At 42.1% G+C, this 144,179-nt stretch overlaps 4 protein-coding genes and 5 pseudogenes across 13 annotated transcripts; 7 read left to right on the top strand and 2 right to left on the bottom strand.

Annotated features, from left to right (window-relative positions):
* The first annotated feature begins 15,868 nt into the window (after positions 1–15,868).
* LOC119544529 lies at positions 15,869–16,919 on the top strand (annotated as a pseudogene).
* Positions 16,920–28,602: 11,683 nt separating this feature from the next.
* Positions 28,603–30,437, top strand: LOC119526774 (annotated as a pseudogene).
* Positions 30,438–33,616: 3,179 nt separating this feature from the next.
* Positions 33,617–39,943, top strand: LOC119544605 (nucleoside diphosphate kinase 6). 8 transcript variants are annotated; one of them, XM_037850095.1, is made up of 6 exons: positions 33,668–33,673; positions 36,043–36,135; positions 37,735–37,837; positions 38,386–38,425; positions 38,815–38,975; positions 39,245–39,411. In XM_037850095.1, the coding sequence occupies exons 2-6, from the start codon at positions 36,046–36,048 to the stop codon at positions 39,409–39,411; spliced, it is 561 nt and encodes a 186-aa protein (XP_037706023.1). In that variant the 5' UTR covers positions 33,668–33,673; positions 36,043–36,045. The 8 variants fall into 8 exon arrangements, with proteins under 8 accessions (XP_037706042.1, XP_037706023.1, XP_037706011.1 ...); XM_037850083.1 differs by lacking the exon at positions 33,668–33,673 and adding an exon at positions 33,693–33,719; XM_037850076.1 differs by lacking the exon at positions 33,668–33,673 and adding an exon at positions 33,966–34,215 and having other exon boundaries at positions 35,468–36,135.
* Positions 36,373–102,846, bottom strand: LOC119526761 (annotated as a pseudogene).
* LOC119510183 (alkylated DNA repair protein alkB homolog 8-like) lies at positions 59,913–64,626 on the top strand. The gene is given in 2 exon segments (XM_037804366.1): positions 59,913–59,918; positions 63,562–64,626. Coding segments are annotated over 2 exon segments (1,071 nt in total).
* Positions 102,847–116,814: 13,968 nt separating the features above from the next.
* LOC119526743 lies at positions 116,815–117,906 on the top strand (annotated as a pseudogene).
* Positions 117,907–122,992: 5,086 nt separating this feature from the next.
* LOC119528733 (protegrin-5-like) lies at positions 122,993–125,180 on the bottom strand. 3 transcript variants are annotated; one of them, XM_037829021.1, is made up of 4 exons: positions 124,794–125,148; positions 124,018–124,125; positions 123,803–123,874; positions 122,993–123,193 (listed from the first exon to the last, which is right to left on the bottom strand). In XM_037829021.1, the coding sequence occupies exons 1-4, from the start codon at positions 124,986–124,988 to the stop codon at positions 123,086–123,088; spliced, it is 483 nt and encodes a 160-aa protein (XP_037684949.1). In that variant the 5' UTR covers positions 124,989–125,148; the 3' UTR covers positions 122,993–123,085. The 3 variants fall into 3 exon arrangements, with proteins under 3 accessions (XP_037684949.1, XP_037684944.1, XP_037684952.1); XM_037829016.1 differs by having other exon boundaries at positions 124,791–125,142; XM_037829024.1 differs by lacking the exon at positions 122,993–123,193 and adding an exon at positions 123,200–123,358 and having other exon boundaries at positions 124,791–125,180.
* An 8,009-nt stretch (positions 125,181–133,189) lies between these two features.
* Positions 133,190–135,820, top strand: LOC119528723 (cathelicidin-related peptide Pt_CRAMP2-like). Its single transcript, XM_037829007.1, has 4 exons — positions 133,190–133,390; positions 133,863–133,970; positions 134,145–134,231; positions 135,588–135,820. Exons 1-4 carry the CDS (start codon positions 133,205–133,207, stop codon positions 135,696–135,698), a joined length of 492 nt encoding a protein of 163 aa, XP_037684935.1. The 5' UTR covers positions 133,190–133,204; the 3' UTR covers positions 135,699–135,820.
* A 3,053-nt stretch (positions 135,821–138,873) lies between these two features.
* On the top strand, positions 138,874–143,393 carry LOC119526737 (annotated as a pseudogene).
* The last annotated feature ends 786 nt before the right edge of the window (positions 143,394–144,179 follow it).

Here is a 144,179-nt window from a genome sequence, read left to right as displayed (position 1 = left end):
AAGTAGGGGCTCCCTTTCTCCACCCAGTGCCAACTTGCAGGGCAGAGGCTCTCTACCTGATGAGGCAGGATGAGAATAGTGGGTCTCTGATTGCCCTCATCTTAGTTTGCTTATAGAGTGGAGGTTCCATGATGGAAGAAGCAAGACAAGATGATCAGAGGCTACTGCCTCTGCCTAGTGCAGACCACTGTCCCTGCCTTCTGTACCAGAGCAATGGTGTAGAGATTATGCCCAGAGACCATAAAAACAGAGAGATTTGAAGCTCTCCCCCAGGAAACTGACTTTATCTGGAATAGAGTGCAGGGAAGGTCAAGTTTAAGGGTACTCTCAGAAAAAACAACAGAAAATTTGGGGATCTGCAATTAAGAGAAGGCAGGAAGCTCTATGAGAGCAAGTTAAATTGTAGGCTAGCTAGTTTACCAAAGAGAAACAGGGAATGAGTCAGTTAAAAAAGAGCCCCCTGCAAGGAGTCAGAGCAAACCTCAAAGACTTGCCTCAAAAACTTCCCTGAAAGGGGTCCAAAATTAATTGGATCAGACTGTGGAGCATTTTATGCCTCAGGGCATTATTGAAACAATAGAGTAATCAGCTGATAATCAGTGGCATTAACAGCTAGGTGTTACACCAAAAGAGGCAGACAGCTTGAAAGAAGATGGAGGAAAGACACAAAGAAAGCCCTGCTAAAACCACTGTCATCCCACGGTGACTGGACACCAAGGACACACCCTCTGAAGAGTGACATCAGAGGTTTCACACTGAAGGGGAACTAGACTACACTAAAATAGTTCAGCCAAGTAACTAAACAAATAAATAAGCAAAAAACAATAAGCCTCAGGGAGGGATGGGAGAAGCAGTCAGTCCAATTTTCAACAAAATATGAGACACAAAGAAAGAGGGAAGTAGGACTCATACACAGAAAGAAAAAAACAGATAACATAAACTGCCCATGAGAGGGCCCAGACATGAGCCTTAGCAGACAAAACTTCAAAGCTGCTATTATAAATATGTTCAAGGAACTAAAGGAAACCATGCTTAAAGAAGTAAAGGAAGATATTATGCCAATGTCTCATAAACTAGAGAATAACAGTAAAGAGATAGAAATTATTTTTTTAATGGGAAATTGTAGACTTTAAAAGTACAATCTGAATAGGAGGAAGAATAATCAGCGAATTTGAAGAAACCATTGATACAATCTAAAGAATACAGAGAAAAAAATAATGGAGACAAGTGAACAGAGTCTCAGAGAAATGTGAAACATGAAAAGCATGAATATATGCATAATGAAGGTATCAGAAGGAGAATGGAAAGAGAAAGGAGGAGAAAAAATATTCAAAGATGTAATGGCTGAAAAATTCTAAAATTTGTTGGAAAACATTAATCTGCACCTAGGACTAAATCAAAGTGATTCACATGTAAACACATCATTATCAAACTTCTCAAAGACAGAGAAAATCTTGAAAGCAGCAAGATAGAAGTGAATTATCACATACAAATGATCCTCAGTAAGAGCTAAAACATATAACTCTTAGAAGAAAATATAGGAGTGAATTTGCATGACTGTGGGTCAGGAAAAGCTTTCCTAGACAAAAAAAAAAAAAAAAAAAGAAAAGAAAAGAAAAGAAAGAAAAGCATAAATACATGAACTGGACTTCATCAAAATTTAAAATTTTAGTACTTCAAAAGATACCATCAAAGAAGTGAAAAGATCACCTGCAGAATGGAAAAATTATGTGTAAACATGTATCTATAACCAGTGTCCAGGATATATAAAGAACTCTTAAAATTCAATAATAACACAACAAATAACCCAATTTTTAAAAGTTGGCCAAGGATCTGTTTTAGTTTTCTAGGGTGCTCAAGCAAATACCATGAAATGTACCAACTTAAACAATGGGAATTTATTAGCTTACAGTTTTGAGGTTAAAAGAAAGTCCAAATCAAGGTGTCATAAGGCAATGCTTTCTCCCCAAAGACTGTGGCATCCTGGGGCTGGCTGCCGGTGATCCTGGGGTCCTTAGCTTGTCACATGGCAAGGCACATGGCAGCATCCCCTGGTACCTCCCTTCTCTTCTGGGTTCAGCTTCATACTTCCTGTGGCTTTCTCTCCTTCTGTCTGAATTTCATTCCACTTATATAGGACTCCAGTAATAGTATTAAGACCCACCCTGATTGAGATGGGCCACACCTTAACTGAAGTAACCTCATTTACAATGGGTTCACACCCACAGGAACAGATTACATTTCAGAACATGTTTTTCTGGGGTACATGCAGCTTTAAACTACCAGAGATCTAAATAGATATTTCTCAAAAGAATATTACAAATGGCCAATAAGCACATGAAAAGATGACCAACATCATTAGTCAAAGGGAAATGCAAATCAAAACCACAATGAGATTACCAGGTCACACTAGTAGGATGGCTATAATAATAATAATAAAAAAAAAAACAGATAATAACAAGTTTTATTAAGGGGGAAAAATTGGAACCCTTTTACACTGCTGGTGAAAATGTAGAATGGTGCAGCTGCCTTGGAAAATATGGCATTCCTCAAAAAGTTACCAGCGATTCCACTCTTAGGTATATACCCAAGAGAAACGACAACACATGTCCATACAAAATCTTGTACACAAATGTTCACAGCAGCTTTATTCATAATAGCACAAAGTGGAAACAACCCAAATGTTCATGAACCAATGAATGGATAAATAAAATGTGGTATGTACATACAATAGAATGTTATTCAGATATAAAAAAAATGAAGTACTGATAACGTGCTACCACATGGATAAACCTTGAAAACATTATGCCAAGTGAAAAAAGTCAATCACAATAAGACCACCTATTGTATGATTCGATTTATATGAAATGTCCAGAAAAGAAAGGCAAATCTATACAGTTAGATAGTAGGACTAGAGAGAGGGGACAGAATTTGGGGGAAATGGGAAGTGACTGCTAATGGATATGGGGTTTCCTTTTGGGTTGATGAAAATATAGTAAAACTGATTGTGGTGATGCTCTGTGAGTATATTAAGAAACACTGAACTGTATACTTTAGATGGATGAACTCTATGGTATATGAATTATATCTCAATAAAGCTTATATAAAATAGAATTGATGATATATGTTATGTTTATGTTATACACTTATATAAGACATATAATATAAAGATGATTTTATGTATGTGTATAAATAATTGAAAATACTCTTTTGGATCAATAATATGCAAGCTTTAATGAAACCCATCATCTTTTATCTTTCGAGGCATCTCAATAAAATTATTTCAGGGTAATTCATAATTTTGAATGTGCTTTGATGGAGTTTGGCACTTTCTGTCTGCTAACCAGTGCCTCCCTCCTCCTAGCTTTTTCCCCGAGGGCTATATGACAGAGGAACAACTCTTCCATATGTACTTATGTCTTCCAGACTTCCCTCTTCCTGTCACCTCTGAAGGGGCTCACCTAGAAAAGACAAAGGTGAGCTCTGCTTTCTTGGTTCCCAAAAATAGGAATAGGGAGAGAGCCAGTTTCTCTGATAGCCCCAGCTATTTCTTCTTGGTGATGGCATGGGAATAATGCAACAATAAAATCTTGGTCATCACATGTGCGCAGCAAATTTTATATATTCTTGGGACAGCTTACCATGCATTATCTCAATCAGTTCATACAATTCTCCTGTGAGATACAGGGCAAGAATTTTGCCCCATTAAATGGATAAGGAGTCATGGCTCAAATTTAGGACTGTCCTATTCTGCAGTGGGAATTCTTTCCATGGTGAGGTACAAGACATACATCCTATGTCCCTCACACTTGGGCTCCATGATATAGTTTCTATCTTCTTCCTTCCACACTAAGCCTACTATGACAAGTTTGAGTTTACCACTTCCTAAAGTGCCATATACTCATTAATACAAAGAATTCTAATCTTCAAAGGCATTTTTCTACTTTTTGCTCTCTATAACCTAACAATCACATTTTGGAGTTGGCTGGGCAGGGATTTTCTTCCTAACAAATAATTTATAGCTCAGACTAGGGAGTACACAGACATATGACATGAGTGCCGGGGTCAAATACTAAGACTTCTGAAACCTGCTCTCCTAACTCTGGTCTGGTGCTCCTTATTCCATCCTCCTTCCCTACTACCATTGGTATTGGCGAAAGAACTTGGAAGAAGGCATCTGAAGCAGTGGTCTGTGTCTCACCTTCAGGTCGAATGCATCAAGAATATAAATAAGTGCTGGTTTTTGTCCTTCATCAAGCCAAGTGAACTCATATGTGGTAGTGACGAGGTTACCTACAGTGGTGAGTGCCATCTCTGCTCCCAAATCCTGTTCAGTCCTGATTTTATTCTCTCTTCTAAGTCAGGAGACTAAAGGTGGCCGAAATAGGAATGACCCCTTCAGAACACTTCCTATCTTGTCTGAGTTTTCCCTCCAGAGACTCTTAACTCCTTCACTATTTGCAACTCCATTCTGCCATCACTCCCAAATCGTACATGTGATCTTGCTCAGACAACGTAGAAACAGAAACCCACTGAGGTGAGGGCACTGTGCCTGGCCTGGACAGGGATCAAGTGGAATGAACTCAGTAGCAAGTAGCTACAGCATTCAGATCATGTGGCCAGAGAAGAGGGTTAGCTTCATCCCCACCCCATCCCCAACCCCTCAGGCCAAAGAATAATATCCAGAGGAAGAAGAGGAGGAGGAAACTGGATGAAGCATCTTCCCAGCTGTTGGCTTTTTGGTCCTTGAATAGATATTATTTTCTCCAACTTTTTTTAGTTTTCAGCCTGGCATGTTGTTTAGTATTAGACCCATCATATGTTAGACGTTTCATCCATTATTTACATTAGGTACATTTTCCCCCATATATCACTCTATTGTTACCACCTTGTATTAGTATCATACATTTGTTATAACTCATGAAAGAGCATTCTTATACTTGTCCTATTACCTATAGTCCATCGTCTACAATAAGGTTTGCTGTGCTGTACAGTCCTATGTTTTATCTTTTAGTTTTTATTCTAGTAATATATACATCCTAAAGATTTTTCTTTTAATCACATTCACCTATAGAGTCCAGTGCTGCTGATTACACTCACAATAAAGTGCTACCATCACCACCATCCATTTCCACACCTTTACCATCAGCCTCAATAGAAATTCTGTACAAGTTAAGCATCAACTCCCAATTCTCTAAACCAATCTATCTCCTGGAAACTTATATTCTAGATTCTAATTCTATGAACTTGCTTATTATAATTGGTTCATAACAATGAGATAATACAATATCTGTCCTTTGTCTGGCTTATTTCATTCAACATAATGCCCTCAAAGGTCATCCATGTTGTTGCATGCATCAGGACTTCATTCTTTTTCACAGCTGAATAATATTCCATCATACATATATACCACATTTTGTTTATCCATTCATCAGTTGATGGACACTTGGGTTGTTTCCATCTTTTGACAATTGTGAATAATGCCACTATGGACATCGGTGAACAAACAAATTTCTGTTCAGGTCCCTGCTTTCAATTCTTCTGGATATATTCCTCGTAACATGATTGCCAGATCATATGACAATTCTATACTTAGCTTCCTGAGGAACCACCAATCTGTCTTCCACATTGGCTGTGCCATTTTACATTTTACAATAGGAATGAATGAGTGTTCCTATTGTAGTTTTGATTTGCATTTCCCTAATAGCCAGGGATGTTGAGCATCTTTTCATGTGCTTTTTAGAAATCTGTACTTCCTCTTTGGGAAAATGTCTATTCAAGTCTTTTGCTCATTTTTTCATTGGGTTGTTTGTCTTTTTATTGTGAGTTGCAGGATTTCTTTATATATTCTGGATATTAAACCCTTATTGAATATTTGGTTTCCAAATATTTCCTCCCATAGGGTAGGTTGCCTTTTCACTTTCTTGACAAAGTCCTTTGAAGCACAAAAGTTTTTAATTTTGATGAAGCACAATTTATCTATTATTTCTTCTGTTGTTTATGCTTTTGGAATCATATCTAAGGATCTAGTCCTAAATCCAAGTCATGTAAGTTTATCCCAATGTTTTCTTCTAAGAGGTATAATTTTAGTTGTTATATTAAAGTCATTGATTCATTCTGAGTTAATTTTTGTATGTGGTAGTAAGTAGGTGTCCAATTTCATTTTTTGTATATTGATATCCAGTTGTCCCAGCACATTTGTTGAAGGAACTATTCTTTCCCCATTGAATGGTCTTGGCTCCTGTATAAAATCAACCGGACATAGATGTCTGGGTTTGGTTTTGGACTCTCAATTCTATTCCATTGGTCTATGTGTCTCTTCTTATGCTAATATCATACTCTTTTGATTACTCAAGCTTTGAAGTAAAGTTTTGAAATTAGGAAGTGTGAGTCCTCCAATTTAGTTCTTACTTTTCAAAATTGTTTTGGCTACTTAGGGCCCCTTTGGAATATGCAATTCCATATGATTTTTAGGATCAGCTTTTCCATTTCTGCAAGAAAGCCACTAAAATTTTGAAAGGGATTTCATTGAATATGTAGATCAATTTGGGGAGTATTGACATTTTAACAAAAAATATTAAGTCTTCCAATTCATGAACATGGGATATCTTTCCATTTATTTGGGTATTTTTAAAAATATCTTTCAGCAATGTTTTGTTGTTTTCAGGGCACAAGTCTTTCTCTTCCTTAGTTAAGTTTATTCCTAGATATTTAATTCTTTTTGATGCCATTTTAAATGGAATTGTTTTCTCAATTTCACTTTTGGATTGTTCTTTGCTGGTGTATAGAGGCACACTGATTTTTTATATGTTGATCTTGTACCCCCAATTTTGCTGTATTTGTTTATTAGCTCTAATATTTGTGTGTGTATTCTTTGAGATTTTCAATATATAGGATCATGTCATCTTTGAACAGAGATAATTTTTCTTCTTCATTTGCAATTTAGATGCCTTTTATTTCTTTTTCTTGCCTAATTATTCTGACCAGAACTTTCAGTACAATGTTGAATAGCAGTGAAAGCAAGCTATTTTCTTGTTCCTGATCTTGGAGGGAAAGCTTTGGGTTTTTCACCACTGAGTATGATGTTAGCTGTGATTTTTTTTTTTTTTTAAATTTCCTTTACCATGTTAAAGAACTTCCCTCTATTCCTGGTTTTCTGAGTGTTTTTTCTTTATTATTATTTTTATTAAAAGATGTTGCATTTTTTTAAACACCTTTTTCTGCATCGAGAGAATTATGAGTTTTTCCCTTCATTATATTAAAAAAGGTGTATTACATTGGGTGAGTTTTGCATGTTGAGCCACAAAAGATATTGGTCTTTAGTTTTCTTTTCTTTTAATGTCTTTATCTGGTTTTGGTACCTGGATAATGCTGGCCTCACAGAATGAGTTACAAAGTGCTCCCTCCTCTTCTATTTTTTTGGAAGAGTTTGAACAGGATTGGTGTTAATTCTTTTCTGAATGTTTGGTAAAATTCATCACTGAAGTCATCTGGTCCTGAAATTTTCTTTGTTGTAGGTTTTTGATTACTGATTCAATCTCTTTACTCGTAGGTCTATTCAGATTTTCTATTTTTTATTGAGTTGGTTTTGATAATTTATGTGTTTCTAAGAATTTTTCCATTTCATCTACTTTATCTAATTTGTTGGTGTACAATTATTCATAATATTCCCTTATAATCCTTTTTATTTCTATAAGGTCAGTAGTAATGTCTCCACTTTCATCAAATACATATTTTTAACTTTAAGGCATAGTCTCCTGCTAAAATTTTGTATTCTACTTGAATTTTCAAAGATATTTTTGAACTTTCTATTTTTGATTTCAGGCTGCGTATGTCTTATACATTCAATTTCTCTGACAAATAAAGGTTCATATGATATATATTTCTAAATATTTGTTAAGAATAAGAATTTACTATTAGCATAAGGTTTCTTTTTTAAGCATAACCAGAGTATCAAGTAAAATTTAGCCATATTTTGTTACAAACCACCAGAGCAAAAATGATCATTTCAAAATGTACTTTCTTTCAGATATCAAGGGTTTAACATAACTAAAGTGCACGATGGACCATGTGTAAGTAAAATTACTTTTATTTTTCATTTTTAGGGATAAACCAGATACAGTTTAGAGCCACTATTATAGAGGGTTTTAAATTTCTTTATTAAAACATTTCAGTTATACAAAAAAGGGAAAATAGTTTGATGAACCCATATATCCATCAGATAGATTCAATAAATTACTTAGTTTTTGCCACATTTCCTTCCTCTATTCATTTTACCCAGTTTTTTCTTTGTTGAAGTATCTTAATGCAAGTCTCAGACATCACGTCCTTTCACCATTTCATACTTCAGAGAGCACTCTAAGAAATCTGGACATTTCCTTACACACCCACACGCTGTACTTATACCCAATCAGTTCCTTGTCATCATATACTACATTATTCACATTAAAAATTTCCCAACCATCTAAAAAATGCCTTTTTACATTTGATTTAACAGAGCATTTTAAGCTAAAAGTCTTGATTATGGTGCTGTCATTCATTATCAGAAAATACTTTTAATTTAAAAATTTTCTCTGTAGACTTAGTAGATGCCACATAGACTTTGTGCTGAACCTCATGAACTTATTAAAAAAGCCTCACTCAAGCCTGCATTCAGAGGCCATGTTCTCCTACTTTAGAAACAACTGCATTAATCTGGTTATCCAGTTTTCCATTCAACAGCCGCCAAGAAAAGACTGTTGATGGGAGGGTAGGGCTTTATGCACTACAAGGAAATATACAACAACAGCATGTAGGAATAACATCCAATGTGGGAGGCAGCAAAGCCACAAGTGGGGGGAATTCTGTGATCCTAAATTGACAGCAGGATGAGTTTATTCATTGCTCTGTCAGAGCATTTTGAAACCTTACCAGAGCAGAACATTAGAACAATTTTCCCAAACAATGGGAAAAAATAAAAAGTATATGAAATACATAAAATTTCTTCCACACCACTTAAAATTTATGAATGTAAACATATATTTAAGTAGTATTTCCATCCATAACTCTTGAAAAAATTCCAATTCAGCCTTCAAATATCAATTTGAGTTGCTATTCTCTACAGTATTACTTGTTCATGTAGCGATGGCCTACTGAAAGCAACCTGTATTTGGATTTTCTATATTTTTCCTTGAAAAGCATGGCTAGTGGGTTAATTTCTCCCCATTGCCCTGAGGGAAGAAATGGATTTTGGCCCGATAATGCAGCAGAAAGAGAAATCTATTCCACCATTTCTCTTGTCATTTGTCTTGTCTGGTTGGGGAGTATGTGAAGAAAAAGGACCATGAGAACTTACTACAGTAATTTCCTTGGTAGAGGGGAATATATATATATTGATTCATTCACATCAGTAGGGGCAAAAAAAGATGAGTATGGCTCTTAAGTTAAGGGCAACCACTCTATGGGCAAAACCATAAAGTGTAACTTTTCAACCTGCAAAAGAATGAGGAAAGTGGTAGAAAATGCAAAAAAAAGGGGGGGGGAATACCAAATAAAAAGAAACCATAATATAACAGCAATTATAGTAAATATACATAGGCTATACTCAATGGATTAAAATACAGATATTATCAGAATAGATAAAGAGAAAGAAAATACAACAAAATGTTGCCTATAGAGACACATTTAATACAAAATGACACAGAAAAAAATAGACAATAAATGTATGCAACCAGGCATAAACAGTCAAAATTAAACAAAAAGAAAGCTGAAAAAAAAAAAAAAATACCTTATCTCTGATAGAACAGAATTTAAGACCAAAAGTCATAATGGGTGTAAAGTTGCATATATAGTCAAAAGATTCAATAGACAAAATAGATTCATTCTGAACATATTCGAATCTAACAGAACTGAAAAAGAAATAGATCAGTCAACACTTCTAGTTAGAGATTATACTGTTGTTCTGTCAAGGGCTGAAGGATCAAGCAAATGAGTAAGAAAAGCATCAACAGTGCAAATAATCAAGGTGATAAACTCGATGCATTAAAGCCCACACATTCCAGAAGAGAAAAGTGGTCCACATATTTTATGAGTCCCATGTACTATTAATTTCAAAACCAAATGAATAAAAGTGAGAAAAATTGAGTGCAGATGAAAAAGTCTAAATAAAATATTATCAATAAAATCCAAGAGTATTAAAATTAATACATAACCATCAAATAAGGATTATGTAAAAATGGCTCAGTATCAGAAAATTCATCAATATAATTTTCCATGCTAACAGACTAAAGGAAAATAATCACATGATTTCTCAATTAAAAGGAAAAGATACTTGATAAAGTTCAACACCTATTTTTAACAAAAAGTATCAAACTAGAACTAAATGGGAACCTCTGGAAATGGGTAAAAGATTGCATAAAGAAAAAACTAGAAGAAACATTTTCCTTAATATAGAAATTTTAGAAGTCTTCCTTTTGAGTTTAGGAATAAGACATAGATGCTGTTTAACACAGTACCAGAGAGCCTGGGCTACAATGTATACTTAAAGAGAGAGAGAAGTAAAAGGGATGAGAATGACAGCATGGTAGAGACTGCTAAGTGTCCACCCTAATTTAATCTTCAAGGCCAGCTACATAACTTGTGGAAACCAATGAAAAATGAAAATATGAGGACCTCTGTTCAAAAACCAAGAAAAAAAGGTGCCATTAAAGGTACTAAAGCTTTCTATTATATAAAGCTTTCTTCTATGTTCTCCCCCTCTGTCTCTCTGTCTCTTCTAACCCTGTCATAGTGTTTTATACTTGCAAATTAATGTTATTCTAAGAAACCAAAAATTAAAATTTCAAATTATTAGCCTGAATCAAATAAATGAGAGCATTTGATATGTTTGCAGAACCACTGAAATTATACAGTTTGTATTTCATAACCTATATGTGTATGTGTGTTTTTTCTTTTTAATTCATTTTATTGAGATATTTGTATGTGTGTTTTTATTTCATTTCTTGGTACATGCAGATTCTACAAACACTCTCTACCTTTAACTTACTGATACATAAGGAAGGACTGCAAGGAAAAGGAACTATAGGTTGCCCTATCTTCCCTTTCCTTCTATGTTATAATTTTTGGTGTAAGTGGTTGGCTAATATAGGAAAGAACATGAATAAGAAAGAATAAGGTAGGATTCCTTGGTTGTTCAAGTTTCTTAGAATACCACTGTCTTCTTTCCTGTATTCCAAGTAAGTGCTGATTTGAATGGAAAGCATGGCCTCCCAGGGTTGCCAGTGCCCCAGTTAGTCACAGACGTAACACTCACATCATGGACTCTGAGTCCAGCTGAATTTCCACGTGAGTCCACATGATTCTGAGTTCATGGAGCACTGTGAATGCTATATGCAAATAGAGTGGCAAGGAATAGCAGACACAAACTGTATCTACTCTGCTCAGGCACATGCTCCGTTGTCCCACTGGACTTCACTTACAAAACACAAGTTCAGAGATAAAATTATCAAGAATTTTAAGATAGCAACAGCCAAGAATTAAACTTCCATGTGAGGTTGTTCTGAGCACAGAGCTCCGTGCAACTGCACAGGCTGCAGGCCCATAAAGCTGGTTATGCCAATCTGCCTTCCTCCTGGGCTCATAACTAGACTACATTTTTCAGCTTCCCATGAAGTGAAGTGGAAGTGAGAGCACCATTTCTGGGCCAGTATCTTTGAGCAAGCAGGTGTGCCTTCTCCAAACTGCCTCTCCCTTTCCACACTTGGGACCTGAATGTGACAAACTGGCTTCAATCATATAGATGGTGAAAAGGCCTAAGGGGAGGCTGAGACCACAGCAGTGAAGCCACGGCATCCCTGAATCAACTGCTCAGAATAGAGCTCCCTCCAACGCAAAGCACCTGCTCCAGGGACTAATACATGAGGAAGAAATAAACTTTTATTTTATTTGAGTCTTTGCATTTCTGTTACTGTTTGCTAGATGTCACTTTGGCCTACCAAGGACAAAACAAAAATACTATAATCATCAATCTAGAGGTGGGCTGAATCACAAACTATAAACACTATTAAAGGTGGGTTGAAATTCTGCTGGATGCAAGATCAATCTAAAAAATCAATAATATCCCCCTTCAGCATTAACACCCAATTACAAAAGTAAAATAAAATATATTATTCAAAATAGAAGCAAAAACTATGAAGTATCTGGAAATTAACCATATAACAATACTGAAGACCTCCAAGAGGAAAACTTTAAAACTCAACCAACAGATATCTAAGATCATCTGAATAAATGGAGAGACAATCCATGTCCCTGGATTGTTTAACTTAAGTATTATGAGTATACCAGTTTTCCCCAAACCATTCTATAAATTCATTAATTCCCAATCAATATTCCAGGTGAATTAAAGATCTCTGATAAATAAAGGACACTGTGGATAAGTCAGCAGACAGCTGACAGATGGCGGGAGATTTAGCCATGCCTAAAACCAACAAGAAGCTAATACGTGTAATATATATGCAAATAAGTAACAATAAAAAGTATAGAAACCAATAGAAAAATAGGCCAAAGCTCTGAATTTATAAAAGAGGAAAAACAAAAGGCTAATTAGCACATGAAGGATGCTCAGAAGCACATAAGTAACCAGAAAAATTCTAATTAAAATAACAAAAAGACCACCAATTTGTACTCGTTATACTAGCAAAAATCAGAAAGCTGAGTCATGTCCTAGGCTGGTGCTAACGTGGAGATCTCTGTATTCTATAATCTCATGATCTGTGGAGAGAATGAAGACTGTGGCAGCCACTCTGGGAAGCAATCTGCTGCTTCTTCGGCAAAATAAGAAATTAAAAATATATATATTTCATGATCCAGCATTTTCAAACCTAGGAAATCACAGACACCCTCTCAAAGTGACATGTATGTTTATGTGGTGTTATGCAGGGTGGCAAGTGGTGGGTGAGGGAGTTCTGGGTGAGACTAGACAAGAAATCAGTGGGTCAGCTGTGGAAAACGTCCTCATGAAGTTCAATGCAGCTTTCAGAATAAATCAGATGTATACTTGGCAATATGGCTAGATCTTAAAACACTGCACCAAGAGAAAAAAAGCAAGGAACTTAATAATACAAGTAAACAATACCATTATGTATAATAAAAATTTAAAAAAACACAAACAAGCAGTATCTATTTTGCACACAACTCATATAAGTAAAAAGATACACACTGAGCTCATTAAAATGGTTGGCTACAATGTGAGGAGAAAAGGAATGAATTAATGATGAATGAATAGTGGCCCCTTCTCACAGAGCTTCACCAAAGCAGAGTAGAAACTGTTTTGACAAGATCACAAAGAATATAACCATATCTGTAATAAGAGCACTAAAGATTATCACTGATTAATTGCCAACCATGTACCCTGCACTGCATTACACATACTTACACTTCTTCTCCTGTGTCCCTCACAGCCCCACCTTGAGGAAGGTATTGCTATTAGCAGAGATCTCGAGAGGTGATGTGACTTGCCCAAGGTCACAGAGCTAGGAACTGGCAGGGCTGAGTCATGAACCTGGCTGGTCAGTCTCCAGAAACTGTTCTTGAATATCATTCCCCATGCTTAATCCTGTTCTAACTAGACCCTACTTCGTGCCAACTCCACTCCCCCACCCTCCATCTTTTCTTCCCCAAGGGAGTTCCCAGAAGCTCACCCCCCCAACCTCCATCCCCAGGTCTCAGGATTCATGTTATCATCCTCATCTTTAGCCCTCCTCTTCCCTGCTCACTTCTGGTATATGCGTTTTTTTTCCTCCAGTGAAATTGGAATGTCTCTGGTCTGGTATTCAGAGAATAATTGTTTAGCAGGACTACAGTTGTGGTTACCAGTGTGGCAGTTTCTCTCTTAATTTCCCCAAATCTGAGTTCTCTAAGCATGTACTTCTCTTGCAGGAAACTCCTGAACTTACCAGAAAGAATTATAGAACTTGCTGAATCTCCAGATGGTCAAATGAACAAGATGACTGCCTCTTCAAGCATATACCCCTTAGAGGAAAACGCTGGTGCTGGAGAAAACAGGTGATTAGGATCAAACTCATTGATTTACTTCTTCAGTAAACGATTCTCAGCAGAAAACATGGCTGGTAAACCTTTCTCTTGGTTAATAAGAATCTTTTAAAAATACCAGATATTTTATGTTCTCATGCCAAAACTACATGACTCATGTCATTGGCTCCCTCTGTTCTAATATAGATTGTAAGAAAAAATGACCACAAAAACCTAAAATAAGGAAATAGGTGCCTTAGCAGCAATATATACAAGCTGAAGGCTTTGGTCATCATTGAGCTGAACATGTGTTATGTGAGTGACATGGCTTTCAATACCTAACAATCTGGTTTGAGAATGTTGAACCATATCCATAAAAGGGATTCAAAATTTATTCAAAGAAAACTTATTGAGCATAACACTTAGAGTAGTGCCTAGCTATGGTAAGGTCTCTAAATACTTCACAAGCACTAACTTATTTAATCTCGCAACAAACTCTAGAAGTACATATTATTATATCTCCATTTTATAGACAAGGAAACTGAGGCTCAGAGTGTTTAACACAACTCCACAATGAAGATTCTACCAGAACAAAGTGCTCATATCCTTATATAAAACATTTGTTTATAATCCTAAAGAAATATATACACACACAGGCCTTGGTTTGATAGGGCTGCTGTAACAAATTACCACAAATTGGGTGGCTTACAAAACAGACATTTATTATCTCACAGTTCTAGAGATTAGAAGTCTAAAATCAGGTGTCAGCAGAGACATGCTTCCTCTTAAACCTGTAGGAGAGAATTCTTCCCAATCTCTTTTAGATTCTAGTGACATTCTCTGCCTTGTTCATCACATGATGTTCTCTGTGTTTGATTCTCCACTTTCTATAAGGACACCAGTTACATTGGATTAAGGCCCACCCTAATCCAGTTCTGCCTTATCTTAACTAAGAACATCTTAAAGATCCTATTTCTAAATAAGGGCACATTCATAGAAGAGGGGATTTGGACTTGAACATGGCTTTTAGGGGGATGCAATACAACCCATAACAATACACACGCAAACATTTAACTGAGAAAGAATGAGGAAATACATGCTCACACTAATAAATGCATCTATTTCTTAACATGCTTTAAACCTTTCTTCACATTCTGCAAAATTTCAAACCATAGATATCATCTATGACTAAGTACATTTACTCAACACAATCCACTCATAGCTATGATTAAGGACATTTACTCAACACAATCTACTCATAGAAGTTAGTCAACTGTTCAATTCCTTCTCACTTCTTAGAAAACAGCATGGGAACAAAATGAAAAGAACAGAATGAGATTCTTATCAAAAGCTCTGAAATGAACCCCAAGCAACATTTATCAATAATAAAAAGCTCCCAAATTCAGAGACTGTGATAGAAAATCAGAAATAGAAAGCACTTGGCAATTATTGTTTTCTAGTCCTAGGTAACACAGAGATCCTCCAATTCTAAAGAGAAAAAAAAATGTAGATTTAATGGCACTATTCACATAGTGTGAATATGTCTTTCCCTTAGATATGAGAGACAGGAGACTGACTGCAGAAATGAAGGAGTCAGTGGAGAGAGATTGAATTTAATGATGAAATTGTTTAAGGAAGAGAGAGGAGATGAGACTAATGCAGAGTACAAGTCTCCACTGAACTCAAGTCAATGAATTGTAATTGGTTCCACATGACCTGCAACTTCAAAAGAATCCTGCTTATCAAATTCTTTTGATTTAAGTTGTTTTACTAAAGAAAAATTTTCAAACATCAACACAAAGTTTAGATAAAGTGGTTTGCGGCGGCTGGGCCAGGAGCTGGGCCGCGCGCGGGCTGCAGGATGGCCCAGAAGGAGAACGCCCATCCCTGGCCCTACGGCCGGCAGACGGCTCAATCGGGCCTGAACACCCTGCCCCAGAGAGTCCTCCGGAAGGAACCTGCCACCCCATCCGCGCTTGTCCTCATGAGCCGCTCCAAGGCTGTTATATAACCTTCCAACGCCCAGCCCACAGCTGGTCAGAAGATAATGGACAACAGCAGTGGGACACCCAACTTCTTAATGCGATCCTTCACAATTGACGACTTTGAGATTGGGCGTCCTCTGGGCAAAGGCAAGTTTGGAAACGTGAACCTGGCTCAGGAGAAGAAAAGCCATTTCATCGTGGCGCTCAAGGTCCTTTTCAAGTCTCAGATAGAGAAGGAGGGTGTGGAGCACCAGCTGCGCAGGGAGATCGAGATCCAGGCCCACCTGCAGCATCCCAACATCCTGCGTCTCTACAACTATTTCTACGACCGGCGGAGGGTCTACTTGATTCTGGAGTATGCCCCCCGTGGGGAGCTCTACAAGGAGCTGCAGAAGAGCTGCACTTTTGACGAGCAGCGAACAGCCACGATCATGGAGGAGTTGGCAGATGCTTTGATGTATTGTCACGGGAAGAAGGTGATTCACAGAGACATAAAGCCCGAGAACCTGCTTTTGGGGCTCCGGGGAGAGCTCAAGATTGCTGACTTCGGCTGGTCTGTGCACGCCCCCTCCCTGAGGAGGAAGACGATGTGTGGCACCCTGGACTACCTGCCCCCAGAGATGATCGAGGGACGCACGCACAATGAGAAAGTGGACCTCTGGTGCATCGGAGTGCTGTGCTACGAGCTGCTTGTGGGAAACCCCCCCTTCGAGAGTGCTTCCCACAATGAGACATATCGGCGCATCGTCAAGGTGGACCTGAAGTTCCCCACTGCCATGCCCCCGGGAGCCCAGGACCTCATCTCCAAGCTGCTCAAGCATAACCCCTCAGAACGGCTGCCCCTGGCCCAACTCTCAGCCCACCCTTGGGTGCGGGCCCACTCTCGGAGGGTGCTCCCTCCCTCCGCCGTGCAGTCTGTCCCCTGAATCGTCCTGTCGGAAATAAAGTGGTACCTGTAAGGGAATAAACGCTCTCTCGGTTCTGGAGGAGAAAAGAATTTATTTACAATCTTGCAAGATAGGGCGTCCAGCCAAACACATGGAAGGCTGGCGCGCCAGAGGAAGAGAATGGCGATGTTTAAATCTCCTACTCCTAATTCGCAAGTCCCTCCCCTGTTTCCCTATTGACTGGGTACTACAGAGGTTACAGCCTATCTGAGAACACTAACTAATTCATCTTTTGAGATTTTAATTTGTACAGCCAATCCCAGAGAGCCAACTAGCTCATTATTGAGATTTTGAACTGATTAGCCAATCCCCCCCCAAATTTTTATTTTTTTGCTGTGAGTTCCCGCCTCTGATACTACCTCATGTCTCTTTACATCAGGCAGATTCTCTCTTCTCTTTGTCTGGGGCTTGTTTAAACTGGTTTTGCCTCCATTTCCCTTATTCCATGCTGTCTCTATGTGAAAACGAAACTTATTCCTTTCTTACAGTCCCTGCCTTGAACTTGGGTTTTTCCTTGTGTGTATGTCTGTGTACGTGTAGGGGGAAGGTAGGGTCTCTGGCCTGTTCCCTGATCTGTCTTCTACCTCCTTTTTATTTCAAGGGAGTTATTTCTGGAGGTTACACCTCAAACAGGCCTTCCTGAACCACTACATCTAAAATAGCCCTTTCCCCTAGCCCTTTAGACCTCATCTCTTCATTATATCTTTTTTTAAGTATTCACACAAATGCAAATTCATGTTTATCAATTGTTTGTTATCTACCTTTACTTTACTATTAGAATGTAAACTTAATGGGAACAGGAATCCAGCATACAACAGCCTCTCTCTTGATTCTTAAATAATTAATTTTGCTGTTCTGGGACCCCTTTCTCAATATACAATTCCCAGGAGAAGAACAGAATATTCATTAAAACCCAATCAAAATGATGTCAGTGGGAAAAAAGGCACAAAGGGCTCGAAAATCCACTCCTCCAGAGAAGCAAAAATTTTCAAAATCAACTTTTACAGAATTCTGAAAATTAACCAAAGGCTTGAAAAAATGAAAAAGTATTCATTCAAGAAAAGTCGCTAAATCTCAGTAAGAACAGCTAGTTTTGTGGTGTTTTAATTTGCCATATTCCCATTTTGCCTCAGCCCCACCCCCACCCCCAATCTCTGCAGTAGCTGTAAAAACCAACAGTCCTGTGATACTAGTGAAAACAAGCAGCCTGTTAGCCACTAGAAGGAGGGAAACGCAGTGGAGCTCCTTCAAAGCACCTTTCCCAGAGGAGTATCATCATTTGGCTTGTATGACAGTTTCCTGGAAATCTCAAATTGCAGGGTTTTTGTTGTTTGACTTGACTGACTGCTTTCCACAGAGAACAGTTTTTTCCCCTGGGGTGTTTGTCAAAAACAATCAGCTACAATTGTTGAACTCCACAATTGCCTGAGGTAATAAGATTTGGGACAAATAAGAAGCTAACCAAAAAATGTAAAAGTCCACAGGGAGTTGTGAAAAGCTTTGGCATATTCCTGTGAATCTAGAAGGCCACAGGCATGCACAGAGTTGATCAAATGCACGTGCCCAGGGGAATCCTTAGACAGTCCTATGCTTTCACCTTGACTGACCCTGAGGCTTTGCACAGAAAGAAGTTAAGAGTAAGGCAGAGTGGTAAACTGCCTGCTTAACCATCGAATGCATGATCCGACATGCACCCAGTGCCCCTCATCAAATTCTGAGAGATTTATTGCTTCCAGGCATTTAAAAAAATCTCTGACCAATCATTAACTATTCACCAAGCTAACAGAACAGAGACTTCAGTGGTCACACATGATAATGAACATAGACTTTACCAAATTAGTTCAGAAAAGTCACTAAACGAATAACAGCAACAACTACAAATACAGCAACAAACAGGCACAACAACATTATATTACTTAAAACGTCCAGGTTTTGACAAAAAATTATGACCCATGCAAAGAAACAAGAAAGTATGGCAGGCTCATAAACGGGGGAAAAAAGCAATCAATAGAAATGTCTCTGAGGAAGCCCAGATGTTGGCCTTACTAGACAAAAACTTTAAATCAACAATTTTAAATATGTTCAAAAAATAAAGGAAACCATCTAAATAACTAAAAGGAAGCATGAAAAAAATGCCTCACCATAGGGAGTATCAGTAAAGAGACAGACAAGTAAGATTTTCCCTATTTCCTGCTCAGAACACAGACCCACAGTCTGGTGGCTGGGTGTCCTTTCTTACCAGCCATTTTTCTTAAAACAAACTTTTAATTTTGGAATAATTTTAAATATACAGAAAGTTGCAAAGATAGTACAAAGGACTTATATGTACTCTTCATGCAGGTTCCTCTCATGTTACATCTTATTTAACCATGGTACATTTGTCAAAACTAAGACATTAACATTGGTACGTTACTATTAACTAAACTCAATTTTATTTGAATTGCACCAATTTTTCTACTAATATCTACTTTTGTTTTAGGATCCCATCCAGGATTCCACAAGGCACTTGGTTGTCATGTCTCCTTACTGTTTTTGATCTGTGATGGTTTTTCAGTCTTTTCCTTGTTTACCATGACCTTGGCAGTTTGGAAGAACACTGGTCAGATGCTTTATAGAAAATCTCTCAATTGGGGTTTGTTTGAAGTTTCTCTTATGCTCTTCTTATTGTATATAATGTATAGGATTAACTGCTAGTAATGTTAATTTTGATCACTTGGTTAAGGCAGTGTTTTCCAGGTTTCTCCTCTGTTAAGGTTACTATTTTCACTTTTCTACACTCTATTCTTGGTGAAAGCTAATCACTAAATCCAGCCTACATTCAACAAAGGGAGGGAATTAAACGCCACCTCCTGGAGGGGAGAGGATCTACATATATTATTTGGAATTCTTATGTAAGGAAGATTTGCCTCTTATCCCCCATTTATTTATTCAATACTTTATTTATATCAGTATTGGCTCATGTTTATTATTTTATATTTTGGCCTATAATCCAATATATATTTATTTATTTTGTTGTTCAAATTGTTCCAGTTTTGACCTTAGGGAGTTCTTTCATGATGGCTCTGGTATCCCTCTGACATGCTCCCATCCTTTCATTTTTTGAGCACATCTTTATTTTCTGGCATTGCAAGATACTCCAGACTTATCTCACATTTTCCTGTCCCCAGACCTAGAATCAGCCATTTCTCCAAAGACCCTTGATTCCATTTATTGGGAAACTATACTTAGAAACCAGTTAGCAAGATAGCAGATTTTAAACCAACTATATCAATAATCATTTTAAATGTGACTGGTCTAAATACAGCAGTTAAGAGAGATTTTCATATTTGTGACAGTTTGAATGTATTGTGTCCCCCAAACGCCATTATCTTTGATGTAATTTTGTGTGGGCAGAGGTTATCAGTTTTGATTAGATTTCTTTGAGTGTTTCTTTGGAGATGTGCACCACCGAACTGTAGGTGATAACTCTGATGAGATAATTTCCATGGAGGCATGGCCCCACCCATTTAGCATGGGCCTTGATCAGTGGAACCATATAAATGAGCTGACGGGCAGAGGCAACTCAGTGCAGCTGTGAGTGACGTTTTGAAGAGGAGCTACAGCCAAGAGGGACACTTTGAAGAAAGCACAGGAGCTGCAGATGAGAGACAGTTTGAAGACGGCCGTTGAAAGCAGACTCTTGCTCCGGAGAAGCTGAGAGAGGACAAATATCCCAAGTGCAACTAAGAGTGACATTTTTGAGGAACTGCAGCCTAGAGAGGAACGTCCTGGGAGAAAGCCATTTTGAAACCAGAACTTTGGAGCAGACCAAACACCACTTGCCTTCCCAGCTAACAGAGGTTTTCCGGACACCATTGGCAATCCTCCAGTGAAGTTACCTGGATTATTGATGTGTTACCTTGGACACTTTATGGCCTTAAGACTGTAACTGTGTAACCAAATAAACTCCCTTTTAAAAAAGCCAATCCATCTCTGGTGTTTTGTATTCCAGCAGCATTAGCAAACTAGAACAATATTGGATTAAAAAAAGCAAGAACTAACTATATGCTGTCTAAAGGAAACCCAGTTTAAACATAAAGACTAATACGGAGTGATTTCCAGGACACAAGTTAAGTGTAAAAAAGGAAAATGCAGAAGACTATCTACAGTATACTCCCAATCATTTAAGAAAAAAGGGGATATAAGAAAATCCACCTGAATCTGCTCATTTGTGTAAAGGAGATATAGGAAAGGTAAAACAGAAACTAAAGAAATAGGTTACCATTTTAGTTTCTTACGCTGCTCCAGCAAATACCATGAAATGGATCAGGTTAAACAATGGGAATTTATTAGTTCATGGTTTTGAGGCCAGGAAAATGTCCGAATCAAGGCATCATTAAGGTGATGCTTTCTTCCTAAAGACTTGGGTGTTCTGGGGCTGGCTGCCTGTGATTCTTGGTCCTTAGCTCCTCTGTCACATGGCAATGGTGAACTCTCCTGGCCTCTCTGTTCTCTTTTGGGTTCCACTAAATTTCAGCTTCTGGCTGTTCCCTGTGGCTTTCTGTGTCTCTCTGTCTGAATTTCACTCTGCTTATAAAGGACTCCAGTAATAGCATTAAGACCCATCCTGATTAAAGTGGGCTACATCTTAACTGAAGTAACCTCATCAAAAAGTCCTACTTATTATGAGTCCACACCCACAGGAATGGATTAAATTTAAGAACATGTTTTTCTGGGGTATATACAGCCTCAAACCACCTTATAGGGAGTGGGTGGAAAAAGGACTGAAAGAAATGGGTAATGGGAGCATGGTAATGGGGATGAGGGTGAAGTAACACTTTTCTGAGCATAGTTTTTTGTACAGCTCTGACTCTTAGAACCACAGTGATATTTCACATACACACACACACCCCACACACAAGCTCAGAAAGTCATGCACAAATGATTAAAACCAACCAAGATGTGGGGGAACCCAAAATGGAAATCAAACCAACAAATGAATCTAACTGTATTACAAATAAATAACAACCATACCGTAGGTGGTAGAGAAGAGAAAAACTATCCTAAGTAACTTCGGAGAACATCAACTTGACTGGCTGCTGTCAGGCTAATGACAAAAACAACTATCCATAAATGCTGCAATCTAGTCGTAAGTGTGTTTCTCAGAGGGTGGGTTATTAATTCTGAAACTACTTTTTGATTATACCACAAGTGAACAAATATGTAAATTTATTGTAGATAATAAGAACTGGGTTTCTCACTGCTGGAGAAAGAAGTTAAAAATAAGGAAAAGGAGAAGACTAAAATGAACCCTGTGGCATTAGACTGTAATCTGAGGTATCAGTATAAATACACGGCTTTTAATACACACATATCCAAAAGTGTAGATCTGTGCATATATGTAGTTTCATAAACATACATACATAGCCAAGCTCTGTCTGTTGAGAGAGCAACAAAATCCAAGTAGCAATGAGCTCACTTAGCACCCAAATCTTGTTTTCTAAACACCATTTGCCAACAAAAGGAATGAGGGTTGGAGCAAGGAAATACAAGATGAACCTTGAATATCTTGCAGAATCAGAAAGTAAGGAAGTGAGTGCTGAACAAAAGACAGGGACTTGAAAAATCAATGACCAAACTGAAGGAGCTCCTAGTAGCCAAAGCTGTAACAATTTAAACAACAAAATAAATAATGATAGACTGGATTATAACTCAGAGAATAAAATAAATGTCCTCAACTCCAGAGTAATATGAATAAATGAAAATGCAGTGGAATTCCAATGCATAAATGTGGAAGGAAGAAGGGAAGTAGAAAACAGCCATTAGGCAAACACCACAGTGAACTGTTACAGACAGGATCCACTGAAGGCTACTAAAATTGGTGGAGGAGGTTTGAGAAGAAAAGGGATTTGCATAGTCTGAAAGTCTCTTTCCCAAAATATGTGTTGACCACACAGGAAAAGATAACTTTACAGTGGAAAATCCCAATGGAGACAATCTTGACCAGGTGTTCAAAGCTAACATCATCAATAATAAACATATCATCATCATGAACCTAGTGATATGATGTGCTGAAAAGGAAGCAATATCGTTTCTGTGGTGCTTTTGCCAGAGATATATGACCTCAGTCCAATCATGAGAAAATATCAGACAGACTGAATTGAGGGAGATTCAGCGAAATCACTTATTAATACACCTCAACAGTGACAAGGTCATGAAAGACAAGGAAAGACTGAGAAAATATTGCAAACGCAGGAGAACAGGGAGAAATAACAAATTGTAATTTGGGATCCTAATCCTTGAATAACGGTAATTAAAAAATTAGTGAAAAGACAACATTCAAATGGGTTCTCTAGTTTACCTAATAATTAATAGTATTGTACCAATACTAAATACTTTACAGTATTGTTTGTACCAATGCTCATTTCCTGCTTCTGAACCTTGTATCATGGTTATGTAAGATGTTAACATTGGGAGAGATGAGTGAGGGATATATAGCAAACCTTTATTCTCTCTCTTAAGTGAGGCCCAAGCACATTTATTCTTAACTTCCCCAGATGACTATGATGTGAATGGTTTGGGGTCAACTCTTTGAGAGCTTCTTGGGATCCTTTTCCCCAACCTTCTCTCCATCCATCATACAGTGCTGTCTGAATTCTGAGACAGCCACAACAGGGCCACTTTACTTGTTTTTCCCCAAATTGGGCTCACTTTTCTCCTTTCCATCCAGGACTACTTCCCTTGTTCCAGTAAGGAGATCACATATGGCTTAGAAATAAATACCCCATGCAAAGGTGAGGGGAAGATTATAGCAGGTGAAAGTCATCACAGGTGGATGAGAGGAACAGGAACAGCCGAGGTGGTCAGAGAGGAAAATTCAAAATACCCATTGGGAAGATCACAAATTTCTGAAGAGCAAAGGGAATTCCATTTCTACTGGAGCTGCACTGGGGCCTTCCTTTGCCTTCATTCACTATCTTCCCTCTCCCCCACCCCACAGTTCTATCTATTCTCATCTCATCCCTAGGGCCAATGGTGGACTACCTCTCCTAACAACTATTCAAGACATTTATACAAAAACATCACTGCCTCTCAAATATTTCTCCTGTCCCTCATCTCATTCTGGTGGAGTTGCTGAAATGGAAATAACATTTGCTTACCAGATTGTCAAAGGTACTATTTATACAGAGAACTCATCTGTTAAACTGAACATAATGCCAACAAGTAATTTAACATTGGTTTTGTTCCTTTGTATTTTAAACTATTCTAAGTGTGAAGAAATTCTAGAGTTATGTTACTATCATCTTGAAGCTATATCGTGAGATTTTAAATAGAAAATCTGTAAATGCAGAAATAAAGGCTTTAATATGTTTTATATAATGATGCATCACCCTTACTCCATGGTACAATCAAAGCATTAGTCTGTGTGTGAAATTGGCAATGTATAAAACTGACACAAAATTCCTGTTAACAGGAAAAACTTTGTGCCAAATTCAGAATATAACCACAAAAACTATTTAGACTTACCTGACCATGCAGTTATTAATCAACAATCTTAACAGGTTGTGCCGATTTGAATGTGTTGTGTCCCCCAAATGCCATTATCTTTGTAGTCTTGTGGGGGCAGACGTTTTGGTGATGGTTGGATTTGCTTGGAGTGTGCCCCACCCAGCTGTGGGTGATAATTTTGATGAGATGTTCCCATGGAGGCGTGGCCCCGCCCATTCAGGGTGGGCCTTGATCAGTGGAGCTATATAAATGAGCTGACTCAAAGAGAGAAAAACTGAGTGCAGCTGGGAGTGATGTTTTGAAGAGGAGCAAGCTTGCTAGAGAGGAACATCCTGGGAGAAAGCCGTTTTGAGGCCGGAGCTTTGGAGCAGATGCCGGCTGCCTTCCCAGCTAACAGAGGTTTTCCAGACACCATTGGCCATCCTCCAGTGAAGGTACCTGATTGCTGAGGTGTTACCTTGGACGCTTTGTGGCCTTAAGTGAGCTGACTCAAAGAGAGGGAAGTGAGTGCAGCTGTGAGTGGCATTTTGAGGAGGAGCAAGCTTGCTAGAGAGGAACGTCCTGGGAGAAAGCCGTTTTGAGGCCAGAGCTTTGGAGCGGACGCCGGCTGCCTTCCTAGCTAGCAGAGGTTTTCCGGACGCCATTGGCCATCCTTCGGTGAAGGTACCCAATTGCTGATGTGTTACCTTGGACGCTTTGTGGCCTTAAGACTGTAACTGTGTAGTGAAATAAACCCCTGTTTTATAAAAGCCTATCCATCTCTGGTGTTTCGCATTCTGCGGCATTAGCAAACTAGGACAGATTTTGGTACTGAGAGTGGGATGCTTTTGCTGCTGAGTTTGCAAATACCAAACATGTTGGAATGGCTTTTTAAATGGATAATGGGGCATTTCTGGAAGAATTGTGAGGAGCTTGATAGAAAAGGCCAAAACTGCTTTAAAGAGACGTTATGGATATATGGAGTCTAAAGACACTTCTGATGAGGACTTGAGCAGAAATGATGAATGTGCTGTTGCAAACTGGAAGAAAGGCAATCCTTGTTTTAAAGTGGCACAGAATTTGGCAAAATTGAGTCCTGGTGTCAGATGGAAGGAAGAATTTGAAAGTGACAACCTGGAATACTTAGCTGAGGAGATCTCCAGACTACACGTGGCGGAGATACTCTGGCTTCTCCTTGCAGCTTATAGTAAAATGCAAGTGGAGAGAGATAAACTTAGAACTGAACTCTTGGGTTCAAAGAGACCAGAAGCTGATCGCTTGGAAAATTACAAGCTTCCAGGGGGTGGAATCCCTGAAGCTATAGCCCAACATGAGGATGTAACCAAACACGGAACCCAGCCGCCATTTCAGTACAAGCCAAGATTGGAGATGGAATTATCCAGAAAGGATTTGTGGAAAGTCCTATTGTCTAATGGCTTTGACCCCTGTATGTTTCATGCAAAGCCAACAGAATTTTTGTGAGATCTTTATAGACAGAGCCATTGCCGGTCTGGACTGGAGGAGGCAGACAAGGAAAAAATTAAAGGAAAAATCTCTTCAAAGACAGAGCCATGGAGGTTGAGGTCTGGAGTCAGGAGGTCTCCGGCTGGGAGAGCGGAGCAGCCCACATGCATGGGAAGGGTGAGTTTGCCCTGGAGGTCGAGGGCGGGCCTTCCGCCTCGATGCTCTGGAAGAGTTTTGCCACCTCAGGTCCCAAAGAGGGTGGAGCACATTTCCAGGGAATTGGGGAGAGCCTGGCTGCCACCACACTGTTCTGAAGGAGTTGAGCGTGTGCCCCGGAGATGGAAGGGAATCCGGGAGCTGCCCCGATGTTTGAGGAGGGTGGGGCTGAGAAGGTGGTCTCCCCAATGTGTGGAAATCTTGGAGCACTCACCCAAGCATTTGGAGAGAAAAGGGCTGCCACAAAGGCCCTCAAGAAGGGTTAGGCTCCTGCTCTCTCAAGCCCCACGGATGCAACATCATTCTGTTAATGACTCTCCGACTTTGAAATCTAATGGAGTTTGTCCTGCGGGTTTTAGGAACTGTTTTGCTCCTGTTAACCCTGTTTTCCTTACTGTTTCTCCTTATGGCAATGGAAATGTTTATCCTATGAATGTCCCTCCTTTGTATGTTGGAAGCATATAACTTCTTCTAACTCCACAGATCCAAAGCTAGAGGGGAATTGTGCCTTGGGACTGACCACGCCTAAATTGATTTTGATGGGATTTTGTACTTGACTATTGTTACTGAGATGATGTAAGTTTCTGTGATGTTGTTGTGGGATGGATGTATTTTGTATTTGGAAAGATAATGTCATTTTGGGGTCCAGGGGGTGGAATGTGCCAGTTTGAATGTATTGTGTCCCCCAAATGCCATTATCTTTGTAGTCTTGTGGGGGCAGACGTTTTGGTGATGGTTGGATTTGCTTGGAGTGTGCCCCACCCAGCTGTGAGTGATGATTTTGATGAGATGTTCCCATGGAGGCGTGGCCCCGCCCATTCAGGGTGGGCCTTGATCAGTGGAGCTATATAAATGAGCTGACTCAAAGAGAGAAAAACTGAGTGCAGCTGGGAGTGATGTTTTGAAGAGGAGCAAGCTTGCTAGAGAGGAACATCCTGGGAGAAAGCCGTTTTGAGGCTGGAGCTTTGGAGCAGACGCCGGCTGCCTTCCCAGCTAACAGAGGTTTTCCAGACACCATTGGCCATCCTCCAGTGAAGGTACCTGATTGCTGAGGTGTTACCTTGGACGCTTTGTGGCCTTAAGTGAGCTGACTCAAAGAGAGGGAAGTGAGTGCAGCTGTGAGTGGCATTTTGAGGAGCAAGCTTGCTAGAGAGGAACGTCCTGGGAGAAAGCCGTTTTGAGGCCAGAGCTTTGGAGCGGACCCCGGCTGCCTTCCTAGCTAGCAGAGGTTTTCACCATCCTTCGGTGAAGGTACCCAATTGCTGATGTGTTACCTTGGACGCTTTGTGGCCTTAAGACTGTAACTGTGTAGTGAAATAAACCCCTGTTTTATAAAAGCCTATCCATCTCTGGTGTTTTGCATTCTGCGGCATTAGCAAACTAGGATATAGGTAAAAGCACATGTTTCTACCAAAAATTCAGCCTCTTGTCAGAGTCAATAGAATTTTTCCACTTCATAAATACAAAAATTTTGAGCAAACTGATATACCTTGACTACCTCTGAAGGGAATTCATGAGATTAAAAGGTCTCTTAAAATCTAATGGAATAGCTGTTATTGTAATTGTCTTTTAGAAGCAATATTGCTATATTAGATGCTCATGTAAATGTAAAGACGGAGAAACTCAAAATACATCTCTATATTTGTTTAATTTCCTAGTCTTATGCCTTAAATATGTTGGCTCACCAGAATTTTTTTCTAAAGCTAGAACTCAGAAAAAAAAACAGTTATAACTATGAATTTAATGATCTTCATGACCAGGTTATAAGATAAAGATGCAAAAAATTATTCTTAAACACCTCGTTCCATAAGGAATGCTTGCTATACCTCTTGTCCCCAGGGAGGAAAGAAGGGACCTGGCTAAAGCTTCATGGAGACAGTCACAGTCAAGCAAGCGTAGCTCTGTCCCTTCTTCCTTCCCTTATTTTGGGAGCCAGTTGCCCACAGTTCTGCTCTTCTGTGTTGGAATTTTTATAGTAGTAGGCTCTGCCTCTTGGCATGGGTAGGGGATAAATTTCCTTCAAAGAAGTGTTAGGATCTTATGATTTTACAGAGAACCTAAAAACGAGAGACAAGGTGAAAATGTAAGGATCACAACATCAGGTATAAATTGAGGGTATTGCAGGTCAGGACTTGAGGCATTTCAAGTTGGTCACTGTCTTGGTTTCCCAGCTGCTAAAATAAGTACCATACAATGGGTTAGCTTAAATAATGGAAATTTATTGACTCATGGTTTTGAGGCCAGAAAAAGTCCAAAATCAAGGCATCAGTGGACTATGCTTTCTCCCCAAAGACTGTGACATTCTGGGTCTGGCTGTGAGTGATCCTTGGTCCTTGACTTCTCTGTCACATGGCGATGCACATGGAGGTGTATTCTTTTTCCTCTGGGTTCTGATGACTTCCAGCCTCTTTCCAAGGCTTTCTCTCTCTCTCTGACTCACTTTCACTCTGCTTATAAATAACTCCAGTAGTCTGATTTTATATACAGGAAAGGGATGAATTAAGTGTCTTAGCCAAATGCCGGTTACATGGTTCAGCAAATTCTGTCCTTATGCAAGTACGTGTGGTTTTAGTATGGAAAGGCTAAGGTCTGGCCCATAGAGCACAGCCGATTACAGTCTGACCCTTAACCAAACCAACACTGGCCTTGGCCTTAGCACAGACACACTGCCTTCCCTTGTGGGGCATCTGCAGATCCCAAGCAGTGGAGGGGGTCTCAGTGAGTCCTTCCTTCTACAGGCCTTTTAGACATCAGGGGAAAAACAATTACTTGTTACTACGTTTTTTAGCTAATTCTACAGGCCAGGGCTTTAAACCACAATCAAGTTCCACATAAGGCTAAGGGACATAAGTGTATAAGCTCCTAGTTTTATACTGTTAGTCCCAGCCTGATCAACAGCATGGAAGGACTATCCCAGATTCAATCCCTTGTTATGTTGTTCTCAGCAACACTCAAGAGCAAAGGACAAAATTGGAGGGACTCATACATTTTTTTCCACATATTAAGATCATTACCCACCTATTGGTCTGATTGTCAATTTAATAAATTCTGACCATAGTTTTATACTTCTGAGATCTACAATGCAGTTTCAGTTGTAAAAGTGTGATAGGTTTATAACAAAGAAACAGAGCTCTCAGTACAAAGAGAATATATTATCTCCTTAGACTGAAGTAGGAAAAGCACTCTGAAATTATTTCAGCCACAGAGATTAAGAAGGCAATAGAAAAGGCCTGTGCTTGGAATACCGTCATGAAAAGACAAATATGTTCAGTAAGTCCAGGAGAAACAGCAGAGGTTTTAGAAATCTGCTCCATTAGATGAAGAGCAGTGAAAAAAATGAAAAAGGAAGAGAGCAATTTTCTTATGAGAAAGGGTGACATCTTGGAAAACAGGACACAGGTGAATGGCCCCGGAGGCTCATTTCTTCCCCACCTGTTTTCCCGTAGCTTAGCAAAGAGTAGCCTTGGCAGGGGCCCACTAGAGGCCCCTTCTCTCTAACCGGGCTTCTTAACTGAGCAAGAAACTTCCACTGTCATACAACCACAGGGATGTTTCCTGACCACCTTTCCCAAAAATATTTAAATTATTACAGGGATTCTGGCTCAGCTATGCCAGGCCTAAGCACACCTCCCTAAGTGAAAACAAAAGCTTTGAGATTTAGGTGCATTAAGCCACTTTCTGTGTTTTAAATTTCCCCAAGTTGGTACTCATAGGATGTGGCTCTAGCAATGTGTGCCTGTGTGTTAAAGAAATGCATTGAGATCTGACTGCTCTTAAAGAGGGTACGAGAAAAGAGGCAGCGGTCCTGAGGCTCACCTGCTCATGGGACCTGGCCTCGCATGTCTGCTTCATCCTGTGAGCTCTCACGCATTGCCCTTTGCCCCTCTCGGAGGAGTCGCTGCAGCTGCACCACCTGAAAAGGAGTCAGAGAGTTCACAGTCACTGCGGTGCCTAAAAATAAAGGTTAATGAGGTAAAAATAGACTTGGAGGTAAGAATGAGAATGAATCTGAAAAAATGAGAGCCAGTATTCAAAGTGGATGGACAAGCGTATGCTCAGGTAATCAAAATGTTGGGAAATGGACTATTAGAAGCAATGTGTTTTGATGGTGTAAAGAGGTTATATCACACAGGGAAAAAGAGACAAAAGGGTTGGATAAATACTTAAGATATTATATTTGGTTGGACTACAAGACCACCAGGATAACAAAGCTGATATAATTTTAAAATACAATACAGATGAGCTTCCAGAACATGTTAAAATGAATGAAACAGATAATTTTGATACTAGTGATGATGACAAAACCCAGTCTGATAACACTGGAGATGATGAAGACATTGATGATACCTAAATTGAACTCATTTTACATTGCAGTTTTTCCGAGGATTGTTCCACATTTTGGATTTTGATCATGACCCCTAAAAAGATTAAAATCTCATTAGCATGAGTGCAAACTGTTAGGGCAGACTGGTTTGTTTTTAACGTATGTGTGTTTCTTTAAAAACTGATCATGCTGAATTATTTTAAGTGACATGCCAAACCCATTTTGTTTGGGTATTAGAAAATGGAGCTTGTGGGTAAAAGACCCACAACATATACTGTTTAAAAAAGAAGGGAAAAAATGCATTACTGTCTTTCCTACATTTGCCCTACACTCATTGTGGGTTATGATTAAGCCTTCGTTTTGACTAGTCTGTTGAATGTACGGAATCTGTCTGTTTATTCCAGTTACCTAGATGTTCTCCTGAGATTTGATACAATTTAAAGGGGACAGAAATCTGCATTTGAAGTCAAAATGAGAAGATGCTTTTCACATTTATGTATCATGTGGCTCATTTTATACTAATTTTTATATCACATACATTCTTTTCATGATCTTGTGTTGCCACCATAAACATATCAACAAAAAAGCATTTCCAAAATGCAGTTTTTAGAACCTGGGTTTTTATAACAATTTTAAATTTATAAGATTAGTAGTTGCAGAAATTGAAAACTAAGTGGTACCCCATTATCTTAGAACTGATATAGTTGCTGACAATTTGTTTAGTTAATGTGCTAGGAAATTTCTCAACAAAAAAGATTATTTTGATGGTATGCATGTATGTAGAATATTTTTACATAACAAAAGATTATGTTAGAATAGTCATTTTATTTTCAAAAACCATATACAATATAAGCTACAATATTGGGAACATTATAAACACTTAAATTATGTGTAAATGAAAATTTAATTTGATAATAACTTGTATAAATTAAGCTTTTTTAAACTCCCTAATCTGGAGAAAGAGGAGGGAATCACAACTTAATGAAAAGACAGTCTCCAATTTCTGAGTCAAAGAGCTAGAGCTAAGAAATATAGTAAAAATTATGCTGCAGAGTATATTATGCCCTTACTTTGTGTTAAGGATGTATTTATGGTGTGTTCAGATATTTTTGTGTTTTACTTCCTATTTTACTTTTTAAACTTATCACCCTTCCTATTTTACTTTTTAAAGTTATCAGCTATAATAAGATGAAATCAAGGACTGAGGTTAAACCTCACTAGCCACATTTAAATCTTATGCAACTTGAAAAGAGATCCATCCTCATGTACCTTGTGAAGCTTTTTTTCTTTTGGTTTCCAGAGAAATTTTCAATGATGAAAAGTAATAAAAGGGAGAATAAACCTTCACACAGCTTCAAAAACAATTTTTTTTTCTAATCCTACTCAACTATAATTTCCTAAGTATGAAAACTCTGGTATCAAAAATGCTGAGGCCAGAATATGTACTAACTAATAAGACAATATTAAACCTAAGAATAGGAGATAAGGGTGCACAAATGTAATTCGTGTTTTTTATTCTATGGGGTTCCTGAATACTTTATCTAGCTGGAATGCATCTGAGACCAAGGACAGGTTTTTAATACTTGTAAGAAACCAAAATTGATTTAGTGATTGTCATCAGTAATCTAAATTTCCTAAGATATTTAGGCTTCTGTACATAAAAGTGTTTTGCTGAATGTACAGCATAGATCCTTCTTCCATATTCTTTTACCAAGAATGTTTCAACTCTGCATATCTGATAATGCAACTCAAACACTGGTTTTTCTACTTACCTCCTAACAAATCTGGTTTGTTTAAAGACTCTTTAAAACTTGCAGCTATGACCCCAGTTCATATGTTTGCAGCTGATTTTTTTTTTTTTCCTGCTATGTAGTAACAGCTCAATCTAGTGCTGCTGCTGCATTCTGGAAAATCCCTGCTCATAATGATTACAATAGTTAGGATAGAAATGTAGCTTGTGTGCAACACTACTTGGAGGAGTTATTTTACTAATGTGTATTTTTATGTGGAAATTGTGTAGTTTCATTGCTTTGATTATATTTCAAATAAGGAATGGAAATGGTCCTTAAGAAAAGATTTTTGTTGTTTGTATTCTTTGATTCCCGTAATACTATGTGTTCCAGTCTGTTAAAGCTGCCAAAATTCAATATACCACAAATGGGTTGGCTTTTAAAATGGAGAATTATTTTAAATCTTACAGTTCTAAAGCCAGGAAAATGTCCAAATTAAGGCATCATCAAAATGATTCCTTCTTCCTGAAGACAGAATGCCTGAAATCCTGGGCTCTTCTGTCTCATGGCAAGGAACATAGCACCATCTGCTGGTTATCTCCCTTCTCTGCCAAATTTCGTTGCTTTCAGTTTCTCGCTTCAGGGGTTTCCTGTTTCTGTGGCTTTCTCTCTCAACTTCTGCTTAACTTCACTCTCTTATAAAGGACTACAGTAAGAGGATCAAGACCCACCCTGAATGAGGTGGGTCACATCTTAAGATCATACTCACCAAAAGATTCTACTTAAAATAGGTCCACACACACACACACACACACACACACAGCGATGGATTAACGTTAAAAACATAATTTTATTGTGTCCAGTTAGTCTCCAAATCATCACATGATAGAAGCTGTGCCCCAAAATAAAATAAAATGCTTGAAGTTCAAGAATAATAGTTCTTACTGCTAAGAGGGCATAAAAGTTATTAATAATGAGTTTATTATAGAGTTGCATTTTTTGTCCGATGTTTATTCCACTCCCCGAGTATAAATATATTGTATTACTAAGGTGACTAAATAACCAAACGAATTAAGCATTTGTATGAAAAGATTTGCCAACATTTAATTGACTGCCCATCCCTTCCTCTGTCCGTCCAGCCTCCCACAGCCGCGCCAGTCCCACAGCCTGGCCCTCCTTCCCGCCTCCAGGCGCCCAAGTCACCCTAGGATTCCCACAAGCTGAGCCCAACCGCCCAGTACGGATTCATCCTCTCATATGGTCCCGTGCGAGTGCTAGAGAGAGACAAGGACCACCGGCAAGTCGGCCCTTCCCCTGTAGGTTGCAGGCTGTCCCCGCCTCGATCCGGACACGGCAGCCAGCCTGGCCTCCTACCGGGATTTCCTTATCTCCCGGTTCAGCTTCCAGAGTGCGCGGCCTCGCAGCTGCTAGGCAACCGTGCGAGGACCCCAAGGTGGGCTGACCGGCCGAGTGCCTGAAGGGCCCCTCTTGAGCCGCGCAGGCGCCGCAGCGAGAGGACCAAGTGAATCCGAAGTCAGTCTATGGTTGTGTCGGGGCTCTCAATAACCTGGAGTCCGGGGTGGGCTTGGGACGCGGGGATGAGGGACACGGTCGCGCGGCTAACCTAGGGAAGGGGTGGGGGCCGGGTCAGGAACTGAAGCCGTAAGCTTGGGCGTTCTGGAGGCGGAAGTGGAATTGAGGGGGTGGCGGGTCCGAGTCTCGGGTGGGAGGACAGGGCTTGGCTGCCGGCCTCGGGTATGCGAACGGGTGGGCGCCTCAGGTGTGGGGAGCAAATGACCAGGCAACTTCTAAAGTTTATAATTGTGTGATGGAGTGACGCTTTAAGTTCAGCAGGTTTTTCGACTCAGCCGTAACAGCAAGGGCAGCCATAATTTAGTGGGCATTAGGAAAGGAACCATGTCCTTTCTCCACAGACCGCGTATCCTCCCGTGGAGAGTCCCTAGCAGCCTGGCCTTGGAATATCTGGTTCAGTTTAATTCGTTGAATCATTCAACAAATACTGTTGAGAGCCAGCTGTGTCCTAGGCACTCCGCATATATGCTGAGGATAAGATGGTGAGCAAAACAGACCCCTACTTTCATGGAGCCGACCCTCTAGTGGAGGGACATATAAATCAAGTAACTGTAGCTATAAAATTAGAAACTGAAGAAAAATGCAAGGAGCTGTGAGGAGATATAACAGGGGAAGTGAACTTAGATCTGGTGTATGAGTGGGAGGTAACCAAGGGAAGCACATTCTGGACTGCAAAAACTCCCCACACAGAGGCTGTCAGGCCAGAAAGTCTTTGGGGACTGAAAGGCCCATGAGGCTGGAGCAAAAGAAGGCTAAGGAGTGCATGTTTCCAGATGATGATGGAGAGGCAGATTCTCAGGGACCAGATCATGAAAACCCTGGTAGGCCATAATAAGGATTTGGGTTTTGTCCTGAGAACAGAGTACACTTCCAAGGGTTAAGGAGGGAAATTACTATATTTACATAATAGTCTCTGGCTATTGTGTGGAGAGCAGAGTGTAAAGAGGGACAGGCCAACCATGTCTTAGACTGGGGTGGTAGCAATTGAGAGGGAAAGTTAAATTGCCAGGACTTAGTGATAGTGTTGGTGTGGAGGGTGAGGGACAGGAGGTGTCAAAGTTGGGTCCCTAGATATCTGGCAAGAATTATACTTCCTCCTGGCTTACTCACCCCCTGGGATGTTAGGAAGAGTGGGTTGGCTGATTTTGTACTGGTTAAATTGGGCTTGGCTTTGTGGTTCGAATGGAGGACCAAGCTGAAAGCCGTGGAAAGAATATGAGTAGAAGAGACCTTGCATAGCTTCCTCATGTGGGCCAGACCCTGGCATCATCTTGAACAGGATTGCCAGGTACCTTCAGGCTAAGAGAAATGAGAGTGTTGTCCAGACTCTGTCCCTGCACATGTTCATGGAAGCCTTCTCCCTAAATCTACCATGAATCTTCATGGTAGATTTAGGGGATCCACCAGATAATCTTTCGAGACTAATCCTTACCCCTACAGAAGTGATCAATTTCTTACATGTAAGTAGAATCCCACAACTGGAAGATATCTCAAAGTCCTGTTTATAGAATACTTTTCTGTTATTTTATTTCCACAATTATTTATTGAGTTCTTACACCATGATAGATACTAGGAATACAAAGATGGATAGAACAAAATTATATAGGTTCATTTAGTAAACAAAATTGATTGAGCGCCTTTGTGCCAAACACTCTCCTAGCTACCTCATACATAAAATGGTTAAGACCAGTCCCTCACCTTGAAATCCCATGTCTTTAAACTTTGTTGTTGCAGATGGCTGAGTATTAAAAGGGTTTGATTTGGGCAGGGGAGATCCTGATCTATCTGTAATATTAGGTAAGAAATAGTATGTATCCAGCAGGCTTTGGTATCCTGGCAACATCCCAATTCCTACCCATCAAACTTCCGATTGTAAAATTGATGGGATAGGGGGACTTAAGAACGGAATCAATCCTTGTACCCTGTGAATAGCCGGTTGGGGAGTGTAAATTGTAAATCCTCCATAAACATAAAAGAAAGGAAGGGTAGGGAGTATTGGTGGAAACAAATATTGTTTAAACTGATTTTTCTCTCAAATGGGTAATTCCCTCTTTGGCTTATAGTTAAACAAACTAGATTATGTGCTCCATAGGGAGACCTGAATGTCCCCTTTATCACCCCCTTCTCTAAATCCTATGAGACCAAATGGGCAATTAAATAAAACTATATGTACAGCCTTCCTGTGTAAGTGTCAAGAACTTTATGAGTGTCAGGAGTGAGAAGACTGGTTTGCAAGGCTGCACGACCCCAGAGTAGGGAGGGTTGGGAGTACAGCACTGGCAGGTCCCTAATCCAGCTCTCAATGGCAGGAGATGGCCTCAATCTTGAGAAGCCCTCAGGCTCTCCAGCTTACTCTAGCTCTGATTAAACCGGATGCAGTCGCTCACCCACTGATTCTGGAGGTAAGAAAGAATCCTAACCCTCTACCATATGCCCTGGGGATTGCTAGCATTTTAGGTGCCATAGGGCCACTCATAGCAACCGAGTGCATAGTCCTATGCTAGATGCTGTGGAGGTAAAGCTAGGAACCATGGAACCTGAGCCTACGGAGATTTAAAATCTATTGGAGAATTGGGACAGACATAAAATGAGAAATGTTCCAATACAATGTTAAAAAAGACCAAATCTCAAAACTCTGTGTATGAATTAGTTTTTTATTGCTACATAACAAATTGCCACAAACTTAACAGCTTAAAACACCCATTTATCATTTCACATTTCTATAGTTTAGAGGTCCAGTAGGCTCAGCTGGATTCTCTCCTTAAGGTCTCACAAGATCCAAATCGAGCTGCTGGCTGGCTGGGCCCTTATCTAGAGTCTCTAGGGAGAAATCCACTTCTCAGCTGATTCAGGTTGTTGGCAGAATTAAGTCCCTGGCAGTTGTGGAACTGAGGTCCCCATTGGCTTGCCGACTAGTATGTGGAGGCCACTCTGAGTTTTTAGAGACCGCCTATATTTCTCCACATATCCCCCTCCATCTTCAAGGCAGCAATAGCACACTGAATCCCTCTTGTGCTTTGAATCTCCCTGCCTTCCTCTTCTACCCTAAATAGAGAGAACTCTCTGCTTTTAAAGGACTCGTGATTGATTAGGCCCACCTGGATAATTTCTCTTTTGATTAACTCAAAATCAATAATAACCTTAATTACATCTGCAAAACCCCTTTTGCTGTGTAACATCACATAATCAAGAACATGATATCACATCCTATTCACAGCCCTGGAGATTAGGCAGGGAATAGTGGGTGGTCATTTTAGGATTCTGCATACCATAGCTTGATAAGTGCTAACTGAGCAACACAGAGAAGTAAGGCTGCTGCTGTGCAGAGGAAGACCAAAGCATTCAGGAGTGGTGGCCTGGAAGTGGTGTGACTCAGCCGACCCTCAAAGGAGGGGTGAACTTTGGATAGCACACAGGAGGAGGATGGGTGTTCCACAGAAGGGAGATGCTGAGACAGGAATGTGTGTGGAGGGTCTGAGAGCCACAGGCAGCTGGGATGGTGGGACCAGAGAACTAGAAGTGGTGGAGGAGAAGGAAAATGTAGCCTTCAACACTGTGCTAAAGTGACTGCACTTTATTCCATGAATAAAAGGAGCACCCAAAAAGCTTCTGACCAGAGTGTGACACGTAAATTATGATGTTTTAAATTTATCAAGTCTGATGGTATGGATAGAGTGGGAGAAACATGAGGCAGGACAACTCAAGTTGACTCGAAAAGAGACTTTTATAGTGGGTCCTGTGGACTTGAGCTTAGGGGGCTGCAGGAATGGAGGGGCAGAGACAGCACTTCTGTCCCCTTGCACTTGGGGCTCACACACTGGCTGCATGACTGGAGGTCTTCACCTCACCCAATCTTCTTTCTCTTCTGCCTCACCATTGGGGCAGATCCTCAAGTCCTGGGCTCCAAGGAGTTCCCAGAGTTCTTTTTGTTAGGCTGGGTCTCCTGTTCACTCAAATGGTCCCTTTGACTGACATTTATCTTTGGGGTGATGTTTATACAGGCTGTTCATCAGAAGATTCTGAGCAACAAGTTCCTTATTGTACGAATGAGAGAACTACTGTGGAGAAAGGAAGACTGCCAGAAGTTTTACCAAGAACATGAAGGTAGGACCAGCAGTCCTCTGAATGAGAGGTTTCTCTTTACTGAGAATTGAGCAAGACAGACTTTTTTACCTGGAACACACAGGGCAGGTTCTCTCTGACCTGCAAACTATGTAAGATTTCAGCCAGTCTTCTAAAATTTTAGTTTATACCCAGACTTTTCATGATTATTAGTTGTTTTGAAAACATATTTTCTACCAGAGTTCTATCTAATACTGCCCCCCAAAATTTAATTTCCTGTCCTCATATTAGTATCAGTAGTTAACATTTAGTGAGTGTTTGCTCTTTGTCAGATAAGATAATGCTCATTATTTTAAGTCTCCCAACAATCCTATGAGGTAGGTATTACTATATTCTCAGTGCACAGATATAATGACTTACCCAAACTGCACAGGTTGTAAGTGGCAGAGCCTGGATTATGACCCAGGTGTGGAAAACTCCAAGGTCCTTGTTCTTTTCTCAGTAATAGTTTTCATTATTCTAGGTAAGGAGGTAGAAGTATAAAAGTTCTCTTGGGCACCAGTGTCTTGATGAAAGTACTCTCTTTGCAGGGCGATTTTTCTATCAGCGGCTGGTGGAGTTCATGGCCAGGTACTTCTAATTTTGGTCCCATCATCTTTATCCACTGAGACATACCTCTTTGCTGGCCCCCCAAATAGAATTATTAACTTCATCCCCTGCTCTTTATACTTGTACTCAATGTCATGTCTGAAGATACATGGGCTTGGGACTCTGAGCTGACGATGACCTAGTGGCCACCTTCTCATGGTGGTTACTGGTCCAGTCGCTGTGGAAGAGTATTGTTCAGTGCAGCCTAGCAGCTATGCTGATCTCTGTGATCTTTCTTATACATTGGCACTCATCTGGAAAGGCGAGGGAACTCTCAGGATGTATGATGTGCCTTTATTCATGCCCTGCTCACAACATGCCCTCCTAGACCAGATGGCCAGTTTCCTGACATGTGCCCCTCTCATTCACAGCGGGCCAATCCGAGCCTACATCCTTGCCCACAAGGATGCTATCCAGCTCTGGAGGACACTGATGGGGCCCACCAGAGTGTTTCGAGCACGCCATATGGCCCCAGATTCAATTCGTGGGAGTTTTGGCCTCACCGATACCCGCAACACCACCCATGGCTCAGGTGAGCCTGCCTCAGTTGGGAGTTAGTGGGTGGGCTCTGTGGTGGGGCTGAGAGCCTAGTTCCCCAGTAAGCTTTATTCTCACTTGTGTTTCTGGCCCTTTTTGTTCATCTCAGCAGGTATGGCCTATGGCCTTTCTTTATAGTTCCCAGGACAGGCAGAAGTAGAGGCTTATCTTAGCAAAGCTGTCTGAACCTGAATATGACAAAACTCGTGCCTCCACCCTGCACTCAGTGTGAAAACACCTTCTCAGTCTTACCTCTTCTTACAGACTCTGTGGTTTCAGCCAGTAGAGAGATTGCAGCCTTCTTCCCTGACTTCAGTGAGCAGCGCTGGTATGAGGAGGAGGAGCCCCAGTTGCGCAGTGGCCCTGTGTGCTACAGTCCAAAGGGAGGTATCCACTGTGCAGCCAGAACAGAAGGCGCAGGACCAGCCTGATGCAGGCCTGTCGGTCTGTGAAGACTGGTGATATTGCACACCTTCTCTCTCAGACCTCTGGTCTAAAACATTTTCCTAGGACCAGGGAAGCCTGGGCTCATGGTGCCATCTCTGCTACCTCCCTGCAGGCCTAGCTCATCACTGCCGCTGCCTCCAGAATCTAGTTCTCTACCTTTTCTCTGGAATGTTCATGGCTGGTTCAGAAGCATCATGGACAACTACAGCTTTTAGACTCTTGTTGGGAACTGTCCATCCTTCTTCAAGAAGGAGCTTGCCTAAATGACTTGCCAGGGATGTAAATCCCCTGAAAGTGTGGTGACTATATAAGCAGCATTTGGCCTATATTTCTCAATAAAAGTCAGTGTTCTACTGAATCCTCAAAGCTGGGAGCACTCAAAGCTTTCTCTCTATCCTTACTTGGAATAATGAAACCTACCTAAAGCCAGGTTTCTGGTCTGTGCTATTGTGTAGGAATCTCCATGTAGGCATGTGTGCGCACATACAAACACAAATGTGCAGTTTACAATAATGCATAAAGATAGCTAGGGAAGGAGCTAAGTGCAGGCTCAGATCCGTGCTGTGCACTTTGGCACAGGGCCATGTCCTGGAGGACAGGGCACCTTTAATTTGAACAAGGTGTGTCTACCCAGTGAGGGCATGTTTTTTGATTCATTTTTTTCTGATTTGCATAAAGACATTAAAGGTAGCCATGTCTCCCATGTAGCATATAATAGTTACCTATTGCTGCATAACAAATCCATCTCAAAATTTAGTGGCTTAAAACAACAAGGATTTGTTCTGTGAGTCGGCTGGATGATTCTTCTGCTCTGGGTAGTTCTGCTGATTTCACCTGGACTCCCAAGTGGCTGCGTTCACCTGGTGGGTCCACATGATCTTTCATCCTGAGCTGCTTCACTGCAAGTTATTTCAGGGCTCCAATAGGGCAGCCCCCAATTCATAAGCTTATCAAGTTTCTGCTTGTGTCATGTTTGCTGATATGTCACCGGCCAAAGCAAGTCACATGGCCAAACCCAGAGTCCATGTGGGAGGGGACTGTACAAGGGCATGGATACCAGTAGGTACCAATTATTGGATTTCATTACTATGACAGTGTAGCACAATGGGAGTTATGAGGAGCCTTGAAAAAATGTTGTTATGGGAAGTCACTTTATATGGAGGCTGATCAGCTAAAGATCATGGGCTGATGTCTGCTGTTGTACTATCTCTTGGTTTAGTGTGAAATGTCTTTGATTCTTACAGACTCTTCCCACATCTAAATCTATGCATGTATCTGCAAATGCACCCATTTTCTTCCTCTTCCTTCCCATTACAACATAGGAAGGGTCCTGCTTCCCATCCAAGCCAGTCTTTCCACATGTGCTCTAGATCTCATCTCTTCTCTGAGACCTTGCTCTTTTAGTTATCTAGTCTCTATTGCATCTTTTACTTTTCTCCACGGAGTCCTTCTCCCTTTGAATTCAGCCACATTTTGGTATCTCTCATCTTTCAGAATCGTTTTAACCTCATATTCCCCTTATCTACACAGCCAAGCCCATGTCAGTTGCCTATACTCGCAGGCTTAATCCCCATTTTCTCACCAGCCCACTCCAGTCTGTCTGGCTTACACACCTACCACTCTAGAGAAGCTGCTCCTGCCAAGGTCACAGTTAGCTCCATGGCACCCCATTTAGAGGGCACTTTTGAGGCTTCTTCAGTATGGATTCCTCAACAGCATTCAACACTTCTTCATCCCCCAGAAACATTCTTGACTTTCCTGACCCACACATCTTAGTTTTCTTCTTGCTTCTCTTGCTTCTTGCTTAATCTCCTTTTTTGGCTTGTCCAAATATTTGTTTTAGTAAATTCTGAAAAATACAAAGATAATGAAGACATGATTTGGTCATCAAGTTGCTAGTTATTAAGATGGGTAGTCAGTCAAGTATAATACTTGGTGAGGATGAATAAACACCTTAATAGAGGTATAATGTCTGTGAGAGAACAGAGGAGAGAAATCTTTATTTGGCTGAGTGAGGAGCATGATAGATGGGGGGATGGGGGATGGGAATGTGTTATAGAAGATGTAGCTCTGGAACTAAGCCTCGAGGTCAAACAGGGTGTTAATAGGTGGGATGTGGAGAGACAGAAGGCCTGTTCATTTTCAGATCTACATGGGTCAGTTTGGTCTGGGTGTGGCCCAAGAAGTCTGTGATGCTTCCTAGCTAATGGAGAATTGAGCTCCTGACTATTCTATCTCAGTGCATGTATATTTCTCTCTTTTTGGTAGCCCTGAAATCTCAGAGTAAAAAAATTCTCTTTATCCTCCAGGTAGATCCCCTTTCACTTTCAATAATGGTGGACCAGAAATTTGGGCCAACCTTCACAGAGAATAGAGAAAATAGAAATAATGTTTATTTTATAGCATCGGGTGGCTAACAAGGTAGTGAAGAATTACAGGATCCAGATCCAGGACAAGAAGGAAACTCAGAGAAGTGAACCCTGGAATTGGGGGCTATCTTTCCCCAAAGGTATCTGCTGAGAGGTAGCTGAGAGGTTGAAAAGCTGAGTAGAACTTTCAGCAACCTCACTGAGTTAAGGAGACAGTTTCATGGACACTGACAGAAGACCCAAGATTCTTAGGTCAGAGATGATTACTCATGGCATAGCAGGCAGCATGTTTGCACTGATTCCTCTTGCCCCCCCCCATTCCTACAGGGGAAACATAGAGGCAGGCCCAGGTAAATGCAGTGGGTTTGCATCAAAGCAAACAATGTTAGTAAACCAGCTTTTTTTTTTTTTTTTAAGAAGTTGATTTATTATTTATTTTTTGAATCTGCAGATTTCATCGAGAAAAACTCAGAAGTATACACTGTCTCACACTATAATCCTCAGTTGTGCAATTGTCATCACACTCAATTTTTAAACATTTCCATTGCTCCAATAAGAAAATATTAGATAGACACACAGAAAAAATACCCCAAACACCCCATATCCCTTATCTCCCCCTACTATTGACTCCTAGAACTGGTGTATACCTGTTACTGCTGATGAAAGAATATTAAGGTAGTACTGTTAACTATAGTCTGTACCTTGCAATAGGTAATTTTTCCCCATATACCACTCTATTATTAACTCTGTACAGTGTTGTACATTTGTAGTAGTTCATGGAAGAACTTATTTATATTTGTAGTGTTCATCAAGTAAGCCAATTTTAATAATAGGACTTCAAGCAAACCTACCCAACTTTCAGCCTGAAAGGAGACATTATCTTTATTAAATTAGTCAGCAAACAAATCTGCCATCTGATCTGGAGGGATATATTATCTCTTTTAGGGCCATCTGCTGGACAAAATCTTTAAAAAGATAGTTTGGAACAAAAGTTGCCAATGCTTGTGCTCACAAGATATGCAGAGACTTGAGAGGTGAGAGATACACAGAGAATTGCCTCTCAACAAAAATGTGCCCAACTTGGTCCCTGGGAGCTCCTTTAATCTAACTCCTGGGTCCTTTAGCTATGTCTCCATCATTTTTTTTATTACTTCATTACTTTCTAGTACAAGATGTTCTAGGATCATCTTGTATTTATTTCCCTGTCCCAGTTCTAGAATCAGCCATTTCTCCAAAGAACTATGTATCACTTTAGAAGCCAAGATCTGGGTGCTGGGATGCTCATTGCTATTGGGATGCCACTACTCCCAGGTCCTCTCAGTGGACAGAGCTAGGGAATACATGTATGTACATAGATACAAATATACATATATTTACATCTATTTCTGTACATTGGAAAACATAAGTTCACCTCCAGCTCCACAGGGTTTATTCTACTTTTCCCCCATCCATATTTATAATTCTTCTCTAACAGAAATCTGGCTCCCATTATCCTCAATGTATTTATTTATTTGATCAAATCCCCTCTATGTAACCAATGAATCCCATCATTGCCCCCTTCCAATGTGGGTGCCCTCCTCACCTGTTCACGTTTTGACACCCCACTCCAGATCACTGCTGCCCCTGCATACAAACCCCCCTCATCCTGTTCAGGCTCTGACACCCTGGGCCAAGTTGTCACTGCTCCCTTCATGGATGCCCTCCTCACCTTCCTCACCCTCCTCAGGCTTTGACAACCTGCATCTAACTACCATTGCCTCTTCTCACGTGTGGATTCCTCCTTTACCCTCCTGGGCTTCAGTGCCACATGGCTGGGACACATGGATGCCCTCACCTTGCTCAGGCTTTAACATCGCAAACCCATCTGCCACAGCTATTCCTCAACCCCCAGATTCAGGGCATTCTGACAACCCAAGCCTAGCTATCACCCCTCTCAGGCTCCAACAGCCGTGCTGGGCTGCTACTGTGGCTCCCCTGCACAGGTGCCCTCAGTCCACCCAGGATCTCACATTAGGTCACCACTGCAGCCCGCAAGCAGGCACCTTGCTGTGGTGGGCCACCACTTCTGCCACTGCTTCCACAGGGGCAGCCTTCTCACCTTGCTCAAGTTCTGACACCCCATCCTGGGCTGCAAACCTCTACCTTGCTTGGACCAAGCTAATGGCTTTTCAGATGAATTAACTGCAAGGGAAGGAGGGAGGCAAGCAGGAAGAGTGACAGGAAGTCAGGAAAACAGGAGACCTTGAAAACAATTTATACACAATCTATAAACACTCCGTTTCCCTGGTAAGACTAAGAATAAAAGAGATAAGGCCCAATAACTCTGACCAGGAAGGAAAAGGGGGAATATCATTTCTGATCCCAAAGACATTAAAGAGTCACAAGAGGATTATTATGTAAGATTTAATGCCCATAGTTTGAAAAGTTAGGTGAAATGGACAAAACAGCCCAATAGTCATCATACAGATGCAAATTAAAACCAATTGGCATAGCACTACACATCCACCAGCATGGCAAAAATTACAAAGACTAACAATACTAAGTGTCACTGAAAATGTGGGCAACTGGAACTTTCAGACTTTGCTATAGGGGTATAAATTGGTAATATCCACAAAAGCTAAACATCTGATCCAGCAATTCCACTCCTAAGTATGTATCCAACAGAAAAGAGTGTGTATGTCCACCAAAAGACTTCTACAAGAATATCTGTGGCAGCTTTACTAATAATAAGCCAAAACCGGAAACTCAGATGTCCATCAATAGCAGAATTGGATAAATTTCTATGTTCAATAAAGGAATTCTAGTTAGTAATAGAAAAGAATGAACTACTTGGCCAATTCTCAAAAATACCCTGAGCAAAAGAAGCCAGATTCATTATGTACAAAAGAGACACATTGTATCCATGGTGATACAAATCTGAATAATGACTCCCTTCATGTAGAGTGGGGGGAAACTGACTGGAAAGGGACACAGGGGAACATTTTTAGATGATGGAAATGTCCCTTCTCTTGATCTGGGTGATGGTTGCATGGGTGTATGAATGCATTTGTCAAAAGTCATTCAGTGGTGCACTTAAGATTTGTGCATTTTGTGGTACATAAAATGTTAGCATAAAAAAAAAAATAATTGCTATGCCCATAACACTACCAACAACAAACCTCCTATGAAAAGTTTAAGATTTCTTTGCAGTTCTTTTTGTCCCTACAATAGATCCACAGAGGGTGAATGGTCAGAGTACTATTTTCAAAACCCATTTAGATTATTTTTTTCCTTCTGATTGTGGTTTTCAATTTGATATTCAATTAGTTTAATTTATATCTACTTTCAAATTTAGTTTTCCCCTCTTTGTTTATTTAAGTTCATTTATTTTGAATATATAAAACACTAACATGGTTCAAAACTCTGAACTATAAAAAAAGAAGTCCCATTCCCTTCCCTTTCATTTGCATCCTGTAACACTCACTCCCTGCAGAAAATCAATTTTATTCTGGTTAATTCTTCTTGTGCTTCTTTTTGCAAAAATAAGTATGTCATCCCAAAGTAATCTGTGCAGGGAATAAAAATATATTTACAGGGCCTCCCTGAGGAGCTGGGGGAAAGTGCGGAGGTGTTGAACTTCCTCACCTGGACTGATGCTGATGTTGTCACAAACATTAGGACTTGTGGTTTGATGTGCTGAGCCCTCTATCATGGGACTTGCCCTTAGGAAGCTTGTTACTGCAAAGGAGAGGCTAAACTTGCACATATTGTGTCTAAGAGTCTCTCCCTGAGTACTTCTTTGTTGCTCTGATGTGGCCCACTCCTTCTAACTGAGCCACCTCGGCAGGTGAACTCACTGCCCTCCCCGCTACGTGGGACCCGACTCCCGGCGTGTAAATCTCCCTGGCAACACAGGGTATGACTCCTGGGGATGAATCTGGACCTGGCATCGTGGCATTGAGAATATCTTCTTGACCAAAAGGGGGATGCAAAATGAAACGAAATAAAGTTTCAGTGGCTGAGAGATTTCAAATGGAGTCGAGAGGTCACTATGGTGGACATTCTTATGCACTATATAGATAACAACTCTTAGGTTTTAATGTATTGGAATAGCTAGAAGTAAATACCTGAAACTATCAAACTCCAACCCAGTAGTCTGGACTCCTGTAGATGGCTGTATAACAATGCAGATTCCAAGGGGTTACAGTGTGACTGTGGAAACCTTGTGGATCACACTCCCTTTATCTAGTGTATGGATGAATCAGTAGAAAATGGGGAGAAAAACTAAATGAAAAATAGGATGGGAGGGGGGATGATTTGGATGTTCTTTTTACTTTTTTTTTTATTCTTATTCTAATTCTTTCTGATGTAAGGAAAATGTTCAGAAATATATTGTGGTGATGAATGCATAACTATATGATAGTACTGTGAACAGTGGATTGTACACCATGGATGACTCTATGGTATGTGAATATATTTCAATAAAACTGAATTTAATTAAAAGAAAATATTTTGAAAAAAAATAATTGTGAGTGTGTTTCTTCTTTCTCACAAAAAAAGCAACATATATATAATAAACTCTTTTGCACCTTGCTTTTCTTTAACCCAACGATATAACTTAGAAATCATTCCTTTATTGATTTATAAAGATTTCTTTATTCTGTGTGTTTTACAGCTGCATAATGCTCCATTGTGTGGGAATACCATAGTCTATTCAATAACAAGCATTTAGATGGTCTCCAAATTTTGCTATTGCAAATAATGCCATATTGAACAACCTTACGCATATATTGCTTTGTTATACTTGTTCTTGGTGTGCATTTAGTTACCTACTGCTATAATAGTGCTGTAAAACAAGCCACTCCAAATTTCAGAGGCTTAAAACATTCATCTTTTCTCATGGATTTTCGGGTGGAGACTAGGTGGAGGCATCCGTGAGTCAGGTGTGAGGAGGAAGGGTGGCAGAGGCCACAGAAAAAGTGGGAAGGAAACACTGCGTCCTGGCGACTCTCTCTTAAATAGCTCCCAGGTCTGCCTGCTTCTTTCCACATGCACTGCTCCACCCTGGTCCAGGACACCATCATCTCTTGGCAGATCGCATATCTCGCAACTCATCGCGCCTCTTTTCCACTCTTGCTCCCCACCAATCCATTCTCCACACAGTAGTCAAAGTGTTATTTAAAAAAAAAAAAAAAAAAGCATCTTTTCAGGTCATGGCCCTGTTTAAAACCCCTTCACTGCACTTGAATAAAGACCAAAATTCCCCGCATCACCTCTTCATTGTCCTGGCGCAACAATCACAGGCTCCCTCTGTTCAAGCTCGGGTGGGCATTCCAGGGTCTTTGTCCATGCTGTCGCTCATCGTCCTGCCTGGCTCACTCCTGTTTGCCTTTCGGGTTCCTGCTTAAATACAGTTTCCCGCACCCCTCAGTCCAATTAGGTTCTCCCAGTTATTCTTTTTATCATACAATGCACTGCCCTTCATATCATATATCACAATTGTAATAAGTCAAGATTGGTATTCCTACTTTTTTAAACTCTGGCTTTCCCCTTAAAATGAAAGTTTTAAGAGAAGCAAGGACTATTTTCTTTTTCCTTTATCCCTGTTGCGAAGTACAGTATTAGATGTCTATTTGTTGCTTTGTAAATAGTAATGAACTGTCCATCCTCTGGTCTTTGACATCACTTAGAATTCCTCCACCTCTAAATCCTTTAAACCCTTCTATTAAATCACAGTCTCCTTCTACATCCCACTCCCATTTCTTCCAAATCTAGTCCTTCCCTTACCCACACTCCTATCTAACTGATACGGATTGAATCACATCCCTCACAAAGACATGTTCAAGCCCTAATCCCTGGTCCTGTGGATGTGAACCCATTTGTAAACAGGATCTTTGAGGATGTTATTAGGTAAGGTGAGGCCAAACTGAATCAGGGTGGGCCTTAATCAAATGTAACTGGAGTCCTTATGAGCAGAGGAAATTTGGACACAGTCAGGAGTAGAGACAGACTGGGAGAGAGATGGCCATGTGATAGAGGCAGAGATTGAGTTATGGATTTGCCAGCAATGCTACAGACTTTCAGAAAAAACATGATTCTGCTGACAACTTGATTTTGGATTTCTAGGCTCCAAAACTCCAATAAATTCCTGTTTTTTAAGTCAACTAGTCTATGGTGGTTTCTTACAGCAGCCCTGGTAATCTAAGACAGTACGATTTCATATAGTCACATATTCTCCCCCTCTTCAAATTGCCTACACTTCTTCCCCCATCCTTATTTTCCAGCTGATGACCTTGATTCCTAGTTCACAAAGATAGTAGAAAAAACCTAAAGAGAAGCTCCCACGACCACATCAAGCCACATGCCTGCATCTGTGCTCAGGTACTCTGTCTGCTTCCCTCTTTTTACTTAGGTAAACCTTCTTCCCCCTTATTTAAAACCACCCCAAAGTATACATGAAATTCTATCTCCTCCCACCTACCCAAGGCATTGCTCCAGCAATTATTTCCTAACACTCCTGCATCATCAGTAGTCCCCCCTGTACTAGAGCATACAAACATGCTACAGTTTTTCTAAGTTAAAAAGGTAATAATAAAAACAAATATATCTTCACATTGCTTCTCCTTCATGCCACTGTCCCATTTCTCTGCTCATCTTTACGGTAAAACTCTCAGAAGAGCAGCCTAGAACAGCAGCAACTTCAGGTCCATACAAGATGGTATAGCCCATTTCTCTCTCCTTCTCTCTGCTAAGTACCACTATAACCCTGAAAATAATGCAAGAAGCAACCAAAGAGTACTCTGAAAAGAGATAAGATACAGACTGATTTGGGAACCCCAGGAATACAGGAAAAACATAGCTATAGAACATCTTCCATCCCTCCACCCAACAGAAGAGCCCAGCACAACCTGCAAGGGAAACCAATTAGGAGCCCTGCTTATCAGGAGCCCTGCTAACAATAAGCAACTAGGGAAAGCACTTTTCTTCCCCAGCAGGCCTGAGACCCCTCCCACGTGTGGAGAGATTCCAAGGTGGTCCAGTGGCACCAGCAAGAGAAACCAAAACAAGTGCCCCAGGCCTCAGACTTCCCTCCCATGCCCAGAGACATGGAGCAGCTGGATACCACCACCACAAGCATCCTGCTGATCTGAGACTCCTTTCCTTCCCCAGGAGACACTGGGAGGTCAGGAGAATGGCCTGGAAGAACCAGCCATGACAAGCAGCCCACTCAGAGAAGTGCTCTTTTTTCCATCAGGCAGGGGAGATCCTGCCACAACACATATCCAGCCAGGAAAGCCCTAAAGGGCTTGACATTTCCTTCTACCATCGGTAGATCCCCGGGCAAATGAGCAAAACTGACAGGCGGGACAGAGCCAAAGAAGGAAGCTTGGCCCAAAAAGTCTCTTTGTCGCCTGAGACTCCACTTCTCTTCCCAGAAACACTGAAGCAGCTGTGGGACACAGATAAGGAGATCTCACCAACAACCAAGCCTGGAAAGCACTCTGTGTCCCCTACAGGCAAGGGGGATGTTGCCATAATGTCCACATGACATTGGAGATGGACTTGGGACTGGCCCTCAATCTTGGACATAGATCATGGTTCAGGATTTATAGTGAAATCTCACCTCAACTTGAACCTTGGACCTTGGACCTTCACCTGGATCTTGGGCCTAGGCTTAGATCTTGGACCTGGATCCGTTCCAGTTCCTTGGACCTGACCTTAAACTTGGGACCTGGACCTGGACCTTAGACTTCAACATCTGACTTCGACCTGGACATGACCCATCCATTAAATGTGGACTTAGGCCTTGTACCTGAACCTTGAAAATGGACCTCAAATTTGGATTTTGGATGTAGACTTCAGACTTGGACCTAGAACTTGGGCATGCACATTAGCACTGGAACTGGACCTGGACCTTGGACCTGGGCCTTGCACCTAAACCTTTGAAATGGGTCTGGACCCAATATGAACTTGGACCTTGGATCTGTACTTTAGACTTCTAATCAGACTAATGTCCATATCCAAAGTCCATGTCCAGTACAGAGGTCCAGGTCCATGGTCCAAGTTCAAGTCCAAGCCAAGTGCAAAGACCAATTACAGGTGACCAAGGTCCTGGTCAAATCCATGGCTGAGGTCCAGGTTCAATGTCCAGAATCAGGTCATTTTCCAGGTCCAAGGCCAGGTTTAAGATCCAAGTCCATGGTCTACTCCAAGATCAAGGTCCAGATCCAAGTTTCAAGTTCAAGGTCATGCTCAAGTTCATGTCTGAGTTGTAGGTCCAAGGTCCAGATCCAAGGCCGAACAGCCAAGACCATGTCCAGGCCCAGGTCCAAGCACTGTGCTGAAGTTCAAGGTCCAGGTCTAAGGTCATGTTAGATCCAAAGCCTAGGACAAATACAAGACCAAAGTCCAGGGCCACGGTTCAGGTTCTAATTCCAAGTCCAGGTCCAAAGAACTGGACAATCCAAGTCCACAATCCAGGCCAAACATCTACAACCAAGTCCAGTTCTCAGGTTGATTCAAGGTTCACATCCAGTGCCAAGGTCCAAGGTCCAGTCCAGCTCCAATGTCTAGATCTAAGTTTCAAGTTCTAATTCTATGATCCAAATCCAGCAAAGTCCAAAATCCAGTTTTAAGATCCATGTCCAGGAACAAGTACAGATCTAAGGTCAAGTCCAAAGATCTAAAGAATTCAGGTGCAAGATCCAGGTCAAACATCAAGGACTAGGTCCAAGTGCCAGGTGCAGATCCAAGACCCAAGTCCAGTGCTGAGGTCCAAAGTTCAAGTCTAGGTCTAAGTCCAAGTTCCAGTTCCAAGGTCCAGGCCTGACATCCAGATCAATAGCCAAAAACTAGTTCTTGGGTCAAGTCCAAGATTTTTGACAAATCCTGGGTCAAGACCTGATGACCAGATTCAAGATCCAGGTCCAAGTTTGAAGTTCAGAGTCAAGGTCTGAGAACTGGGTCTGAGGTCATTGTCTAAGGTCTGGTACAATCTTCAGATCAAAACCAGGTCAAAAACCCAAATCCTAGGTACAGATTTCGGTACACATCAAGGTCCAGGTTTAGTCTAGATACAAGTGCAAAGTCCAACTTCAAGGTGCTATGTCAAGGTAAACATCCAGGTTCAAAATCCAGGTCCAAGATCTACTTTCCAGTTCCAATGTCCAAATTCAGGTCGAAAGTCCAAATCCAGGTAAAAGATTTAAAAATCTAAAGTCAGTTTCAAAGTTCAGATTATCTCCAGGTCCAAGTTCCAAGTACAAGGTCCTGTTCCAAGTCAAGATTTGGGTCCAATTCTGAGGTACATTTCAACTTCAAATTCCAGGACCAAAGTCTAGTTCTAATTCTAGGACAAATATTAAGTCAAAGTTCATATCCAATGCCCATATCCATGTCCATTTCTAAGACCAAGGTCCCAGTCTAGGTCCAAAATTCACATCCAATGTCCAGTTTTAGGTACCAGTCAATGGTCTTAGACTCCATAGGGGTAATTGTGGACTTAAGTTCTGGGGTGAACAGTGGGAACTTAGCTTCTGTGGGGACTTACCCTCTGGTGTGGGAAATAGGAACAGCTTCTGGACAAAGAAGAGTGTAGTCATCTTCTGAGGAGGGCAATGAAACTTAACCTCTGGAGCCAAAATGGCGACCCATGCTCTGAATGAGGAACATACAATAAGTTTTTATAAGAGAGAAATGTAGATATTGATTTCTTTCCACAAAAATTTCTTTGATTCATAATTTGCTCTAACTTGCATTAAGAATACATTTTTGAGAACAAAATGTGACTGAGGGGAGAACCTAAGATGGCGGCTAGAAGAGACAGAGCAAAAAACACTTCCATGAAAAATACTAGATAAAAGCCAGAAAGTGACCCGGGACACCAGTTCCAGCAATGCCCCAGCTGGACAAGGTCTGCTAAAACCACAGGGACATGAAATGGGTGAAACTGGGAGTCTGCATTCTGACATGAGTGAGTAAGCCACTGAATATCCAGCAGCCATGCTGCGGTGTAGGGAAACCGAGAATTGGCGTTTGGAGGCAGACTAGTTCTTTAAAAAAAAAAAACAACAAAAAACCCAAAAGCAGCTGCAGCAAGAATCACACAGTGAAGCGCAGCAGGAACGGGCTGCATGAATGCCTCAATATCTGGCATGGAAGATAGCCTTTCACACACCCGCTGCTAACTGTCTCGGAGCGAGGCAGGCAGAGGAGAGCCAAACGGGGAAAAAAACCATGCCCCTTGCAGCCATCTTTCCAACGGGCTGGGAACGCTCCTGCCTGGTGCCAGAGTTACAGCCCAGAACCGAGCCAAAAATCTCAGTGTGACAGGAAGTGTTTCCAACAACATGCACACACACCTCAATATCAGGCATGGATGATAGCCTTTCATACACCCATAGCTAATTGTCCCGGAGCTGGGAAGGTGGAGCTGTGCGAAAAGGGGGAAATTAATACGCCCCATACAGCCATTCTTACAGCAGGCTGGGAACGCACCTACATGGCCCAGGAGCCCAGATCTTCCCCTGAGGGACGGCGCACACTTGTGACATAGCACAACCTTCCCTCAGCAGAGGCCCTAGAAGGGCATGGCATGGAAGAGGGACCCAATTGGAAATCCCAGGGACCATACACCAATACCAAAGACTTGGGTGTGGGTCAGTGGCAGAGACAATCTGTGGAGAGACTGAAATGAAGGTTTAGACTCTTGCAACAGCCTTAAATCTCCAGAAACAGGTTGGATTATTAAAGCTGCCCTCCCTCCCTAACTGCTTAGACACAAGCCCCGCATTCAGGGCAGACAGCACCAACAACACACCCAAACTTGGTGAACCAATTGGACCCCACCAGAATCAGACCCCACGCACCACAAAGACAAAGTTGGGGAGAACTGACTTGAGGGGAATAGGTGACTCGCGGACACCATCTGCTGGTTAGAGAAAGTGTATGCCACCAAGCTGCAGATCTGACAAATTAGAGATTCGTCCTTGAATAACCATACATATCCTAAAAGAACCCTATCAAGTAAAGCAAATGCCAAGAGGCCAAAAACAACAGAAAATTTTAAAGCATATGATAAAACCGGATGATATGGATAACCCAAACCCAAACACCCACATCAAAAGATGAGAGGAGACACAGTACTTGGAGCAATTAATCAAAGAACTAAAGACAAACAACGACAGCATGGCACAGGATATAAAGGACATGAAGAAGAGCATGGCACAGGATATAGAGGACATGAAGAAGACCCTAGAAGAGCATAAAGAAGAAATTGCAGGGGTAAATAAAAAAATACATGATCTTATGGAAATAAAAGAAACTGTTGACCAAATTAAAAAGATTCTGTATACTCATAGTACAAGACTAAAGGAAGCAGAACAACAATCAGTGACCTCAAGGACCACAGAATGGAAAATGAAAGAACAAAAGAAAAAAATGGTGTTCTAGTTTGCTAATGCTGCCGGGATGCAAAACACCAGAAATCGATTGGCTTTCATAAACGGGGGCTTATCTGGTTACACAGTTACAGTCTTAAAGGTCATAAAGTGCCCAAGGTAAGGCATCAACAATCCAGTATCTTCACTGGAGGATGGCCAATGGTGTCCGAAAAACCTCTGTTAGCTGGGAAGGCATGTGGCTGGTGTCTGCTCCAAAGTTCTGGTTTCAAAATGGCTTTCTCCCAGGACGTTCCTCTCTAGGCTGCAGTTCCTCAAAAATGTCACTGTTAGTTGCACTTGGGATGTTTGTCCTCTCTCAGCTTCTCTGGAGCAAGAGTCTGCTTTCAATGGCCGTCTTCAAACTGTCTCTCATCTGTAGCTCCTGTGCTTTCTTCAAAGTGTCCCTCTTGGCTGTGGCAAGCCCACTTCTTCTGTCTGATCTTATATAGTGCACCAGTAATTTAATTCAGACCCACCCAATGGGCGGGAACACCTCCATGGAAATTATACAATCAGAGTCATCACCTACAGTTGGGTGGGGCACATTTCCATGCAAACAACTGAATCCAAACATTCCAACTTAATCCACACCAATATGTCTGCCCCACAAGATTGCATCAAAGAATATGGCTTTTTCTGGGGGATATAATACATTCAAACCAGCACAAATGGGGGAAAAATTGAAAAAAATTGAAATGGACCTCAGGGATATGATAGATAAAATAAAATGTCCGAATATGAGACTCATTGGTGTCCCAGAAGGGGAAGAGAAGGATAAAGGTCTATCCTCTTAAGCTTTAATGTATTGGAATAGCTAGAAGTAAATACCTGAAACTACCAAACTCCAACCCAGCAGTCTGGACTCCTGAAGACAATTATATAATAATGTAGATTACAAGGGGTGACAGTGTGATTGTGAAGACCTTGTGGATCACACCCCCTTTATCTAGTGCAAGGATGAGTGGAGGAATGGGGATAAAAACTAAAGGACAGATGGGGTGGGATGGGGGGATGATTTGGGTGTTCTTTTTTCACTTTTATTTTTTATTCTTGTTCTGGTTCTTTCTGATGTAAGGAAAATGTTCAGAGATAGACTGTGGTGATGAACGCATAACTATGTTATCATACTGTGGACAGTGGATTGTATATCATGGATGATTGTATGGTGTGTGAATGTATTTCAATAAAACTGAATTTAACAAAAAAAAAGTTAATGTCAATCAATGCAATATATGATACTGGAGTTGATCTAAGAATGGAGTAGATAAGCTCAAAGGGGGCATAAGGAAAAATGGAATATAGAATTTAAGCTTTCTATCCATATTAATTTTCTTGAATTAACTGCAGTTAAGTTAAGATCATAAGTTAATATCCTTGTTTGCAGGAAACGTACATGGAAGTATTATGAGTTCAAGGAGTATGATATATGCAACCTGCTCTCAAATGTTCAGAAGATGATAAATGGGTAGATAGATAATTGATAGATAATAGATACAGTTGAAAGAAAGAGGGCGAGGGAGGGAGGCAGGCAGGCAGGAAAGAAGGAAGGAAGAAAGGAAAGAGAAAGAAAGGTACTGCAATGGTAGCAAAATGTAAACTTGGTAGATACAGATATCTGGGGGTAGAGGGGGGGTTGGAGTTCTCTGTATGGGGTTTGTATTGTATTTGCAACTGTTCTATATGTTTGAAATTATTTCAAAATAAAAATAAAAAAAAATGTGACTGAGTTCATATTCACAAAAACTGCCTAGATTTTTCTTAATTTCTTCTAAAATAAGTTTCTTTTGAAAACACTGCGTGAATTTGAGCTTGTTTTCACAAATACTGCTTAGATTCATCTCAACTGGCTCTAAATCAGAGTAAACATATTCAGTTAAGAAAAATGCACGGCTCTCAGCATTTTTGCTCAGATAAAGTTAACCTTCACCCAAGTTTATTCTAACAATCAATAAGAATATTCTTTAAAGGAAAAATGTCTGATTCTGAGCTTGTATACTTTTCTTATACCAGGTATTCGTACAAATACACACTATTTTCATCTAGATTTCCCCTAACAAGCAATAAGAATATAGAAGGTACTGTTGTGAACAACATGTAAATCTAAGCTCATTTTCACACATACTGCTTAGGTTCATCTTTACTTGTTCTAATTTAAAGAAGAAAGTGTGGTTATACTATTGAAACTAAGTAGGTAGTAATCTGAACTGACTGTTATGAATGAGATGTTACCTTTAATCCCCAGAGCAATCACTAATAAAACAACTATAATTATATATTAAATAAATAAGAAGGCACTCAAAATGGTACACTACAAAATACCTAACACCAAAGAAGGTAGTAATAGAGCATTAGAGTTCCCCCACAAAAAAAAGATGCTATACAAATAGAAAGTAAATAGAAAAGTGGCAGAAGTTCTTATTTATCAGTTTACTTTAAATGTAAATGGATTAGATTCTCCAATCAAAGGGCAGAGAAGTAAAAAAAAAAAAAAGTGACCCAACTATATGTTGTCTACAAGAGGCTCACCCTAGACCCAAAGATACAAACAGGTTGAAAATGAATGAAAGGGTTGCAAAACATATCCCAGGCAAATAGTAACCAAAAGAGAGCTGGAATAGCTAGACTAATATCAGATGAAGTAGACTTTAACCAAAAAAATGTTACAAGAGACAAAGAAGAACATTATATCCCAATAAAAGTATCAATTAATCAAGAAGATAGAACATTATAAACATGTATGTACCTGTTGTAGTTTTCAGCTATGTACCCCAGAAAAACATGTTCTTAAATTTAACCATTCCTGTGGGTATGAACCCATTGTAAGTAGAACCTTTTGATGAAGTTACTTCAGTTAAGGTGTGACCCAACTCAGTAAGGATGGGTCTTAATCCTATTACTGGAGTCTGTTATAAGCAGAATAAAATTCAGACAGAGAGAGAGAAAGCCACAGAAGCAAGAAGCTGAAGGTCAACAGAATCCAGAAGAAAGGGGGAGGCCACCACATGTACTGCTATGTGACATAGGAGCCAAAGACAAAGAATTGCTGGCAGCTAGCCCCAGAACGCCAGTCTTTGGGAAGAAAGTGTCGCCTTGATGAGGCTTTGTTTTGGACTTGATTTTGACTTCTCCTAGTCTCAAAACCATGAGCCAATAAATTCCCATTGTTTAAGCCAAACCATTGCATGCTATTTGCTTGAGCAGCCAAGGAAACTAAAACAGCACTGTGCCAGTTTGCATATATTATGTCCCCCAGAAAAAGCCATGTTCTTTGGTACAGTCTTGTGGGGGCAGACATATTAGTGGGGATTAAGTTGGAACATTTGGATTAGGTTGTTTCCATGGAAATGTGCCCCACCTGTAGGTGATAACTCTGGATAATTTCCATGGAGGTGTGGCCCTGCCCATTCAGCATGGGCTTTGATTGGTTTACTGGAGCACTATATAAGCTCAGACAGAAGGAGTGAGCTTACTACAGCCAAGAGGGACACTTTGAAGAATGCACAGGAGAGAACATAAGATGGTGGCTAGGTGAGACAGGGCAAAAAACACCTCTGTGAAAAATACTAGATAAAAACCAGAAAGTGACCCAGAACACCAGTTCCAGCAATGCGCCAGCCAGCAAGGTCTGCTAAATCCACAGGGAATGTGCGTTTGGTGAAACCAGGAGCCTGCATTCTGAAACAAGTGAGTGAGCCAGCTGAAAGTCTGGCAGCTGTGCTGCAGTGCAGGAAAATGGTGGGCTGGCCTTTGGAGACGGACTAGTCCTTTAAAAAAAAAAAAGAAAAAAAAAAAGCCCAGGAGAGGCTGCAGATAAGACGGTAGAGCCGCGCAGTGAAGCACGGCGGGAGTGGGCTGGGCTAACGCCTCGGTGTCTGGCATGCAGGATACCCCTCCCCACACCCGCTGTTGATTGTCTTGAGACCAGGGGAGCAGAGGGGAGCCAAAAGGAGAAAAAAAATACATTCCTTGCAGCCATCTCCCCGGCGGGCTGTGGACACTTCTGCCTGGGGCCAGATCCACAGCCCAGAGCTGCGCCAAGAAACCCAGTGTGACAGGCACCGCACACATGTCACAATATCGGCCATGGACAGTGGCCTTTAATGCACCCATGGCTGATTGTCCCAGAGCTGGAAGGGTGGAGCTGTGCGAAAAGGGGGAAGTTAACGCATCCCATTCAACCATCTTTGAAGCAGGCTGGGAGTGCCCCTGCACAGCCCAGTGACCCAGGGCTTCCCTGGCGGGCTGGCGCGCACTTGTGACGTGGCACAGCCCTCCCTCAGCAGAGGTCCTAGAAGAGCACAGCTGGGAAGGGGGAACCACTCAGAAATCCCAGGGACCCTACGCAACTACCAAGGACTTGTGGGTCAGCGGCAGAGATAATCTGTAGCAAGACTAAAATGAAGGCTTAGGCTCCTGCAACAGCCTTAAATCTCCGGGAACACCTGGGAGGTTTGATTATTAAAGCTCCTGCCTCCCTAACCACCTACACACCCCACATTCAGGGTGGACAGCACCAAAAACACACCCAAATTAAGTGCACCAATTGAACCCCACAAGAATCAGATCCCCACACACCACAAAGACAAAGCTGGGGAGAACTGACTTGAGGGGAATAGGTGACTCACAGACGCCTTCTGCTGGTTAGTTAGAGAAAGCGTATGCCACCAAGCTGCAGTTCTGACAAATTAGCGATCAAGTAAAGCAAATGCCAAGAGGCCAAAAACAACAGAAAATCTTAAAGCATGTAATAAAACCAGACGATAAGGAGAACCCAAACCCAAACACCCAAATCAAAAGATCAGAAGACACACAGTACTTGGCACAATTAATCAAAGAACTACAGACAGGCAACAAGAGCATGGCAAAGGATATAAAGGACATGAAGAAGAGCATGGCACAGGATATAAAGGACATAAAGACCCTAGAAGAGCATAAAGAAGAAATTGCAAGAGTAAATAAAAAAATAGAAGATCTTATGGAAATAACAGAAACATAGGCCAAATTAAAAAGAATGCACAGAAGCTGAGAGAGTAGTTGCAAATGAGAGACAGTTTCAAGATGGCCGTTGAAAGCAGACCCTTGCTCTGGAGAAGATAAGAGAGGACAAACACCCCAAGAGCAACTAAGAGTGACACTTTTGAGGAACTGCAGCCTAGAGAGGAACGTCCTGGGACAAAGCCATTTAGAAACCAGAACTTTGGAGAAGACGCCACCCACGTGCCTTCCCAGCTAACAGAGATTTTCCAGACACCACTGGCCATCCTCCAGTGAAGGTACCCTTTCTTGATGGACACTTTATGGACTTAACACTGTAATTTTGTAACCAACTATACCCCCTTTTATAAAAGCCAATCCATTTCTGGTGTTTTGCATTCTGGCAGCATTAGTAAACTAGAACAAGCACCTAATAACAAAGCTCCAAAATATATAAAGTGGCGGAACAAAGAATCAGTGAACTCGAAGATAAGACAATTGAAATCATCTAGTCTGAGAAGGAGAAAAAAGAATGGATGAAGAGAAGTGAACAGAGCCTGAAGAACCTATGGAACACCATCAAGTGTACCAATATACACATTGTGGGGAATCGAGAAGGAGAAGAGAGACAGAAAGGAGTAGAAACAATATTCAAAGAAATAATGGCTGGCAATTTCTCAGATTTAGTGAATCATATGAATATATGTGTGCAGGATGCTCACCAAACTCCAAACAGGATAAACCGAAATAGACCCACCCTGCAACATTTTATAATCAAAACTGTTGAATGCCAAAGAGAAAATTCTGAAAGCTGCAAGAAAGAAGGAACATGGCATATAAAAGGCAGCTTCAATAAGATTAAGCACCTGTTTCTCAAAGGAAACCATGGAGGCAAAATATTGCCAAAGAAGAATTCTATATCTGATAAAATATATCTCAGAAATGAAAGAGCAATTAAGACATCCCCAGATGAACAAAAGCTGAGGACATTCACTGCCACTAGACCAGCCCTATCAAAGATGCTAAAGAGAGTTCTGCAGGTTGAAAGGAAAGGACAGTAGGCAATAGGTTGAAGCCATACAAAGAAGTAAGGACCTCTAGTAAGGGTAATGACATAGGTAAATATAAATGTCAATACTGTTGTGTTTTTTGTTTGTAACTTCACTTTTTACCCACTACATGATCTAAAAATGCAAATGCATGAAGTATAACTATAAAGCAGTGGTTTTAGACTCATAATGTATAAACATGCAGCCTGTAACAAGAATTGCATAAAGGTGGGGGATGGAAGGGTATAGGAACATAGTTTGTGTGTACCATTGAAGTTAAGTTGGTATCTAAGCAAACAAGAGACTTAGGTGGAAAAGTAAAGCTGCATGGTAACTATAAAGAAAACATGAAATAACATGCAACCTCACAGAGACAGAAATTCAGATACAGATAGCAAAGGGCAGGCAGGGGGCAGGAGATATAGGGAGTTAATGTGGGGTTTCTCTTTGGGGAGATGGGAAAGTTTTGGTAATGAAAGATGGTGGGGTACTGCAACAATGTAAATATAAGTGATTCCACTGAATGGTGTGCTTGGAAGTGGGTGTGATGGGAAATTAATGTTCTATATATGTTCCCAGAAATTTTTTTTAAAATGAGCATCTAAAGAGACAATGACAATGAAATGAAATATGTGTTGCTGGATAGGATCTAATAAGGGAAGAGAGGGGGCCCATGAAGGTATTTTAGGGAGTGTGGTGGTTTGGAATTGTATGTACACAGAAAATCATGTTTTTAAAGCTAATTCATTCCTGTGTGTGTAAACCTATTGTAAGTAAGACCTTTTGATGAGGTTACTTCAGTTAAGGTGTGGTCCAGGGCAAATCTTAATCCTCTTACTGGAGTCCTTTATAAATGGATGAATACAGAGAGTAAGAGAAAGCCATGAAAGCAAGAAACTGAAAGCAACGAAACCTAGAAGAAAAGGGAGAGACAAGCAGATGCTGCTATGTGCCTTGTCATGTGAGAGAGCACCCAAGGATCACCAGCAACCAGTCTTTGGTAAGAAAGCATTGCCTTGATGATGCCTTGATTTGGATATTCTCACAGTCTCAAACTGTAAGCTAATAAATTCTGATTGTTAAAAAGACCACCCATTTTATGGTATCTGCTTTCAGCAACCTAGAAAACTAAAACAGGGACATATGGAAAAGTTGGAATATGCACTGTAAGCTTGATATCAATGTTAAATTTCTCAAACTTGGTAACTGCACTTAGGGTGGTTACATCAGTGAATAACCTTATTCTTAGGAAATGTATATGGCAATATTAAGTGTTTAAGGAGCATGATGTATTAAAACCTATAATCAAGTGTTCAGAAAATGGATTGATAAATGATCAGACAGATACATGGATAGATAGGGATAGATAGAGGGATAGATAGAATGAGACATCAAATGTAACAAAATGCTAACATTCGTGAATGTGGGTATCTGGTGAATAGGGATGTGCTGGAGTTCTCTGTATGGGGTTTGTATTATTATTGTAAATGTCATATAAGCTTAAAAGTGTTTCAAAATAAAAAGTTCTTAAAATATGAAGCAAAAAGTAACAGAATAGGGGAAGGGAGGGCAAGATGGCAGCATAGGGAGGTGTGGAATTTAGTTAGTCCCCTAGAGCAACTAGTAACTAGCCAGGAATAACTAGCAAATAGTCTGGAACAACTGTTGGGGGACATCTGTGACAAGACACATGTTGCACACCAGTCTGAAACAGGTGGAATGGCTGAGATCACAGCATAGAGCTATAAGTAAAGCTCCCCGAAGTGTGGAGCTGGTGCCCCTCCCCCACCAACACAGCAGGCTGAGTTGGAAGACTTCCTTGTGGGAAAACGAAGTGATAGCTGCTGGGAGCAAGGGAAGATAGCTCAACCAAGCTCCAATCACAGTTTTAATTAACAAATTTGGACTACTGAATATAAGCTATGAGCACAGATAAACCTGGAACAAGCAGGAAAGGAACCCTGAGGTCTCTCCCAGCAGAGAGAAGGTGGGGTTGATGGAAAAATAAATAATAAATAAGAATAGAAGCTTTTGGAGGCAGCTGAGCTCAGTAAAGGGCTGTGTCCAAAGAAAATGGCACAAAGAACCAGATACTGACTCTGGTGAACTGCTGAAACTGGGAGGCTTGGAGACTAGCTCTGGAAAAGAGGATTTCTTTCTTTGTTCTTTTTTTTCTCTCATCCAAAGTACTTCATTAGAGAAAGCCTCAGGCATTTACATTTGTCAGGACTGACCAGGCAAAGGTGGAGTTAACATAGAGAGACAAAGGAAGAAATCAAGTGAAGGAGATAATTCCCTAAAGGGCTCATCTTCCCTAAGAAAAGGGGGGTGAGGCCCAGCTCACATGCTTTCCCTCCTTAGAGAATTAACACCCCAGGGCCTGGGGAAAAAGAAAAAAAAAAAAAAAAAAAAACCAGAAACAGCTTAAGTTTGACTTCTGATGAACCTCTGGGCCCTGGCAGGGATAGGATCTGCTAAGAATGAAAGGTGCCACACCTCTTTACACCAATGGGGAGCTGTGGGCTGACAATCACCACCTGCTGGACAGGATAGGAAAAGCACAGAGTCTAGAGACCTCACAGGAAAGTTTGACAATGTTCTGGGGCTCATCCTCAGGGAAACTTGATACTCATTACACCATCCTCCTGGAACCTAGGCCTGTCTGGTCTGGGAAAATCTGATTGGGGTAAACAAGGAAACGAAATGCCTAGACAACAAAAAATTACATTTCACACAAAGAAACATGAAGATATGACTCAGTCAAAGGAACAAACTTACACTTCAAGTGAGATACAGGAGTTGAAACAAGTAATCAAAGATGTTCAAACAAAACTAAATCAAATAAAAAAGCTGAAGGAAAATGTGGGAAAAGAGATGAAGGACATAAAGAAGACACTGTGTGACCATAAAAAAGAATTAGTGAGCTTGAAAAACAAATGGCAGAACTTGTGGGAATGAAAGGTAAAAGAGAAGAGATGAAAAAAATAATGGAGACATACAATAGCAGATCTGAAGAGGCAGAAGAAAGGAGTCATGAACTAGAGAACAGAACATCTGAAATCCTACACACAAAAGAACAGATAGGGAAAAGAATGGAAAAATATGAGCAGCATCTCAGAGAATTGAAGGACAACATGAAGCACATGAACATACACGTTACGGGTATCTCAGAAAGAGAAGAGGACGGAAATGGGACAGAAAAAATAATGGAGGAAATAATCACTGAAAATTTCTCACCTGTGTGACTTTGGATGTATTATATCCCCCAAAATGCCATTATCTTTAATGCAATCTTGTGGGGGAAGACATATTAGTGTTGATTAGGATGGAATCTTTGGATTAGGTTGTTTCCATGGAGGTATGGCCCCACCCATTCAGTGTGGGTGTTGATTTCATCACTGGAGTCCTATATAAGAGCTCAGACAGAAGGAGCTCAATGCTGCAGCCAAGAGAGACATTTTGAAGATGGCCATTGAAAGTAGACTTTTGCTACTCTAGAGTTTGCCTGGGAGAAACTAAAAGAATATCCCCTGTTCTGGTTTGCTAATGCTGCTGTTTTGCAAAATACCAGAAATGGATTGGCTTTTATAAGGGATTTACTTGGTTACAAAGTTACAGTCTTAAGGCCATAAAGTGTCCAAGATAAGGCATCAACAACAGGGTACCTTCAGTGAAGAATAGCGATGGTGTCGGAAAACCTCTGCTGGCTGGGAAGGCATGCGGCTGGTGTCTGCTTGCTCCCAGGTTCTGTTTCAAAATGGCGTTCTCAAAAATGTCAGTGTCAGCTTCCAACGGCCCTCTTCAAAATGTCTGTCTCAGCTGCAGCTGTTCTGAGGTCCTTCTGTTTGTGAGCTATTTTACAGGGCTCCAGTAATTAAATCAGGACCCACCCTGAGTGGGCAGGATCCACACCTCCATGGAAATTATCCAATCAGACATTTCACTCACAGTTGATTGAGTCACATCTCCATGGAAACAACCCGATCCCAATATCACACGAGATTGGATTAAAAGATCATGGCTTTTTCTGGGGGACATAATATATCCAAACTTGCATACCACAGACACCCAGAGAGAAATGTCCTAAGAGAAAGCCATTTTGAAACACAACCTGGGAGCAAAGGAAGAAGATGCCAGCTACATGCCTTCCAAGCTAACAGATGTCTTCCGGATGCCAATGACTTTTCTCCAGTGAAGGTATACTGTAACTTTGAAGCTAAATAGATCCCCTTTATAAAAGCCAATCCAGATCACAGAACTGGGAACTGAAAATGGCTGAGGCTTTCGCCACTGAGCTGAAAAAGGAACAGGGCTAGTCCGAGGCGACCCTCCGGCTCTCCAAGATTGTCATGGATTTTAAGCACCCAGATGGTGTCACAGTGCCAGTTATGTTGCCTCATCGGAGTTTCCTGGTGATGACAGGAGAATCTAGGTACCTTTGTACCCATGGATTACCCTTTGGTCTGTGACAGCCAGAAACTCCACCCTCATTTCCAGAGAGTGATAAAGAAGCTTCACAGCTGGAACAAGAGTATGTCCATAGTGTTTATGAAGAAATTGCTGGGCATTTCAGCAGCACAAGACACACTCCTTGGCCACATATTTTGGAGTTTTTGAAAGCTTTGCCAAATGGTTCAAAAGTAGCTGATGTTGGATGTGGAAATGGAAAATATCTTGGCATCAATAAGGAGTTATATATGATTGGTTGTGATCGTAGCCAAAACCTTGTGGACATTTGTAGAGAGAGGCAATTTCAGACCTTTGTCTGTGATGCATTAGTAGTACCAATCTGTAGTGAGTCTTGTGATGCCTGTATCTCCATTGCCATCATTCACCATTTTGCAACAGTAGAGCGTAGAGTGACAGCTCTCCAAGAACTTGTTCGACTCTTGAGACCTGGTGGGAAGGCACTCATTTATGTCTGGGCAATGGAACAAGAATATAATAAGCAGAAGTCCAAGTATCTTAGAGGAAACAGAATTAGCCAAGGAACGAAAGAGGTGCTCAGCAGCAATACATCAGTGCAAGGGTTGTTTGTCAAGCAAGTGTCTGATGTGGACAGTCAAGATTTGACATGTTCCATCCCCTCCAATGATGACTTGCAGGAGGCAGGCTGTAATTCAAGGAAAGTTGGTAATTCCAAGCTTCCTATTCACACTAACAGGACTTCTTTTCATTCTCAAGACCTACTTGTTCCTTGGCACCTTAAGGGAAACCCTGCTAAAGACAAACCTGTTCAGCCATTTGGTCCGGATGGATCCCATGACCCAAGTCCTGTGTTTCATCATTACTACCATGTATTCTGTAAGGGAGAATTGAGTAATGTAAGCATTCTGCAAAACTATTATGATCAGGGAAACTGGTGTGTGATTCTTCAAAAGGTGTAATTATTTGTATGAACATACAACATATAGGGAAAAACATGTTCAGTTTTTTCTTAAAGGAGACTAAGTTGACTGTCTTTTAGTGGAAGAGAAAATTTGTGAAAAGTACCAAAATAGAGTTCCTGAGAGAGCTTTGGATGTAGAGATTAGTTAGTAGACATTAATCTGCTACTGTTGCTGACCTCATTTTATCCATAAATGTGGGCTCCTCCTGAGGGCTTTGATCTCTATATTCTTCAGAGGAACAGGAATGGTTTTTAAAAATGATTGAAGCAGTTTGTGAAGTCTTTGGGATCTATGGATAAAAGTACAGCACTTTGAAGATAACCTTTTGTTATAAACTGTTACTGAGTGAACTAAATCATGTAAAATCTCACTAAAGGAACCGTATAAAATTTCAATAAAGAAAATGTTCCTGGTCGATATAAAATTGTCTGAAGTTTAACTGTAACTGTTAGCTCCATAAAAACATAGATTATAACCACTCTATCTACACACCTTACTAGCACAGGGCCTGACAAAATTTCTAAAAAATTAGAAATACCCCCCCATTAGTTAGCAGGAGCTTCATTCAACAAATATTCATTGAGCTTTTAATAAGTACCAGTTACTATTTTAAGTACTGGGAATGGAGCAGTGAAACAGACAGCAAAGAAAGTCCAGTGGTCAAAACAGCATGGTACTGGCATAAAGATAGAAATATTGATCATTGGAATCAAATTGAGAGTTCAGATATAGACCCATGCATTTATGGTCAGTTGATTTTTGACAAGGCTGCCAAGTCCACTCAACTGGGACAGAACAGTCTCTTCAACAATTGCTGGAAGAACTGGATATCCATATCCAAAAGAATGATAGAGCACCCCTATCTCAACTTTGTACAAAAACTATCTCAAAATGGATCAAAGACCTAGATATAAGAGCCAGGACAATAAAACTCCTAGAAGGAAAAAGTGAAGCATCTTCAAGATCTTGTGATAGGCGGTGGTTTCTTAGAACTTACACCCAAAGCACAAGCAATGAAAGAAAAAAATAGATACAGGAGACCTCCTCAAAAATTAATGTGTTTCAAAGGACTTTGACAAAAAGGTGAAAAGGCAGCCTATTCAATGGGAGAAAATATTTGGAAGCCACATATCCGATAAGGGTTAATACCAAGAATATATAAAGAAATCCTATAACTAAACAATAAAAAGACAAACAACCCAATTTAAAAATGGGCAAAAGATTTGAATAGACATTTTTCCAAAGAGGAAATACAAATGACTAAAAAAACACATAAAAAGATGCTCAGCATCACTAGCTATTAGGAAAATACAAATCACAACCACCATGAGCCCACATTATGGATAAGATGAGGTCAGCAACAGTAGCAGATCAATGTCTTTTTAATATTAGCCATTTGGGGGGTTTGAAATGGTATCTTCCTTAGTTTTAATTTGTATTTCTCTGAAGACCAATGATGATAGCATTTTTACATATCTTACTTGCCACTTGTATATCTTGAAGTGTCTGTTCAAATCTTTTGTCCATTTTAAAAAATTGAGTAGCTTGACTTCTTATTGAGTTGCACAAGTTCTTTATATATGCTAGATACATGTCCTCTGTCATGTATATATATTGCCAGGATTTTCTCCCAGTCTCTGATTGCCTGTTATTTTCTTTACAATGTCTTTTGAAGAACCAACATTTTAAATTTTTATGAAGTTCAGTCTATCAATTTTTTAATTTCATAGATCATACTTTTTATGTCCTATATAAGAAATTTTTCCCAATCCACATCAGTAAGATTTCTTCCTATATTTCTACCTAAGTTTTTATACTTTTAGCCTTTACATTTACATCTATGACATATTTTGAATTAATTTTTGTATGTTGTGTGAAGTGCTTGGCTGTTCATTTATTCCAGCATCATTTTTGAGAAGAGTATTCCTTCCCAAAATGAATTGCTTTGACACCTTCTGGAAAATAAATTTACCACGTATGGGTGGGTCTAAAAAACAACAACAACAAAAAAAAGCCAATCCATTTCTGCTGTTTTGCATAACAGCAGCATTAGCAAACTGGAACACCATCTCTTATGAAAGACATAAAATTATAGATCCAAGAAGTGCAGCATACCCCAAATAGAACAGATCCAAATACACCTCCACCAAGACACATAATAATCAGATTATCAAATATCAAAGACAGAGAGACAATTCTGAAAGCAGCAAAAGTGATCCACCACGTACAAGGGAAGTTTGATAAGACTATGTGCAGATTTTTGAGAGAAACCATGGAGGTGAGAAGGCAATGGTATAATATATTTAAGACAGTGAAAAAGGAAAACTACCAACCAAAAATTCTATATCCAGCAAAACTGTCCTTCAAAATGAGGGAGAGTGTAAAATATTTTAAAGACAAACAGACACTGAGAGAGTTTGTGAACAAAAGACCTACTCTACAAGAAATACTAAAAGCAGCACTACAGACAGATAGGAAAAGCAAGGAGAGAGAGGTTTGGAGAAGAGTGTAGAAATGAAGACTATCAGTAAGGGTAAAAAAAGAAAGAGAGAAAGGAAAAAAAATAAAATAAAATATGACATATAAAATCCAAAAGACAAAATGGTAGACAGTAGACAATATGTTGAGTGAAATTAGCCAGAAACAAAAGGACAAATAATGTATGGTCTCACTAATATGAACTAATATTCATGAGTGAATGTTGAGAGTTAACGTTGAGAACACAGGTTATCAGGAAATAGAAAGAGGTTAGAGATCAGGCATTTGATACTGAAGGTTCAACAGGATTGACTGTATAGATGAAGAAATGGATAGCACATTACTGTATGATGGTGGCACAATATTGTAAGGATGCAGAACAAAGATGACTCTGAGTACGGTTGAAAGAGGAGAGCTAGGACCAGAAGGAAAGACAAAAGATAAAGACTGGTATTGTATGACTTAGCAAAACCTAGAGTTGTCAAGGGTGGTGATTAAATGTACAAAAACATGAGTGTTTTTACATGAGGGAGAACAAATGAATGACAACATTGCAAGGGGTTGAATATTGGGTGGTACAGAGGAAAAAATACAGTCAATGCAAACTAGAGGCTATAGCTAACAGTAACACTGTAAGATGCTTCCATGAATTGTAACAAAGGCAATACACGAAAGCTAAATGTCTATAAAAGGGGGATATAAGGGAGTGGTATGGTATTCTTACTATTGATGTTGTCTGACCCGTTCACTGTATTTTATTTTTTTTATTTTCCTTCTATCTTTTATTTTCTATTCTTCAGGTTTTTTTCCTCTTCCTCTTTCTTTGCAGAAGAAATGGAAATATCCTCATATAGATTCTGGCGGTGAATGCATAACTATGTCATTATACTGGGAATTATTGACAGTTTATTTGGCTGGATTGTATGGTGTTTAAAAATAAACAGAGGAATACAAGTGCTGGAGAAAATTGTGCAGAGAGGGACGTAACTATTCCCTGTTGGTAGGAAAGTAGAATGCTGCAGCCCATCTGGAAAGCAGTGTGGTGGTTCCACAGGAAGCTAAGAATGGGGTTTCCATATGGTCCTGCAACCCTGTTACTGGATGTATACTTGGAAGAACTGAGATCAGGGACACAAACGGATATTTGCGTACCAATGTTTATGGTGGCGGTATTCACAATTTTCAATGGATGGAGGTGGCCTAAGGGTACATCAACTGAAAAATGGAATGGTGAGCTGTGGTGTGTACATACAATGCAATATTGAGTGGCAGTAAAAAGGAATGAAGTTGTGAGGTATGCAACTAGGTGAATGGACCTTGAGGACCATATGTTGTGTGAAATAAACCAGAATTGAAAAGACAAACATTACAACGCTTCACTAATATGGACTAACTATAACATGCAAACTCTGAGAATTGAATCTGATAGCACAGGTTATCAGGGGAAGGCTTCTTCTAAAGGTTCCTGGATTGTAAGCTCTTAGACCATTCACTTCCATTCATGAGTTGTAACAGTTATTTCTAAATTCTGAGATGCTGAGTTGTTTGTGTATAACCTAGTCAGTCCCTGTAACTTCGATTATCTGTGTGACATCTATGACTCAGAGCCAGAGTTCTGCCACTATGAATGTCAGCATTACTCCATACAGCAAATGTTGAAAAAGCTGAAAAAGAGATCAGACTTCAATTAGAGATATGAACAAAATGGACTTGGTTAGGACTAAGTAAACCAGACTAAAGGGAAAAGGATGATATTGGCTGTGTTTTAAAGCTTCAGCTTCTATGGAAGACTAAAGGAATTGATGTTTATTTGGCAGAAAATCTATATTTTCTGTAGCATACTAAATAATTTAACTTGTATGGTCAGTTTATTCAAACACCATAATTACCTGGAACCTTGAATAGGGGGTGAGATCTGGTAGGCTTGTACAGGTTAGCATGAAGCCCCAATACATTTGGGCAGAGAATAAAAATATATTTGCAAAGCCCCCTTGAGGGGAGGGAATAGGGAAAATTGGAAATATTAGACTTCCCCACCTGGGGAATTCCTGATATTCTCACAAGCATTGGGGACTACCACTGACTGTGTTTTACAATTTCAACTTCTATGTGAGATCAAAGGAAGAAATGTTTATTTGGTGGAAAAATCTATATTTTCTTTACCACACTATATAATTTAACTTGTATGGTCAGTTTATTCAAACACCATAATTACAAGGAACCTTGAATAGGGAATAAGATCTGGTTGGTTTGTACAGGTTAGCATGAAGCCCCAATACATCCCAGAATAATTTGGGCAGAGAATAAAAAGGATTTACAAAGCCCCCCTTGAGGGACTGGGGAAAAATGGGTAATATCAAACTTCCCCAACCAGGGAATTCCTGATATTCTTGCAAGCATTGGGAACTATCAGTTTTGTAGGTTGAGCCCTTGATCTTGGGGCTTGTCCTTATGAAGCTTGTTACTGAAAAGGAGAGGCTAAGCCTACTTATAAATGTGCCTATGAGTCACCCCCAGAGAACTTCTTTTGTTATGCACATGTGGCCTCTCTCTCTAAGCCAACTCTGGAGGAAAACTCACTTCCCTCTCCCCTACGTGGGACATGACTCCCAGGTGTGGAAATCTCCCTGACAATGTGGGACATGACTCCCAGGGATGAGTCTGGACCCAGCATCATAGGATTGAGAACGCTTTCTGGACCAAAAGGGGGAAGAGAAATGAAATAAAATAAAGTTTCAGTGGCTGAGAGATTTCAAATGGAGTCAAGAGGACATTCTGGAGTTTATTCTTAAGCATCATACAGATATCCCTTTCTAGATTTTAGTGTATTAGAATAGCTAGAAGGAAATACCTGAAACTGTTGAACTGCAACCCAGTATCCTTGATTCTTGAAGATGATTGTATATAGCTTACATGGTGTGACCATGTGATTGTGAAAACCTTGTGACTCACACTCCCTTTATCCAGTGTATGGATACATGAGTAGAAAAATAGGGACAAAAAGTAAATGAATAAAAGGGGGGGAGAAGGTATATGAGGTGTTGTGGGTGGTTTTTCTTTTACTTCTATTTTTATTTTTGTTTTTTTTTTTTTGAGTAATGAAAACATTCAAAAATTGTGGAGATGAATTCACAACTATATGATTTGATACTGTGACCAACTGACTGTACACTTAGGATGACTGCTTTGTGAATATATCTCAATAAAATTGCACTTTAAAAAGTAACAGAATTGAAGAGAGAAATAAATAGTTCAACAATAATAGTTGGAAACTTCAACACCTCACTTTCAATAAAGAATAGAACTAGACAAAAGATAAACAAGAAACTAGAAGACTTAAACACTGCTAGAAGCCAATTAGGCATAAATGTTACAGACATATATAGAACACTTCACCCAACAACAGAACAATGCATAGTCTTCTTAAGCACACATGGCATTCTCCAGGATAGATCATGACCTAGGTCACAAAACAAGTCTCAACAAATTTTAAAAGACTGAAATCATACAAGGTTTGTTCTCTGACCACAATAGAATAAAATTAGACATCAACAAAAGAAAAAAATCTTGGAAATTCATAAATATGTGGAAATTAAAGAAGATATTCTAAAAAAAAATCAGTGGGCCAAAGAAGAAATCAAAGGAAATATTAGAAAATACTTTGACACATGAAAATGAAAACACAACATACTAAAACTTATGGGATGCAGTGAAAGCAGTTTTCAGAGGGAAATGTATAGCTGTAAATGCCTACATTGAAAAAGAAGAACTATCTGAAATCAACAACCTAGTCTTCTACCTGGAAAAAGAAGAGCAAACTAATCCTACAACAAGCAGAAGGAAGGAAATAATAAACATTAGACCCAAAATCAATGAAATAGAATACAGAAAAATAATAGAGAGAATGAACAGAACCAAAATTGGTACTTTGAAAAGATCAACAAAACTGACCAACATTTAGCTAGACTGACAAAGTAAAAAGAGAGAAAGCTAAATTACTAAAATCATAAATGAGGATATTACCATAAACCCTACAGAAATAAAAGGATTATAAAGAAACACTATGAAAGTTGTACACCAACAAATTATATAATTTACATGAAATGAATAAATTTCTAAAAAAGCACAAATTACCAAAGCTGACTCAAGAAGAAATGGAAAATCTCAATACACCTATAACCAGTAAAAAGATTGAATCAGCAATCAAAAAACTTCCAACAAAGAAAAGCCTGGGCACACATGACTGTATTCTACCATACCTTTAAAGAAGAGTTGAGATTAGTACTTCTGAAACACTTCCAAAAAATAGAAGCAGAAGGGCTACTTCCCTCCTTTTATGAAAATGTGGTGTGGTGGTTTGATTAAGTCATACACCTGTGATGGTTATGTTCATGTGTCAACTTGGCCAGGTGATGGAGCCCAAGTGTCTGCTCAAGCAAGCACTTGCCTAACCATTACTGCAAGGAAATTTCTGCCTGGTTAATAAAGCAGAAGGCTTGTTTATTAAGACATCAGTCAATCGACTGCATCTGTGGCTGATTATTTCAATGAAGGGTGTGTCTTCCACAATGAGAATTTAATCAGCTGGATTTAATCCAATCAGTTGAAGACTGTTAAGGAAGAAGAGAGAGAACCTTCACTTCTTCAGCCAACCAGCCTGTCCTGGGGAGTTCACCAAAGACCTTTATTGGAGTTACCAGCTCACTGTGTGCCCTACAGAATTTGGACTCGGGCAAACTGCCCTACGCAATTTGGACTCATGCATCCCCACAGCTGCATGAGACACTTTTATAAAATCTTGTATTTACAGATATCTCCTGTTGGTTCTCTTTCCCTAAAAAAAACCCTAACTGATAAGGCTCAGTACCAAAAGTGGTTCTTGAGAAACAGAATCTTAAAATGGGCTTTTACAATAGGCTTTCTATTCTGATTAGATTCAAACGTACTAATTATTCCATTTCCAATAATCAAGATAGCACTGACAGTCCATTGCATGAGTTCGCAATGGAGATACACAAAATATCACCATTTGATTCTTCTAATCATACTCTTGTATGAGGCAAGGCTCTGAGTGACAGTGTTTTTGACAACTTAACAGAGTTTTGTGGAGTTAAGACGTATAATGATGGGGTTGCTCTTAGATACACTGCATAAAGTTCCAAGAGAAAAGGACAAGATGAAGGCTTGAAATTTGAAACTTAACTGCTGTATGACAGATGTAAAGGTTTCTGTGTGTGCCTTGATAGAAAATATTATTTCCTGTGGCTGCAAACTTGAGATTTTTGAAAACCAGACCCAGAGTCTCATTGTGCGAGTAGCAGATTTACAACATAAACTAAAATCTCAACCTCGCAGGGTGTCTGCTGTTAAAGTAAAGGCATTGACTGGAAAAGAATGGGACCCTAAAACTTGTGATGGGGACATATGGATTGATAATAATGACAGTGAGGACATTGGAACCCTGGATTCGGCTGAGTCTTTGCTAGATATACCTGTAATGGTCTGCCCTGAGGAAACAGCCCCCACACAAACACCTCCAGTCTACCCTGAAGAGACACCCAACCTCCAGCCTGCTTTGAGGAAACAGCTTCCAGACATCCAGTCTGCCCTGAGGAGCCCACCATCCAACCATCACCTAAAGAGATTAAACATTCAGTGCCTGCTAAACCTGTAATCACTTCCCCTGAGGACACAGCCCTCACTTCTCTGTCTGGAGAGATTAATTCTGTTTCAACAGATGACACTACAAGGGAATGTCCTGAGGTAATTGGCTTGAGGGATACTTCTATTTCTTTTCATGACACATACCCATCACCACTCTTTCCATCAAGACCTATAACTAAAGTCCCAACAGACCTCGAAGGGTGAGGTACAAAGTGTGACCCATGAGGAAGTACACTATACTCCAAAAGAACTCCATGAGTTTTCCAATTTATATAGGCATAAATCAGGGAATATGTGTGGGAATGGATATTAAGGGTGTGGTATAATGGTGAAAGGAATATAAAATTGGATCAGGCTGAATTTATTGATATGGGTCCACTAAGCGGAGATGCTGTATTCAATCTGGTAGCTCGAGGAGTTAGAAAGGACATTAACAGTTAGTTTGTGTGGTTGGCTGAAACATGGATCAAAAGGTGGTTGACATTACCTGAGGTCAAAATGCCATAACTGCCCTAGTATAATGTAGAGGAAGAGATTTGAAGGCTTAGTGAAATTGGAATGTTAGAGTGGCTTTATCATGGAAGACCTGCTCACACATCCCAGGAGTGTCCAGAGTACACACCTTTTACCAGGACTGTGAGGAATAAATTTGTGAGACTAGCTCCATCATTCCTGAAGAGCTCTGTAGTTGCCCTTCTCTGTGGGAACTGCTGTCACTGAGTTGGACTCTTTAAACACGATGTGGATAATCAGATCCCGAATTGACAGATGCCACATGGCAGCAGTTAATTACCAAAGACAAGGTGGGTGTGGCTATCATAATGGACAACAGGCTCAAAGCAGCAGACAAAATAATCTCACTCGCAGAGACTTATGGTGTTGGCTAGTAGATCATGGGTACCTAGAAGAAAAATAGATAGGCAGTCTACTAAATTCTTGTTTGATTTGGATAAGCAGAATTCTAGGTCAAGTGAACAAAAGTCTAACTTGAATTACAAAAACAGAGAGTCATGGCCCCTTTATCAATTCCCAGACTTGAGACAGTTTACAGACCCATTGCCCCTTGAATGAAGGGAAGGCCAGGTACCCTTGGGGATGGACCCTGTTACACTGTCAAAAATTTATACTTTTAATCTTCCTCCCAGCCTTCCCCAAGGGGGAAGTTACCCTGGTAAAGGGTAACTGTGCACTAGGGAAAAGGAAATGATCAGATATTTTGGGGATTATTAGACACTGGCTCAGAAGTGACAATTTGAGGAGACCAAAAACATCCCTCTGTTTCACCAGTCAGAGTAGGGGTACGTTGGTTAGGTGATCGATGGAGTTTTAGCTCAGGCCCATCTCACAGTGGGTTCAGTGGATCCCCGGACCCATTCTGTGGTTATTTCCCCAGTTCTGGAATGCATAACTGAATACACATTTGCACACTGGTGTTTGTGGCAGCAGCATTCACAATTTACAACGGATGGAGGTTGCTTTAGGAACATCAATTGATAAACCGAATTGTGAACTGTGGTGTATACATACAATGGAATATTGAGTGGCAACAAGAAGGAATGAAGTTGTGAGGTATGCAACTAAGTGAATGGACCTTGAGGAAATAAGCCAGAAAGGAAAAGATAAACGTTATAACGCCTCACTAATATAGACTAACAATAATGTGCAAACTCTGAGAACTGAATCTGGAACATGAGTTATCAGGGGAAGGCTTATTGTAAAGACTCCTAGATTATAAGCTCTTACAGCAGTCACATCTATTCATGAGTTGTAATGGTTATTTCTAAATTCTGAGATGCTGAGCTTTTGTGTGTGACCTGGTTGGTCCCTGGAGCTTTGGGTGTCTGTGTGGTGCCTGGAACTTGGGCCAGAGTTTAGCAGCTGTGAGTGATGGTATTGCCTCATGCAGCAAGTGTTAAAGAGGCTGAAAAGGAAATCAGACTTTGATTGGAGATATGAACGAAATGGACTTGGTTGAGACTGGAGTAGATGAGACTAAAGGGCAGAGAACGATGTTGACTGTTTTAAAACTTTGGCTTCTCTGAAGGACCAAAGGATCACATGTTTATTTGACACAAAATCTGTATTTCCTGTAGCACACTAAATATTTAACATGTATTGTCAGTTTACTCAAACACCATAATTACATGGAACCTTAACTAGGGGGCGAGATCTGGTTGGATTCTACAGGTTGGCATGAAGCCCTGATACATTGCAGAGTAATTTGGGCAGAGAATAAAAAGTATTTGCAAAGCCCCCTTGAGGGACTGGGGAAAAATGTGTAATATTAAACTTCCCCACTTGGGGAATTCCTGATATTCTCGCAAGCACTGGGGACTACCAGTTTAGTAGGCCGAGCCCTTGATCTTGGGGCTTGCCATTATGAAGCTTGTTACTGCAAAGAAGAGGCTAAGCCTACTTATAATTGCACCTGAAAGTCACCCCCAGAGAACCTCTTTTGTTGTTCAGATGTGGTCTCTCTCCCCAAGCCAACTTGGCAGGTGGACTCGCTGCCTTCCCCCCTACTTGGGACATGACTCTCAGGGGTGTAAATCTCTTTGGCAACGTGGGACATGACTCCCAGGAATGAGCCTGGACCCAGCATCATAGTATTGAGAAGCTTTCTGGATCAAAAGGGTGAAGAGACATGAAACAAAATAAAGTTTCAGTGGCTGAGAGATTTCAAATGGAGTCAAAAGATCATTCTGGAAGTTACTCTTATGTATTATGTAGAGATCCCTTTTTAGTTTTTAGTTTATTAGAATAGCTAGAAGGAAATATTTGAAACTGGATGAACCACAGTCCAGTAACCTTGATTCTTGAAGACAATCATGTAACTATATAGCTTAAATGGTGTGACTGTGTGATTGTGAAAACCTTATGGCTTACGGTCCATTTATCCAATGTATGGACAGATAAGTTAAAAAAATGGGGACAAAAAGTAAATGAGTAATAGGGAGGATGAGGGGTATGGGATATTTTGGGTGTTCTTTTTTACATTTAATTTTTTTTATTTTATTGTTATTTTTTGAAGTAATGAAAATGTTCAAAAATTGATTATGGTGATGAATGCACAACTATATGATGATTCTGTGAAGAGCTGTGGTACACTTTGGATGATTGTATGGTATGTGAATATATTTCAATAAAATTGCATTTAAAAAGAGAGAGAAAAAGTTTAGAGGAGCTTGAGAAGTGATGTTAGTGAGCCAAACCAAGAGTGATTACAACTGAGAAATCCCAGTTTTCCCCCAGAAGCAGAGGCCAGAATTCTCATGTGATTGAGTCAGAGTCTTCTGGCATTGAGAGTGAGGAGAATACTATATAAACCCTCTTAAAAACATGCTGGTCACAAAAAGGAGATGCGAGACCAAACGAAGTGAAGCTTTAGTGGCTGAGGGATTTCAAAAGCAGTTGAGAGGACACTGAAACTATCAAATTCCAACCCAGTAGGCTTGACTCTTGAAGACGAGTGTATAACAATGTAGCTTACAAGAGGTGACAGTGTGATTGTGAAAATCTTGTGGATTGCATTCCCTTTGTCCAGTGTATGGATGGATGAGTAGAAAAATGGGGACAAAAACTAAATGAAAAATAGGGTGGGATGGGGGGGATGATTTGGGTGTTATTTTTACTTTTATTTTTTATTCTTATTCTGATTCTTTCTGATGTAAGGAAAATGTTCAAAAATAAAAAGGGGTGATGCATGCATAACTATATGATGGTACTGGGAACAGGTCATTGTATACCATGGATGATTGTATGATATGTGAATATATTTCAATAAAAGTCAATTTAATTAAAAAAACAAAGCAGAACAAAACAAACCATGTTGGTCTTGACGTGGGACATGGATTCCGGTAACAAGCCTGACCATGGCTGGCATCGACAGGTTGAGAATGCGTTTTTGACCAAAAGGGGGAAAAGACTGGCAATAAAACAAGGTTTTAGTGAGTAAGAGAATTCAAATAGAGTCAAGGGGTTGTCCTGGAGGTTACTCCCATGCAAGCTTCACCTAGATATGCCAAATGACCACAATATGATAAGCCCAAGTCAACAGCAGTCCCCAAAACGTTAAAGAATACCCGGTCCCTATCTGACACTCTATAAAAGTTTTACTCACTAAGTTTATTCATCAGACACTTAAATCCTTCAGAATGTTCCTATGCCACCTAAGTCTCAAAACCCAGAGCCAACAGCCTCTTCAAGAACATCAACTAGATGTGTTCCCTTTGACCATAAAGTTGACATCCCTTTTCAATGGGAACAGGTTAGGGTGGTTACAGCCTAGACATCCCTCAAGATTGGGAAAGCGATTACACTAGGGGAAAGGGTAGCAACAGACAAAATGGAATTTAACAAAGGATTATGAATACTTAATCTTTATCTAATTTTCTTTTTCTTAGTTGCTAGGGTATTAGAATAGTTAGAAGGAAAGAAATGAAATGGTGGAACTTTACCCGTAGCATCCTTTGAAATTTGTTCTATACCTGCTTGTTAAATTGTAATTTGAAAGCTATAACTTTTTGTATATACATTATATTTCACAATAAGGAAATAACTGATACTATGGTACTGTACTTCATAACAACTTTGGAAATTTCCTATATTTCTACTTGTTAAATCATACTTTGAAAGATATTACCTTTTTGTATATACGTTGTATTTCATAAGAAGGAAATAACTGAAACTGTGGAATCGTAACCTATAACATTCTTTGAAATTTTCTAATTACTTGTTAAATTGCACTTGGAAACTTACCACTTTTATGTATATATGTTACATTCTATAAAAAAAATGATTAAAAAAAACATGTTGGTCAATGATGCTTTGGATGTTGCCAATCAAGTTAGTGTCATCTAAAGTGAGTCTAGCAGGCTAATTCTAAATATGTTTCTTTAACCATAAAAAAACAAACACCTGTTAGACATGTATAGACCTCTGTGGTTCAAAGATTTCTCATTACAAAGAAGATATCAGTCTCTTCCTAATGGACTTCAAGTTGACAAGATTCTATAATTTAGGGTCATAGGAGAGAATATCTCTCCCCTGTCTCAGAGCATTTTGCATAGGCAGATGGGTTGGGCTGGCTGGGCATCTAGTTAGTGGTTGATTTATAACTCCTGGATCCAAGAACTGTGGGCAGGACAGGCATCTCATGGTATTTTTCTCCTCCCACAGCTTTGCCAGTCCCTACAAAACGAACTTGGTGGAAGAGTGAGTAGCAACTGGTTTACTGATAAAGCAGCCACTATTGAGTAGGGCCATTTCCTTTCTCCTGAAATAACCTCCATTCCTAGATACTAGACATGTTTTTCCTACATAACCTCAATCTTCTGGGGTATTCATGTCTCATCCATAGCTCTGATTCCAGTTGGTTTCCATTCTCAAATGCTCCAGGTAGGGTTTCCCTAAACAATGCCCATTCTAAGGGTCCTCACCTAGGAGTTGTAGATGATCTTTTAAATGAAAAATTGCAAGAAAAGAGAGAACCAGGATTTGAGGAAATGGGAAAATGAACAGAGATGGTTTCCTTAAGTTTTACTGTGAGTTGAGGAGTTTAGAGAAATTCATGGGTCAGTGGATATTATGATATATGAAGGTACAACAGGGACATCTGTGTCTAAGTAGTTTGCGAAATCAGAGTGAGGAGGGGATTCTAAGTGATTGCACAACTGGAGTCAATCAGGTAGGTCCTGATATAGCAGATGATTCCTCATTTGGAAATTCTACAGACGGGTCAGGAAAATCCAAAGAATCAGGATGAATAGTGTGACTCACTTCTCCAAATGATGAGCGGTCCCTGATCCCTAATCTGAGAATCCATCTGTGAATCCAGCCAGGATTCACAAGTCCTTGATTCTATGATTCTGAGAGTCCATAATTCCTTTAAGAACCATTATAAATACCTGAGTCTCATCCCTACCCTCCTCGCTTCCTTTCCTGGAGAAATGTTTACTCTAGGGCCAAGTACCTGAATCACAAGAATCAGTTATGGGGCCTTAATTGCCATCCCTCACTCCCAGGACTGGAAAAAGGTGTTACTCAGGCCAAGGTATGGAGGGCCCTCTCAAGTTAGTGGAAAGAAACAGTAACAGGGATGAGGAGGAATGATTATGGAGAGGAAACAGCAGTAGAGAACCGGATCCCTAAGATTGACTCAAGAGAACACTCACACAAAGCCTCATGAGGAAGTGGTCCCTAAATGCAGACCTCCAAGACGCTACTGCAGAAGAGTGTGTGGAGTCATTACTCAGGGAGACAGAGGGTAGGGAATCGGTCACAGCAACTTGAGTGTCACTTGACCTTGGAAGCTCCTAGCCTCATCCTTGTGGAAGTTAGACAAGGAGTAAAGAGGAGTGGCCCCTCCCAAACACCTTTCCCCACTATCCTGCCCTGCAGCACTACATGAACATTAAAAGGAAATTTGAGAAATGGAGAAGTCTGCCTTAGGAACAAAGCTCAAGGAGAAGGGATGAGGGATTTGGAGGGCTAAAAAAAAAGTCAAAAAGGGGCAGAGCCAGAGAAATTCAGAGGTGAGGTTGAAGGATAAGGCCAGCAGGAAGACAGAGAATGCCTTGATCTCAGTATTACTTACCCAGCCCTGTAGCCATTTAAGTTTGAAACTCCTATCATCCTTCAGAAATGAGCCATCAGCCTCTATATTAAAGATTCAGTTATTCCTCCCTGACCAAGAAAGTCAATGAACCTGGTGGCAATTGTCCTGGGGGCATTTGTCACCTTTCTCCTTCTTTCCTCCTCCCATGACCCCTTATCCTAAAGAAGATCTTACAACACCTCAAGCCCATTATTGCAGAGATGAAGCCTTTAAAGTCCTGATTTCAACTCCCTTTCCAGGAAACAGGAAGGAGAGATTCCTGGCCAGAAGGCAATCTAAAGCTATCTGCCCTGGCCTAGAAAGAGATACCCTCTGTATGTCTTCCTGTGATTATCTGGAGTGACAGTGGACTCCTGGGGCCAGGCTGTGTGTCTACAGTGTCTGTGTGGATTTTAATAGAAAATAAAACATTTTTTCTTTCCATTATGTTTAAAGAAAAGTGTAGGATTGTTAATTTTTCCATTTTTGTTTCCTTATGAGAAGGAGAAACAGGTTTGAGGTCATGTGGAATGATAACACCACCCCTTTCCTGCTCAGCAACCTCCACAGAAAACACAAACACACATACACACACTCTCTCTTCCTTCTGTCGCTTTTAACTAACATCATGTGAAGAGGGACAGCATTAGTAGATGCGGCAGCAGTGCCTGCACCGAAACGTGGTAGGGGAAATCTATATTCCAGGTGTTTCTAGCCTTTACTCCCCACCCAGAGCAAACCATGGAAATTCCTGGAGGCCGGCCACTTCCAGGTAAGAGGGAGTGGCAGAGGGCACCAGACCAGCATTCCCTTTCATTTCTCCTCCTTCCTCCCTTCCTACATTAAAACCAAGCCCAAGTTTTGAGGGGTTACAAAAGCAGAGGTCTCTCCCCTTCCTCTCTGGGGCAAACAAAGACACTCAAGCCTGAGTGGACAGCCCTCTCCAGGGACACTCATTAACATGCAGTGCCAGGGGGGGAGCCAGCCCCGAGCCAAGGAAGGGATAAGGCGAACTGTCAGAAATCTGGAGCATTTGGGCCCTGAGAACATAAGACAAGTGAATGGGTTTGCTTAAAAGGGCCTTGGGGGAAAAAAAATAAAAAACAAAGGGCCTTGGAACCATTATTAGATGACTGATTTGAGAGTGTGGCTAAAAGACTGGGCACTGAGATTGGAGGGCTTCAGAGGGACTGTGTTTAAAAGTCCTTAAGCCTGGTACTGGAAGGCTGACATGACATTGCTAGTAATCTTATCCCTGTCATTGGAGGGCCAGAGTGGCATGGTTATGAAGTTTGAATCCTGAGACTGAATAACTGTCAGGGTGTGGTTAAAGGAACCTGAATTTGGGATTGGAGGGCTAGGAAGGGGACATGGTTAAATTGTAGGGCTAGGGACTGAACCCTGAGCAATAACTAAAGGTGGTATAGAAGACGCAGCAAAGGCTGGAGATATAAAATATAAAATAAAACAGGAGAGTGTCAAGGAAGCCAAAGGAAGGGCACAGTTGCAGAAAGGAGTGGTCAGAAGCAAAGACAACTTTTTCAAGATGACCATTTTGGTACTTCTGTTACCAGAAGCAAGACCTCTGTCATCTGCATATTCAAAGAAGTGTAAGAGGTCAGAACCTGGTCCTGAAGCCCTCTCAGAGCTAGAGGGGGATGATGGTGTACGGTGGACAGATTTCTCTCCCAGTGTCTCCTAAGGGGTCATCTCTAGCAAACATCTTATCTACACTTCTTGAACACATGAGGCTTCTCCCTTGAGCACATCCTCTGGTGTATGATAAGTAGTTATATCTAGCCAAAGCCCTGCCTACACTATTTCACAAATAAGGCTTCTTCCCTGTGTCCTCTGGTGTGGCTGATGGTTGACTTTTTGCTAAAGTCACACACTCACTCCTTGCACACCTAAGGGTTTCCCTGAGTGTGTCCTCTGGTGTCTGTTGAGGGCTGACTTACGGCTAAAGCTTCGTCCACACTCCCTGCACATGTAAGATTTTTTTCCCTGTGACTGTCTTGTGTCTGAATAGGTTTGACTTCTGGCTAAATTCACACTCCCCAAACTTGACTGATTTTTCTACCCCCTGAGAAGCTTTGTCGGTTTACTCAGAGCTCACAGTCTGGGCTGGACTGTGTTGTATCTCCAACATCCTGTTGCCTCCCTGAGAGCTTACTGGCAGTCCCACCCTGTGGTGGGCTAGAGAAAACCAATGAATTCCCCTTCTCACTAGTTCTCCAAAACAAGGGATTAGAGTCTCCTATTCCTTGCTCTTCTGCTCCAGCCCCCCAGTGATTTTTATCAGAATGTTGTTGCTGCTGCTGCTGATCATCTGGGTAGGGACTCCCTGGTTGGAGTTGATTTCCTGCATGTGAGCTTCGACTAGGATGAGTGCGTAGCTCACGTTGGCTGAGGAACTGCTGACTGCCAAAGGAGAGAGGGCAGGAGGGCCAGGGATGGAATTCTGACTTTGATTCTGCTGAAAAGAGAAAGTTTTCAGTCAGAAGAGTCATAGGAAGAGTTGACTGGGCTCCTCTTCCTTGCCTTATGGTAAGACCTAGCCCGTTAATCATATATAATCATTAATCTCTGTATCTCCAAGACATGCTTTACAGGACCTATATTTCCATTCAACTTCTTCTAACTTTTTATTTTGAAATTATTTCAGGTATAAAGAAAAAGTGTAAGAATAAGAGTAATACAAAGAGCAGCTTACAAACCTATGAGAATGGCTAAAATCCAAGAAGCTGACAACACCAATGCTGGTGAGGAGGTGGAGCACAGAAACCCATTCATTACCAGAAGGAATTCAAAATGTACAGACACTTTGGAATATGGTGTATTAGTTAGGGTTCTCTATGGAAACAGAACCAACAGGAGATATCTGTAAATATGAGACTTTATAAAAGTGTCTCATGCAATTGTGGGGATGCATGAGTCCAAAGTCCGTAGGACAGGCATCATGCTGGCAACTCTGATGAAGGTCTATAATGAACTCCCCCAGAAAGGCTGGCTGGCTGAAGAAGAAGTGAAAGCTCTCTCTCTTCTCCCTTAAAAGTCTTCAACTGATTGGATTAAATCCAGCTGATTGAATTCTCTCAGCTGGGGAAGACATACCTTTCGTTGATGTAATCAGCCATAGATGCAGTCAACTGATGATTTAATAAATCAGCCTTCTGGTTTATTAACCAGCCACAAATGTCCTTGCAGTAACAGTTAGGCCAGTGCCAGCCTGACACACACCTGGGCACCACCACCTGGCCAATTTGACACATGAACCTAACCATCACAGTCCACCCCTTGTCAACCTGGCATCTATACACATCACTTTAAAACATACTTAATTTCTAAATAGAACACAATAACAAACATATGTTTCGCCTAACAATACTCAGCTGTCCTGCATACAACCAGAAATCCACTAAATCTCTCCAGAATAGATGCAAGTCCTTGGGTAACATTCACTCTTAAACTTGATATCCTCTAACTTAAATACTATGAAATGAACAGAACAAATTAGGTCATACAATAAGGGGATAAGACAGGGAAGAAAACAAAGACATCTGCTTTATGGACAAATACAAACATAGTCATAACAAAACAAGAAGGAAATATTAATGCCATCATAGCCCTCATTTCTGTAACTGGTCACATGGTTGGAGTTCATATTTATCACTACCTTATTCCACTACTCGTTCCATGTTCCCTTTACCCTCAACAAGCACTTCACCTGGCCATGGTTCTTTGCCTGCTGGGATGACCCAAACCTTCATTCCTGAAGTTTCTGGGCCATTGGTAGTCCTGTCTGGATTGTGTTGTTGAAGTTTTCCATTGACTTTAATCACAGGGCATGGTAGTACTAAGAGGCACCCAAAGGGATCTCCTGTATTCCAAGAAAACTCTTCTTTATCTCCACTGTGTACTTGCAGCCGTAGTTCCCTGGATAATCAGGATCAATCACCACAGCCAGTACGGTAATCCCCTTCCTTGCCGGTTAACTCAGAGGCATAAGAAGCCCAAAGAGGCCAGCCGGCAGTCTTAACTTCCAGTTCAATGGAATTATTGTTGTGTCTCCTGGTGGAAGCACTCCTCCTTTTGGAACTAGGACTTGTAGAACAGCAGACCTTAAGGGTGCAGGGACAGGAAGCAAAAATGTTCCTAGTGGATCACTAGGTGTGCCAGTTTGAACATATTGTGTCCCCCCAAACGCCCTTATATTTGATATAATCTTGTGTGGGCAGACGTTATCAGTGTTGATTAGATTGTAATTCTTTGAGTGTTTCTTTAGAATGTGCCCCATCCAACTGTGGGTGATGACTCTGACTGGATAATTTCCATGGAGGTGTTGGCCTGCCCATTGGGTGGGTCTGAATTAAACTACTGGTGCACTATATAAGATCAGACAGAAGGAGCGAGCTTGCTACAGTGCAGCTGTGAGTGATGTTTTGAAGAGGAGCTACAGCCAAGGGGGACACTTTGAAGAAAGCACAGGAGCTGCAGATGAGAGACAGTTTGAAGACGGCTGTTGGGGGGCAGTCTCATGCTCCGGAGAAGCTGAGAGAGGACGGATATCCCAAGTGCAACTAAGAGTGACATTTCTGAGGAACTGCAGCCTAGAGGGGGGCGTCCTGGGAGAAAGCCATTTTGAAACCAGAACTTTGGAACGAATACCAGCCGCATACCTTCCCAGCTAACAGAGGTTTTCCGGACACCATTGGCAATCCTCCAGTGAAAGTACCCAATTGCTGATGAGTTACCTTGGACGCTTTGTGGCCTTGGGACAGTAACTGTGTAGCTAAATGAACCCCCTTTTGTGGGGGCCAGTCCATCTCTGGTGTTTTGCATTCTGGCAGCATTAGCAAACCAGAACACTAGGAGTGATAGTAAATGGTGCCACTCCCATTCCCATTTCCACCCATCGTGGGGTGCATCTCCATGGAAACACTCAAAGAATTACAATCTAATTAACACTGATACATCTGCCCACACAAGATTACATCAAAGATGACGGCATTTTGGGGGACATAATACATTCAAACCGCCACAGGTACCTTCACTGAAGGATGGCCTTTGGCATCCGGAAAACGTCTGTTACCTCAGAAGGTACGTGGCTGGCGTCTGTTTCCTTGCAGGATGTGTTTCAAAATGGCTTTCTCCAAATTGTCTGCATCAGCTTCCAGCTCAGCTACTTCTGTCTGAGCTTATATAAGGATCTAGTAAACTAATAAAGGCCCATGCTGAATGGGTGGGGCCATGTCTCCATGGAAACTATCTAAGCAGAATTATCACCTACAGTTGGGTGGGACACATCTCATGGAAGCAACTTAATCCAAAGGTGCCAACTGAATCAACATTAATACATCTGCAGACACAAGACTGCGTCAAAGAACATGGAGTTTGGGGGAACATAATACATCCAAACCGGCACAGATGGTAAAGCTTTACTCCCAAATCCTAAGGGCCTGCATTGTGATTCTCCTATAGGAGCCTGACAAAGGCTCCAAACAGCATCTCTATTTGCCAGTGACACTTCCAGCATCATTGGATCAGCTGGATCATATGGTCCAATTGGCAGAGAAGCTTGCATAGCAGCCTGGACCTGTTGCAGAGCCTCATCTTGTTCTGGTCCCCACTCAAAACTAGAAGCTTTTCTGGTCACTCAGTAAATGGGCCAGAGTAGCACACCCAAATCAGGACTATGTTGTCACCAAAGTCCAAAGAGGTCAACTAGACACTGTGCCTCTATTTTGGTTGTAGGAGGGGCCAGATGCAACAGCTTATCCCTCACCATAGAAGGGATATCTCAACATGCCCCACACCACTGGACACCTAGAAAGCTCTATTTTTGTTGGATTTATCTCCCATCCTCTGACACAAAAATGCCTTACCAATAAATCTAGAGTAGTTGCTATTTCTTGCTCACTAGGTCCAGTTAACATGATATCATCAATATAAAGGAACAGCGTGATGTCTTGTGGGAGGGAGAAATGATCAAGGTCCCTGAAGACAATATTATGACATAGGGCTGGGGAGTTGAATCACCCCTGAGATAGGACAGTGAAGGTATACTGCTGGCCTTGACAGACGAATGCAAATTGTTTCTGGTGGTCCTTACTAACAACTATTGAGGAAAAAGCATTTGTCACATCAATAGCTGCATACCAGTTACCAGGCGATGTGTTGATTTGCTCAAGCAATGATAGCACATCTGGAACAGCAGCTGAAAATGGAGTCACCACCTCGTTAAGCTTATGATAGTCTACTGTTATCCTCCAAGACCCTTCTCTTTACTGCACAGGCCAAACAGGAGAGTTGAATGGGGATGTGGTAGAAATCACCACCCCTGCATCCTTCAAGTCCTTAAGAGTGGAATTAATCTCTGCAATCCCTCCAGGAATCGGCTTTGCTTCTGGTTTACTATTTTGATAGGCAGGGGCAGTTCTAGTGGCTTCCACTTGGCCTTTCCTATCATAATAGCCCTCACTGTACAAGTCAGGGAACGAATGTGGGGATTCTGCCAGTTGCTGAGGATGTCTATTCCAATTATGCATTCCAGAACTGGGGAAATACCACAGAATAGGTCCAGAGACCTAATGGACCCACTGTGAGATGGACCTGAGCTAAAACTCCATCAATCAGCTGAACTCCATAAGCCCCTACTCTGACTGGTGGACCAGAGTGACGTTTTGGTCTCCTGGAACTATTGTCACTTCCGAGTCAGTGTCTAATAATCCCCAAAATATCTGATCATTTCCTTTTCCCCAACGCACAGTTACCCTGGCAAAAGGCTGTAGGTCCCCTTGGGGAAGGCTGGGAGGAAGATCAATAGTATAAATTTTTGGCAGCATAACAGGGTCCTTCTCCAAGGGTACTCAGCCTTCCCCTCATTCAAGGGGCTCTGGGTCTGCAAACTGTCTCAAGTCTGGGAATTGATAAAGGGGCCATGACTCTCTGTTTCTGTAATTCAAGTTAGACTTTTGTTCACTTGACCTAGAATTCTTCTGCTTATACAGATCAAACAAGAATTCAGTAGATTGTGCTTCTATTTCACTTCTAGGTACCCCATGATTATGCCAACACCATAAGTCTCTGTGAGTCAGATTATTTTGACTTCGAGATTATTTTCGATTCTGGTAGCCATGCCCACCTTGCTTTTGGCGATTAACTGCTGCCATATGGCTTCTGCCAACTCAGAATCTGATTATCCCCATTGTGTTTAAGGATTCTGGCCCAGTGACAGCAGTTCCCCTAGTAATATCTGACCTACAGAGAAGGGCAAATACAGAGTTCTTCAGGGATGACAGAGCTAGTCTCACAAATTTATTCCTCACAGTCCTGGTAAAAGGTGTGTCCTCTGGACATTCCTGGTGTGTGTGAGCAGGTCTTCCATGATAAAGCCACTCTAGCATTCCAATCTCTCTAAGCCTTTGAATCCCGTCCCCCACCTACATTATGCCAGGGCAGTTCTGGCATTTTGACCTCAGGTAATCTCAGCCACCTTTTGTTGCATGTTTCAGCCAACCACACAAACTATTAATGCCTTTCCCAACGCCTCAAGTTACAACACTGAATGCCAAATCTATGTTTAGCCTGATCCAACTTCATATTCCTTCCACCGTTATCCCGTACCCTTAATGTCCATTCCCACACAAATTCCCTGATTTCTGCCTGTATTAATTGGAAAACTCATGCAGTTCTTTTGGAGTATAGCATACTTCCTCATGGGTCACACTTTGTACCTCACCCTTCAGGGCCTGTTGGTACTTTAGTCTAGTTATAGGTCTTAAGGCAAAGAGTGGTGGTGGGTGTGTGTCATGAAAAGAATTAGAAGTATCCCTCAAGCTAATTACCTCAGGACATTTCATTGCAGTTTCATCTGTTGAAACAGAATCTCTCCAGAGAGAGGAGTGAGGGCTGCTTTCTCAGGGGAAGTGATTACAAGTTTAGCAGGCACTGACAGGGTAATCTCTTTAGGTGGAGGTTGGATGGCAGGCTCTTCAGGTCAGACTGGAGATCAGGAGGCTGTTTCCTCAAAGCAGGCTAGAGGTTGGGTAGCTGTCTCCTCAGGACAGTCTGGAAGTGGGGGAAATGTTTGCTCAGGGCAGACCATTACAGGTATATCTAGCAAAGATTCAGCAGAATCCAGGGTTCCAATGCCCTCACTGCCATCATTATCAATCCATATGTTCCCATCCCAAGTTTCAGGATCCCATTCTCTTCCAATCAATGCCTTTATTTTAGCAGCAGACACCCTGTGAGGTTGAGATTTTAGTGTATGTTGTAAATCTGCTACTCACACAATGAGACTGTGTCTGGTTTTCAAAAATCTCAGGTCTGCAGCCATAGGAAATAAGATTTTCTTTCAGGGCACATATAGAAACGTTTACATCTGTCATACAGCATTTAAGTTTCAAATTTGAAGCCTTCAGCTTGTCCCTTTCTCTTTATTCAGTGTATCTAAGAGCAATTAGCCAACATCATTGTACTTCTTAACACCACAAAACTCTGTTAAGATGTCAAAAACACTATCACCCTGAGCCTTGCTTTGTACAAGAGTATGATTAGGAGAATCAAATGGTGGTATTTTGTGCATCTCTATTGCGAACTCATGCCAAGGACTGTCAATGGCATCTTGATTATTGGAAATGGAGTCATTAGTGCCTTTGAATCTAATCAGAGTAGAAAACCAATTGTAAAAGCCCATTTTAAGATTCTGTTTCTCAACAATCACTCCCAGTACCAAGCTATATTAGGTAGAGTTCTCCAGGGAAACAGAACCAACAAGAAATATCTGTAAATATAAGATTTTATAAAAGTGTCTCATGCAACTGTCGGATGCATGAGTCCAAAGTCCATAGGACAGGATGTATGAGTCCAAATTCCATAGGGCAGGAGGCATGACTTCAAATTCATTAGGGCAGGCAGCAAACTGGCAACTCCAGTGAAGATCTCTCATGAACTCCCCAGGAGAGGCTAGCTGGCTGAAGAAGTGAAAGCTTCCTTCTCCCTTAACCATCTTCAACTGATTGGATTAAATCCAGCTACTTGAATTCTCTTATTACAGAAGACATACCCTTTATTGATGGAATCAGCCACAGAAGCAGTCAATTGACTAACGGTTTAATAAACCAGCCTTCTGGTTTATTAAGCAGCCACAAATGTCCTTCCAGTAACTGTTAGACCAGTGCTTGCTTGACCAGACACCTGGGCACCATCACCTGGCCAAGTTGACACATGAACATAATCATCACAGATGGTTGGGCAGTTTCTTACAAAGCTAAACACAGTCTTATACTATGATCCAGAATCACACTCCTAGGTATGTGCCTACATGACTGAAAACTTAAGTCCACACAAAACCTGCACATGAAGCTTTGTAGCAGCTTATATCCATAAGTGCCAAAAACTGGGAGCAACCAAGATGTCCTTCAAAAAGCAAATGGGGAAGAGGCGGGGCAAGATGGCAGACTGGTGAGCTGTAAGTTTTAGCTACTCCTCCAGGAAAGTAGGTAAAAAGCCAGGAACTGCGTGGACTGGACACCACAGAGCAATCTGTCTTTGGGCATACTTCATACAACACTCATGAAAACGTGGAACTGCTGAGATCAGCGAAATCTGTAAGTTTTTGCGGCCAGGGGACCCACGCCCCTCCCTGCCAGGCTCAGTCCCGGGGGAGGAGGGGCTGTCAGCTCCGGGAAGGAGAAGGGAGAATTGCAGTGGCTGCTCTTATCGGAAACTCATTCTACTGATTCAAACTCCAACCATAGATAGACTGAGACCAGACACCAGAGACTCTGAGAGCAGCCAGCCCAGCAGAGAGGAGACAGGCATAGAAAAAAAACAACACGAAAAACTCCAAAATAAAAGCGGAGGATTTTTGGAGTTCTGGTGAACGCAGAGGGGGGAAGGGCAGAGCTCAGGCCTTGAGGCGCATATGCAAATCCCGAAGCAAAGCTGATCTCTCTGCCCTGTGCACCTTTCCTTAATGGCCCTGGTTGCTTTGTCTATTAGCATTTCAATAACCCATTAGATCTCTGAGGGGGGCCTTTTTTTTTTTTTTTTTTTTTAAATCCTTTTTGCTTTTTCTAAAACAATTACTCTAAGAAGCTCAATACAGAAAGCTTCAAAGAATTGCAATTTGGGCACGTCAAGTCAAGAGCAGAACTAAGAGAGCTCTGAGACAAAAGGCAATAATCCAGTGGCTGAGAAAATTCACTAAACAACACAACTTCCCAAGAAAAGGGGGGTGTCCGCTCACAGCCACCATCCTGGTGGATAGGAAACACTCCTGCCCATCGCCAGCCCCATAGCCCAGAGCTGCCCGAGACAACCCAGTGTGACGGAAGTGCTTCAAATAACAGGCACACACCACAAAACTGGGCGTGGACATTAGCCTTCCCTGCAACCTCAGCTGAATGTCCCAGAGCTGGGAAGGTGGAGCAGTGTGAATTAACAAAGCCCCATTCAGCCATCATTTGAGCAGACTGGGAGCCTCCCTACACAGCCCAGCAGCCCAGAACTGCCCTGGGGGGACGGCACTCACCTGTGACATAGCACAGTCATCCCTCAACAGAGGACCCGGGGTGCACAGCCTGGAAGAGGGGCCCACTTGCAAGTCTCAGGAGCCATACGCCAATACCAAGGACTAGTGGGTCAGTGGCAGAGACAAACTGTGGCAGGACTGAACTGAAGGATTAGACTATTGCAGCAGCTTTAAAACTCTAGGATCACCAGGGAGATTTGATTGTTAGGGCCACCCCCCCTCCCCGACTGCCCAGAAACACGCCCCACATACAGGGCAGGCAACACCAACTACACACGCAAGCTTGGTACACCAATTGGGCCCCACAAGACTCACTCCCCCACTCACCAAAAAGGCTAAGCAGGGGAGAACTGGCTTGTGGAGAACAGGTGGCTCGTGGACGCCACCTGCTGGTTAGTTAGAGAAAGTGTACTCCACGAAGCTGTAGATCTGATAATTTAGAGATAAGGACTTCAATAGGTCTACAGACCCTAAAACAACCCTATCAAGTTCAGCAAATGCCACGAGGCCAAAAACAACAGAAAACTATAAAGCATATGAAAAAACCAGACGATATGGATAACCCAAGCCCAAGCACCCAAATCAAAAGACCAGAAGAGACACAGCACCTAGAGCAGCTACTCAAAGAACTAAAGATGAACAATGAGACCATAGTACGGGATATAAAGGAAATCAAGAAGACTCTAGAAGAGCATAAAGAAGACATTGCAAGACTAAATAAAAAAATGGATGATCTTATGGAAATTAAAGAAACTGTTGACCAAATTAAAAAGATTCTGGACACTCATAGTACAAGACTAGAGGAAGTTGAACAACGAATCAGTGACCTGGAAGATGACAGAATGGAAAATGAAAGCATAAAAGAAAGAATAGGGAAAAAAAATTGAAAAAATCAAAATGGACCTCAGGGATATGATAGATAATATGAAACGTCCAAATATAAGACTCATTGGTGTCCCAGAAGGGGAAGAAAAGGGTAAAGGTCTAGGAAGAGTATTCAAAGAAATTGTTGGGGAAAACTTCCCAAATCTTCTAAACAACATAAATACACAAATCATAAATGCTCAGCGAACTCCAAATAGAATAAATCCAAATAAACCCACTCCAAGATATATACTGATCACACTGTCAAACACAGAAGAGAAGGAGCAAGTTCTGAAAGCAGCAAGAGAAAAGCAATTCACCACATACAAAGGAAACAGCATAAGACTAAGTAGTGACTACTCAGCAGCCACCATGGAGGCAAGAAGGCAGTGGCATGATATATTTAAAATTCTGAGTGAGAAAAATTTCCAGCCAAGAATACTTTATCCAGCAAAGCTCTCCTTCAAATTTGAGGGAGAGCTTAAATTTTTCACAGACAAACAAATGCTGAGAGAATTTGCTAACAAGAGACCTGCCCTACTGGAGATACTAAAGGGAGCCCTACAGACAGAGAAACAAAGACAGGACAGAGAGACTTGGAGAAAGGTTCAGTACTAAAGAGATTCGGTATGGGTACAATAAAGGATATTAATAGAGAGAGGGAAAAATATGGCAAACATAAACCAAAGGATAAGATGGCCGATTCAAGAAATGCCTTCACGGTTTTAACGTTGAATGTAAATGGATTAAACTCCCCAATTAAAAGATATAGATTCGCAGAATGGATCAAAAAAAATGAACCATCAATATGTTGCATACAAGAGACTCATCTTAGACACAGGGACACAAAGAAACTGAAAGTGAAAGGATGGAAAAAAATATTTCATGCAAGCTACAGCCAAAAGAAAGCAGGTGTAGCAATATTAATCTCAGATAAAATAGACTTCAAATGCAGGGATGTTTTGAGAGACAAAGAAGGCCACTACATACTAATAAAAGGGGCAATTCAGCAAGAAGAAACAACAATCGTAAATGTCTATGCACCCAATCAAGGTGTCACAAAATACATGAGAGAAACACTGGCAAAACTAAAGGAAGCAATTGATGTTTCCACAATAATTGTGGGAGACTTCAACACATCACTCTCTCCTATAGATAGATCAACCAGACAGAAGACCAATAAGGAAATTGAAAACTTAAACAATCTGATAAATGAATTAGATTTAACAGACATATACAGGACATTACATCCCAAATCACCAGGATACACATACTTTTCTAGTGCTCACGGAACTTTCTCCAGAATAGATCATATGCTGGGACATAAAACAAGCCTCAATAAATTTAAAAATATTGAAATTATTCAAAGCACATTCTCTGACCACAATGGAATACAATTAGAAGTCAATAACCATCAGAGACTTAGAAAATTCACAAATACCTGGAGGTTAAACAACACATTACTAAACAATCAGTGGGTTAAAGAAGAAATAGCAAGAGAAATTGCTAAATATATAGAGACGAATGAAAATGAGAACACAACATACCAAAACCTATGGGATGCAGCAAAAGCAGTGCTAAGGGGGAAATTTATAGCCCTAAACGCACATATTAAAAAGGAAGAAAGAGCCAAAATCAAAGAACTAATGGATCAACTGAAGAAGCTAGAAAATGAACAGCAAACCAATCCCAAACCAAGTAGAAGAAAAGAAATAACAAGGATTAAAGCAGAAATAAATGACATAGAGAACAAAAAAACAATAGAGAGGATAAATATCACCAAAAGTTGGTTCTTTGAGAAGATCAACAAGATTGACAAGCCCCTAGCTAGACTGACAAAATCAAAAAGAGAGAAGACCCCTATAAACAAAATAATGAATGAAAAAGGTGCCATAACTGCAGATCCTGAAGAAATTAAAAAAATTATAAGAAGATATTATGAACAACTGTATGGCAACAAACTGGATAATGTAGAAGAAATGGACAATTTCCTGGAAACATATCAACAACCTAGACTGACCAGAGAAGAAATAGAAGATCTCAATCAACCCATCAGAAGCAAAGAGATCCAATCAGTCATCAAAAATCTTCCCACAAATAAATGCCCAGGGCCAGATGGCTTCACAGGGGAATTCTACCAAACTTTCCAGAAAGAACTGACACCAATCTTACTCAAACTCTTTCAAAACATTGAAGAAAATGGAACACTACCTAACTCATTTTATGAAGCTAACATCAATCTAATACCAAAACCAGGCAAAGATGCTACAAAAAAGGAAAACTACCGGCCAATCTCCCTAATGAATATAGATGCAAAAATCCTCAACAAAATTCTTGCAAATCGAATCCAAAGACACATTAAAAAAATCATACACCATGACCAAGTGGGGTTTATTCCAGGCATGCAAGGATGGTTCAACATAAGAAAATCAATCAATGTATTACAACACATTAACAAGTCAAAAGGGAAAAATCAATTGATTATCTCAATAGATGCTGAAAAAGCATTTGACAAAATCCAACATCCGTTTTTGATAAAAACACTTCAAAAGGTAGGAATTGAAGGAAACTTCCTCAACATGATAAAGAGCATATATGAAAAACCCACAGCCAGCATAGTACTCAATGGTGAGAGACTGAAAGCCTTCCCTCTAAGATCAGGAACAAGACAAGGATGCCCGCTGTCACCACTGTTATTCAACATTGTGCTGGAAGTGCTAGCCAGGGCAATCCGGCAAGACAAAGAAATAAAAGGCATCCAAATTGGAAAAGAAGAAGTAAAACTGTCATTGTTTGCAGATGATATGATCTTATATCTAGAAAACCCTGAGAAATCGACGATACAGCTACTAGAGCTAATAAACAAATTTAGCAAAGTAGCGGGATACAAGATTAATGCACATAAGTCAGTAATGTTTCTATATGCTAGAAATGAACAAACTGAAGAGACACTCAAGAAAAGACACCATTTTCAATAGCAACTAAAAAAATCAAGTACCTAGGAATAAACTTAACCAAAGATGTAAAAGACCTATACAAAGAAAACTACATAACTCTACTAAAAGAAATAGAAGGGGACCTTAAAAGATGGAAAAATATTCCATGTTCATGGATAGGAAGGCTAAATGTCATTAAGATGTCAATTCTACCCAAACTCATCTACAGATTCAATGCAATCCCAATCAAAATTCCAACAACCTACTTTGCAGACTTGGAAAAGCTAGTTGTCAAATTTATTTGGAAAGGGAAGATGCCTCGAATTGCTAAACACACTCTAAGAAAGAAAAACGAAGTGGGAGGACTTACACTCCCTGACTTTGAAGCTTATTATAAAGCCACAGTTGCCAAAACAGCATGGTACTGGCACAAAGATAGACATATAGATCAATGGAATCGAATTGAGAATTCAGAGATAGACCCTCAGATCTATGGCCGACTGATCTTTGATAAGGCCCCCAAAGTCACCGAACTGAGCCATAATGGTCTTTTCAACAAATGGGGCTGGGAGAGTTGGATATCCATATCCAAAAGAATGAAAGAGGACCCCTACCTCACACCCTACACAAAAATTAACTCAAAATGGACCAAAGATCTCAATATAAAAGAAAGTACCATAAAACTCCTAGAAGATAATGTAGGAAAACATCTTCAAGACCTTGTATTAGGAGGCCACTTCCTAGACTTTACACCCAAAGCACAAGCAACAAAAGAGAAAATAGATAAATGGGAACTCCTCAAGCTTCGAAGTTTCTGCACCTCAAAGGAATTTCTCAAAAAGGTAAAGAGGCAGCCAACTCAATGGGAAAAAATTTTTGGAAACCATGTATCTGACAAAAGACTGATATCTTGCATATACAAAGAAATCCTACAACTCAATGACAATAGTACAGACAGCCCAATTATAAAATGGGCAAAAGATATGAAAAGACAGTTCTCTGAAGAGGAAATACAAATGGCCAAGAAACACATGAAAAAATGTTCAGCTTCACTAGCTATTAGAGAGATGCAAATTAAGACCACAATGAGATACCATCTAACACCGATTAGAATGGCTGCCATTAAACAAACAGGAAACTACAAATGCTGGAGGGGATGTGGAGAAATTGGAACTCTTATTCATTGTTGGTGGGACTGTATAATGGTTCAGCCACTCTGGAAGTCAGTCTGGCAGTTCCTTAGAAAACTAGATATAGAGCTACCATTCGATCCAGCGATTGCACTTCTCGGTATATACCCGGAAGATCGGAAAGCAGTGACACGAACAGATATCTGCACGCCAATGTTCATAGCAGCATTATTCACAATTGCCAAGAGATGGAAACAACCTGAATGTCCTTCAACAGATGAGTGGATAAATAAAATGTGGTATATACACACGATGGAATACTACGCGGCAGTAAGAAGGAACGATCTGGTGAAACATATGACAACATGGATGAACCTTGAAGACATAATGCTGAGCGAAATAAGCCAGGCACAAAAAGAGAAATATTATATGCTACCACTAATGTGAACTTTGAAAAATGTAAAACAAATGGTTTATAATGTAGAATGTAGGGGAACTAGCAGTAGAGAGCAATTAAGGAAGGGGGAACAATAATCCAAGAAGAACAGATAAGCTATTTAACGTTCTGGGGATGCCCAGAAATGACTATGGTCTGTTAATTTCTGATGGATGTAGTAGGAACAAGTTCACTGAAATGTTGCTATATTATGTAACTTTCTTGGGGTAAAGTAGGAACATGTTGGAAGTTAAGCAGTTATCTTAGGTTAGTTGTCTTTTTCTTACTCCCTTGTTATGGTCTCTTTGAAATGTTCTTTTATTGTATGTTTGTTTTCTTTTTAACTTTTTTTTTCATACAGTTGATTTAAAAAAGAAGGGAAAGTTAAAAAAAAAAAAAAAGAAAGAAAAAAGACAAACAAGGAAAAAAAAAAAAAGATGTAGTGCCCCCTTGAGGAGCCTGTGGAGAATGCAGGGGTATTCGCCTACCCCACCTCCATGGTTGCTAACATGACCACAGACATAGGGGACTGGTGGTTTGATGGGTTGAGCCCTCTACCATAAGTTTTACCCTTGGGAAGACGGTTGCTGCAAAGGAGAGGCTAGGCCTCCCTGTATTTGTGCCTAAGAGTCTCCTCCTGAATGCCTCTTTGTTGCTCAGATGTGGCCCTGTCTCTCTGGCTAAGCCAACTTGAAAGGTGAAATCACTGCCCTCCCCCCTACATGGGATCAGACACCCAGGGAAGTGAATCTCCCTGGCAACATGGAATATGACTCCCGGGGAGGAATGTAGACCCGGCATCGTGGGATGGAGAACATCTTCTTGACCAAAAGGGGGATGTGAAAGGAAATGAAATAAGCTTCAGTGGCAGAGAGATTCCAAAATGAGCCGAGAGATCACTCTGGTGGGCACTCTTACGCACACTTTAGACAACCTTTTTTAGGTTCTAAAGAATTGGGGTAGCTGGTGGTGGATACCTGAAACTATTAAACTACAATCCAGAACCCATGAATCTCGAAGACAGTTGTATAAAAATGTAGCTTATGAGGGGTGACAGTGGGATTGGGAATGCCATAAGGACCAAACTCCACTTTGTCTAGTTTATGGATGGATGTGTAGAAAAGTAGGGGAAGCAAACAAACAGATAAAGGTACCCAGTGTTCTTTTTTACTTCAATTGCTCTTTTTCACTCTAATTATTATTCTTGTTATTTTTGTGTGTGTGCTAATGAAGGTGTCAGGGATTGATTTAGGTGATGAATGTACAACTATGTAATGGTACTGTAAACAATCGAAAGTACAATTTGTTTTGTATGACTGCGTGGTATGTGAATATATCTCAATAAAATGATGATTAAAAAAAAAAAAAAAAAAAAAAAGCAAATGGATAAAGAACATCTGTGTACCCTTTACCCAGATTACCTATTTTTAACATTTTACTCCATTTGCTTTATCATTCTTTCCTTCTCTCTCTGTATATGTGTATGTATATATTTATGTATATACATCTTGTTTCCTCTGAACCATTTGAGAGTAAATTGCATACTCTCAAATATTTCCATGTATATTTCCTAAAATTAGCTATATTCTCTTTCATAACCACAGTACTACCACAGATAATTTTAAGGCTATTTTAATATATTCCTCAGAATCAATGAAATGTATGAGCAACACCAGATGAAACAAGACAAAAACAGACCAAATGAGATTGGTCAGTTGAAATAAAATTTTAAATGATGACACCTCATCTGAGTAGATGGAAAAACTTGGTCAGAAGGCAAATGGAGTGAAATGAAGCCACTTCAAACTCAATGAAAGTAATTCAAAATAGGTCCAAGAAGACAAAAATAGAGCAAATCAGAACTACTTAATTCATAATTGTACCAAGTTAAGAAACACCTTGAAAAAGCTTCTCAAAGAAACGTGCAACACTGAAAATATGACTGTAATTGAGAACTCAGGAACATCCAGAATAACTCTGTATTTGCCAACCTAGAGAAACAACCTAGTTTTAAAATAAATGAAGGAACATATGATTTATGATACCCAATAATATAAAAAATTCAATTTTGATAGATTTAATTACACTTGAAATTTATACTTTTTTAACTTCTAGGTCACAGAAGGTATCTCTTCCTACTCTCCTCCTTGCTCTCTGTACTCCAATCACATTGGCCTCCTTGCTTTCCCTCAAACAGGCAAGGCATGCTCCTGCCTTAGGGCCTTAGCCCTGGTTGTTCTCCCTGCCTGGAATAGTTTTCCACTAGATCCACATGTCTAACTTCCATACCTCCTCATAGAGGCCTACCCTGACCACCCAACTTAAAAATTTAGCTTCCTCCCTCCATACTCTGAAATGTGGGGCTCCACATGTGCATGACGAAGCATGTTTCCTTCAGCCCACAGCTCTGCTGCCACAGCAGTTTAGCTAAGGCTCAGCTGCAGGCCAGCAAAGAGGCTCGGGGCAGAGGCAAGAAGCTCCCATGGCTAGCTTTGTAGAGTTTTTTCCTGATCCCCAACTCCATTACATCTATGAAGTCCCCTTGCCTGAGTTTACAACCCTCAAACCTCAATTTCCTTTCTCCCCACGTAGCCCTCAAACAGTTCCCCTCTGTCACTTTCCCAGGCAGAGGCTTTCCCATGGGGCCATCCTCACTTTCAGTTTTACAATGAATAGCACAGTTTTTCACTTGGTAGTTATAGGATTTTAGAATCAGAATCAATCTATATCTTCAATTCCATTTTATAGATGAGGAAATAGAATCCAGAAAGGCCAAATGACCTGAGCAAAGTTATACATTAGTCCTGCAAGATTGAGTGGAACTAGAACCCAGATATCTTGATTCTTAAATTAGTGGTCTTTCCACTATCCCATGAAACCCTTCCAAAGCAACATGCTGGGAGAGAGAGAAGGTGCCCGTTTTCTATAAATAATGTTCATCAATCTCTATATTGTTTGAGAGTCAGGGCAAACTGTAAGAGATACTGAGTCGAGGAGGTTAAGTTGGCATTACACTTTTAGGCAAGCAAATCAGTTTTTCTTTCTTTAGGATTCTCTACGCTTCCTATTATGGAAACATGAAGCAATAACAGCCCGAAGGACAAAACATTTAGAAGCACAGAAAACATATCTCATTCACTCTACCTTTCCCAACTAGTCAGGTCAGCCTTGGGATGTTAAATTTGCCATAGTATTCCCAGGTGTCAGCCTAAACAATTTTGAAATTCCAAAAGGAGAAAGCACATTTCCCCAGTTGTTCATACAAAAGAGAATGTGCAGCATTATCCAATCTTATTATCCTATTTCTGGCCTCCTACCTCAGCTTCAGTGAGGGTGTAGAAATCTCAATTTAACCAAATAAATAATCTCAGAACCCCTCTTCAACCACATGACCTTCTCAGCAGCCCCTAGCAAAACCAGTTATCTCTGGCTAGCAAGCTGAGAAGACCTGACTAAATGCCCACTTCATTCCTGCCTATATTATATGAAAGTCCAGTGGGTGAGGAACGGAGAGGAGGGGGGCCCAGGTTACCTCGCAAGATTGCTGGTGATGAGTGAGGATTTTCTCTGGGGCACATCCTGTGGGGTGGGGATGTGGTCACCAGCCACCAGGTTCTTGTCTGGTCCTGCGCTTGGCACCTGCTGATTCTTCATCTTGGCTTTGGCCATGTTGTAGTCTCCTGAGTCAAAGTACTTTTACCCTTTCTGGAGTCTCTTCATGAGGAAGTTGGAGCCTCCAGGCTTTTGTCCTAGGCTTGGATATTTTGCCTCTAGCTTTGCCTCCTCAGCTCTCTCAAGGAGAATACCTTCCTTCTCCTGCACGTCCTGCTTCTCCTCGCCGGTCTCCTCTGAAGGGTTCTCCTCTTCCTGTTTCTGTGACACGGCGGGACCGGGACTGTGGAGTGTAGGGGGTCTGGGAACTCAACCAGAGAAGGGAAGGGGGAGGGGAAACGGGGGCAACCTGCACTGCTGCTTCGCCTCCTGTCACTAGGGTTGCTCCCATTAAGTCTTTTTTTTCTACCTTTGCATTTGTTTGAAAATTTCCATAGTAAAGAGTTAAAAAGAAATCCAGTATACAAGATCATACTACTAGGAACTATTAGAGATTATAATTATTTGTGTGAATATTGATATAGTGAATTTTACTAGTGTATTTTAAGACTTTAATAATGTCAGGTATTTACAAAAAGTTACCCTTATATTTTTAAAATACCCTGAATTCTTAATATTAAATGTGGCTATGTTTTTCTGTAAGCTCAAATAAAATAAAATAAAAAGATTACATGCAGAAACCATTATGAAATGCCTAGCACAATGGCTAACACAAGGCATGAACCACTCACATGTTGATCTCCTCCTCCCTTCTCAAGAAAGAGAAAAGAAGACCCGATTCTCTGGGAAATGAGCCAGCATTTTAGAAGAGAGAAGGGTGACCCCTACTCACCAGACAGCTGAGCTTCTCCTCCTCCTCCCAGGGCAAGCAGAGTCCTTGGAAAGCAGAGCTGGGGGAAGAAAAAAGTGCCTTGAGAACCCAGCCCTGCCAAGTCTTCCATGATGATCCCTGAGAACCCTTCTGAGCCTCAGCTGTGGCTACCTGTGCCTTCTTCCCTAAACAGGACTCTAGGCCCCTCTTCACTGACCCAGGCCCACAGCTCGTCTCACCTCTTGCACCTTACACTTGAGTCAACTTCTCCACCCATTCCCTAGTTACTTTTGTTTTTAGAAAAATACTGATCTTAATGAAATGCAAAAATGTAAACTTGTGATTGTTTTCCCTTATTTTACAAAAAGGCACTATGGTAAAAACAATAAAAGTCCTAAAGACCATTGTAACAGCATTTCTAAAATGCAGCTTGCCAGATGCTAATTCTTCTTAAAAACAAATAATTTGGGGATGAAAAAAAGGCAAGAGTCTAACGTCTCTGGAGGGAAGCCTGAGCATTCCCTGCCATCTCATCCCATGCCACAGCGACCACAGCAGACCGCGCAGGCACAGGTACCAGCTCCAGGACTCAGCAGCTCGGAGTCCGTGGCTGCGTCATGCTCACCTGCACCACCAGGCGTCAGGGCTGAGGCACCGACAGCAGAGATGTGGCTGTAGAAGAGCAGCTCACAGCTCTCACAGCACACGGGGCCGTAGGATTCATGGCCATCATTCTAGTGCATTTAAAACACCTCAAAAAACGAGGCCTGGGTCCTAGCACATGCGTCAGAGGCAGAGCCCCTCTCAAGGAGTGGATGGAAGAATAAGCAAATTTAGAGTCAGAAACCAGAATACAAGTTGCCAGGGGCTGGGGAGGGTTGGAGAATGGTGAGTGGAAGCTTAATTGGTACAGAATTTCTCTTGGTGGTGATGGATAAATTTTGGTGATGGATGATAGTGATGGTAGCAGAACATTGTGAATGTAATTAACACCACTAAATAATGGTGGTCAAAGGGGGAAATTTTAGGTTGTAGGTATGTTACTAAAATTAAAAAAAAAAATTTTTTTTTAATCTTTAACCTGGAAAAAAAAAAAGGACATTATTGGGACAACTGCAGAAATTGGAATATGGACTGTATGCTTTATATCAATGTTAAATTTCTTGGACTTGATAGCTGTACTTAAAGTGGTTACAAGAGTGTCCTTGTTCTCAGGAAATGTCCCTGGAAGTGTTAAGTGTTAGAGGAACATGATGTATGCAATCTGTTCTCAAATGCTTAGATAATAGCTAGATAGATAGAATGATACAACAAATGTCACAAAATGCTAAAAGTTGGTAAATATTGGTATCTGGGCAAGGAGGTATGTTGGAGCTCTATGTTTTGTTTTTGTATTATTTTTGCAACTTTCCTGTAAGTTTGAAGTTATTTCAAAATAAAAACTTTTTTTAAAATTATGGCTTAATTAAAAAAAAAAAGTGGCTGGAAGGTGACAAAGGCATTCCAACCACAGGACAAAAAGATGTATACACACACACACACACACACACACACACAGAGGATCTTCTGAGTATACTAGGAGTGGAAATGATGAACTGTATGGTAATTCTGTGTTTAACTTTGTGAGGAACCACCAAACAGTTTTCCACAGTGGCTGCACCATTTTACATCCCCACCAGCAATGCACATAGTTCTATTTCTCTTCATCCTCTCCAACACTTTCTATTTTCCACTTTTTAAAATAATAGCCATCCTGGTGGGTGTGAAGTGATATCTTATTGTGGTTTTGATTTTCATTTCCCTAGTGGCTAATGATGTTGAATATCTTTTCATGAGCTTATTAGTCATTTGTATGTCTTCTTTGAAGAAATGTCTATTTAGGTCTTCTGCCCATTTTTTTTGTCTTTGTGTTGAGTTGTGGGAATTATTTATATATTCTGGTTATTAAACCTTATCAGATCTCTATCTCAGACTGCGGAGAGGAGGAAAGGGAAAGGGAAGGGAGCCAAAAGAAAGGGAGGGACAGACAGGGGAGAGATCAGGTCCCTAGCTAGTAGTCCAAATCCTGAAGATTCTCAGGGTCAGAGCTACTTGTCCCACATAGGGTCTGCTCTTTCTCCCTTGGTCCTGGACTGAAAGGACATGAAGCAGACCCAAATCCAAACCACTAAACGTTAAAGATAGGTTTAGCATTAGATTGCTGTGTTAGACAACCACTGAGATTTGAGAGGCATTTCTTACTGAAGCATAATTTTGCCTACATTGACATACACAGCTCTTCTCCTCCCAGGACTACTCGTAGCAGTGGCTAACATTAATTAAGCACAAACACTGTGTCAGGCAGGGGGCTAAGTCTATTATTTCATTAATCTTGACAAAGCCATGAGGTGGATACTGTTGTTATTTCTATCTCACAAAAGAGGGAACAGAGAATTGGGAGGTCAGGTTCATGGCTCACAAAATCACGTCTCTCCGAAATGGCAGAGCCAAGCCTAGAATCCAAAGACTGGTTTCAGAGCTCCTTCACTTAACATCTGCCTAAGAAATGTCTGTAGAACCAATGACTGAATGAAAAAGCAAACTGAAGAGACATCTAGAATTCATCCTGAAGAAGCCAGACCTCTCAGAGGGACACTACCACTGGAGGAAAGAATATCAGTCAGGATAGGCTGGGTTACCATCTGATAACAAATGACCTCCAAAAATCTCTGTCATTTACAGTAAGGAAGGTTGTTTCCCTGCTTATACTGTAGGTCAATCGCAGGTTGGCCATTACTACAATTCAGACAAGAGAAGAAGAAAGATGGATGGGTGTATGCTTGGGAGTTCTATTCATGGTATTTTACAAATACAGCATGTCAAATCAGTGAGGAAATTATGCCTCTTTAATGACTGGTTGGAACACATTATCTACATAGCATTTCAGCAGCCATTAAAGTTGCAAACATACAATAGCTTCTAAAATCATCAGGATTTTTATTTCTGTAGGAAAGAAACAGAGCCTCAGCAGGCACATGGTTGTGATGGATGCAGGCTTCCCCACTCCCACACCCCAAATCACCTAGCCCTCCTCTCTACAGCAAACCCCCCACCTCACCCCAAGGAAGGCTTGTAGGTGGCTAGGGAAGAGGGATTCTGCAGGAATCCGCATCAGAAACGCACAATGTGCTGCTGGATTTACAGAACCCTAACGTCTGTACAGGTTAAGAGAGTCCTACAGGTACATCAGGCCCCTCTACACACCCTTCCTCAGGAACCAAGGTTGACCCTGTCGATGCGCGTCAGACCCTTTCCCGCAGAAGGGCGTCGAATCCAGCCACCTCCTAGAGCAATATGATGGGAGCCACAAGTATCAGCCCGTAACTTTAAATTTTCTAGTAGTCATGTTAAAACGTTTTTTTTAAAAAGCCTAATTAATTTTGATAATAAATTTTATTTAACCCAAATATATCCAAAATATTATCATTCCAACAAGTAACCAAAATTTTAGAAGGTTGAGAGTTTTCATTTTTTCCTTATTCTTCGAAATCAAGTGTGAATTGACACTGCATATCTCAATTGTGACGCTAAACTTTCATGATTAAAGGGAAAGGTAATCTAGCCGAAACAACAATCTTGTGTCTAATGGGAAAATATTTTATAGTTTTATTATCTACCTATAAATTAATTAAATGTAAATAAAATTTTAAACGCAAGTCCTCAGTCGCACTCACCACATCGCAAGTTTTCAATAATCATCTGTGGCCATTAACTGCCCAAGCGGACAGCGCCAGTTGGACCCTCGAGTGACGGAGAGGCGGCTGTGAGAGCCACTTACAGCGCACCAGACACGGAGGGAGGAGCCCTGCAGCGCCCACAGGGGAGGAGGAGCATCCGGGAGGCCCCGTCCCCGCCTCGCCGGCTCGACTCCCCGACGGTGGCCGAGCCCAGGAGCTGCTCCCGCGGGGCCCACACCTGCGCCCGGGCCGACAGGGTCAACGAGGAGACCGCGCGTCAGGAGTGGGATGCGCGGTGATATCCCGGCCACGCGCGGTGCCGTAACGGGGCACGCGACCCTGAAGGAGGCGCGTCACTGCGCGGCGCGCAGCCTGCCGGGAAGCGTAGTTCTCGGGGGCGTAACGCGTGTTGTTTTGGGAGTGGGAAGACTCCTGCCCAGAGTCCTGTGGACCGTCTCGTTCCTTCTGGGGCAGGTGTTTAAATTTTTAACCACAAGTAAGTACAAATACAGTGTTTTTTCCATACTTTTAGACGTTTTGTAAATACCCTTATAATGTAAGTACTTCTGCTACTAGCTCATTTTGCATAGTGTGCATATGCGTTGATCCAGTCGTTTGTGTTCACTGCTGTATAGTATCAACTGTAGAATAGGGCACAATTCACTGATCCTTTCTCTCGGTGAGAGCCTTGAGATTTACATTTCTGGTTTCTTTCAGTGTTCCAATTGGAATTCTTACATACTGCTCTTTGCATGGAGAGTTTATCCAAGGCAGTTCACTTTTGTTGTCACAATCCTTTTACACACTTAAAAATTTTTGAGGACTGCAGAGCTTTTGTTTATGTGAGCTAAATAGATTGCTGTTTACCCTATTAGAAGTTTCAATGTAGAAATTCTAGATATTTTTATATTAATTCTTTTTTCAAAGAAGAATAAACCAATAGAATTTAAAAATTAAAAACAAAAAATGATAAACCCATTGCATCTTAACCTAAATAATATATTTCTTATGAAAAATATCTTTATTTTCCTTAAGAAAGAATTTAGTGACAAAATAAGCATTGTTTTATATTTTTACAAATTTCTTTAATGTCCAACTTAAGCTGAATCCTCTATCTGCTTCTGCATCCAATCTATTGTGATCTGTCAAGCACAAGACAAAGGCAAAGACCCAGGCCTGACAGACTTGGTTGGGGAAAGTAACAATGAACCATTTTTAGATTCTAACAGTTTATTACTAGCATAGCTAGCAAAAGGACAGTAGCCAAATATGCCCGTTCCCCATGGCCTTTCATAGGGTGACACCAAAACAAAAGGGACCAGATGACTGCATCATGAATGATAGGACACGCTCTTGCTGAGGATCCAATTCTAGACTGCACTGGAGTGGTTTTATATTCTGCAGCTATATCTTGAGGGGCTGGGGCAGAAAGCCACATGCCTTCCTGAGGCGGGTTAGATAGGAAAGGAGGGAGGGGAAAGTGACCCTAAGACCCATGACAAAAAGTTCCTTTTGGGACGCGCACACCTAGCCACCCCCACACATACACACACACACCTAGCCTTCAGGTCGACACCTGAAAAGAACCAATTAAAAGTGCAGCTCATCAATCCCTTATTAGCATAACCAGAACCCTCCAAGTCCTTAAGATGCAAGCATCCTGACCTCAGAAGTCTTCTCCCCCTTCGAGTGTGTACTTTTGCATTAAACTTTTTGACTGTACACCCTGACTAGTCCTTGTTTGGCTGTACATACTGACTAGTACTTGAATACTTTCTTGCAGCTGAATCAAGAACCTTCAGCCCCTGGTCAAGGTCTTGACTTCTCCAAGAATTCCCGGGGCGCTCCAGCATCGAGCTTATTAAACTGTTTGGCTGAACACACTGACTAGTCCTTGAATTCTTTCCTGCAACTGAGTCAAGAACACTCATGGCACCAGTCTTTGGTTGAGGTCTCAATTTCTCCAAGAACTCCCGGGCCTGTCCAGCATCACTCCCACTCATACCTTGTTTTCTGTGGAAAATTATCCTTATGTTATGCCACATGGAGACAATATGAGACATCTGACAATGGATGGACCACACAGCCAGTGTTGAAAAGCTTACCCCTTGTGATGGTTAGGTTCACATGTCATCTAGGCCAGGTGATGGTGTCCAGGTGTCTGGTCAAGCAAGCATGGCCTAACCATTACTGCAAGGACGTTTGTGACTAGTTAATAAACCAGACGTCTGGTTTATTAAATCATCAGTCAATTGACTGCACTTGTGACTGATTACATTGACAAAGGGCGTGTCTTCTGCAAATGAGAGAATTCAATCAGCTGGATTTAATCCAATCATTTGAAGCCTTTTAAGGAAGAAACAGCAAATCTTCACTTCTTCAGAGGTAGCATCTCCTGGGGAGTTCATCGAACACCTTATTCGGAGTTGCCAGTTCGTTGCCTGCCCTACGGAATTTGAACTCGTGCATCCTGCCCTACAGAGTTTGGACTCCTGCATCCCCACAGTTGCATAAGACACTTTTATAAAATCTCGTATTTACGGATATCTCTTGTTGCTTCTGTTTCCCTAGAGATCCCTACCTAATACATCTGGGTACCAGAAGTGGTTCTTGAGAAACAGAATCTTAAAAGTGGGCTTTTACAATTAGTTTTCTACTCTGATTAGATTCAAAGGCACTAATGACTATTTCCAGTAATCAAGATGGTACTGACAGTTCATGGCCTGAGTTCTCAATGGAGATACACAAATTATCACCATCTGATTCTTCTAAACATACTCTTGCAGAAAGCAAGGCTCTGGGTGACAGTGATTTTGACACCTTAACAGAGTATTGCAGAGTTAAGAGGTATAAGGATGTTGGCTGGTTGCTCTTAGATTTGCAACGTAATCTCAACCTCACAGAGTGTCTCCTGTTAAAGTAAAGGCATTGATTAGAAAAGAATGGGATCCTGAAACTTGGGATGGAGACATATGGATTGATAATAATGGCAGCGAAGACATTGGAACCCTGGATTCTGCTGAGTCTTTGCTAGATATACCTGTAATGGTCTGCCCTGAGGAAACAGCCGCCCCCCCACCTCCAGTCTGCCCTGAGGAGACAGCTACCCAACCTCCATCCTGCTTTGAGGAAACAGCTACCCGACCTCCAGTCTGCCCTGAGGAACCTGCCATCCAACCTCCACCTAAAGAGGTTACCCCGTCAGTGCCTGCTAAACCTGTAATCACCTCCCCTGAGGAAGCAGCCCTCACTCACTCCTCTGTCTGGGGAGATTAATCCTGTTTCAAGGGATGAAACTGCAACGGAATGTCCTGAGGTAACTAGCTTGAGGGATACTTCTTTTCATTACCTAACACACCATCACTCTTCTTCAAGACCTATAACTAGACTAAAGTCCCAACAGGCAAGCCCTGAAGGGTGAGGTACAAAGTGTGACCCATGAGGAGTTATGCTATACTCCAAAAGAACTGCATGAGTTTTCCAATGTATATAGACAGAAATCAGGGGAATATGTGTGGGAATGGATATTAAGGGTGTGGGCTAATGGTGGAAGGAATTTAAAGTTGGTTCAGGCTGAATTTATTGATATGGGCCCACTAAGCAGAGATTCTGCATTCAGTGTTGTAGCTCGAGGGGTTAGAAAGAGCCTTAACAGTTTGTTTGTGTGGTTGGCTGAAATGTGGATTCAAAAGTGGGCCAACATTACCTGAGGTCAAAATGCCAGAACTACCCTGGTATAATGTAGAGGATGGGATTCAAAGGCTTAGAGAGATTGGAATGTTAGAGTAGCTTTATCATGGAAGACCTGCCCACACATCCCAGGAGTGTCCAGAGTACACACCTTTTATCAGGACTGTGAGGAATAAATTTGTGAGACTAGCTCCATCATCCCTGAAGAACTCTGTAGTTGCCTTTCTCTGTAGGTCAGATATTACTAGGGGAGCTGCTGTCACTGGGCCGGAATCCTTAAACACAATGGGGAGAATCAGATCCCAAGCTGGCAGAAGCCATGTGGCAGTAGTTTATCGCCAAAGACAAGGTGGGCGTAGCTATCATAATGGACAACAGGCTCAAAGCAGCCCTCAAAATAATTGACTCGCAGAGACTTATGGCATTGGATAGTAGATCAAGTACCTAGAGGTAAAACAGGTGGGCAGTTTACTAAATTCTTGTTTGATCTGTATAAGCAGAAGAATTCTAGGTCAAGTGAACAAAAGTCTAACTTGAATTACAGAAACAGAGAGTCATGGCCCCTTTATCAATTCCCAGACTTGAGACAGTTTGCAGACCCAGAGCCCCTTGAATGAGGGGAAGGCTGAGTACCCTTGGAGAAGGACCCTGTTACGCTGCCAAAAATTTGTACTATTGATCTTCCTCCCAGCCTTCCCCAAGGGGACCTGCAGCCTTTTGCCAGGGTAACTGTGCATTGGGGAAACGGAAATGATCAGATATTTCAGGGATTATTAGACAGTGGCTCACAAGTGACATTAATTCGAGGAAACCAAAAATGTCACTCTGGTCCACCAGTCAGAGTAGGGGCTTATGGAGGTTAGGTGATTAATGGAGTTTTAGCTAAGGTCCTTCTCACAGTGTCCAATGGGTCCCCAGACCCATTCTGTGGTTATTTCCCCAGTTCCAGAATGCATAATTGGAATAGACATACTGAGCAACTGGCAGAATCCCCACATTGTTTCCCTGACTCATGGAGTGAGGGCTATTATGGTAGAAAAGGTCAAGTGGAAGCCACTGGAACTGCCCATGCCTGGCAAAATAGTAAACCAGAAGCAGGAGGCGGGGCAAGATGGCGGCATAGAGAGGAGTGGAAGCTAAGTAGTCCCCCTGGAACAACTACAAAAAACCAGAAACAACTAGTAAATAATCCAGAATAACTGCAGGGGGACAAACGAGACCATCCACTCATCATACACCAACCTGAATTGGGAGGAATGCCCAAGAACACAGCATAAAATCTGTAAGTAAAACCTGCGGATCCAAGTCCTGAGACCCCCTCCCCCATAGCCCAAGCTGCAAAGCCTCGTGGTGCCAGAGAGAAGCTCTCTCCCAGCAAGCGAATATAGCTCAGCTGAGCTCCAGCTGGGGTTTTAAGTAGCGAGTGTGAACTGCTCACTCCAGGTACGCAGCCCCAAAAAACAGAGGCTTTGGGTGACGACTGACCTTGGAGAGCTGGAGGGTTGCCTTGGACTGGGTCTGAAGGGGACTATCTGTTTCTTTTTTGGCTCAGTGGAGAAAGCCCCAGTCATATTCAGTTTCCAGGGCTGTGACTTGGGGAAGGGTGGAGACAGCACAAGCAGAGAGCGAGACCATTGAAATGCTAATGACCTCCACCTGGGGGCTCTGTCTTCTCTAGGAGGAAAGGGGTGGGGCCCTTTCCATTCAGAACCAGACCCCAGACCCTGGGGGAACAGGGCCATACCTCCTCACACCAGTCAAGAATTATAGGCTAACAGGCATCACCTGCTGGGCAGAAAAGCACAGTGACCTGAGGCATCAAAGGCTGGAGCAATTTTCTGAGACACACCTGCAGGGAAACCAGATACTGAATATTTCTTCCCTCTGGGACCTGAGCCTGTTCTGGTCTGGGAAAACCTGATTTGGATAACCAAGGAAACCATGCCTAGACAACAGAAAATTACAACCTACACTAAGGAAAACAAAGTTATAGCCCAGTCAAAGGAACAAATGTACACTTCAACTGAGATACAGGAATTTAAACTAATGCTAAATCAAATCAAAAAGTTTAGAGAAGATATTGCAAAAGAGATAGAGGCTGTAAAGGAAGCACTGGGCACGTATACAGCAGAAATCAAAAGTTCGAAAAAACAACCAGTAGAATATATGGAAATGAAAGGCACAACACAAGAGATGAAAGACACAATGGAAACATACAACAGCAGATCTCAAGAGGCAGAAGAAAACACTCAGGAACTGGAGAACAAAATACCTGAAAGCCTACACACAAAGGAGCAGATGGAGAAAAGAATGAAAAAATATGAGCAACGTCTCTGGGAACTCAAGGATGAAACAAAGTACAGTAATGTACGTATCATTGGTGTCCCAGAAGGAGAAGAGAAGGGGAAGGGGGCAGAAGCAATAATAGAGGAAATAATTAATGAAAATTTCCCATCTCTTATGAAAGACATAAAATTACAGATCCAAGAAGTGCAGCGTACTCCAAACAGAAGAGATATGAATAGGCCTACGCCAAGACACTTAATAATCAGATTATCAAATGTCAAAGACAGAGAGAATCCTGAAAGCAGCAAGAGAAAAGCGATCCATTACATACAAAGGAAGCTTAATAAGACTATGTGCGGATCTCTCATCAGAAACCATGGAGGCAAGAAGGAAGTGGTGTGATATATTTAAGATACTGAAAGAGAAAAACCACCAACCAAGAATCCTATATTCAGCAAAGCTGTCCTTCAAATATGAGGGAGAGCTCAAAATATTTTCTGACAAACAGACAATGAGAGACTTTGTGAACAAGACACCTGCCCTACAGGAAATACTAAAGGGAGCACTACAGGGTGATAGAAGACAGGAGTGTGTGGTTTGGGACACAATTTGGGGAGATGGTAGCACAACAATGTAAGTACACTGAACAGAGATAACTATGAATATGGATGAGAGAGGAAGGTGGGGAGCATGTGAGACACCACATTAAAGGAGGAAAGATAAAGACGGACTATGTAACTTGGTGAAATATAGAGTATTCAACAATTGTGATAAAATGTACAAATATGTTCTTTTATGAGGAAGAACAAGCAAATATCAACCTTGCAAGGTGTTGAAAATGGGGAGGCATTGGGGGAGGGATGCAATCAGCATAAACTAGAGACTGTAACTAATAGAATCATTGTATCATGCTTCCTTTAATGTAACAAAGGTGATATACCAAGGTAAATGCAGATAAGAGGGGGGGATAGGGGAGGCACGTTAGACACTTGACATTGGTGGTATTGTCTGATTCTTTATTCTACTTTGATTTAAGGTTATTTTTCCTTTTGCTGCTTCCTAGCTGTCATTTTTTTTTCCTCTTTCTTTTGCCTCTCTACCTTCTTTGACTCTCCCTCCTGCCTTGTGGAAGAAATGCAGGTGCCCTTATATAGATAGTGGTGAAGGTGGTGAACACATAAATGTATGACCATGCAGAGAACCATCGATTATTTACTTGGGATGGAATGTATGGTGAGTGAACAAAACCATATTAAAAAAAAATGGGTTGATGACAAAACCTCGAGGGCAATATACTGAGTGAAATAAGCCAGACACATAAGGACAATTATGGCAGAGTCTCACTGATAGGAATTAATTATAATATGTAAACTCATAGACATGAAATATAAAGTGCCAAGATATAGGACGAGGTTTAAGAATGGGGAGTGGTTGCTTAGTATGAGCAGAATGTTCAACTAGGATGAACTTAAATGTTTGGAAATGAACAGGGGTGTTGGTAGCGAGATGTGAGAATAACTAACAGTGCTCAATGGTGTGTGAATGAGGTGGAAAGGGGAAGCTCAGAGTCATATATGTTACCAGAAGGAAAGCTGGAGGTCAAAAGATGGGAATGTATAAAACTGAATCCTGTGGTGGGCAATGTCCATGATCAACTGTACAAATACTAGAAATCGCTTCCATGAACCAGAACAAATGTATGACAATACAATTAGAAGTTAATAATAGAGGGGCATATAGGGAAGAACTATATACCTATTACAAACTATATACTACAGTTAGTAGTATTTCAACATTTTTTCATAAACAGCAACAAATGTACTATATCAATACTAGGAGTCAACAATTGAGGGGGGTTGGTTAGGGATAGGGGAGGATTAGAGTTTCCTTTTCTTTTTTCATCTTTCACTTTATTTCTTGTCTGGAGTAATGAAAAGTTTCTAAAAATTGAACAAAAATTAAGTGTGATGGATGCACAGCTGTATGAGGGTACCCAGAGGCAAGTGATTGTACACTTTGGATCTTTGGATAATTGTATGGTATCTGAACAATCTCAATAAAAATGGAAAAGAAAAAAAAAAAAAAAAAAAAAAACAGAAGCAATACCAGATTCCTGGAGGGATTGCAGAGATTAATGCCATGCTTAAGGACTTGAAGGATGCAGGGTAGTGACTCCCACCACATCCCATTCAACTCTCCTATTTGGCCTGTGCAGAAAACAGATGGGTCTTGGAGGATGACAGTGGATTATCATAAGCTTAACGAGGTGGTGACTCCATTTGCAGCTGCTGTTCCAGATGCGGTATCATTGCTTGCGCATATCAACACATCCCCGGGTAATTGGCATGCAGCTATTGATCTGGCAAATGCTTTTATTTTTCCATGGGTCCAGGAATCAAGGGGTGGAAATGGGAGTGGCACCACTCACTATCACTCCTAGTGATCCACTAGGAAAATTTTTGCTTCCTGTGCCTACAACCTTAAGTTCTGCTGGTCTACAAGTCTTAGTTCCAAAAGGAGGAGTGCTCCCACCAGGAGAAACAACAATAATTCCATTGAACTGGAAGTTAAGACTGCCATCTGGCCACTTTGGGCTTCTCATGCCTCTGAATCAACAAGCAAGGAAGGGGATTACAGTACTGGCTGTGGTGATTCATCCTGACTATCAAGGGGAAATAGGATTGCAGCTACACAATGGACATGTGACGTAAGCTATGTTGTTTATTTCACAGTATTTAAGATATAGAGAATCAAGTTTAAGAGTCTGTGTTACCCAAAGACTTGCACCCTATTCTGGAGAGTTTTAGTGTGTTTCCAGTGGTATGCAGGGCAGCTGAGCATTATATTATATTATATAACAGTGAAATATATGTTATATAACAGCAAAATATATGTCTGTGATTGTGCTCTTTTTGTAGATTAAGTACGGTTTAAGGTGATGTATGTAACTGCCAAGTTGACAAGGGGCGGACTGTGATGGTTGGATCCATGTGTCAATTTGGCCAGGTGATGGTGTCCAGGTGTCTGGTCAAGCAAGCACTGGCTTAACCATTACTGCAAGAACATTTGTGGCTGGCTGATAAACCAGAAGGCTGGTTTATTAAATCATCATTCAGTTGACTGCACCTGTGCCTGATTACATCACTGAAGAGAGTGTCTTCCACAATGAGAGAATTCAATCAGCTGGATTTAATCCAATCAGTTGAAGACTTCTAAGGGAGAAAGAGAGTGAACCTTCACTTCTTCAACTAACTAGCGTCTCCTGAGGAATTCATCAACACCTTTATTGGAGTTACCAGTTCTCTGTGTGCCCTGTGGAATTTGGACTCTTACATCCTCACAGTTGCATGAGACATTCTTATAAAAACTTATATTCACAGATAGCTCTTGTTGGTTCTTTTTCCCTAGAGAACCCTAAATAATACACCCCTCTATATAGGAACTCTGTATTTTCTGCATGATCTTTCTGGAAACCTACAACTTCACTAATAAACCAACAACAACAACAAAAACCCACACAAGACTTACAGCACAATGAACCCTAATGTAAACTATGGACTATAGTTAACAGTATAATTATAGTGATATTCTTTTATCAATTATTGCAAAGTTACCACACTAACACAAAGTTTTAATAATGGGGGGGTATATGGGAGCTCTGTATTTTCTGCATTATTTTTCTGTAAACCTACAACTTCTCAGGCTAACCAGTTAGAAGCATGTTTTTCCTTCAAAACTGACTTTGACTCACCTCATAAATTATATACTAATTGCAAAGGAGTAAAGCTCCCTTATGATATAAAGATCTGGCAGTTATTAACGACTGACTGACTGAACTCTAATGAATTCTAATAGTGGAATAACCTGACCCTGTGTACATCCTGATGGAATTCAGTATGAAGAACACAGCATCACTTATGAAGTTTTCTTGCCAAAAATATCTAATAAAGACTTTGTATTTAAGTTCCAATTTACAAGATATGCAAGGTATTTACAATGGAACAGTTAACACAGAGGGCAATACAGAAAAAAAGTTAAATACTATGAGAAAAATCCAAAAGGTGGAAACTTCTACAAGGCAACTGGCCTGGTCTCTTCCACAAGTCAGTGTAATGAAAAATAAAGGCAAAGAGATTGTTCTCAATTAAAATTAAAAAGAGCCGTAACAATAATAAACAAATGTTGTTGGTTTTTTATTAGTGAAGTTGTAGGTTTCCAGAAACATAAAGTTTAGTTGAACCTAGATCTAAGGAAGGGAGAAAAGATCTAAAGCCATTCTAGAAACAATTGGAAAAATATGAATATGAACAGGATGTCAGGTGATATTATGAAACTATCATTTTTTAGTGTGATAATGGGATTATGGTAATGTGGGAGAATGTTCTTATTCTTCGAGGCTGCACGCTAAAGTCTTTAAGAGTGAAATGTAACGATGGCTACATTTCAGGTGCTTGATAGTTAAACGTGGCACATAGTTGCCCTGGTGGACAGCACAGCTTTAGTATCCCAGGTCCAGGGTCCAGGGTCATCGTGGTCCAGCCCCTGGAAAGCCACTCATTGCCATTTGCTGATGTCCCCTAGACTACAAAGTTTAGGGACCCTCTGCCGGAGATAAATACAAAGCTACACACCAGTCCTGATGTCTACCCAGCATCCACTGTACTCAGGAAGTTCGCAAAAGCAAAATGTCCCACAAGCAGAGTAGTTAGTACATAAATCAGTATATACAACAAACTGGACCCTCTATTAATGAAAATATTTCTATGAAAGGACATTATCAGAACAGTTTTGAAATTTGGAATATGGACAAATTTATCGACATTAGATTGTATTCGTCAATGTTAAACTTCTTGAATATAATGTATTGTGTTTATGTAAGAACATACCCTTGTTCTTAGCAAATTTACACTGAAATATTAAAAGATAAAAGAGCATAATGTATGCAATCTACTATCAGAAAAAATAGATTGGGTTGATAGATATAGATAAATAGATGGTAGATACATGTAGATAGATAGATGACAGATAAATGATAAATCAGCAAATGGTGCGAACGTTAACATAGATGATTCTTGATAAAGAGAATATGGGCATTTTTGTACCCTTCTTGAAACTTTTCTGTTAGTTTGAATTTATTGCCAATAAAAAATTAATACAATATTAAGTATCTGCATAAACATTATATTCCTGCTGATTGTAACTTCTGTTACCTTCATAAAAACATGATCCTAAATAGTCAGGCTTGCCTGATCCTGCATCAAACAGAGAAACAGTCTCTTTTCTTTGATGAGAAGGTGAGTTTATTGAAGATGTATCATCAAGGAACTGGAAAAAAGAAAAATCTTTCTAAGACCAGTTTGAAGTGGGAAAGATGACTTTAGCTTTTATAGTCTAAACAGCCAAAGGAATGGCAAAGGTCTGGAAGAAAACAGAAGGAAAAAGAAAAAAGAAGTGAAAGTCACAGGATTCATTAAAATTGAGTAATGGCCACCTGCTTCGTTATGTTTGGTCAGCATATCCTGTTTTCTGGTAGGCCCTTGTTTCTTTGTTGACCATTCAGGCTTTTGATCTTGTTCTTCAGAGGGAGGAAAGTACTGATATAGTCCATATGGGTTTCTCCCTGCTTTAGGTGGTGTCTTATCCCTACAAGCAGAGATGGGAAAAGAGCTCATTAATGTAACCAGGAACAGAGTGTAAGCTTTTGAGATTAGGTCACAGCAAGCTATGCTAGTAACGGCTTCAGGTTTAAAGTGAATCAAAGCTGCTTGAGTGGTTTGATTATAATAAGCATTTCTAGCTACCAAAGACTATACTCAGCATTTTCCAGCTAAAGGACTAAACCAAGAATTTTCCCAACTACTCAGCTATCACTTCTAGTCTCATGTTCATATCTAATTCTTGCCCCTAAGACCCTGCCACAGCAGCAGCTTCCCTCCCAAATAATATGTCAATAAGACACTATATTTGTTTATGCTTCTTAAAAAATGTTACATATTTTACACATAAGCAATAATTTTTAGAGAATGAAAGTGAATAATTTTAAAAATTATTTATATAAATTATGTACAATCACACTGACAAACACACCCACACTGACACATCTGCACATATTCTCACCCCTGCAGACCCACCCCCCCCACAGGTACATTCATACAGACACACTTCATATTTGCCTATGCATGCACCCCACTCACACACACACAGCCATACGCCACATACACATCCCAGATCTACACCACAACATATACAACCATGTGCATGCTTTAGATATCCCTATACACACACACCCCACTCACACATCCCTGCATAACCCCACACATTCCACACTCACTTCTCCACAAACCCATGCACACCTAAACACACAACCCCTATACACATCCCCAGTACACCTGACAGATGTATTACATCCACAAACCCACACCCACACTCCCAGACACAACCACATTCACACACACACATATCACACACATACACCCGCACCACACACATACACACACGTATCTCCAATCCCACAACCCATACCACACGAATTTTTTAGGGAATAATAGGATATGGGAAGTCTATGGAAACATTCCAGATTAAAGAAAGCTAGTGAGACTTCACATTAGCTAATGAGATCTGACCCTAGACTGGATCCTCAACTGGAGGTGAAAAAATATTGTAAAGGATATTATTTTATCAGTTGACGAAATTGGAATAGGATCAGTGTATCATTAAAAAAAAAGTGTTTCCATGTAATTTTATAAAATTGACAACGGTGCTGTAATTATTTAAGAGACTATCTCCATTCTTAAGAAATATACATGAAAGTGTTTAAGGGTAAAGGACCATGATGTATGCAAGTTTCCCTCAAATTGTTCTGAAAAAAAGTTTGTGTGTGTGTGTATGTGTGTGTGTGTGTGTGTGTGTAGAAAGAGTAAATGATGAAGCAAATGGAATAAAATGTTCATGATCATTGAATCTGGGTAAAGGAATATGGATGTCCTTTGTACTTTTTCTTCCCGTCCTTTTTGTAAATTCCAAGTTATTTCCACATAAAACTTTTTTAAAAACATCCAGTCCTAATAGTACTACTACTTGGGATTGTTGTATATTCCATATCTCTGTTGCCGACTTGGTCAGGAAAATCTGCTAATGGGGTGTTGTATTTAATGAGGTCACACCTGGAGCTTCTGGCCAGACAGGCACAGCTCTAGGGGGTGGTGGAGGCTGCCCCAGTTCTAATTCCAGCTCTGCAGCCTCAGCTGCAACTTCTCTGTGTCTTGGATTCCTTGTCTGTGACAGCGCTGAACAAGTGCTATCTAATAGCTGGCTCTCAAAATTACGGATAAAAAATTAATGTTGCTAATGCTCAGGAGAAGTGAGAGTTGGCTTTTAGCAAAACAAACAAACAAAAAAACATTAAATAGAGGTGAGATTCAACAGGAATGGCAAAAAGGTATGGTGCCTCAGGCCAACCCCAGCTCAGTCGGAATGGAGGAGGCCTGGAGGACCCTCTCCCCTCACCGTGCCAGCTGCTCACCTCTCCTTTGGGAGAGGTCAGGACTGGGGAGGAGAGGCTCTTGGTTTTGCACATCCAGGGAAGTCTGCTTGGTGTGGCTGCCCTGCATCTTATTGATCTCTGCCTCAGATGAGGATTCCAGGTGTCTCACTCCATCTCTACTTGATGGACATTCCCAACACTGTGCCCCAAGAGTGACCAGACTTTCCTCCTTCCAGTGCCTCATCCTCTCCAATTAGGATTCAGCCCCTTTTAAGGTCCTTTGCCTTCCTTGTCTAACCCCAGCATTAGACCAATCCTTTAAAGTGGGCCAAGTTGTCCCAATTTACTGATGAGGAAACTGATAACCTGATACCCTGGCGATTCAAATTGAGGAAGCAGCAGCAGCAGCAACAGCAGTGACTCAAGAAACCAAGCCAGGGCCTTCCAGCCAAGGAGAATGTGCTCACCTCACCCAGAGCAAGCACCAATCCTTATTCTTTTTCTTCCCTGTGGTTTCACATTCCTACAGCTCCCTTCCACCTCAGCCATTTGGCACTTCCAACTAGGCATGGGACTCTGTGTTCACTGGGAGTCCCACAGGTGGCATCCAGATGCAAGATCCACAGTGGAATGGCTCGTGGCCTCAGTTCCTGCTTTGTACTCTGATGCAAATTATGGAATTGTACAGTTTTCCTCATGAGAATGAGACCTCCAGCTCTTCCTTCAGCTGTCATTTATCAGTATCTGTCACCCACCAGACCTCAGTCAGAGGGTCAGGGTAACACGCTGAGCAGCTTTGCTGACCCAGCTGTAGGTCTATCTCCAGAAAGAACCTGGTCCAGTAGGACAAGCCAAGGCTTTGAAGCCTACCGTGGAAGACACAGCCTGGAATTCCAGATTCCCTCCAGGATGGTGGACTATGGATTTCTATCTAAAAGTACTAGTAAATATCAGGCCTTATAGAAATAGGGTCTTCCCACCCCTTGCACATGCCTCTCTTCTCTCCTTTGTCTACTTTTTAACTCAGATATCTGGGTCAGGGTCACTTTGGTCTCCAGGGAAATCTTGTAAAAACTAGAGATTTTCCATGTTCAGAGATAGATTGTGGTGATGAATGCATAACTATGTTATCATACTGTGGACAGTGGATTGTACACCATGGATGATTGTATGGTGTGTGAAAGTATTTCAATAAAACTGAATTTAATTAAAAACAAAAACAAACAAACAAAAAAAACTAGAGATTTTCCGAGTAGAGCTCAGCACCACACAACCATCCACCCACAAATCTCCCTGGGGAAAGGCCTTCCTGGTCCCTCAAGTGGCCAATGAGACTCCAAAATATCCTCTTCCCAAAACTATCTTGGACTGGGGCATTTGCAGGTCATTCACTTCTTTTTTTAATAGACTTTTTTTAAGCAGTTTTAGGTTTACCGAAAAATTGCACAGAAAAAACGTTGTACTCATATAACCTCTCCCCTTGTCCCCTGCACATGGTTTCCTCTATTATTAACATCTTGCATTGCTGTGGTACATTGTTACAACTGATGAACCAGTATTGATATATTATTATTCCCTGAAGTTCATCGTTTACACTAGGGTTTGCTCTTTGTATTGTAAAGTTCCATGGGTTTTTGACAAACACATAATATCATGTATTCCTTTCCATCTCATACAGAAGAGTTTCACTGCCCTGAACATGACCTGGGATCCACCTATTCACTCCTTCTCCCATGCCATGAACTTCTAGGAACCTCTGGTGTTCTTACTGTTTCCATAGTTTTGCCTTTTCCAGAGTGTCGTATAGTTGGAATCTTACAGCATGTAGTCTTTCCAGACTGGCTTCTTTCACTTAGCAGTATGTACCTAAGCTTCCTCCATGTCTTTTCATGGCTTGAGAGGTCATTTCTTTTTATTGCTGAATGGTATTTCATTACATGGACATACCACAGTTGGTTGACCCATTCACCTACTTGAGGACATCTTGGTTGCTTGCAATTTTGACAAATACAGCTGCCATAAATAAATAAATGAAAGAAAGCACCAGCAGGAGTGCAGAGAAGTGAGATGGAGCAGGGTGTGTTAATGACCGGGTCATGAGTCTGGGCATCAGAGACTCAACCTGAGAATAACACACCTTGGAGTTGGCCCGCACTAGGGGGTGAAGAAGAGAAGACATTTTCCCAGCCAGTTCCCAAGCACTGGTTGAGGCTACTCCCCGGAATGCTCAAAGACCACAGGTGCTTACCCTCAGCTACAGAAGGGTGAGAGGGCAGGACATGGGCAGTCTGGAACAGCAGGTGCCACGGTGATGTGACCTGAGTGTCAGCATGTGTCTCCTCACCAGATCTCCTTACCCGCAGACAGGATTCTTGTTTGGTTTTTTTTTTTTGGTTTTTTTTTTTTTTTTTTTTTTTTTAAAGCATTTTTATTGAGATAAATCCACATACCACACAATCCATCTAAAGTGTACATTCCCATTTTTTTAAAAGCATTTTTATTGAGATAAATCCACATACCATACAATCTACCTAAAGTGTACAATCAGCATCTTCTAGTGTACTCACAAAGTTGTGCATTCCTCACAATCAATTCTAGAACAATTTCAACACTCCAAAAAGAAAAGTACTCAACAGTTATCTCTCAACTCCTCTATCTTTCTCTAGCCCTCTGTAATCACTAGTCTATTTCTGTCAGAGCAAACACTTTTCTTCCATCTCTAAATTTATTTATGTTTATATTTTATATAAATGGAGTCAAACAGTATGTAGTGCTTTGTGTCTGGTTTCTTTCACTTAGCAAGATGTCCTTGTTTTGTGTGCATTTGTTTTTTTTTTTTTTTTTTTTTTTTTTTTTGCAATAATGGGAGAATATTCATATAGTACTATTCACCACAGTCCATAGGTTTCTTTAGGTGTGTTCTTACCCACATACCACCCTATTATTAACACCTTGTAATAGTTTGTACATTTATTCTAATTACTGGAAGAACATTCTTACATTTGTACTGTTGACCATACTCATCATCCACAAGAGGGTTCACTGTTATACAGTCCCATGTGTCATCCTCTGGCTTACCTTCTGGTCACACACATGACCCTAAACTTTCCCTTTCAACCACAATCACACCCAAATATCATTGCTGTTAATTATGCTCACTATAATGTGCTACCATCACCTCTATACATTTCCAAACATTTAGTCAACCTTGTTACAAATTCTCACAAATTAAGCATCAGCTCCCCATTCTCTGCTCTCATTCTATCTTCTGTTAACTTATATTCTAGGCATTAACACCGTGAGCATCCTAGTTATATTTAGTTCATATTAGTGAGGTCATACGTTATTTGCCTTTTGTGTCTGACTTATTTCACTCAACATAATGTCTGCAAGGTTCATCCCTGTAGTCACATGGGTCATGGCTTCATTTCTTCTTATGGCTGAATAATATCCCATCATGTGAATAGACCACATTTTGTTTATTCATTCATCAGCTGATGGACACCTGGGTTGTTTCCTGTTCAGGTTCCTGCCTTCAGTTCTAATATATAGCTAATAGTTGAATTGCTGGATCATGTGGAAAGAAATTACTTCAAAAAGCATTTCTTTCCACCTTTGGATCCCTCCCTTAACCCCCACCAAAGAGAGAATTGATTACTTAATCAATTTCTCTGGTGGTTACTGAATTGTTCAGATTTTCTGTTTTTTCTTGAACAATTATAACAATTGAGTTTTTCTTGAATATTGTACCATTTCATCTACATTTTTAGAAAATGTATTAAATATATATTATATTTTAATATTTTCCTATAAGTATTAAAATTTTCTACTGGTTGCATACTTACGTCTTCCCCTTTTTTCCTGATAATGTTTATTTGTGTTTTCACGTTGTTGTTTTTTTTTTTTTCTTATTGGTCTTACTAGATATTCGCCTATTTTATTGGATTTTTCAAAAAACCAGTTTTGGTTTTCTTACTTTTTTGTTTCTTTATTCACTGTGTATTATTTGCACTCATCTTTTTTTTTCCTTCAACTTTCCATAAGTTTATTTTGTTTTTCTTTTTCTAGATGCCTGGGTTTAATACATTCCTTTTAGTTTTTCTTATTCAAAAATCCTTTTAAAGCTATAAGTTTTCATCCAGAGCTGCTTTCTTTCTTTTTTTTTTTTTTTATTACCCTTCATAGTTTATCTGTTCTTATTAGATTATCATTCCCCCTCCACTAATTGGTATCTCTAGGTCCCCTACATCCTACAGTATAAAACATTGTACATTTTTCGCAGAATTCACATTAGTGGTGACATACAATATCTTTCTTTTTGTGCCTGGCTTATTTTGCTCAGCATTATGTCTTTTTTTTTTTTTTTTTATCTTCATTTTATTGAGATATATTCATATACCACGCAGTTATACAAAACAAATCGTACTTTCGATTGTTCACAGTACCATTACATAGTTGTACATTCATCACCCAAATCAATCCCTGACACCTTCATTAGCACACACACAAGAATAACAAGAATAATAATTAGAGTGAAAAAGAGCAATTGAAGTAAAAAAGAACACTGGGTACCTTTGTCTGTTCGTTTCCTTCCCCTATTTTTCTACTCATCCATCCATAAACTAGACAAAGTGGAGTGTGGTCCTTATGGCTTTCCCAATCCCCTTGTCACCCCTCATAAGCTACATTTTTATACAACTGTCTTCGAGATTCATGGGTTCTGGGTTGTAGTTTGATAGTTTCAGGTATCCACCACCAGCTACCCCAATTCTTTAGAACCTAAAAAGGGTTGTCTAAAGTGTGCGTAAGAGTGCCCTCCAGAGTGACCTCTCGGCTTCTTTTAGGATTCTCTCTGCCACTGAAGCTTATTTCATTTCCTTTCACATCCCCCTTTTGGTCAAGAAGATGTTCTCCGTCCCACGATGCCAGGTCTACATTCCTCCCCGGGAGTCATATTCCACGTTGCCAGGGAGATTCACTCCCCTGGGTGTCTGATCCCATGTAGGGGGGAGGGCAGTGATTTCACCTTTCAAGTTGGCTTAGCTAGAGAGACAGGGCCACATCTGAGCAACAAAGAGGCATTCGGGAGGAGGCTCTTAGGCACAACCATAGGGAGGCCTAGCCTCTCCTTTGCAGCAACCGTCTTCCCAAGGGTAAAACCTGTGGTAGAGGGCCCAACCCATCAAACCACCAGTCCCCTATGTCTGTGGTCATGTTAGCAACCATGGAGGTGGGGTAGGCGAATACCCCTGCATTCTCCACAGGCTCCTCAAGGGGGCACTACATCTTTTTTTTTCCTTGTTTTTTTTTTTTTTTTTAACTTTCCCTTCTTTTTTAAATCAACTGTATGAAAAAAAAGTTAAAAAGAAAACAAACATACAATAAAAGAACATTTCAAAGAGACCATAACAAGGGAGTAAGAAAAAGACAACTAACCTAAGATAACTGCTTAACTTCCAACATGTTCCTACTTTACCCCAAGAAAGTTACCTAATATAGCAACATTTCTGTGAACTTGCTCCAGGATTCTTGTTTTTAATGGTACAAGCTTTTTGTACCATTTGACCCCAAAACACAGGCCCACAAGATAATCTGCTGCCCAGCTGAAGAAACAGTGGTGTGCCCCAATGCCAGAGGAAAAGCCAGGAGTGGTGGGCTTTTCCAGAGTTCCAAGGGGGAGTTCCACCGGCCAGGATGACTTTAGAAGCCAACTGGCTGTGAGACTCCTCTGTGTGTCTGTGAGTGTTTAACAAAATGCCTGGCCCCTCCCTTAACTGTCACCTCCGTGTGAGCAGGAACAGCTCCAGGACAACTGCACACGGGAGGTCTCCTTCAGTCCCTGCTGGATGTTGAATTGAGGAGGGCAGGGGTGTCTGTGGGGCATGGGAAGGGACCCTGAGAATGGAGACACTGTCCTAGTCCTCCCAGGCCTGCCACCTCCCCCCAGATCCTCCCTCGATGGGACAGCTTTCCCCACCCATCCATATCACACACACGCACGCACACGCACACACATGCACACACACGCACACATGCACGCACGCAGCACGGGAACCTCCCAGAGTTAATGACTTGGTTGCGGCGAGGAGAGGACGCAACACGACTGAGGTCAAAGCCTGGAGGAAGCTGCTTGTACAAGAGTTTATTTTTCAGAACCTAGACGCCTGAGCCAGGGCAGGGAGGACTCTAAGACTCTGTCCTAGGTGCGAGATTCGTTAACAAATCTTCAATATCTTGCAGAGTCTGTTGTTACTCGGAAAACGCATCCGCGGAGGTCTCCAGATGCGACGATGCAGCGGGCGAATTCTCTTGACACGTTGGGGCTGTGCACCAGGAGGAAACAGGCTCCTTGGGGGTGCTGGTCTCAGGGTCAAGCCAAGATCCCTCTCCAACTAGGAACCCGCCCTTCCTGGGTTGTCCCAGGAGACTTGGGGCCCCAGTTTACTCTCTGGCTGTGATCTTGGGAGAATATGATTGAATCCCTACACCCAACAAACAGATAAGCAAACCGATGCCCTCATTTGGCAAAGAGCTTCCAAGGGTCACATAGCAAAACTGGGAGGGTAACACGGGACTAAAAGCTGATTCCTCTAAGTCAGTGGTTCTCAAACTTCAGCAAGAGTTTGAATCCCCTGAGGGGCTTCTTAAAATACAAATTCTTAGGTTCCACCCCCAGAATCTGATTCAGTAGGTCTGAGTGGGGTCTGAGAATTTGCATTTCTAGCAAGTTCCCGAATGAGCCTCACACTTTGAGAACCACTGCTCTAAGGGATTACAGCTCTAGATAGTTCTGGTTCAAGTAGACAAGAGCCCAGGGTAGAAGGGGCTTTCCTTGCTCTGAGTGGGACAGCGGTTAATTGGTCCATAAGGTGTTCCCACGCTTCCCACCCACACCCCCCATCAGCCCCTGCAGCCCAGAACAGGTCACTCACTCCATCACAGTTGATGTCGAAGTAGTCATTGGCTTGGTCCAGGGTGACGGTCCCCACACACTGTTTCACCAGCTGGGAAGGGGAGGCTCGAGGTCAGACTGAAAGTCCCTGGCCATAATCTCCCAGCCCCACCCCAGTGGCTGGAAACGTTCCCCAGGGCCCTTTGTTCCCTTTCTCCGGAGGCACCCGCCTGCACCTCCAGACCCCAGCCTCACCCCGTTCTCCTTGAAGTCACACTGCTCGGGAGGCTGCCGTGTTGTCCTGGGGCACACTGTCTCCTTCACCGTGAAGCTCACAGGCTTTGGGGTGTCCGGATCCTCATCCTAGGCAGGGGCAGGAAGTGGGGAGACCCAGTTCAGGCCCATTCTTTCCCTCTCTGATTCCTGACTCCCTGGCACCCCACCAAGAGAGCAGCCTTTCAACAGCACCCACAGCGTGCCGGGCGGTGGGTTTCGTGCATGTGTTCGGAGGTGAGGAGCACAGAGCCCATTCCTGCCCTCACCGAGTCCACAGTGAGTGGGAGGATACCTCAGACAAGCTCTACTGAGGAGCACCCCCTTCTGGCACGAAGGAAATCAGGGGGCTTCTGGGTGGAAGCCTCAAGGCTGAACAGAGGCCTTCCCTGTCTGGGAGATACGGGATATGGAGGACACCTAAAGCAGGGGAAGTCACTCCCCAGAGCCAGTGCCCTAACCCTTGTCCTTGGAGCTCCCAGAAAACCCTGAAATTCCAGAAATCACCCAGCAGCCTGCTGGGGGCATGGGAGGGGGGTGCACCTATGGGCACAGCAGGGATTCTAAGGCAGGAGGCTCTCATGCTGAGAGGGACACAGTTCCAGGAAGGTTACCCCAAAGGAGATGTGACACTATCTGAAGGAGGGAAGTGCCTTCTTGGCAGGAGGTACAGCATGAAGAAAGGCCAGGAAGTGGGGCAGGGAGTGACAGTTAGGCCAGTCTGGCAGGAGCAGACCCCACCACCACCCACTCACCACCTTGAGCTCCAAGTCCTGCTTCAGGAGGCGGTAGAGATTGTCATCCGAGGACTGCTGGTTGAGGCTGTCCACAGCCCGGAGCACAGCCTCCTGGTAGCTGAGGGTCTGGCCAGTGGCCAGAGGCATCACCAGGCCCAGCAGCAGTAGCAACAGTGACCACTGACCCAGGGGGGTGCTGTGTCTTTGGGTCTCCATGGTCCCCAAGTCTGTCTTCCCCTCAGCCTAAGGAAGCCCCCTTTATGCCCAGCCTGAGTCTGATGCAAAGACCCAACCAAGGGCCTTCCTGACCCACCCCAATACCGCCACCTGCCAGGGCATGGGCTGGAGGTTGCCTCAGCCCCTGCCGTTGCCTCACAGGGCTTGCAGAGAAGTGGGGAGATGGTTTCTCCACCTCCCTGACAACATCCTGGCCTCTCCTGGGCCCCACTGGGGAATGTCATAGCCTGGGTTGCTCAAGAAGATTGAGTCTCCCAGGACAGAATGGGGATCAGGTACCCATCCCACACCCATCTCCCACTGTGGCCTCAAGAGTCAGGGTAATGGAGTGTTCTCCTCACTGAATCCCCAGCTCTGGGCACTGCCTGGCTCACAGTAGGCTCTCAAGTAATGTTTAACGAATGAATAGCAGTAGCCACCCCCCACCTAGAGACTAGTCCACCCCGTCAGCCCCATGGGAAAAGTCGCCTCTTCAGTTTCAGGCCACTCCACTCTGTCCTCTGGCCCTAGCCCTCAGCTAGCTCAGGGGCTGGTCTCCATCTATCCCCCTCTGAAGGGTCCTGGGTCCTTCTCCACTGCCTTTCCCCAACTGAAAATGTCCCCACGTTCTTCTGGACAGGGCCTGCCACCCTGGCCCCTCCCCAGCAGAACCTGAGGAAGGGTTGTCTACACTTGACCCACTTCTTCATTCTCTCTCACACTCAGGGCATCTGCAGACTGACTGTTCAGCCCTCACTGGATCCAGTGACCACCCTCCAGCCTTGTCTTCATCGACCTCACTGAGGCTCTCCCTCCCTCCTTCCAACACTCTCTCCTCCTGTCTGCCGTGATGCTGCCCTCTTGGTTACCCTCCCGCCCCCCTGGTGGCTCCTGCTCAGTCTCCTTCAAGGTCCCTCCTTGTAACGTCTGGGGCTGTGGGGTTGCATCCAGGATCACATCTGTACCCAGTCTCATTTCAACCTGGGCTCATCCCTTCTCAGGACACCACTCATGATGGGCAGACACCACGTGGTGTGTATCTCTGAGTCTGAGACTCCCACGAATGCCTCAGCCCACCGTGCCCCCTTGTCTGCTGTTCTGTTGGGGGCCTGCTTCCTTGAGCTGGAAGACTGGGGCGCACCCCACCTGCTTCTTTGGCCTCCTGGGAACACTCCCTTCTGGCCTTCCCAACTAGCTTTGCCCCTGAACTATGGCCACAACCTCCAGACTCCACTATCTCTAGGCTCCAGGCTCTCCCCAAACCACAGTCCACCCTCTACACCATTGTCCAGGAGCTCCTTCAGACTGTTGACTTGTCCATCCCCGCTCCCTGCTTCTGGAGCCCACACATGCCTTGGCCTGGCATCAGGGCCTGTAGCCTTATTGCTCCTCGTGCACTCACACCCATCCCTGCACATCCCAGGTGCCATGCTGCCACATACACCCAACCACTCCAGCACCTCTGAGCCTCATGCTCTTTCTCCCACCTCTGCATCTGTCTCCTCTGCTTGGCCTGCCCTTCCACCTTGTGAAGCCTTCCCCAACCTCCATCCAGACATGGCAACCTTCTCCTCTTTGCTCCCACACCTCCAGGAAGCATCTCCTGAATTTAACCCAAATGATTCCCTGTCCAGTGCTCTGGCTGAGACACCGAGGTAGAGTGGCTGGTGCTGGATGGTGGAAAGGCAATGGACCAAAGGGATACAGGGGTCCAGAGGCCATGAGGTAAATTCTGGTCCTGGCTCCCCTACGGACTGACCATGTGGCTACAAGGCCTGGAATAACTCTGGCCTCCGTTGGCCCATGGGACCGTTGGCAGTTTGGACAGGACATCTTGGAGGTGGCATCCTGGACAAGTGCTGCTGGTTGTGCACTCGCTCTTGGGAAAAGGAAGGAGAAGTGGACTTCTATGCAACTTGGTTTCACAGTCCAGGTGTTGCCCCAGTGACCTCTTGGCCAAGCAGGGCTTGCACATCATAAGCTTTATAGCAGCTTGGGAAAGGGAGTCTGATCCCGGAACATCAGACCCCTAGGGCTCTTCAGGCTCCTTCACCTTCCTTGCTGGCTTTGGGGACAGAAGCAGGTGTCCATGCTAGTCCTCAAACTGACCTGTCCTGCATTCCTCTAAGTCAGATCCAACCACTCAGAGCCTCTTCCCCACTGGCTGAAGGAGACATTCTGGCTGTTACTGGACACCCCTGCCTGCTTGGAATCAGAGTGCAAGGTGGCTTACACAGGGCCTCTGATGCAAGTCGGAAGTTTGGACTCAGGGGGCCTTGCCTTTTCTCTCAGGGCCACAGCAGAGGGTCCAGGCTCCCCACCTTCCAGCTGTGAGCCCTGCCTGGGGCTGGGTACATGCAGGTGGGTGTCCACCACCAAGATAAGGAGGCTGACTCAGACCCTTAGAATCCGTGTCTGCCCTGCTCTCGAGGAAGGGGAGGTAGATGCCTTTTCAGAATGTCTTGTCCCATTAACAGGGTGATCATAAAGCGATGATATGAAGATCATCATTCTTTACAGAACTGTTATAAGGGTGAAATGCAACGCTGTGTTTACTCAGTTCACATGAGTTGTTGATGTTGTGTTTAATGTGACCTGTTGGGTTAATAGTTCAAAAGTAACATGGAGCCTGGGAGGCAGTGAAAATGGAGTGACTTGAACCATGAACTGTCATCCCTCAGATCAGATTCCTCTAAAACGAGGAGTTGACACCACTGCAGGACCCTCCCACATTGGGTAAGTGGACGAGTAGGTTTCATGCCTATTTGAACCCCTCCAGGGAGAAGAAGGAAGCAGTCTGGTTTAAGACAGCACAACTTCCTCATTATTTAGTTTCTTGTTCTTGGGAATGTTGCCTAACCAAGGGCTTCCCTCACTCTGCTGTAAAAAGGGTCCAGTGAGGTCTACCTGAAGTGGTGTGAGGACTACTGCGATGATGTGTGTGTGTGCAGTAATCTACGCGTGCACGTAAACTACCTGAGCACAGCCCATGGCCCCTCAATCATACCCCAAGTGGGCTTCAAACTCTGCAAAGCAACTGGGCAAGGCACAAGCCACACCAAAGCCCATGGGGCAAGGACCTGGTCTTGTTGACACAAGTGACTCAATTCCTATTTCCGGCAAATGGCCTCCCCTCCCTGAGCCTCTGGCTTCTTGTGCAAAAACCGGGGACAGTAACCCCAACCCTGGTGGACTACAGTATGTGGGAGTCAGATGTGTATTCAGGCATAGAAGTTCCCTTCTCCCTGCCCAGGCATCCCGGGCTACAGGCAGGGTGTGCTGACGCTCTGTGGTCAACAGAGGGTACCAGCCACGGGTCCTGCCCAGGCCCTGGACAATCCCTGCCCTCTCCCTTCCTTGCAGCAGCAGGATTGTTCCACCAGGAGACCTAGGATGGGAGGCCCCAAGCCACATGGCGTTGAGCAAGTCACTTTGTTTTCTTGAGCCTGGATGTCCTCATCTGTAGGATGGGAATGACATGCCCTGCAGTGTTTGCCTGGGAACAAGTGCAATAGTGGGCATGTAAGTGCCTCTCCACTTCAAGCCCTGTACCCCTGGGGTGATTTTGTGAGTGAGGCCAGGGTCAGGTCTCCTTGCTCTGCGATGGCCCTAGGACTTCTGTGCCCGACACAGAAGCAAACATGCCAGCACACGCAGGAGCTGTTCCCCTCTCCTTGCCCACGACTCCACCCATGACCCTGGTCCCCATCACATTTCTGCTCAAGAATCTGTCCAAATGTCACCCCCAGTTATCATCCCTCTGCGATGTATTCCCCAAAACCAGGCTGGGAGACAGCTCCCCAACCCCACCTTTAGTCTCATGGTGACCTGGGCTGCCCCTTGAGATGGGGATTCCCTGAGCTCTCTCCTCCATCCAGGCCCGCAATGACAGGGTTGCACCTGCTCCTAGGCCAAGGGCTTCCCAGATGTGACATTCTTGTCTGACCCTCAGATGGAGGGTCCCCAAGGCAAGGCCCTGTGCTCCCTTTAGCCCACGGGCTCTCTAGTGGACAGGATCCATTTCCTCTTAGCTCCCTCTCAGGACCTGGCTTGGGGCTCTGCCCTCAGAGGGGTCCAGACCAGCGAGGACAGCAGCTAGCAGGTCCAGAGCCAGGTTTAGGGAACGTTTATCAAAAGAAAACAACATGGCATGGGATGGTGATGAGTAATCTCTGGCAAATAAGCCACAGGGAAATTCCCAAGAGGGGCCTAGGACGTGGGGTCCAGAGAGATGGAGACTGTCCAGCCATAAAGGGGAGACCCTGGTCTTGCCCTAGTGTGGGTTCCTAGAACTGTTGCTTCACAGGGTCTCTCTGTCTTCCCTGGAGGGCTCAAACTGTAATTATTTTTCTGCTGGGAAAGGCCACAGCAGCTGTGGGCAAACACACCCTATCCAGTCCAGGAAAAGACAACTGGGGCTAGGGAACTGTTGCACAATTTAGGTTTCCCAACCCCAGATTTGCTGCCAATAAGGAAGGCCAGGCCTGGAGCTTCCTGGCCTGGGCAGCCCCTCCTGCCCTCTGGACGACCTTACCTTGGGCAGTGCCAGTTTCTTCCTTTATCAGTGATCCATAAACCCCACGCAGCTCCAACACGTCTATGCCTCTGAGCAGCCAGGGACCGTGCACCAGGCTGCCTGCTGCTCACCTTCTGCACCACCGGACTCTGCCTCCCCTTGTGGCTCCTCCCAGGCCTTGCTCAGTTCTGCTCTAATGCAGTCGTCACTTGCATTGTCCAATGCAGTAGCCTTGAGCCACATATGGCAATTTAAATTTTAATTCAAATTAAATAAAATTAAAAATCAGTCCCTCAGTCACACTAGCCACAGTTCAAATGCTCAACAGCCACATGCGGACAGTGCACATAGAAGATATTTCCGTCATCCCAGAGAGTTCTATTGGACAGAATTAGACAAAAAGACAGGGCTGGGGGTTGGGGAGGACTGTGGGGAGAGAAGACCCTGTGACAACCCTGGGTGGGAAGAGCCAGCTTTGTCACCGTGACCTGCTGGCTTCCTATGAATGTTTCAGAGGCACTGCTTGACAACACCTTAAAGGGAAACGGTTGCCACGTGGAGAGAGCAGTGAGTGGTGTCAGGCAGCAGGGTGGAGATGGCTTCCAAACACGCCCAGTCTAGACCACCAGGAAGCAGCTCTGTGAGGGTTCATACTTGGCTCTGTCCCGGTGGGGATTTTATTATAGGGGCATTACTCTGGCTGCAGGGAGAAGGGGTCTTTGGGAGCCCCAGAATCAGGACCTGTGGGGAACTGTCCTCCACTCCCCACACCCAGGATCCCTTCTGCCACCCAGTTCAGACTCTGTTCCCCAAGATGACTGGGGGAACCCCTTTGAGTTTGAGACACCCCCTTCTCCTGGCCTTATTTTTGGTGAAGTCAGGAGCCTGCTGCCAGGATTGTGAGTCATTGGGGTCTCTGGATGCCGGGCACCTCCAGGTATGACATTGGGGCTGGGAATTACCTTCTCTCCATGCCAAGGGCAGAGAATCTCAGGGGTCACCCCTTTGTTTCTGGATGCAGATTGTGAGGCCCCAAACAGGAAGAGGCGTGGGTCTCTGAATGAGTTCTGGGTGGCATCCAGGAATTTATAATTGTCACAGTATGTAACCTCGGCCTTTCCAGAATCTATGTGCCCCTGGGGCTGCACTTGTTAAAAAGGTTTACAGGAGTTAGTTACGGATTAAGCCAACACAGAGTGACAGGAACAAGTGTCCACCCAAGAGGCTGCTGCCAGAGACTGTGCCAGGATCAGGACACTCATTTCCCGAGTTCCTGTGAAGAAAGGCTATTGGAAACTGATAAGATGACTTGGTCATAGCTTGGGGATGGGTGTGGGACCCCCAGGAAGCCCCTAAATGCAGGGCTTTGGTTTTGCCCAGTGGGGCTGAATTGGGGCTTAGAAGAGAGGCTGGGATGCAAAGAGGTCTGAGGTCTGCATCAGTGTCAGCTTGGAGGAAACAAAGAAACACAGACATAGGGGCCCTAACACTGGGTTATGGAGTGAGGGGAGGAGTCCTCTGTCCCCTGGTCCTCCCTGAGCAGCAGGCACTGAGCTCTGAGCCTGGGCCAGAAGGCATATGTCCAGGACAGACGGGCAGGGAGGCAGAGGACGTGGTCAGACCCGCCCAGGGACAGTTGAAGGGCCTGGCTGGGCAGAAGTAGAGGGGGAGACAGCCCCTTCCAGGCTCCTGCTCCCAGTCTTCCCTTCCAACCCCCCACCTAGGGAACCTCTGGAGAGATATGTCTGTGATGTTTCCCATCACCATAGACTCTCCTCCCCTCCCATACAGGAGGGGCAGCACCTGTGCAAATTCCCATCTCTGCGTAGTGGCTGCAGGGATTGGAAGCAGGTGCCTCCTCCCAGGAAAAAGTCAACCTTTTGTTGTTGCTGTTTTATTGAGATATAATTCACATGCCATATAATTCAACCATTGAAAGTGTATAATTTGATGGTTTTTCGTATTTCCACAGAATTGTGCAACCATCACCACAGTCAATTTTAGAACATTTTCATCGCCCCAAAAAGACACTTGTACTAATAGGGAGTCATTTCCCATTTCCTCCCAACCTCTCTGCTGGCCCAAGGGAACCTCTACTGTACTTTCAGTCTCTGTGGATTTGCCTATTCTGAACACTTCAAATGGAATCTTACAATATATGGTACTTTGTGACTGGCTTCTTTTACTTCACTGGTTTTCAAGTGCAACATGTATAGGTACTTAACTTTCTTTTTATAGCTGAATAATATTCCATTGCATGGATATACTACGTTTTATTTATCCATTCATCAATTGGTGACCACTTGGGTTGTCTCCAATTTTTGGCTATTGTGAATAACCCTGATGGACTAACGCTAGCTGTGGTGAGTGGAACCATGCATGACACGTGTCCTGCCCAGGATGCCAGGGGCAAAGTTTAACCCTCCAGCAAGACATCCAAAATTGTCCATTATCTGCGAACTTCTGCACCCTCCTCGCCTGCTGTTCCTCCCACCTAGATACGAAGACCTTGACCTTCTGAATACATCAGATGCTGGCTTCTGCCTCCCAGCCCTGCTAAGCTCTCTCTTCCCCTCCATCGGGTGGCCAGGGTTCCTCCCCTCACAAATCCAAACCCAATCCATTTCTCAAAGTCCAGCCCAAATCCCGATTCCTCCGAGATGCCTTCCCTCGCTGTCCCTGGCCCAGAGGGAACTCTTCCAGCCACTTCCTGGGGCCCTGAAGTATACATACTGCCCCTGCCCAGTCTTGCTGGGGATGCTTTGTCCTTTCTCTTGAGTCAAGGGAGGAAAAGTTGATCATAGGAGAAAATCGTTGGCATGATTACTGATAATCCTGAAACCCTGTGCTTTCCTGCCCCTGTGCCTTTGCATTTGCTAAGCTGTCTGCCTGGAGTGCCCTTCCTTATCCTTCTAGGCCCTATTTGGTTGACCCTACTTCCCTAGATCCCCTGGACTGTCCCTTGCCAGGTCCTCAGATGTGGAAGATGCCTTCCATTCCTCCAGCCTCTACTCCTCTCTTGTGGGAGCCTCACTGGCATCCTGGAGGTCCCCTCAGGAAAGAGGCCATTGGCACTCCATCCTAGCCACGTTTACCACTTTACCCCACATCTGTCCTTGGAAATCCTCATGCACCCTTCACCCCAAGTTCAGGGAATGTGGGCTGTCCTTCCTGTCATTAGACCTCTGGGGAGGGGGAAGTGGCCCCTATTCTGCTGTGTCTCCAACTGCAAGGAACACTCTCCAGCTCTCTGAGTGAGCCAGTAGATGAGGAAATGAGGCCCAGAGGTTCAGTCATTCAAACAAGGACACCCACTCAAAAAACGGCAGAACCAGGACTTGAACCCAATGCCTCCCACCCATCCACCATGCTGTCCCTCTCTCACGGGAGACAAGTGAAGGGGATCCAAGCCCCACACTCCTCCCCTCTGGGAAGGCAGATGTGAACTACTGGGATGGAGTGGGGACATTTGCCAGGGGCAGGTGTCAGGATCCTGCTCAGAGCCAGTTTCCTCTTTCTCTTTTACTGCTTCATGTGAAGCAACCAGTTTGGGGGAAAGCCAAGAGGTTAAGTAATTGGCAAAACTGTTTGTGTTGACTATGACAAAGGAAGCCAGCTGGCGAGAAAGTAGCCCCCTCCACCCCTGCCCGGGCCTCTGCACCAAGCAGAGGCCGCACCCAGCAGATTGCAACCAGGCAAGATGAGAAGCAGTGGAGTGGCTGTACTGCTGCTCCTGGGTCTGAAATGGGCTGAGCCTGCCTCCTTCACCAAGGACACCAGCCTGAGCCAAGCTGAGGCCCTGGATGTGGCCATCAATGTCTACAACAACCAAAAGGAGGAGGACCATGCTTTCCGCATTCTGGATGCTCTGCCCCAGGCAGACTGGGTAAGAAGGAGCAGGGACCGCCCAGGGCATGGCCCTTCCCAGTCAGAACATACTAGAGGGAGCGCTGGGCTAAGGGCTCTGCTGCCCTGGTGGAGGAAGAGGCTTTAGGAAGACCCCCTCACCATTCTGGGCCTCAGTTTCTCCATCTGCAAGACAGTGGCAGCCATCCCCTTGGGCAGTGCCCTGTACTTTCTGCAGGGTTTTCCAACTGGTATGATTGGTAGCGTGGTATGGTAGGGTCATGTGGATCTGGGTTCAAGTCCCTGCTCTACCACTGTTAGTTGTTTGGCCTTAGTTAATTCAGTCCCTCTTTCTGGACCTCAGTTTGGAGCTGGTGGATGGTGGCAGAAGCCTTTCCAGGCCCTAAAGTCCCCATCTGTTGAGGGACAGGCTGGGTGCTGTCTGGCTTCCCTTCACCAGTGGACATACTAACTATGGAAGGCTGAGATTCCTCTTGTTTCCTTGATGACAGGACCCAACATTATCAAAACCACAGTCACTGTTCTTCACCATCAAAGAGACAGAGTGCAAGATAGTGGAGAACCTCAGCCTTGACCAATGTCCCTTCAAGGACAATGGGGTAAGTTCCTCAATCCCCAGCTCCCCATGCACCATCTCAGGGCTGCAGGGTGAGTCCCTGGCTTCTGTTCTTCAGCTACATCTGCACAAGGAGCCCATTATTCCATGGTTCTACACTGTACTGGGCCCCCACAAGCAGGTGGCTGGGTTCTGAGTCTGTTCCTCTCACCCACAGCAAGTGAAGAACTGCCGGGTACTCTTCAAGGTTGGTGAGAAAGGCCTCAGCGTGGAGAACAGCTGTGAACCCCTGAGTTCTACAGGGGTAAGCAAACGCCTGGGGATGTTGGAGAAGGTGAAGAGGGTCTGAGAGCCACAACTTTAGGCTGGGGGGCTTCAGAATAAAGGGCAAGGGCCAGGAGGCCCCTTGGTAGCCTCTATACTCTTCCCAGTCTTGAGGAGTCTCCTGACAACAGACACCAAAAAAACTAACTCCTAGCTGATCTACTGTTCTGCTCAGTGACCTGTCCAGGCCACTTGACCACCCTGAGCCTCTGCACATTGACTCACCTGGGAATTTGTAAGATATCAAGCCTAGGGCACAGCCCCTAGAGTCTGATTTAATTGTTCTGGAGTTCAGGTGGGTGGGAGGTTAGAACTGAGAATACCTGGGCTAGAAGCTGCAGGTGGCTGTCTGTGAATTAAGTGCCTACTGAACTGTACTACCAGCAAGTGGAACTTGATTCACAGACGGTGTTGCAAAAGAGGCAGAGCCCCAAGACCTGGGCAGAATTTATAGGGGTGGTACAACTTGAGTTGGGAATGAAAAATGGTTGGGTACAGGATTGGGGATTTGCTGAGGGTTCTTGAGGAAGAGGAGAGAGGGCTGAGGGTAAGAGAGGGGCTTTGTGGGAGGGGGAAGAGTACTTGAGAACACCCAGGTCTCGACAGACCCGTCCCTCAAGCTCAGGGCAAGAGAGAGGCATTCCCATGGGCTGTCAGCCTGGAAGTCACGTTACAGTTCCCTGCAAAACACAGCATACACATATACACACATACACATATATACAGGTACACCCACACCCACACCTGGGCACTCACACACACACGTGTGCACACACGCACTTTTCACAGCCGAGAAAACTTAGACCCAAAGAGAAGTGGTCTGAAGTTACCCAGTGAGCTATTGCTTTGAAACAGTGGTTCTCAAACACTAGCAGCGTCAGCACTCACTGGGAGCTTGTCAGAAATAAAAATTCTTGGGCCTCACTGCAGACCTCCTGAATCAGAAGCTCTGAACCAGCAATCTGATTTTTAATGAGCCCTGCAGGTGATTCTGATTCACAATGAAGTTTGAGAAACATTGCCTTAGAACAATAGAACCACGAATTATCAGAGCTGGAAGAAAAGCCAGCTTGGAAAGGACACCAAGGCTCAGAGAAGTTGAACAGTGTGCCCATGTTTACACAGTGAGTCAAGCACAAGGCTGAGCGGTCACCCCGTCTCCTGGCCAATCTGGGGCCTCTCACTACCACCCTCTGGGCACTCCACACTGTGACCACCCTGAGGAGGGGGAAAACATTAGGCCTTGATCCTGGGCAGGCCCATCCTATCCCCTCAGCCCCTAGGCCCCAGCCTTGGCTAATACCAACCTGTCTGACACCCTTCTCCTACCCAACAGCCTGTGAGAGCACGCAGAGGCCTTCGAAAAGTCTTCAGGAAGATAAAGGATAAGCTCAAAAAGATTCTTCCAAAGAAGCCCATCATGATTTCATGGTCCAAGAAGTTCTGAGATGGCTCCAAGTGCTTACAGCCAATTCTGCTGACCCTCCTCCTGTGGTCCCCCATCTTGGTCCCTTCCCAAACCATCTACCATGGGCTGCTCTGGCCCAGTCAAATAAAAATCTCAGCTCAGCTCGTGGTTGATGTCCTTCTTCCCCTCATTCCCCTGTTGTGGAACCCCAGGCCAGGCTTTCTCATCTCCCCCTATGTCCCAGGCCCCACCTTCCATCCATCCTCCTGTCAGCACCAGAGTAGGACACGTGGGCCAGGTCACACCACACAGGTCACAGGAGGACCTGGAATTGGAAGCTCCCAAGGTTGGCCACACAGATATGCAGCCCCGAGGTGATGTGGTTGCAGCATGACTCTAGCCCCTAGGAGTGACCAGTGCTGCCCCTTGACTCACAAGAAGTCATAAAGGAGGGCAGTAGAGGCACAGAATCAGGGGAGGAGTCTGGGAGGAGGGTGGACCTGAGACGGAAGGGAGAGCACCAGGGCCAGGGCAACAGCCTGGAAAGGCATGGTGGCCATCAGGGGCTGCATGAGGACACAGGAGGGCTGGTGGGGGGTGCAGGTGGGGGAGTGTTGAGAGTGGTGACAGAGAGGACGGGACAGTGGTCCCCAAGAGACTGAGTGGGGCCCAGAGTCAGAAACTGAGGGCTTCCTCCAAGCCTCTGGAGCCTGCAACAGGACATGGGAGGCAGATGGGTCAGGAGGCTGCAGCAGGTGGGCTCCCCAACTCCAGCCTAGGACAAACACAGGCCCACGTCGACATCACTCAGCCCAAGGGGCTCCGGAGATACTTGGAGAGAATCAATCGAGCAGAGAAACCAACCAGAGCCAATGACCAAAACTCAATTTTCTAACTGGTCCAATCACACAATTGACCAAATTTACTGATTTGCCCAAAACATATTTCATACAACTATGTGGACTGGGGGAGGTGTCACATCACAGAGACTGAGAGTGTTGGAGAAGCCAAGTCTGTAGGTTTCCAGGGACCCCAAACACTCCCTGTACCCTCAGTGTCTTCCTCAATCCCCATCTTTCAGGTGTCACCACCCCAGGTTATATTTCCATGCCTGTGCAAACTGATTATTAAGATAAATAAGCCAGATCTAATTAAACTGCACGTAATTCTTCAAAATGTTCTAACCATCCCTCATAATATGAATTGCTGAAAACTTTATAAAATGCTTCCTTTAAGACATTTTTCGTTTCTTTGTTTTCGCTAATGGGCACATTTGCTAGATTCTGTGAATTGGTCATACTGAAAAATAGTGTAGTGTTCTTAAAATATTAAAATGGAGGAAAAATAGAAAATGACTCAATAATACTTGAGAAATCGAAGGAACTAAAATTTTCATTTACGAATAGCTGAATATTTTGCTTTATCACTGAGAGGAATATGTTCACTGTTTATATAAAAAGACAAAACTGTAGAAGAATAAACTGTAAACTCAGCCTTCAACCCCTTTAAGATGCCTGAGAAATGTTGCTACCAAAAACACATTCATAAGAGAAATACGTTAGGAATGAAAGGCCATTAAAACAAAATTTGGGTAAAATTGGGTAAGTTAGGATAGTTGATCCCCAGCCATCAGACAACTCCTGCAGACAGGGGGCTTTCAGGCAGGTCACTGGGATCCCTCCCTGCTCCCAGGATCCCTTGCTGCTCCCCAGCACCTCTCCCTGCTAGGTAGGATTCTCTCTGCTTCTTAGGATCCCACTTGGCACTCTGGGATCTCTGTTTCCTGGGATCTCCTTCTGATTCCCGGGACACCTCCCTGCTTTCCAGGATCTCAGCCTGGCTCCCCACACACTCAGATGCTGGCTACAACCATATCCCTGGGCAGGTCCCCAAGCCACCGTGAGGGCATCACTCAGTAGTTGACCACCTTTGTGACTACCAGTGGTCAGTTTGAGCAGTGGCCTAGCGAGACTGGCCCCCAACTCCCCCTCATCCTTGCATGGCTCGTCTTCTGGGGTGGCCTGTGTCTTCTGAGCCATGGTGACATACATGGAAGTGCACACAGTCACCAAGTTAAAATTCCAGGTTCTCACTGGCTGTGCCAGAATTTGGGGAGGGGTCTTGTGCTGTCTGTGGCCATCTCTCCTATTAATCTCACCAAAGTGTCTTGTGAAGTGACCAAAGACTGCAAACAGAAGGTGAAACTTTAAAGCAGTGACCTGCAAGTCCAACAATGGGGAAGAAGTCGTTTTTCTAAACACATATATATGTACTTATTAAGGCAGATGAGACGTAGGGACAACACCTTGCAGATTCTGAGGCGTGTTTGGACTCAATGCAGGGCAGGGGTGGGTGTCATCTGGAGAGAACAGTCAGGCTCCTGAAACCCAATGAGGTTAAACAAAGCAGCATACATTGTTCAACCATGTGGCAAGGACCAAACAAAATAACCCAATCACAATCCTTAATTTGAAAGTTTATTCAATCTATTGCAATAGCTTACTTACAAACCTTAATTTACATGTTCACTAACCAATCACTAGAATGTAAAGACAACCAGTTCGCAACAGCCTACTTATAATACTTAATTTGAATGCTTACTCTCACCAATCACAATGCACCAACATCTCAAACCCCACCTCCCTTTGCCTGATCTGTTAAAAGCCCATGTGCCAGACACAGCAGAGAGATGCAAACACGTTTCCACACTCAGGGTCTACATACCTACCTGAATTTCTGCAAAACAGTGTAAGTGTCAGCTCCGCTGGCCCTGGATTAGGCACTATGGTTGCAGAGAAAAGCATCTCAGGAGAAAACTCAGGGATAAAAATGGAGGAAGTGATCCTTCAGCCTGAAACTACTAGAAACCCCAAGGAAGTTGGGGTTTCCTCCCCAAGGAGGAAGAAGACATTCAAGAACCAGAGAAGCCCTCAGGCCAGCTAAATACTCCCAGGAGTGATGAGGAAATCAGGAGTTTCATTCAGGAAAGGGTATCCCTTGAACATCTGATGTTTTCAAAATAGAGGAAAAAGAATCATGTGCTGTCAAGATCAATCTCCCAGGGGCTCAGGAACAGGGGAGTAAAGAAGAGCTGGTGACAATGTCTCCACATGTTGATAAGTTTGGCGGAATTATATTGGACTATACGTGAGGCCAACCAGAAGTCAAGGACCGAACCCTGCCTTGTCCTTTTGGAGAGGCCCTACACAGGATAATGGACTACAACTGCAAGGACAGCATCTTCTCAGGTTACCCCCAGGCATACATGGCCAACCTTCCACCTCCTGAGTTCCAGCACCAGGCCTACACCATCCTCATGCCCTATGAAGAGCTGATGTGGACGTCCCCACATGTGATCTACATGGAGAACCCTCAGGTACCAGGATGGGCGCCGTGGACCCCAAGCCCTCCATGGTCACCTCCTTACCCATATCCTGCCATTCTCCCAGAATACCCTATCCTCCAGTAGCAGTGGTTGACTTCCTCTGACTCTGATTCACATCCCAGTCTTTATGACAACTTGAACCTGGATCTCAATTCTGTTTGAAAGAGAACAGATTACTGCAGATACATGCATTCATTCCATCTTAACGATGCTTTTCTTCCAATCTACTAATGCAGAATATTCTATCATTTATCTAGGTCTTCATTGATTTTTTTAGCAATGTTTTCTCATTTTCTGTGTGCAAGCCCTTTACATCTTGGTTAGATTTATTCCTAGGTATTATATTATTTAAGTTGCTATTATGACTGGGATTTTTTCCTTGATTACTTCTGATTATCCAATGCTTGTGTAGAGAAACAGTTGAGATTTTTAGCTGTTGAACTTCTACCCCACCACTTTGCTAAATTGATTTATTAGCTCAAGTATCACTGTGGCATGTTCTTCAGGCCTTTCTATATATGGGATTGTGTCATCTGCAAATAGTGAATGATTTATTTCTTCCTTTCCAATTTGCAGGCCTTTTATTTCTTTTTCTTTCCTAGCTGCTCTGACTAGGACTTCTAGAACAATCAACAGTGGTGACAGTGGACATCCCTGTCTTGTTCCAGATTTTAGAGGGAAAGCTTCATTCTTTGACTACTAAGTATGATTTTAGCTGGGGTTTGTCATTTATGTCCTTTATGAAGTTGAGGAAGTTTCCTTCTATTCTTACATTCTAAGCGTTTTTATCGAAAGAGAATGTTCAACAGGATTGATTGTGTAGATCCAGAAATGGAGAGTGCAGTGCTGTGTGATGACAGCACAGTATTGTAGGTGCACTGACCACAGATGTCTGTGAGTTAAGTTGAGGGAGGAGGGGTAGGGGCATGTGTGACACCAGAAGGAAGGATGGACCATTAAGACTGGGACTGTGTAACTTAGTGAAACCTAGAGTGGTCAGTGACAGTGATTAAATGTGCAAATGTAAAAATGTTTTTACATGTGGGAGAACAAATGAATGTCAACCTTGCAAGGTGTTGAAACAGGGATGGTACTGGGGAAAAATATACTCAAAGCAAACTGGAGTCTATGGTTAACAGTAACATTGTAATAGGCTTCCATTAAATGTAACAGAGGCAATATACCAAAGCTAAATATCTGTGAGAGGGGAATGAATATAAGGGAGGGGTATGGGATTCTTCGTAGTGCCGTTGTTTTCTGACCTCATTATTATACTTTATTGTATGGTAATTTAATTCTTTAACCTTTTTTATTTGTCTTTTTTTAAATTTTTCTCTTTATTTTAAGTAACGAATATTTTCAAGTGCTGACTGCGGTAATGAATGTACAGCTATATGATGATACTGTGAACAATTGAATGTACACTTTGTATGACTGCATGTATGTGAATATATCTCAATAAAATTGAATTTAAAAGAATCTAATGGAATAGTTCTTATTGTAATTGTCTTTTAGGAGCAATATTGCTATATTAGATGCTCATGTAAATGTAAAGAAGGAGAAACTCAAAATAGATCTCTATATTTGTTTAATTTTCTATTCTTATGCCTTAAATATGTTGGCTCACTAGAATTTTTTTCAAAGGTAGAACTCAGAAAAAAAACAGTTGTAACTATGAATTTAACGACGCTTCGTGACGAGATTATAAGATAAGGATGCAAATAATCATTCTTAAACACCTTGTTCCATGAGGAATGCTTGCTACACCTCTTCTCCCCAGGGAGGAAAGGAGGGACCTGGCTGAAGCTTCATGGAGACAGTCAGGCAAGCACAGCTCCGTCCCTTCTTCCTTCGCTTATTTTGGGAGCCAGTTGCCCAGAGTTCTGCTCTTCTAGTTAGAATTTTTATAGTAGTAGGCTCTGCCCCTTGGCAGGGGTAGGGGATAAATTTCCTTCAAAGAAGTGTTAGGATCTTATGATTTTGCAGAGAACCTAAAAAAGAGAGACAAGGTGAGAATGTAAGGATCACAACATCAGGTATAAATTGAGGGTATTGTGGGTCAGGACTTGAGGCATTTCAAGTTGGTCACTGTCTTGGTTTCCCAGCTGCTAAAATAAGTACCATACAATGGGTTAGCTTAAATAATGGGAATTTATTGACTCAATGGTTTTAAGGCCAGGAAAAGTCCAAAATCGAGGCATAAATAGACAATGCTTTCTCCCCAAAGACTGTGACATTCTGGGTCTGGCTGTGAGTGATCCTTGGTCCTTGAATTCTCTGTCACATGGCGATGCACATGGAGGTGTATTTTTTTTTCCTCTGGGTTCTGATGACTTCCAGCCTCTTTCCAAGGCTTTCTCTCTCTCTCTGTCTCATTTTCACTCTGCTTATAAAGGACTCCAGTAATCTGATTTTACATACAGGAAAGGGATGAATAAGTGTCTTAGCCAAGTGCCAGACACATGGTTCAGCAAATTCTGTCCTTATGCAAGTATGTGTGGTTTTAGTATGGAAAGGCTAAGGTCTGGCCCATACAGCACAGCCGGTTACAGTCTGACCCTTAACCAAACCAACACTGGCCTTGGCCTTAGCACAGATGCACTGCCTTCCCTTGTGGGGCATCTGCAGATCCCAAGCAGTGGAGGGGGTCTCAGTGAGTAGACCCTGCTGAGACACATATTTGACTTAGGGAAGTCCTTCCCTCTGCAGGCCTTTTAGACATCAGGGGAAAAACAATTACTTGTTACTATGTTTTTTAGCTAGTTCTACAGGCCAGGGCTTTAAACCACAATTAAGTTCCACATTAATGCTAAGGGACATACGTGTATAAGCTCCTAGTTTTATACTGTTAGTCCCAGCCTGATCAACAGCATGGAAGGACTATCCCAGATTCAATCCCTTGTCATGTTGTTCTCAGCTACACTCAAGGGCAAAGGACAAAACTGGAGGGATTCATACATTTTTTTCCACATATTAAGGTCATTACCCACCTATTGTCTGTCTGTCAATTTAATAAATTTTGATGATAGTTTTATACTTCTGAGCTTTACAATGCAGCTTCAATTATAAAAGTGTGATAGATTTATAACAAAGAAACAGTGCTCTCATTACAAAGACAATATATTATCTCCTTAGACTGAAGTAGGAAAACCACTCTGAAATTATTTAAGCCACAGACATTAAGAAGGCAATAAAAAAGGCCTGTGCTTGGAATACTGTCTTGAAAAGACAAATATGTTCAGTAAGTCCAGGAGAAACAGCAGAGGTTTTAGAAATCTGCTCCATTAGATGAAGAACAGTGAAAAAATGAAAAAGGAAGAGAGCAATTTTCTTATGAGAAAGGGTGACATCTTGGAAAACAGGACACAGGTGAATGGCCCCGGAGGCTCATTTCTTCCCCACCTGTTTTCCTGTAGCTTAGCAAAGAGCAGCCTTGGCATGGGCCCACTAGAGGCCCCTTCTCTCTAACCGGGCTTCTCACCTGAGCAGGAAGCTTCCACTGTCACACAACCACAGGGATGTTTCCTGACCACCTTTCCCAAAAACATTTAAATTATTACAGGGATTCTGGCTCAGCTATGCCAGGCCTAAGCACACCTCCCTAAGTGAAAACAAAAGCTTTGAGATTTAGGTGCATTATGCCACTTTCTGTGTTTTAAATTTCCCCAAGTTGGTACTCATAGGATGTGGCTCTAGCAATGTGTGCCTGTGTATTAAAGAAATGCATTGAGATCTGACTGCTCTTAAAGAGGGTACGAGAAAAGAGGCAGCGGTCCTGAGGCTCACCTGCTCACGGGACCTGGCCTCATGTGTCTGCTTCATCCTGTGAGCTCTCACGCATTGCCCTTTGCCCCTCTCGGAGGAGTCGCTGCTGCTGCACCACGTGAAAAGGAGTCGGAGAATTCCAGTCATTGGTGCCTAAAAATAAAAGTAAAGGAGATTAAAAATAGACTTGGAGGTAAGAATGAGAATGAATCTGAAAAAAATGAGAGCCAGTATTCAAAGAGGATAGACAAGAATATGCTCAGGTAATCAAAATGTTGGGAAATGGATGATTAGAAGCAATGTATTTTGATGATGTAAAGAGGTTATATCACATCAGCAGGAAATAGAGAAAAAAGGGTTGCATAAATACTTAAGATATTTTATTGCTTGGACTACAAGACCACCAGGATAACAAAGCCGATATAATTTTAAAATACAATACAAATGAAGCTAGAAGTCTGAAAGCATATGGTGAGCTTCCAGAACGTGTTAAAATGAATGAAACAGACAATTTTGATCCTAGTGATGATGACAAAACCCAGTTTGGTAACATTGGAAATGGTGAAGACATTGATGACACCTAAATTGAACTCATTTTACATTGCAGTTTTTCCGAGGATTGTTGCACATTCTGGATTTTGATCATGACCCCTAAAAAGATTAAAATTTCATTAGCATGAGTGCAATCTGTTAGAGCAGACTGGTTTGTTTTTAACGTATGTGTGTTTCTTTAAAAACTGATCATGCTGAATTATCTTAAGTGAAATGCAAACCCATTTTGTTCTTTTGATATAATGGAGCTTATGGGTAAAATACCCACAACATATACCACTTAAAAAAAGAAGAAAAAAATGCATTATTGTCTTTCCTACTTTGCCCTACACTCATTGTGGGTTATGATTAAGCCCCTGTTTTGGCTAGTCTCTTGAATGTACAGAATCTATCTGTATATTCCAGTTACCTAGATGTTCTCCTGAGATTTTGATACAATTTAAGGGGGGCAGAAATCTGCATTTGAAGTCAAAATGAGATGTTTTTCACATTTACATATCATATAGCTAATTTTATACTAATATTTATATCACAAACATTCTTTTCATGAGCTTGTGTTGCCACCATAAATATAGCAACAAAAAAGCATTTCCAAAATGCAGTTTTTAGAACCTGAGTTTTTATAGCAATTTTAAATTTATAACATTAGTAGTTGCAGAAATTAAACACTAAGTGTCACCCAATTATCTTGGAACTGATATAGTTGTTGACAATTTGTTTACTTAATGTGCTAAGAAATTTCCCAACAAAAAAGATTATTTTGATGGTATGCATGTATGTAGAATATTTTTACATAACAAAAGATTATGTTAGAACAG

Source organism: Choloepus didactylus, chromosome 1, assembly GCF_015220235.1.
Source record: "Choloepus didactylus isolate mChoDid1 chromosome 1, mChoDid1.pri, whole genome shotgun sequence".
NCBI lineage: Eukaryota > Metazoa > Chordata > Mammalia > Pilosa > Megalonychidae > Choloepus > Choloepus didactylus.
This window is presented reverse-complemented; position numbering and strand designations above follow the sequence as displayed.

Bases quoted from the DNA above. Each gene is read 5' to 3' on its own strand.
- LOC119544605 (XM_037850073.1), top strand. The intron at 36,136-37,734 runs GTAAGAAAGAAT...ATGTTTATACAG, and splicing joins CTCACCCACTGATTCTGGAG to GCTGTTCATCAGAAGATTCT. The intron at 38,426-38,814 runs GTACTTCTAATT...TCTCATTCACAG, and splicing joins CTGGTGGAGTTCATGGCCAG to CGGGCCAATCCGAGCCTACA.
- LOC119528723 (XM_037829007.1), top strand. From the start codon at position 133,205: ATGAGAAGCAGTGGAGTGGCTGTACTGCTGCTCCTGGGTCTGAAATGG. The intron at 133,971-134,144 runs GTAAGTTCCTCA...TCTCACCCACAG, and splicing joins GTCCCTTCAAGGACAATGGG to CAAGTGAAGAACTGCCGGGT. The intron at 134,232-135,587 runs GTAAGCAAACGC...CCTACCCAACAG, and splicing joins AACCCCTGAGTTCTACAGGG to CCTGTGAGAGCACGCAGAGG.
- LOC119528733 (XM_037829016.1), bottom strand. From the start codon at position 124,988: ATGGAGACCCAAAGACACAGCACCCCCCTGGGTCAGTGGTCACTGTTG. The intron at 124,126-124,790 runs GTGAGTGGGTGG...GCCCCTGCCTAG, and splicing joins AGGACTTGGAGCTCAAGGTG to GATGAGGATCCGGACACCCC. The intron at 123,875-124,017 runs GTGAGGCTGGGG...TCCCCTTCCCAG, and splicing joins GTGACTTCAAGGAGAACGGG to CTGGTGAAACAGTGTGTGGG.